The 123,969-nt window shown below is 49.8% G+C and overlaps 2 protein-coding genes across 12 annotated transcripts; both read right to left on the bottom strand.

Moving 5' to 3' along the window:
- Positions 1 to 3,688: 3,688 nt before the first annotated feature.
- On the bottom strand, positions 3,689 to 31,175 carry RBL1 (RB transcriptional corepressor like 1). Of its 4 annotated transcripts, none has more exons than XM_005532217.3 (22): positions 31,035 to 31,175; positions 30,796 to 30,929; positions 29,652 to 29,852; positions 28,265 to 28,329; positions 28,045 to 28,173; positions 27,780 to 27,940; positions 26,984 to 27,033; positions 25,172 to 25,355; positions 23,594 to 23,760; positions 21,609 to 21,721; positions 20,968 to 21,071; positions 20,285 to 20,422; positions 18,514 to 18,678; positions 18,206 to 18,341; positions 16,331 to 16,597; positions 12,103 to 12,281; positions 10,131 to 10,307; positions 8,694 to 8,765; positions 8,422 to 8,506; positions 6,667 to 6,833; positions 6,083 to 6,247; positions 3,689 to 5,840 (listed from the first exon to the last, which is right to left on the bottom strand). In XM_005532217.3, exons 1-22 carry the CDS (start codon positions 31,164 to 31,166, stop codon positions 5,670 to 5,672), a joined length of 3,162 nt encoding a protein of 1,053 aa, XP_005532274.3. In that variant the 5' UTR covers positions 31,167 to 31,175; the 3' UTR covers positions 3,689 to 5,669. The 4 variants fall into 4 exon arrangements, with proteins under 4 accessions (XP_005532274.3, XP_087920651.1, XP_014116276.1 ...); XM_088064525.1 differs by lacking the exon at positions 31,035 to 31,175 and adding an exon at positions 29,993 to 30,632 and having other exon boundaries at positions 30,796 to 30,927; XM_014260801.2 differs by lacking the exon at positions 31,035 to 31,175 and adding an exon at positions 30,229 to 30,632 and having other exon boundaries at positions 30,796 to 30,927.
- Positions 31,176 to 35,888: 4,713 nt separating this feature from the next.
- CHD6 (chromodomain helicase DNA binding protein 6) lies at positions 35,889 to 123,445 on the bottom strand. 8 transcript variants are annotated; one of them, XM_088064726.1, is made up of 38 exons: positions 123,288 to 123,444; positions 92,101 to 92,156; positions 80,270 to 80,763; positions 76,616 to 76,754; positions 75,955 to 76,104; positions 73,118 to 73,183; positions 72,619 to 72,677; positions 71,706 to 71,823; positions 70,477 to 70,563; positions 70,108 to 70,257; positions 69,708 to 69,829; positions 68,838 to 69,081; positions 68,228 to 68,404; positions 66,515 to 66,658; positions 65,527 to 65,782; positions 64,869 to 65,079; positions 64,169 to 64,364; positions 63,480 to 63,644; positions 62,909 to 63,088; positions 62,072 to 62,182; positions 60,648 to 60,850; positions 60,056 to 60,255; positions 56,629 to 56,788; positions 55,975 to 56,064; positions 54,990 to 55,093; positions 54,259 to 54,388; positions 53,966 to 54,026; positions 53,239 to 53,296; positions 52,359 to 52,578; positions 50,167 to 50,375; positions 47,565 to 49,103; positions 46,824 to 46,972; positions 46,341 to 46,547; positions 45,274 to 45,720; positions 44,447 to 44,635; positions 42,523 to 42,642; positions 41,370 to 41,474; positions 35,889 to 39,380 (listed from the first exon to the last, which is right to left on the bottom strand). In XM_088064726.1, exons 2-38 carry the CDS (start codon positions 92,131 to 92,133, stop codon positions 38,490 to 38,492), a joined length of 8,184 nt encoding a protein of 2,727 aa, XP_087920852.1. In that variant the 5' UTR covers positions 92,134 to 92,156; positions 123,288 to 123,444; the 3' UTR covers positions 35,889 to 38,489. The 8 variants fall into 8 exon arrangements, 7 of the variants coding, with proteins under 7 accessions (XP_087920852.1, XP_014116267.1, XP_087920853.1 ...); XM_014260792.2 differs by having other exon boundaries at positions 70,123 to 70,257; XM_088064727.1 differs by lacking the exon at positions 123,288 to 123,444 and adding an exon at positions 117,142 to 117,160.
- Positions 123,446 to 123,969: the final 524 nt, after the last annotated feature.

The following is a 123,969-nucleotide window of genomic DNA, read 5'->3' as shown; positions in this document are numbered from 1 at the left end:
TTATAAAATAGAGCTATAAGTTTATATTCTATTTTTAGATGCTTGGCTTAAGCTATATAAGTAATGCAAGAGCAAAAAATAAAGGTCTCAGTTCCACATCATATTGGTGTGCTGTCTGATTCCTGCCTTAAGATTGGACTTAACAAAGAACACTGGTCAAGGTTTAGCACATGCATCTGTGAAAAACGAAGTTCACTCCTGTAAAATTTTAAAAAGGTTTAATAAAGACAATAAGAGACATAAAATAAAGCAAAGAGTTACAGCTGGGTGCCTTGGCACGCTTCCAAGAGCACACCTGGTATCTTGGGAACACCCTTTTTATCCCATCCTGCTGTGAGGGTTTAATGCATATTCAAACTTTTTCAAGAAGTATTTAACATGTCCCCTCCCTGGTTCCGCCTTTTTAGAACATGCTCTGTATGGTTTTTATCTTTGCTGATCATCATTATTTTTGAGTTTGGTTTCCTTTCTTCTGCAAATGGTCAGTGTTGATAACCACCCAGGCCCCTCATCCTTCTGTTGAGGGCAGCTGGGCTTCATATCCTTCCACTGCCAACAGCCTGGTCCTGGCTGCTGATAACAGCTTGGTCTCCTTTTCCTGCTGCTGATAACAGCCTGGTTTCCACTGTCCTTCCACTGAAAACAGCTTGGTCCTCCCATTGTCTTGCCTGTTGGAGTTATCTTGCCTTGTCCTGATGAAACCTATCCCTACCGTTCAGAATTCCTATCTAAGCCTGTAACTTGCTGAGAGAAGAATATAGCAAAAAGTATATAGCATGTAACATTTATCATAATACTTGCAAAAAGCCAATATTTACAATATGAATTCACAGCACATCTGAGTTCTCTAGCTTATTTCTCACATTATGGGCAGTTTTATTTTTTTTTATACATGGGAAGGACCTCTATGGACGATATTAACATTATGGACGATTATGGACGGTATGGCTCTTTCTGTGGACTGTTTTTGGCTTCTGTGAAGTCCCTCATTTTTTTTTTGGTGTATACCTCCTTGTATCTTCGCCTTTCCTCTGTTCCTAAGGGCAGGACAAAGGGTGAAAAAAGCCAAGATGGCTCGGGGCTGCTGCCGACTCCCCGTCACCCCGGTGTCTTTCTGCCATCCCATCCCCTGTTTTCCTGAAGGCAGGCAAGGGACAGAGAACGTCCAGAGTGCTGCGGGTCTGCTGCCGTCTGCCCGCTGTTCCGTGTCCTCCTTCACCCCCTGTCTTTCCATATTCCCGTTCCCTGTCCAGGAAAGTCCGTCCTGGACCCTGCCCCCATCCCAAGATGGCACTGACCACACGGTCTGGGATCCCTTGTTTCCCGCCTTGCTCCTTCTTTTCCGGCCCCCAACCTTCCCTTCCCCCAGTAACTCCTGCTTCGCTCCCACCCCTTTGTTCGGCTGCTCCACCCCTGGGGGCTGTGCCTTTGCCATCGTGGGCAACACCCCCTCCGGGGAAATCGAAACTGGAACCGAGCTCTGAAAGCCAGCGTTTCATCAAGAACATCTAAAGTGGCAACGCCCACATCTTCAGGACCAAAGCCAAAGCTGAAGACTAAGAACTCTGCCCCTCTTAACAGGAGATCTAAGAACTGCACCCTTCCTAAAAGAAAATCCAGAACTGGAAGAGACTGAACTAAAAAACCGTTTTGTTTGTATTAAGTGCCATCACTGTTTCATTTGCCCGGCTGTTGTCCGAGATTTAAGTGTTTGTTTTTAATTTTTTTTTTGTTTGCTTAATGTGTTTTGTTGTTGGGTTTTTAGTGTCCCACAAAGCAAAGTGGGTGCTTTGTGAAGGAGGTGAGATTTTATGGTGTAAGTTTTGGAAACATTTTAAGCTCCTAATTAAAATTTGAACAGAAAAAAAAAAAATAAAAAAAGAAGCAGATATTGAGAGGTGCCTCAGGGAGGCAAGGAGTTAGTTTCAGATAAGCACTGTTAACGTGAGAGGCATGGCTGTAAGCCATGTGTGTGAATTTTGACTTCCTGTGTTTGAGGATGGGCATGTGAGCCCTGGATGTTGTCCCACCCCAAACCCCTTGTGAAGGATGGCCCAGGAGTTCTGATTGGGTTTGAGTCCCTGGGGGTTTCTCCCTTGCTGTGTTTCTAGTGGTCCCTAACCCTGAACTCCACCTTCAAAGGTGGAGACCCTCAAGAGTTCTGTCCTTCAAAATCCCTGCCTTGCTTTTGTTCAGGGCTCTCTGTTCTGGATCTGAGTTGTTCCCATGCTGAATAAATGGTTTCATGAGCAGAGGCGTATCTCGTTGTATTACATACTGGTTCCCAGAAAATAACATCCCTGAGCTGATCCTGCAGTTGTGGACTACAACACTGGGTGTGCAGACAGATTGGGGAATAAAAGGCTGGAGAGCAGCACCACAGCAGTGGTGAGACCTGGGAGTTTGGGCTGAGGGCAAGTGGAACAGGAGCCAGCAGTGCCTTGGCAGCCCCAAGGGCCAACCCTGTCCTGGGGGACATCAGGCCCAGCATTGCCAGCTGAGCAAGGGGGTGACTGTCTTCCTCTGCTCTGCACTGGGGTGGCCTCACCTCAAGTCCTGGGGGCTGTTTGGTGTGCCTCCAGGTGTGGATATAAAGCTATTAAAGAGCACATACAGAGGCCTACAAAGACAGGCAATGGCATAGAGGGGCCATATGAAGTTCCTTGGTTTGTTCAGCCTGGAGGAGACTGAGGTCAGCCCTCATCAGGTCTGCAGCTTCCTCCCAAGGGACAGCTCTGATCTCTGCTCCCTGTGACAGGACCTGAAGGAACCGAGCTGTGCCAGGGAAGGGGGATCTCAGGGAAAGGTTCTCCCCCCAGAGGTGCTGGCACTGCCCAGGCTCCCCAGGGAATGGGCACGGCTCCGAGGCTGCCAGAGCTCCAGGAGCACTTGGTGAATGCTCCCAGGCCCAGGGTGAGGAACACGATGATGTTCAAGGTGCTCTCCAAACCAAGCCATTCCATGATGCTATGATTGCTGGGGTGTCTTGTGCAGGGCAAGGAGTTGGACTTCGATGATCCTTGTGGGTCCCTTCCAACTTAGACTATTCCATAATTCTGTGATTCTACAAACTACAGATTAGTCTTTTAAAATAAAAGCTCTGGCAACAAAGTCATTACAACACGATTTGGCCACTTTTTTCCTTGTAGAGCAGATAAACAGCAGTTATTTGAAAAGCTGAGTTCATGCCAGCTTTATGCTTACCTCAAGTGACAAAACCAGCATGACACCAGCTGGTACAGATCTGAACCTGTCCAAGGCTGGTTCTAAAACATATTTGGGAGGGACACAGGCAGGAATAGCACCTGGAGTTCATGCCTGCACTGCTCAGAGATTAAACAGGAGCCCACAGCTCAGCTGTTGGAATCACACCTGCCTCTGTGGGAACATCACCTGTCACTGCAGGGTTCTCTCCCTTTTGGTGCTTTTTGGTGACTCCATGCAATTTATTACTCACCTTCTCCCAGAATCCACACCTGACTGAAACACAAACTGTAAAGAAACCTCTGGAGGAAACTTCACACAAAACACATGAAATATCATGAAGTCAAACAGAAAAAAACATCCCAATGAAATCTGAGCATAAAAATTATGAAGGTCTTTGGTATTACAGAAAATGCAGATAGAAGGCATTGTTTAATTAATTAGCACAGCAAAACAACAGGAAATACAGCAACACAGGTTAAAATACTTTTTAGTAGTTTATTATAAAATACAGATTTACATGTGAAGGCACTTTGAAACTGTTACAAAACTTCCATGTAAGCTATTGTTTTAGCTGTTCAACAAGCCTAAAATAGTTTTTAGATCACCTAAAAAAGGTGAAGAATTTTGAACTGGATCCAGTTGTAGTACATTCATTTTCCTAATATGAAAATGAAGAGAACTATGAAGAATGAAGAGACACTAATGAAGAGGAACTACACCTAACAACAGTTAATAAGGATTCTGGCTCCATGAGTTGTCTGCTGTCAGAGAAGGCACTGACAGTGTGGGGAGCAGAGACGCCAGGAGATTTGCACATGACATTGAATTAAAACCATGTCACCTAAATTCTCATCATACCATACTGTGGAAAGACTGATGCTGTCATGCCTAACCATACATTTCCTATCCAGAAAGGTTGCAATCCTCCACTTTTTATCTCAAAATCTGAAGACAAACATTAAAACTTGAATAAAATTAAAGGAAATCAAATATCTACATGACTCCTCCTCCACTGTATGGCCATTTCTTCATACTGCAGCTCTCCATGGGCAAGCACCCTTTTTTTTAAAGTAAAAAAAATTAAAAAAAAACCCAACAAATATTCAAGTAACTAACAACTCAAAACCAAGTTTGTAAACTTTCTACTCCTTGCTGAGTAGCATCCCTGCACACCTGCACATTGTAATCAATTTGTCCTTCATCACTGCTGGCTAGATTCATTAGCTGAGGCTGTTCAAAATCATGGCAGTGTTCTCCCCTAGAGCTGTGGATCTCACAGCACATACTAACCCACCCATCCAATGAAGGGAACAGAGACCCTCAAATAAGTCCTACGTAATCGTTCTTTTTTTTTTCAGTTCAGTTACACAGAAACTGAAAATTACAGTGCTGAGAAGTTTCTCTATGGCTCTAACCTTAAATACAATTATAAAATAAAATCAAACTATTGATTTACAGTAAAGAGTAAACACTGACTTTTCTCCATTTTGGTAAAACAGACCCTACCAAATCCTCAGCATTAAAAATTCAGTCACAAGAACTGGATGCTGGAATTTATACTTTTCCAGTGAATCCAAGCCTTTAACAGCTATAAACCCTCACACATAAACACCTCCTTATGTGATGGGCTTACATTCAGTGTAGATACTACACAAGAGGCTAAAAGTCTTCAGGAAAAAAATAAAAGAGATACAATTTGTTAAATGAATTTGTGCATTTGAACAGCTTTGAGATGGCCAAGCCCCAGCTGCTGATTTCAGCTTTAACTGTGTTTCTTCATGGGTGAGCTGCCATCCGTATGAACAGCACCTAGGGCAGGCTGCTCTGTGGCTTCCAACGTGGAGCACCACTGGCTCAAGAGAAAGGGAATTGAGGCTCACAGAACTGTACCTCAGTGCTTTACCAGAGTCCAACCTAAGTCACCACTATTTGTATTAGATTATTGCCTTTGTTACTGCAAAAGCTGTCAGATACATGTCACGACCTACACTTTAACAGAAGTTCTGACAGTTCAAAGCTGCTCAGTTCTTCTTGAGGCTAAACAATTATTTTCTCCTCCCTCCAGTTATTCCAAAGTAAAATAATGTGTAAAATTCCATATTCTTTTCAAATAAGGCACTTTGCAAGTTTCTTCTCAAAATACTAAAAGCTTGAGGAAACTTCACTGATTTAACTCATTTCTTTATCACTCTTATTCCAGCAATAAAACTGGTCTTACAAGCTGAGTTACACTCAGAACTCATGATGCTCTAAATGAGGCAACATCCAATATGGCTTTCACAGAACACTCTTTTGCTAAAACAGCACAGAGTAAGTCATAGCACAGTGTGGTCTTTGGGAATGAAGACCACTGGTATTTCCTACATAACTCTTACTTTTTGCATCCTGTGGAAGTCAGGTGAAAGTTCAGTGTTGAAGGAACTTGGCATAACTTAAGAGATCCCACAGAAAACAGAAGTTTTTTAGTGATTTGCTCTTTCACTGACAACATCCTGCAGACGTTTTAGCAGAACATCATCATTTTCCTGGCAGAGTCTCTTCATGGGAGATTCAGTGTCACTGTCAATTGTTATTGCTCGCTTCTTACTCCTCTGTTCACCCTGTTTTATCATATTATTGATGTCCTTCAAACTCTGTGATCAAGACAAAAATAATGAGTTACTCTGTCTCCATTTCAAACTTGCTCTATGTCTGAAATATCAGAGAACAGGTTATCCTCCACCTCTCAGTGATGGACTCTACACACAGAATTCTACCTTTCAGTGCAAAGTGAGAGATTCCTCATTACAACACATCAGAACTGCACTAGACCACATCCCAAGACTAATTAACCCTTCCTCAAACTGATCACTTTCAGCCTTGTTTTTCTCTCTACCTTGGAAGGACTGCCATTGAACTTGTAGAGCAGAGCAGTTCGAGGTGTGAGGCAGGTGCCGTTCTTGTGAGGCGACACGTACACGGAGTGCTGCTGGGAGATGCGCCGCGGAGACACCGGCTGCTGCCGGATGCTGGGGAACGGCGACAGTGGAGGCGCTTCCATCTGCAAGAGAGGACACGTGTGCACAGCAGCTCAACTGGAACATCCTGAGAACAGGAACTTCACAGAAGAGAAGATTAATATGCCTCCAGGTGTTCAGAATATTTTATCTTGTGACAGTGGAACAACAGATCAAGTAACAATCAAGTAACAGAATTAATCTGCCAGATGCCTTACACAGACAGTCCACAGGCATTTGAGCACGTAGGTATAGCCTCGATGCAAAGAAGCTGGAACTGGGTACACAAACTGAGCACCATCTGCATTTGTCCTCTTGAAATGCTGTTAAAGCAAGTGCTCATACCATTACCTCCAACTATCAGACTTGACCCACACCAGGTGACAAGACAAAGGTATTGACATATGTTTAACTGCCAGGAAAAATGACTTTGTGAGTATTAATTCCAAAATAATTTACTTACCACATGATCCTGGTTTGTGACATCATACTTCAGTGCAAATGACTTTACTCTTCCTACGTAGACTGCATTGTAAAATTTAATAAGATCTCCTCTCTCCTCTGTTTCTGACTCACTCGAGTTCTCCGCTGCGGATTGTCCCGAGGAGCCGCCAGCTTTCACAGATGAGTCTAACAATAAGAGAGCTTCAGATTTCAAAACTACAGCATTGGCAAACCAGGAACTTCAGAGTTGAACTTACGATGTCCAGCTGGCATGAACTTGCCCATAAATTGACCAGTCAATGAGAGGAATTCAAGAAAAGTGCTTGAGCCAGGAGCAGGGTGTGCTGCAGGTGCTTAAGAACATCAGGAGGAGCTACCAATTACTGTGAACAGGCTTGTGAGTTATGACTAAAAAGGCCAGTATCAACCTTTATTCCCAACTTGGAAATAGCTATAGCAAGAAACTGTAGCACAACTGACCCCCTCTTCCATGCTTATTTTGGGGAGTGGTACAAAGCCACTACTTGCTCTTGAAACCAAGTTTTAAGCAGTCTGATAGCTCCCAGCTTTTGTCTTCTCTGAGTCTTGTGATCAGTTAGTGAAGAAAAACTTGGTGCTCAACTCAGATCTGCACCAAAGAAGTCATGACACCATTTGTTCAGGCATGTTCTGTAAAGTGGGAAAAGCTGCAGCCATACAGCAAGTGGATTTCTGTTAATGTTTGCTCTCCCTTAACTAAGCTGAAGTGCTACTGAATACAACTTTCTATGTCTCCATAGAAGGACAAATGCCCATCTGCCTTCCTTCTCTCACAACACAAGCACAGCTCCTGTGAACTGGTGTCAAAAGCACAAGAGTTAATACTATGTAAAGGAGGCACGAGTCCATAAACTGAAGGAAGTCTGGTAGGAAAAGCCACCGAAGAATTTTGTAACCAAGTTTATCACTTCAGATACTCCAAGTCATCCAGTAACTGTGAAGGTGTCTGACAGGATTTAAATGAGATCAGCACTTTCCATGACCCTGGTAGAATCCTCAACAGGCCTTTAAAAATGGCTCTAATACTCATTAAGGCAAATGAATCCCACTCGGAGGGAATTTGCCACAAAGAACTAAATTCCATGTATGTCCTGGCTACATATCTGTTCATGGGTTCAGATATGATCTGCTCTGCTCATGGGTTCACACACACGCTTGTGATTTCTCACTTTCCCGACATGTCACTCAGAAGAGGCATGGCACAGCTCTCAAGCTTTTCTCAAATACCACCCTTATCCCTTTTCTTCTCTAACCTAGAGCAAAGAAAGCATTATCTATTTAAAAGAAACCTGAATATAAGAAAATTGTGGTCCTGGAGAGTTAGCATTTTTATTTTCAGAAACAAGTTTTCCCTACTTCAGTGTTCAGAATAGGTGATATTAAAAAATCCCCACGATAATATTCCAGGTACTGTTTATCCTCATTCTTTGTTATCAGTGTTGCTGTCCAAGAAGAAACTACAGTATCATTGACAGACTAAGAAAGTACTTCCACCCTGAGCAACCAAATTTAAGTAAATGAAATGAAACATTCTTTCCAACTAGGAAGTGTATTTTCCATGTCTAATACACAGGAGAGCTACTTACAAGATGGTTTCTTTTTCAACAATACAATTCTTTTTCTTTAATATATGTAAAACCATAAAACTTGCTCCATTTCTTATTACTTGACAGTCCAGTTCTTTAAAAGCCCCAAATATGTTATTGAAGAGAGCAGATTCCTTTTCTGTACTCACCTTCTGTCATCTCCATATCTGGGTTTGCATTTTTGTCCAATGGGACATCATCAGAAGTATTTCTCAACAAGACACTCCTATAAACCTACAAGAGACCAGGGAAAAAGACTCTTCTCAAGGAAAGCAAGGAAGTCAGGAGATGAAATCCAACTGAACAGGGACAAGTTCCTGTCCTCTTACACTGCAGAGGATTTGACTTCTTTTATGAGCACAAAGACTTCAAAAGCCACCTCTGAGTTTTAAAGAAAGTAAAGGAAATGCTATTGACTTACATGGCTGTTTGCTTGTGGCTGATTTCTATAACTTTTCATTATGTCCTGAAAAGTTCTTTCCTCTTTGGTTACCTGGAAAAGAAAAGACTGTTGAAGAACAAGTGCAAGCACGAAGGCTGGGCTGCTCAGGTCCAGTATGTAGCTTTTTGAGGAGGATTACTATGAATACATAATTTTAAAATTTATCTCTGGTGATGAGAGCATGAAAACAATAAAGGTTTTTCTTGTTCAGGAATTCCTTGTTTCTTAGTTACTAAAGCTTTTTGTTGCTTATAATGCTTAGGCATTACTCCTTTCCAGACTTTTTTTCCAGTGACGCTTAAAATTAAGGAAAGGAAATATTATAAAGTCAAAAATGTGTTTTGTGAATTTGGAAACTGGATCCCTTAACTTTTTCTAAACAGAAAGTGGGGAAATCCTGAACAAGACATTAGGCAGGTATGTACACACATGCAATTTCACCTTGATTTTTTGTTTCAAAAAAGCTCATTTGTTGCTTTGTTTTTCAGCCATACATTTGTAATTTTAAGAGCAGACAAGCAACAGTTTTTGTAATAGGATCCAGGAGACAATGTATCAATGTCTCTGGCTAAACTGTCAGGTTTCACACTGCACTGGAGACAGCATTCAAAAGCCTGTATTATAAATAACCCCAAAGCACCTGACAAATTACATGATAAAATTGTAATTGAGCATTGACTATTACATGGCTTTGCTATCAGGATTGACATCAGGTGAGCCTAACCCATGCTGCAGTTAAGAGCATGGGTAGTTACAATTTAAATATCAGTTTCCCTCCACACATAGTGCTCCCCTTCATTTGTCCTCAAAAAAGGGTAATCCAGCCTCCTGCATTTTGTGTCTGAATTAGGGTTAATGGACACTGTAACCACCAGCTCAAGTCTGAGTCAAACCAATAGTCCAGTTTCATAATACAATTTAACACCACCTAAAATTAAAGCTGACAAATGGAATAAGAAATGAAGTACAACAGGCAACCACCTCAATTCCTCAGCCTGAATCATCAAAAGTTAAGAGGATTTTTGGGAATAGAAACCATCTTACATAAATTTACTCCTGCAAATTTCTGCACCTGCCTGATTTTGTAATTTTAATGGAATTTTTTACTGTCAAGGTGACAAATGGGACAGCAACAAATACAGAGCAGTAAGACCACACAGTGCTTTGTCTGTGTCAACCAGTGCTCACTGTGAATGCACTTGAGAAGAGAAACTGTCAAGAATTTCCATCAACAAGCTAGTGAGCTAAGATATGCAAAACAAAGAAAAACCCATACTAGGACTTCATCCACTTCTTGGAAGGATCTTCCCCTTCCCTCCAATAATAGGACATGAATGAATCAAACCGTAAATGCTGAACCTGATGTTTTCAACTGAACATAAAAAAGTCCACTAATTTATTAAAACTACATGTTACCTTGGCCATAATGTAAAAAGCACAGAGAAGGAGCTGGTCCAAATGTCTGTCTTTCATAAGATCAGCACAATGAACCAACGTGAATTCAAAACATGTCCAGATCTTCCTGCGCAAGTCATTGGAAACGTCCAGTTTTAAGCACAGATCACGCAAGCGCACACTTGCCAGATGATACACCTGGAAGGAGAAGACACACAGTAAAGAGTGAAGCCAAACAAGCTTATCCTGGCCTGCAGAAATAAAAGACCTCAAAGCAGAGCTATTCTGTAAGGGCCACAAAGATGATTAGAGGGAAGACCTCTCCCATGAGAGCAGTCTGGGAGGGTGGAGCAGCCTGGAGAAGAAAAAGCTCTGGAGAGGCCTCAGAGCCTCTTCCACTGCCTAAGGGGCTCTAGGAGAGCTGGAGAGGGACTTGGAACAAGGGCCTGGAGTGCCAATGGCTTCCCACTGGCAGAGGGCAGTGTTAGATGGGATACTGAGAGGGAACTCTTCCCTGTGAGAGTGGTGAGGCCCTGGAACAGGTTGCACAGAGAAGCTGTGGCTGCCCCATCCCTGAAGTGTTCAAGACCAGACTGGATCTAGTGGAAAGTGTCCCTGCCCATGGCAGGGGGAGGAATTATTTCATCTTTTAGGTCCTTTCCAACCAAAACCATTCTGGAATTCTGGGATTCAAAGACTAAGCAGTCCACTCTACAGCTGTTGAATCTCTAATACTTACAGAAAATCCACCTAAAAACATTATGCCTATAGTTTCTATACTGTATCCCTCCCTAACTATGTGTATTTCTTTCAAAGAAGGAAGGGGTAGTGTCATTTTCACTTGCTCTACTGAACAGGAGCAAGAAATGAAAGTAGGGCAAAACTATTATTTTGAGTATGATGATCACTGTAAATGAAAGGTCAGAATTTAATGACAAATATAAGTCAAGGCTTTAGTTCTTCTTCACAACTAAGAGGAATTATATTGTCTATGAGGTTAGTCAAAGACATGACTACTTCTGAAGTACTTCCCAGCTGAGAGTAAAGCTTCCAAAATGCAGCATTCCCAACTGGCAGGTGGCTGATCAATTCTTAATCCTTTGCCAGAGAAACTGCCCATCACTGGCAAAATTTAACAACCAACAGTTCAGACAAAGGATATGGCTTACAAGTGTTTCAAGAATTCTTTTTTTGTATTAAGATGTACCTCAAAGATTGTTCATGGTAGAACTTAAGTTCTATTGTATCTAGACAGATACCCTCAAAGGGGAAAACCTCTGAAAATAACTTACCTAGGAAAAAAGCAACAGCAAAAAAAAAATCTAATATTTTTGAGAGAGACTTATTTAGGGATATATTCTTTGTAGTCACCTAGACCAAATTACCCCCCCTTCCTACCAAGACCCCTCACAAAATTTACACTGAAAATGAAATCAACTAGAAGTAAGTCACCTGAAGTTTCCCTGAAGTTCATGAAGTTCTTAATTTTATCTTTAAATCCTGCATTATTTCAAACTTATTCTTTCTAGAAACTTTTAGCTACTGTGTTATTCATCATTGCTTTCTGAGCCCCCAGCCCCGCAAGACCAGCACTACTGGGCAGACTTAAAAGTGGCAAAGGAGCATCTCCAGATGCTGGATCCACAGCAGTGCACCTTTGAACGAGTGGGACACAGGAAAACCATCTCATGTCAGATCTGTCTAACCCTTGCAAATGTGGAGGCAATCAAAAGAGCCAAGAGAAGTAAAATCTGAAGTAAACTATGCTTTTGATATTTATTTATAGAAGCTCCTAATTAAAAAGAAAAAAAAAATCTCATGAAAACTGGACTCTCTGCAATACTCAATATCTTTTCCCTTCTTCTTCGAGGTATACAAGAACTGCATATGCCAAGGGAAAGGCACATGAAGGTAATGGGAGCTGCAGAGGGAGGCAGGCTCCAGCATGGCTATGAGCACAAGTACAGCATCACTCCTGAGTAAGAACACTCACCTTCCTGTAGAACAGTGCCAAGGAGCCTGTTCTCTTGGGTTTGCTGGCTGCTGGCAGCTGCACTTCTTGTGCTTGGTTCCCAGGAGGGTGGCAGGCAGCCTGCACATCCACTTTACATGGCTGGCCTAAATTAATTGAAATGGGGATCAAGGTGATTCCACCCATGTCATTTGCAATACCTGTAGAGGATACACATTTCCAGAAATAAACCGGTTGCTCTCCTTCTGATGCAGCCAAACAGCAAATCAAACTAATTTATGAACATTTGATACTAAAGACATCCTCTGTACTACAGTCTAAAAAAACTCTGTCCCTCAGAGTCTTCAGAAATGGTAAAAATTACATTTCTGATAAGGTTTAAAAAACCAATCTGAATGTGAATGATCTTTTCTAAAGCTAGTCTGAAAGTACAAAGTTCACAAGCAATAACAATTTTTGTACTTGGTTTTTCACTCTTTTAGGGGAAGGTGGGCATTTTTTTTTTATTCTTATTCTGCAAAACTGGCAGCATATCCTATACAGTCCTCATTAATTTCCTCAGTAATCAAATCCTCTTGGCTGAAAACCTCCTTAAACATAGTAGCGCAGAATTTTTCCTTTCATCTTGTTATAGATGGGTAATGCGATGGTTGGCTCTTGCAATTAAGGGATGAATATTATGTGTATGCTAAGAGAAGTTATATTGATGTATAGTTATGTTACTGTGATTTGTTGTTTAGACATCCTGTTTTCTCCATGCTCCTCTTTCCCCCTGTATGGTTGCCAAGGGACAGTGGGGACATGTGGAGGGAGGGCTGTACCTGTGCCCCTGGTACATCTGGGAGGGCAGGCCTGTTACTCAGAGGCTTGGCATGAAAACACCTCACCTGCAAACAAGCTGCAAGAAAGCAGTCTCTACCACTGGACAGCGAAGAAGAGTTGATTAGCAGACTTTGGGAGGGGACAGGGTTACCTGATGCCATGCCAGGGGTATAAAAGTTGGGGCAGCCACTTTGTGGGTGAGCACATGGCTGCTGGTCACAGAGACTCCCAGCACTGCTCCTTCTGCTTATTCAGTCTTTTGTTGTATTTTATTAAGGTTTTTAATAAACCTTAGAAATTTTTTAAAAGTGGGTATTGTTTTTCACAATCTTTAGCTATAGACCCAATTTTTAAATTAAGAAATGGCTATAAACTCATGGCTCATGTATCATTTTCAGAAATATTCAGGTATCACCCAACTTCCACAAAACAGAAGTCTCACAGTGTTTTGCTAATGTTAACACATAACCCTTATCCAGAAGTTCCAGAACCTTCGAGATTGTAATAGACCAAAGTAAGACAAACTGCAGTAAACCATTAATGGAGCTGAGAACCAAAGTACTGCCTAATGTGTGAGGTATAACTGTGAACTGGAGTGACTTTATGATACTGGTATCCACAATCACCTGATTTATGTTATATATTAAGTTCTGCACCTTTAAGGCTGGCTTTGAGAGCTAGGGAAGTTAAAACTGCTGGAGGCTGATGAGAGTTTTTCTCCTGGCCAATAACTGGCCATTTCTGAGAACTGACAGTGGTTTTGACCATTGAAAAGTGAGATCAACCTGTGAACACCACCTTAAGACCTAAGCCCCAGACGTTCTTGCTCTCTTTGGTTTCTGGCTTCTGAGGAGGTAACAGGGCTCTGGTTCAGCCTCCTCCCCCCCTCACCAGGCCGGACAAGGGTGGGGGAGAGCGGGCCCAGGCCGGTCTCTGGCTCCGTTTGCAGCTTCTGCCACTGCTGAGTTTCACCAGAGACTGCTGAGTAAGGAGAGAGAAAAGCTCTGGACCTGCGGCGGGCTGAGACAGTGACCACACTCTCCAGAGCAGCCATGAAGAATCTTCCATCGCAGACAGCTCCAGCCGCTGCTCCGGCAGAGATCACAGAACCATCTACAAAGGCTGGGCAAGATTTGAACCCTTTCACTACCCAGATGAGACTTGCAGATTAATATTTTTTTTCCAGAGAGAGAGGAAGAGAGAGAGAGAGTGATCAACAAAGATCAACAAAGAGACACCATAAACTATCAAAAACAGTGAAGAAAATAATTAAGCTTCAGAGCAGGGAGAGAAATAAAGAGATGCTTTAATAAGCTGAAATATTTTTCTGTTAAAGCTTTGGAGATGGACAACAGCATTCTGAAAAAACTCCTTTAATTCATGACAGAGTATTTTGGGGGGAATGGAGTATTTCAAAGTGTAGATTTAAGCAAATGGTGAAGCAGTTGTGATCCTGTGAGATGCTGGAACAGAAAAAGAAAAGTAATAGTTGAAGATTTGTAGCCTTTAAGAGGCAAAGATAAACTTCTGTTTCCAGAGAAGCTCATAAAAACAGATGAAGAGAACTTTTGCCTTTGAATAACTCATCCTTAAAAATGACACCCCATCTTGACTCATTGACCCATAACACACCTCAGAGTGATGTGAAATGGGAGGAGACAACTGATGGCAGAATTTCCGGTCAGCTGGCATCAGAGAAATAGAAAGCCATGAAGAAAATGGTTTCCTTGTAAAAAAACTCCATAGATTAGCAGAAGAGGAACTCTTTTTCTCTACAAAGACTGATGAAAAGACTATAGCAAAACTGAGACTGTTTTAACCACAAAGTTTTTTGTCTCTATGTTGTCATATGAACAAGAGAATGGTTGAGTAGTAGGGAAAAAAGCTTCTGGAAGTATTATTCTGGTTTCTTATTCTTGTAGTTTTTGTTAATAAACTTTCTTTGTTCCTTTTAAGTTTTAAGCCTGTTTTGCTCTTGTTCTAATCCATATCTCACAGCAAGAAATAAGTAAGCTTTCCAGTGATTTTTTAGTTAATGCTTTTAAACCATGACAAACTGGAAAGAGGACGAACTCCATGACCTTTTCTTCAAGAGGAGAAATCCTCAGTGTGTTTGCCAGGGATCAGATGTCTCCAAAGAGATGATGTCAATATAAACTTAAACTTTTAAGTTGTTGATGGAGCTTAGGATTGCTCCTTTTGTTTTCTTTCTCTCAGGGAATTTCCTCCCAAATGTTGCTGAGACAAAAACAACCTTTACTTACAAAATACAAAATAAGTTGCCAAGGCTCAGGGGAAGGGTGGGAAAGGGTTTGGCTGGCTACTGTCTTTACCTGGGGGGGTTTTATCTTTGGAAAGGAAAAGATACCTCGAGATTTTGGCAGGGTGGTGAAGGGCTGGGCTCAGCTCCTTGCCTTCTCTTGCTGTGGCTTTAGAGGAGGATGGTGCAGCTGCTGTTTACAGAGGGGGTGGAGAGTTCGCTGCTGCCAACGGAGCCCAGCTCTGTCCTGCTTCTCCTGACACGGGTGAGCCTTTGCTCATGAGAGCAATCGCTGAACTGGGACTTACTGGCACCCTGCCTCATTGGAAAGGACACTTGCCATCTCTTCAGGTACCTCAAGGGAGAAGACCGGGACCCTGAACCCCTTCCCTGAGGGCCCATTTACCCAGCTGTGTGAGGCAGCTGCTGCAGAGGAGCAGTCCCTGCTGTTCTTTTGCCGTTTTCTGAGTTTTCACTACACCGTAGCCCCAGTGCCTGCCAGGGCACCCCCTGCAGCAATCTGCTCCTGTCTGCCGTCCCAGCCCGCTGCTCCGAGGTTCCTGCTGCAGTCCATTCAGCTTCCCAGCTGCTTGCCGTGACTTTCCAAAGGAAGCCCCTTGTCCATCCCTTCCGCCAGCCCGCCCGCCATTCCCGTGTGGAGAGAGGCGGCCGAGCTGGCGCCACAGCGCCCCCTGCAGGCGCGGGGGAATCATCGCGCCCGCCCTGCCCGGCCGGGAGCCAGCAGCGCCCCTGCCGGCTGTGCCCGGAACTGCAGCAAAGGGGAAGGTGCCTGCAGCCGGGAGGAGGCTGGGACTGGCTCTCTGGGGCTGTTCCTTGCTGCTGCCGGGGCTGTTGTTTGTTTGCCTTCTCACACACACACACATGTAAAGAACTGCTATTCCTTTTCCCGTATCTGTGCCTGAAAGCCCTGTAATCTCAAATTTACAATAATTTGGAGGAAAGGGGGCAATATCCTCCATTCCAAGGGAGGTTCCCACTTTCCTTAGCAGACACCCGTCTTTCACACCAAGACAGTTGCTGTTGACAAAATAACTGCTTTTTTAGAAAGAAAAAGCAATATACTTTCAAGATGCATGGTTGATCTAAGCATATCTTAAGAGCAAAGAAAACATCCTAGTAGAGAAGAAAAACAGCAGTAATTCCTACCATGCAGTGGTATAGTGACCTTCTGTCCTGCTTTTCCAGGACCTGTAGTGGTTGTCACGGTTAGCACTGTCTGGGCAGGAGACGCTGACGTGTTTTCAGCACCAATGCTTGACGCTGGAGCAATTGTCAGCTTAGTTCCTTTTGTTAAGGCTTTTTCCATCTGCATTTCTTTGGGGCTGTCTTCTCCAAAGAGCCTTCTCTTAGCACTTCCAGCGGTAGGAGAACTGTAGCGCTCATGAACGGAGATTGGAGACAATGGCTGCATGTCTGGCATGTCAAGGAAGAAAAAATAAACCAAACAAAACCTTAACAGCAGCAGATTAATGGAAATAATTCTGCAGAGAAGGAGAAAGGATACCTTCCAACTACACCAGTAGAGATCACTTGTAGTTCATGCCTGCTCTCAGAGTTCACCATTCTGAGGTGGTAAGAACAAGATCTATTGTCTGACTGACTCCTTTTGCAGTCACCCCAGAGCACAGTTCTGCCATCAGGTATTACATGGAAGTTGAGCAGCCACTCTGATCCAGAGACTCAGGAACACACAGGATCATAGGTACTTACTCCAGTCAGCCTAGCAATTAGTAATATTTCCAAGTGTTACTCCTGTGAACACATTCCTCTACAGGAACCCTGACCACATTCCTTGGACATGATGTCTTCCCTATGTTCTGGCTTTCCAAGTCTCTCTAAACTGTCCCCAGTCAGGTGACTCCACCCTCACACAGCCCCAGTTCCTCTCAGGCTTTTCTGTTGTTTTCAAACATTTACTCCAGTAGTAAACCTGATGTACACAGCACTAAGGTAACAAGCTTCTGTTCACAGGCTTTTTGCATTTCTGCTGTAGTCTGTGACAATAACAGTGACAACAGTTTCCTATTTCCCATGAATCAGAAATTGTCTGGATAACTGGCCAGGTAAGACTGACTTGAGACTTTACTTTTAACTCTGACAAGATGGTTCCCTTGGTACCAGATATAAATAAACATTTCCTATCCCCACCATTCTCCAACTGAACTTAGGAGAAGCCTCTAGTATCAGATTCTCATATTCAAAGCTGTGTCTCACACAGCCTTCCCCATATATAAGATACCATCTCCAATCTGGTTCCTCTTCTATCAGTGAGCCCTAACACAGCAATTGCTTGTACATCTCCTTCCTAAGGAGTATTAAAAAAAAAGACTGAACAGTGTTGTTTGTTGGCAGACAAACACCGAAGGGGACATTACACAACCCACCAGTCCATGGTACACCTGCAAGAACATACGGACCAGTGTCTGGGATACAATGAAAGCAGCAATTCCTAACTAGAGAAGCATGCAAAGGAAACAGCAGTGCTGGCACTGCTTCTGCACCCTCACTGTCAGGAGGGTTCTGTGTGTGTGAGATGCAGGAATCTGCCAAGAGCAGTTCTTCAGAGGACAGAACACTGTAGGCAAAGCATTGTCCTCCACCCCTGCACAAAAACAGTATAGGAAGCAGGAATAAATGTAGCTCTGTCATTACATTAAAGTCACCTAAAATCCAGTCAAACTCACTGAGCATAAACTAAGAGAAAGCAAAATAAAAAAACTGGAAAATTTGAACATGAGTGGACAGTAAGTGATTAGATGACAACCCACCTCAGAGTAAGGTCAACCTGGCATCAAACCAGCAGCAAATTCTGCTCCAGACCAGAAGGGAAGTATTGTCACAACTCTGCTGCCAGTGAGTCACAGCACTGGTTTGAGTGCATCTAGACCTTTCCCTGATCAAATAAACTTCACAATTCTGAATGCTCAATTCAGATTCAAGGTTGCTTTTTGCAATTACAAAGAAGTTTAAAACACCTCTCCCCAAAATCACTCATTCAAATATCAGAAGCCTTGGACATACCTCGTCTTAAACTCCCACCAAGATCTGTCCGAACCTCTTTCACTCGAGGATGAATTATGGGAGATAATGGCATCATGGGCAAGTGCCCAAACCCACTCCCTCCATTGCTGGCCTCAAAATTACTGGGAAATATTACCTGAGAAATAAGGAATGTCAGTGTAAGGTAACAAATTAACTTCCCTTCTTTGTGACAATCTATTAAAAGAAGATTTTCTGCAGTAATGGTCTCATTTGAACAGTTTTCTGTATAAAACAACAAGTGATAAAAAGAATATGAATTTTCTAGTAACAGGAATGAGATCACATACTTCTTCACAGGTTGGGACTTTGTTATCTGAGGCCTCAAGTGCATTCCAGAGTGCTGAGTTCCGAGTCCAGGCCAGACTCTCCAGAATCTGTTCCTCAATGCTATTGAGGTGCTTCACCATGTCTCTGGAAAGTCCTTCCTCAGACCGAATCAGCACTTCTATAACCTGATGGCAATGACACAAACACAGAACAATGTCACACTGCTCATGTTTAACACCATCAAACTGTTATTTATTTCAGGCTCCTGTTCAAAATATCAACACAGAGTGCTCCAGCCTCCTCCTCACATCTTCATCTTCCCCAACTGTCTTCTGATCCCTCTTTTTTAGCCCCCTTTCCCAAAGCAACCTTGGAGCTGGAAGAAGACAGCAGACAGGCAATCAGTGCAGAACAATCCAGTCCAGGGGCTTTTATGGCCCTCTCTCACCACAGCTAACTGTGCACAAGTGAAAGCACTGGGCACATGCAGCACTGACCTGGGAGATGTGATCAGGTACAGCTGCCCAGTCGGGGATGTGACAGCCCCAGCATTTCAGCTCTCCTTCCTCACAAACAAACAGCCCATAACATGAGGAGCTGAAAACCACTGATTTAAAGTTCCATTTAAGAAGCACTCAGAACCCTTAACGTGAATAAATGGGTCTGACTGATCAGAGCTGACTGATCCCCTGCAGTATTATACTCCAACACAAGATCCACCCTGTGTTATTCCTGTGAGAGGAGCATTCAGCCTGTTTTCCTAAAGCTCCAGAGATGGAAATGCCATAAAAGTTCACCGGAAGCCCTATTGATATGTTTAGTTATTCCTGCTACAGAAGCTAAACCCAGAGAACAAAGTTACAAATATCACAAGTCTCTCTAGTGTGAGACCTTTGCAATGGTAATTTTTGTTCAAATAAGAGTGCTGCAAGAATATACACTGAATGGCTAAGAAAATTTAAACCAAACATAAATCTGTTCCACAAAGTTGGATGTGCACCAGTTTTGATGCAGGCCATGACAATATTGACCATCAGCCACAGCAATATTGACACATTTGTTACAGCACCAGTACTGCCCTGCAGCTGAGGAGTAAAGGAAAAAGGAAGGATAGAATACAAACCAGCTTTCCCAAAGGTTTCAATTTTTTGGTTGCTGTCATCTAAACAGAACTACTTGATTTATTCAGAACTAACCCCAGTAAGCTGCAAGGCATCCAGCAAAAACTGGAGGCATATGGATAGGTGAAAAAAGGATTGAAGTAGTGAAAAATCAAGTTACACTGGAAGTGGGGAAAATATGGTTAAATAAAGAGCAAAACCAGAGAACACCCTGGAAAAGATATTCTGTTACATACAGGAAAAACCCCAAAACTTAGCAAAGCCAGCCTGTGATAAGTAGTAGCGGCCAAAGGCAACATTTCAGATCTGTACCTGCTATTTCAGAACTGCATTGCAGCCAATAAATATAAATATCAACAAAATATATGCTTGAAGGCTTTAGTCTAGTAAAAGTTGATCAACAGTATGTTACAGATCAGTACCATTTACAAAATGTGACATTTTCTTTATATTTCAGTTTCATCTCTGGCATTACACTCCATTACATTACATTACATTCCAAACAATACATTTAAGGAGCACCAGAATTTAGAATAGGCCTAATGCAATTAGTATCAGTCCTTGTCTTTCCCTGACTCCCTAGGGAGGAAGAACATCATTCTCTATGACCCTCAATCCAGTTACATGCCATTTTTAATACAGATCCTGTCCTAAGCCAATGTTTATTTACCTTATAGAAATAGAATGGCCTGAGGTCAAGCACTTCAATGATCCAGGGGAAGGTGCGAGGGGAGCTGTAAGCGAAGAGCACAATCTCCAAGCAGCATGCCAGGAGGGAGCGGTGAAAGAGATCCTGTTCCAGGAGAGCCTGGAGAGACCACAGAAAATGGCACTGGCCTCAGATTTGGCAAACAGAAGTTGGAATTTTGTGGCACTAACACTACACAGCTTATTGTTGGAAAGAAGCTGGCTTCTTCTCCCATCCACAACCTCCTTTTCACAAGAAAGTTGAGGAGACAGAAGTAGAGTAACAACACCAAAATGATCATATTTTGCATGCTATGGACAAATGAACTGGCATCCTTTGCTGTGCATCATAAAGCAGAGCAAATGCAGTGCTGTCTAACATAAAGTACTGATATACTCTTCGTTGGATAAAGAAGAGAATAAAGGTTGTCTGTCCATAAAGTTGTGATTCTAGAAGGCAACACAAATTCAGATGTTTAATTATGATAGTTATACTGGTTTAAATAGTAGAAGAAAAACACATTTTGGCAGCTCCCATGTATTTCCCCTTTTTAGTATTAACAATATACAGAGTGCTTTACAGTGCTTTGTTCTGGAACTGCCTGAAGATAAACTCCAAGAACAGTTAAAAAAAATGTTCTAATCTTTCACTGATTCTTTACTTACAGTCAGATCCTTCCCATGCAGTCTCCGTGTTTCTTGCACCATTATAGTCTCCAAGATTTTATAGTACAAGATCTCTGCCAGTTTTAATCTGTTTACAGCAAAATCTGAAATTTAAAATCAACAGAGATTAAATCCAATGCCAGTGACACAAACAGGGTTAAGACTAAACTGACCAGCACCTGTCCTCATCCAAAATAATAGTTATGTCTGTAAATACAGACTTTGCAAACAGAAAAAAAAAAAAAAAGTTCATAAATAAACTAATCCAAATGAAATTCCACAAATATTTTAAAGGATTATTTATTGTAATATTTCTTGTGACGTAATTTTTCAATAATTATTTTCTTATTTGCTTTCAGTTTCCTTTAAATTTTAAAGCTAACAAGAATGCAAGTTTACACTTGTTAAGAGTTGCTTTTCCATGACTTCTTGGTTATCCCAGTTTGAACTGCAGCCTTGGGATTACTCTGCCATAAATTTTTACTCTTTACAGTGTACTGTTTGACAGTAGCAGTTTTCTGCTTGGGTGTATCCTGGGACAAAACCAGCTCCACTACATTAAATACAGAAAACAGTATAGGTATGCATTCTGTTTGCCCTGGTTTAGTATTTTGAAACACCCCATGCCTTTCACTCCATACCTATGTGAGATCCTGGCTGCTCATCCGTTGACTGAGTATAGCTGCAACAGAAGGTCTCACCAATTTCCTTCACTCTGCTCATGATGCTTTCCAAGGGACTATGGGCACAAGACCTGAAGCCAAAGGCAAATAAAGCCTTGTTTGTATAAGTTAATATCCAGCTTAAAAAAATAAATATCAAGAAACAACAACCATAAAACCAAAATAAAAAGAAAAGCCGCTTATACTGAGCATTCCTTATCAGCAAGAACGTGTAATACACAAACAGAGGAAAACATAAAACACACACAAGAATCATGTCCTCTCTTTCTAACAGGGCCAGGGAGGATATGCAGATCTTGGAACAAACTCAGGAGAAAGCAAGAACCATAGCAGCACAGTGAGGAGAAAGATGAACCTGCCAGGAGTAAGGATGCTACAACAGGCACCCATGACACCACACAGGCCAGGCTGTTTGAGGGAGCACAGAAAAGCTTAAAGGAAGTTGCAGCAGCATTTTCCCATTTCCTACCAAGACTGGGAGAACTGATGAACTTCACGTTGTCACTACCATAAAAAAGGGCCATAATATCTCTGGCTGGAGATGCCCTTTCTGAATGCTTCTGAATTTTCCAGCAACTCTGTTTTAGAGGACAGTGGCCTGTGGCTGGTGTCAAATTAAGACACTAAACTACTCTGAAAAGCTAGAATTAAAATCAGCTAAGGTTTCTCTTTGAACAAAGCCTTCTAATTAACTTCAAAGCTTTCTTCATGGAATTTTAATTTGAAAAAGAAAATTCTGAAAAACATAGGTATTACACAGTCCAAACTACAGTTCCTCCACCTCTTTCAGGGACACAGTATATATACTCCAGTGCTCGCTGAACTCATATCCAAGATGAGCAGAGCACTCATCACAGGTCTTGCAAAGGTTTACTCAATTCTTGTTCCCATTTTAATATTTACCTCTCTCTTGACAGTCTGGTTTATTATTTGAAACAAACACATGTTTTATTAGAGATTACAGACACATTAATGTCTTATTTGTATAGTATAAACAGTATCAGTCCTTATAAAAACAAAGAAACATTCAACACAAATGCATCCCATAAAGCACAGCTGTAAATTTTTAAGAACTAGTGCTAGCAAAACTTTCAAATATATATAACTCCAAAGATGAGAATGGTAAGTAATATTTTTCACCTGTTCATGATGGTTATTTTAAAAAAAACATTGCTTCTTCCACTTCAAATATTAAGTGCTAATACTAAACATCCATTCTGATTTGTAAAAATACACCTGGAGATCTTACATTGTAATACAGCAGGACTTAAACTTGTTAAGATATTAGGCAAACACACAGCATCTTTACAGGTATTTACTATTCAATTACTGTTTTATGAGCTATGCCCAGGGAGGAAGGCAGAAATCTGAAATGTGCTCAGGGAACAGCCACCAGAATACCCTGAGTGGGAAACATGACTGCTGCTATTCCAGGTCAGCACTGACAGTGACAACGCTCACTGTGAGGCTCATCCTTGTGCCATGGGGTTAGACCAACACACCCTGAAGTAGTGTGAAGGAAAAATGGGCAAGGTGTAAGCTGTTTTATCTTCCCAGCTGAGGGCAAAGACTGAAGCTTGTTCACCTGACCGTTTCCACCCTCCTCTAAAACCTCTGCCAACATGGCTACCACCACATCTTTTAATTGAGAAGTACTTATTTAAAATGTAAACAAATAAAAAAGGCATTTGGCTTTCAAGCAGACAGACCAATCAACATCAGCAAAAGCTGAAGCCCCATTAACACAATGGTAGTGACAAGTCAGATGGGTGTGTGTGTGTGTGTTCAGCCATCCTTCTCCAGATGAGAACATCTAGAAAACAGAAGATCCTTCAACAAGAAATAATATAGAAACACAGACCAAAATATTCTGCCCTGAAAGAAAAAAAAAACAAAAGATAAGTTTCTGTGTTAATGAGAGCAGCTGAAGTGGACATACTCACTCAAAAATAGCTGTAAGTTGTTCACTTGGTGCATTTTTCAACCCAGCCACCATGCTCTGCAAACGGCTCACGCTCTGTGTGGCCGAAGCCACAGGAGTGATGGCAGCTTCCTTTTCTCGCAGGTATCTTCTGCCAGTCAGTGGAGTTGAAGGTGCAAATGACCTTTTCTGTCAGATGGAGAAAAATAATAAATAGAAATCAGCCAACAAAACTGTTTCAATTACCTTCCAAATGAGCATCTCCTGCAAAATTCCTTCAAGAAATAAAATGACACCACTAATACAACCACATGAAGGCTTCATCAAACCTGTGAGCTCAGAAGTGACTGAAAACAAGCCAAAGTTTTCCCAGGACTCCATAAATATAAAATATAATGAATCTTTGTGGAGCCAAAAGTTAACTCAAAGGGATTTTACAACTAAAACACAGTAAAACTAGACCTAAAATCTTAAAACCTATAAAATTTTAGACTCATTTGAACATTGAAAATACAGGGTAAGGAAGAGGAAGCACATGCTTCCATTCTCAATCCCTGACTGCATTAGCTGACACAAGGAGTAGGTGGTAGAGCTGCCCAGGAGATATTCACAGGAGAACATTCCTTGGGAAATGGGCCTCCCTTCATCCAAAGGATGAAACAGCAGTGAGCAGATGGAGCTGTGTGGACTGCACTTACCTATTTGTATCCTGCTCTCTGGAAGTGAAACAATAAAGTTTTTGGATTTATTTATCTGAACTGACAACATTCTGAAGATATAACGCAAATAATGAGAAAAGGTTAAGCCTGCACAGGCATTATGCATATTCATATACTACAGAAACTGAAGCTCAAAATGAATAAAACCCATTCAATTTGCCTGAATATGAAATACACTTATATTTGGGAGAAAAAGATAAGACATATGATTCATTTACACTAGCACCAGCATCTTAAAATAAGAATTCTTATTTTTTAATTGACATGTAAATCAAACAGCATATAGTTCTTTCACATAGCCAGTACTATCTCTCCCCTTATCCAAGAATAAAAAGTAATCAAGCAACTGTTTTCCTGCATGTCAACTTCATTAAATACATTTTACATTTTTAAACATAATGAAACATTAACTCTGTTTATAGATTATTTTTTGTAATGAAGAGAGACTTTGTTGAGGTTTTTGCATGAATCTTATTTTCCATAGAAGAGTAGGAAAGTTGACTTTTCCTTTCCTAAGAAAGGAAACAGTGGGAAAACAAATTAATTCAGTGTCAAGGTTTCGAGTTATGATTATGGCATATAAATGAAGCTTGACCAAAACTAAGTCCTACATATGTAGTAACATATTACTTACTGATTTTTCTTGCACAAAACCAGACAATACACATGAAGTGTGCTCATTCTGTTTAAGGAATAGTTATTTTAAAAATTCCACAGGAAAGGAGAATTTTCTCCTTAGCAACACAGCACTGAAGCCTGTGTTCACCATCTTCCTCCCAGCAAGAAGAAATTTCAAGTCAACCCAATGATTCAAAGAGTGTATAAAGACAGGAAAACTTGAAGGAGAACTTCAAGTGAGCTTGCCATTTTAAATTAATCACCTTTTCAAAATGCTGCTGCAGATGACACTCCATGTGAGCTCTTGCTGCCATTTTCTCTCCTGGCACATCTGCAGGGAATTTTCGAGTGCCAATTTCTTCTTCAGCATCAGCTCCCAGGAAAACTCTCTCATCAAAGTCACCCACGGTCAGAACATACTCTTCATACTCTTTATTCAGTGCTTTGCTGAAAGAGAGGCCCAGGTTTGATAAGAAAGGTTTAACTGCTGAACAAAGAAAGAAGGTGCCCCAGGTGTGCTGGTACAACCCCAAACCAGCACAGGGTCAGAGTTTCATGCTCTGGACAGCAGTGCTGCTCCCACCTCCCTGAGCAGCCTGGCCCCAGCCATCCCTGCCTGCCCTTGGACCCAAAACCTCTCTAGGATCACTGCAGGAATCACTCTTCCACCAGCATTTGGATCTCAGTTAGAAAAGGGAAAAAACAACTTTGCTTTCACACCAGTTGTAAATAAACCAGTCTGGAAGTGCTCAGCTGCTCAGAGGTTAAGTCTGTGCACACACAAGGAGAACTGCACCCAACTCACTCTGCTGGATTTCTGGGTTTGCCACTCTGTAGCCCCTAATTTTCCTAATGGTACAGAGGAGAGGAAAGTGAGGAATTATTTCTGGGTTTTATTTCTAAAACCACCACTGACATGTGACTCCAAACAAATCCTTAATTTTCTTTATTCCAGCAAACCCAACTGGAAAAAAGGAATGTTTAATCCCACCAGGGTTGCAAAGCTTTAAGTGTATACTTGGGAAGTAGAATGGAACTTCTGGATGAAAATCAGAAATGGCTTGAATCAATAATCCTGGCTGCAGTTGGGCCAGGAATGCAGTTCCAGCATGTATAATAATGGAATAAAACAATGTATTCATGACACAAGCAACTCTGTGATCCCACAATAAACCTGATTGCATCACAGGTTCAGCTGCCCCATGTCTTTTAGGAAAAAGTGAAGGTCTGTGGAAAGTTGGACAAAAAACACCCCCAGAGATGCTTACAAGTGTCTCTGAGGTGTCAGACTACTTGCAAAATAACAGGGACTACTGAATCATTCCACATGACAGTATTACTGAAGGAACACTCTTAAAGTAGAAATACTAAGAGAAATTCAATGTTCAATTATCAAATAAATGAGTTTGTATCTAAATTGAGGTGTTATCTGCATTGTTAAAACAACTGAGTCCTTGCTCAAAATTCCCAAAGCAAACCAACAAGTTAAAAGCTCACAAAAGCCAAAAACAAATTAATAGGTATTTTTCCAAAAGGCAAAAAAAGCCTGACAAGGATTTTTTATAGTTTGCATTTAAAGCAGCTTTCAGAGGTGAATTCAAACTTTCCGAAACAACTACACTTGCCTCCCACAGAAATTGTTCACCTCTTTTTTGTGGTTTTGCAATTGTTCTTTGCTTCTTTTTCTTTTGAGTCCATCTGCTGCCTCCACAGATTTATACACTCAATTAGAGACAGAGAAATAAATTTAGAGATTTCCCTACTTGAGCATAATATGTGTATAGAAACACATCTGTGACCTTCAGAGCCAAGGTTTTGATTTGCATTACATTATTCAAAGGTTACGGTTGCCAGAAAATCAGAGCAAGTACCAAAAAAACTGACATCAAGAAGAATCTCTGCAGCTTGAACCCCTGACATCGGGGTTTCAGCCAGAGACCAGCTTTGATGGACAAATAATCAAAACCCATTAATTATGGCAAGACAAAGGAACAGGAAAACTGAGATTTAGTACAGAAAGGCCTGTGCTTGACATGAACAAAGCCCTATGATTAAGAACAAAAGCTGTTACTTACCTATTTTCTGTAAAGTTGCAAAGATCCAACAGACAATCTCCTTTTAAGATCTAAGAAAAAAAAGCACAAATATCTTAGATAATAAAATCAAAACTGTTTCAAGTCTGAGGGCATGATGGTTTTAGTCAAAAAGGAAATGAGATTTAGGTGCATAACTGGACTCCTTTTTTTGCCTAGACCAAAGGGCTACAGTGCCATTACCAAGACAAAGAACAAAGCCCAACTGGATCCAGGCTCCATCCAAACTCACTGCTCAGAGCCAGCCCTGCAATGTGGCATCTGTCCACTGCTGGGTTAGGGACTGGCTCGATGAGCAACTACAAAGAAGCTTCTGCAGAGCTTGCAAAACGTTTCCAGGATCAGAACTGGACATGACAATTTCTATATCTGCAACCTCAACCTCTCCTTCCAATTCATTTTGCTCAACTTCAAGACAAGCAGCAGGACCCACACTCCCACGACAGATATCCCATACAATTATTTCACAAGGAGATAACTTTTTTTTTGCCTGAAGAAAACACCATCCTTCATGATTCAGTTTCACACTGCCAAGAAAGGAAAGCAAAGATTCTTCACTGACATAAAAAGCTGAAAGAGAGGAGACCTTACAGCACACAGCATTAGAAGTGTGAGGGAATTCTGCTCCTGCTAAAATACAAAGAAAACTGGAGCCAGCCTGAGTTCCTTTGCTCACGAACAAGTTCCTTTGCTCTCCCCTGTGGAATGTGCAGCACTTAAATGATCTCAAGACCACCATGAAGCACCACCAAGTGCTCATAAAACTCACAAGTTATACCTTCCTATCAAACAGCTTTGCAATGTATGGTTTGAAGTAGTGCTCCTTTATGCCTTTCGCTTCCACGAGGAGCCCGTCGTGCAGCTCGCAGAGCATGGCCACGATGCAGGGAGGATCCTCGGAGGCATTGATCTCCAGAGTGTGGAATTCCACTGGTAAGCCTGGGAACCAGGAGGAGGGGGAAGACAACCAACCTTCAACTTCATTTCAAATGAGCCAAGAGAACAAAGCACACTTGATTGTAAATAAGCTGTCCCCACCATACCTTTAAATGATGGATTTAGCAAATCTCTTCTGTTTGGACACAGAAGGGCATTGGCAAAAACCAGGTCCAAGCAGCATAGAAGTAAATGATAGGAATTTACTAAATCATCTCCAATCATATGGAAATTACCTTTAAGAGACAGCACATCATGTCAAGCAACACAACAGAAAATCACATCTGGGAATGTATACAAACCACGAAGGCAAATCAAGCAGCCTACCCTTAGTGTACACAAAAAGAGTCCAGCAGAAGTTGAAGAGATCTTTGACACTACATGGCACCCGCCTGTCAACAAGAAAAATGGGGGCAGAAATTACTCTTCAGTTCCAGGAAGCCAAACCTTTTCTACAGCACAAATTCCATTCCATTTCCCTGCTCAAAACAATGGCTGGAGCTGCTGTCTCAATTCCACATTAAGGCACAGTCTAAGCTACATGTCAGTCCAGTCAGTTCAGCTCTCACTGCCTGACAGACAGTGCCCGACCTGGCTCCACAGAGTGTCTTGCACACATCCACAACTTCCCGACCCTGTTCCCAAGCCAAAGGCTGCCTCTGGCCTCTGACCCTACCACGCTATTCTGCTGGCGTCATACCTCCCACAGAACCCTCCAGCAGCCACAGGTGGGGAGGTGACAAAGGCTATATATATTCCAGTGAGGGTTTTCCCAAAATATTTTACTAAAGCATCAGCCTTCAGAGCAGGCAATTTTAGCTTGTACTACAGCTCAGCTGCTGACTCCTGTTTGGAGCAGAACTATCCAAGCCCATGGAGCTGGAAGACCAAGGAAGACATGACTCAGCCCACAGAGCAGCCAAAGCCATGGTGGCACCAACCAACACTGCTCTGAGAAAGGAACATGAACAGAGCACTCGACAGAGCACCTCCTCTGCACTCTGCCTGTGGATGTGGAGTTACACAGGAGCATTGTACCACAACAATTATCTCCCCTCTCCAGAGAACCCACACGAACTAACAAAAACACCTTGCAGATCCACATTTTGGCTGCCTCATCCCCAAGGTTACATTCTCACTACAAAACTGTCACAGCCACATATTCTTGCAGGGAATATGGACACACTCCTTTCAATAAGGCAGACGTTTCATGTGTGTGGAAAATGACACCACACATTTCCAAATCTGTCATAAAAATGTGCACATCAGCTGTAACTTCCTCCCATTTGGTGTTTCCATTCATCTGGCAACCACGGCAAACACCTGGCAGCATGGAGGCCACAGGGATGTGACAGCCCCAAGCAGAGGGATCATGGCATGATCCCAAACCCCTGCCACCACTGCCAAGACAAAACACTCTTGTGATACTTCAGCTATTTCTGCTAAACATTTAAAGTGTATCTTGGAGCTAACCCACCTCACGGTACCTCTCCCCACCACACCCCAACATTCTCACAGCAGGACAGTTCCTGTGCTACAGCAGCTGGTTGTGAAGCCCAGATGATATGAGCTGCACCCACCAGGGTCAGGGGTGGCTCTGCACTGGCTGCATTTCAGAGTCAAAGAAACCCCATCACTTGGGAAATTAATTTTCATAAACTTATACTGGGTATAACTCTTTCCAGGGAAAAGTCACATCAAATCTAAAAAATACCTCTGCTTCCTGCTTCGATGCGGTTTGGAAGTTTCTTCATAAGGGTTTTGAAATATATCAAAAAATATTGGTTCAAACTTTTTGAAAATCACAGTTGACACTTCAAAATTTCTCTCCAGTCTCTCAACTCGCTCTCGGAATTCCTGGGGCAGGTTTGACATGTCCATCCACTTCTTCATTTTGCTAAAAAACTGAATTAAACTTAAAAGGAAAAAGAAAAATCTGCTTTGAGCTTTAACTAACTTTCATTATAAAATTTTAAAAAGCCAAAATGCTTTTAATGTTTTTTTTATTTACTTCTTTAATGACTGACATGATTACTATGTAGGCTTACAACTCACTTTGATAAGACTCCCAAACTGTATATGTTATCAGATTTTTGCCTTTTATCACTCTGGGGTTTCTCCTTGACCCTCTTTAAGGCATTGGAACATTAATTTGATGTGGAGGCTGCTGGCATGGCTGTGTGGAGCAGGACAGTGGTGGACATCAAAGTGCAAGCACGGCTCTGCATGTGCTGAGGTGAAGGCAGGACAGGCAACAAAACAAGCCAAGAGCTGATGCCTGTCAAAGTTACCTGTACAGAAACCTGTCAGCTGGGGATGTAAATAACTGACAACCACTCCAGCAGCTCAGCGGGGATTGGGGCTTTTAAATGTAACGAGCGAGATTCCAGGCTCCTGTTCCCAGGTCACAGCCACAGTGACAGGGGAGCTGCTGCCGGGGTTGTGCAGAAGGTGAGTTCTGTTATCACCAGCGCCGTGTTCCCAGAAAAACCAGCAGCTGCCAGCACTCCGTCGGGATTTGGCCTGAATCCTGAGTCAAACACACGATGTACCGGGATGGCACGCGCCGAGGTGTTTGTGGTAAAATTAACTACAGAGAGAAACAACTGGCGCGTGTAGAACAGCTGCTGGTCCGACAGAGGCCGTTTCCTAAAGGCTTGAAGTTGGAAATCACGTATTTGCATCTCATTTCCATCTGTAATAACAGCGGATTTACTGCTTTTACCCCGCCGCGGCCGGCAGGGCTGGGAGCGAAGGAGCGGCACTGGGATCAGCGGCTTTGGCAGAGCAGGGCAGGGCACTCCCGGCGCTGAGCGCTCGGCCCCGGCAGGGCCCGGCCCCGCGGGCGGGGCGCTCACCTGAGGCGTGCGGAGCGCAGGATGCGGGTCAGGGAGACGCCGTTCCCCTCCATCGGGCTGCTCCCCACGGTGGGCACGCGGCTCCGGCGGCAGGCGACGTACAGCGCGCAGGCCAACCAGTGCAGCGCCTCGCCCTGAGGGCACGGGAACCGCGGTCACCGGGGCAGCGCCGCGCCCCGCGGGCTCGGCCGGGGCGGGACCGTCCCCACCCCCGCCCCCGCCCGCCCGGCCCCGCTCACCTCCAGGCTGTAGGTGCCCCGCAGCGCCGTGAAGTCGCGCAGCGCCTCGGCCGCGCTCGCCGCGTCCAAGTTGAGTTCCCGGCAGAGCCGCTCCACGGCGGCCCCGGGATCGGCGGCCCCCGGGCGGGACATGGCGGCGGAGCGCGCGCCAAAACCGCCGGAAGGGCGGGGCCGCTTCCGCCGCGGGGAGAGAGCGGGGCGGGGACAGGGACAGGGACACGGACAGGGACAGGGACAGGGACAGGGACACGGACAGGGACAGGGACAGGGACACGGACACGGACAGGGACAGGGACAGGGACACGGACAGGGACACGGACAGGGACAGGAACAGGGACACGGACAGGGACAGGGACAGGGACAGGGACACGGACAGGGACAGGGACAGGGACAGGGACACGGACAGGGATAGGGACAGGGACAAGGATAGGGACAGGGATAGGGACAGGGACAGGGACACGGACAGGGACACGGACAGGGAAAGAGACAGGGACACGGACAGGGACACGGACACGGACACGGACAGGGACAGGGACACGGACAGGGACACGGACAGGGACAGGGACAGGGACAGGGACACGGACAGGGACAGGGACGCGGACAGGGATAGGGACAGGGACAAGGATAGGGACAGGGACACGGACAGGGACAGGGACAGGGACACGGACACGGACAGGGACACGGACAGGGATAGGGACAGGGACAGGGACACGGACAGGGATAGGGACAGGGACAAGGATAGGGACAGGGACAGGGATAGGGATAGGGACAGGGATAGGGATAGGGATAGAGACAGGGACAGGGACAGGGACACGGACAGGGACAGGGACACGGACAGGGACAGGGATAGGGATAGAGACAGGGACAGGGACAGGGACACGGACAGGGACAGGGACAGGGACAGGGATAGGGACAGGGACACGGACAGGGACAGGGACAGGGATAGGGACAGGGATAGGGACAGGGATAGGGACAGGGACAGGGATAGGGACAGGGACAGGGACATGGACAGGGATAGGGACAGGGACACGGACAGGGACAGGGACAGGGATAGGGACAGGGATAGGGATAGGGACAGGGATAGGGATAGGGACAGGGACAGGGACACGGACAGGGACAGGGATAGGGACACGGACACGGACAGGGACAGGGACACGGACAGGGACACGGACAGGGACACGGACAGGGACTGGGACAGGGATAGGGACACGGACAGGGACAGGGACACGGACAGGGACAGGGATAGGGACAGGGACACGGACAGGGACTGGGACAGGGATAGGGACACGGACACGGACACGGACAGGGATAGGGACACGGACACGGACAGGGACAGGGACAAGGACGAGCGCGGGGGGGGGCGGTGGAGGCCAGCCCGGGGTCACCCCTCTGCCGGCCGGCGCTCGGTGCTGGCCGGTCCTCGCGGCTCATTCTCCCGCACGGCTCCGGCAGGAGCGGCTTTTCCTTGTCCCGCGGTACCCTGGGACACGCGTGGGTGCAGCATCCTCACGGCAGCCCCGGGCCCCGCTCCCGTCACGCGTGGCACGGCCCCGCATCCATCCCCATCGTGGCGGGGCTCAGAGCGCTCCCTGGGGCCGGTTCCACTGGAAGCGGCGCTGATGGACGGAGCTCCCCTGGGAGCACTACGTGTCGGGAGCCGTGGCCGTGGGGACACCGCCCGGCCCGTGGGCAGAGGAGCGGCTCCCGGACCTCTGGAAGGGGCTCGAGTCACGCAGCGTCCGCAGCGCTGGTTCGGGGATAGGGAGCAGGGCTCTGGAGCCGCCTGTCACTGGAGGATACCTGAACCACCTCCCTTCTGCTGGGAGGGGTGCGTGGCACGGAGCACTCGCGGAGTTCGCCCGGAACGGGCGCGGCGGATCCCCCTCCCCGGTACCCGCGGGGATGCTCAGGACCCGGCCCCGCTCACTCGGCAGCCTCTGCCCTGCCCCGACCTCCGGCACCACTCACAGACCCCGGGGTTGGTTTTCTTGAAAATGCCCTTTTGCAAAGCGCAGGGATCAGTTCGTGGGATCTGCAGGCTGGTGTGGCTGGTCCCTCTCCGAGAACCAGATCAGCTCTGTGCTTTCCAAAATCCTACTTTCCATAAAAACCAGCCTTAATCCAACATCTAAATCTATTTGGAAAGGTTTGACATAAGAGCATGGAAAACTCCCTGTCATCAGCAGACAGGAAATGTGTTTCATTTGGGGTAATGAGGCTATAAGTCCCACAGGCTTATTTATTCCTTCTGGGTCAAAGATGTATCTTCCTCTGGATGAGCTGAGCTTTTCTTTCTTGTGCATCTCTTCCTCTATTAGAAATCTCTGTCCTTTTCTGGAGGGAAAAGTCACTGCGAGGTTTTCCTTTAAAATTTTGTTTTTCCAAAGAGTGCAGGCAATTCCTGTACAATGTCTCCCAATGCTATAGCACAGCCAGCTAAAAAACAACCAATGCTTGGCAGGAGCCCAGAGGGAGGAGAGGCTGGAGCATCTGCCATGGCTCACACCCCCCTCAGCTGCTCCTGCAACAGGTCCAGGACATTGCTATTTCTTGAAACCCTCTGAAGGCTCACACTGAGCTTGCCTGAACTGATGCATTCAGACAAGCTGGGATTGTGTTCCAAGTTAAACCAGTAATGTCACATCCCAGCCAGACCACTGACAAATGGAGCCAGCTGTTCATGAATTAAAATCCCACTGGAGGGAGAACAAGGCCACATGGGGAGTGGGACTGATCTGCTGGGCTGTAAGATCTTGCATTGTTTTACACCTTCTGAGGTGAAATCTTGCTCTTTTGGTAATTAATGCCACCTCTGGCACTGCACTGATGGTCCCCAGCCACCTCTGGGAGCACTTTCCGAGCAAGGGAAAGGGAACAGACCAGAAGCAGCCCTGGAATGCAACATGGCCAACTTGGGTTCATCCCATTCTGCCTGGATTTCACAACAAAGCCGTTTCCAACATGGACATCCCTGGTGTCAAAGTCAAAATGCTGAACACAGGGAATTCTGCATAAATATATAAGCTGCCTTTTTTCTAATTATTTTCTTTCTTTCTGCACATAGCATCTCTGAGGACATATCCTTGACTGAAAAATATGTTTAGTTAAAATTTGTTTAGTTAAAATTTGGTTTTAGTTAAAATTTGTTTTTAGTTAAATGGGGTTTTTTTTGCATTTTTGTTTAGTTAAAATTTGGTTTTAGTTAAAATTGGTTTTTAGTTAAAATTTTTTTTGCATCCCAAAAAGCCACATGGGAGGGTGAGGATGATGTTCTTAGGCCTGCTGTCCAAATGTACCTGGCACACTGCACACATTGATGGGAAGGGGATTGAGAGACAAGCTGGATTTCTCTTCACTTTTCCAGAGCTGCTGCTCTGCGGGTGGCTGGGCCGACTCCTGTTCTGGCAGAACTGCTCGTCTGTCACAGCACCCATGGCCTGTGAGGCATTTGGGGACTTCACCTGGAGTGTAGTGTAGTGCTTTGAGGTTGTAAAATGTGAGGAGATTCCTATCTCATGACTCAGCCCATGCTCCAGAGTCCTGGGGCAGAAATGGCTCCTGAAGAGGCGAGGAGTAAAACTGCACTGAAAAGCTCAAGTTTTAATCAATGCAAACCAGGATGCCATTAGAGAAATTGCCTTCTCCTCACTGCCGGCCAAGATTTCCAACACCAAATCCTTTCTTGCAACTGTCAAGAGCCCAGAGGGACATCTGCACTTGGGGTAGGTAAAGCTCCCCCAACCATGGCCCAGTGCTGAGGAAAATTCTTCCCCCTTTTTGTGACCATAAAGGGAATTAGAGATCCTGTCTAAACGTGTGATGAGACTTCTCTGTGTCCCATCAGATCAAAACCAGACAGGAACAGCAGTGGGGATGTGCAGCTGTGCCCATCTTACTCTCTCACAGTCCAGGAAGGGGCACCTGTATCCTGCAAAACACAACAGGGAGCAAGCTGTGCCCATGGTGCCCATCCTCCACCACATCCATTCACTGCCACCAGCAGGTAGCACATCTTGTCTGAAGAGACAGAGACCCTGCAGCCACCACTAATGTGACAGCCCAAAGCCAGCACATGCTCCTCCATGGCCCTCTTTCTGCAGATTCTGCCAGCAAATATCCTGCATTATGGATGCTGAGGTGCAAGGCTGCAGTGTGTGGAGCCAGAATTTAAAGGGAGACTCTGGAACTGGAAATTCATAGTTCACGCTATCATTTTGACAGTCTTTCTCCCTGAAACACAATCTTTTTGTGTTTTCTCTTTTTCTTTTCCAAAGCAGCAACAAAATATTAGGACAAGGTGCTTACACAAGGCAGGGCAGGTGGACAGTAAAAGCACTCATTTTATCTTTTTTCCTGGATCTTGGAAGAATAGAGCTGCTCCTGCACATCATTCCAATGAAACAATGACAAATGCTGTGATAAAGCCTGAGATCCTTACACAGAGATTTAGGACAAGCACTTCAAAAAACTGAGAGGTGCAGGGAGAGGAGCCCACCACCCCCAGGACCCCACCTGCTGCGAGGGGCTGTGTGAGTGCCAAGGGGTGTAACTGCCTGGAGGGTGGGCGTGTGTGTGATGACTGTGGAGGTCTCTGGGCTTCCACTCTTGTGGAAAAAGCTCATCAGCAGAGAGCCCTTGTGCATCCTCTGTGCTTAAACTGGCCCTGGAGCTTGGGCTGCTCCTGGCATCTTACAACCCACGTGGGACATGAGTTCCCCCACTCATGTCATCCCACTCATGTTCACCCCAGGACATCAGGAGCAACCCTAGAGCAGCGACCAGGCCACTGTTTTCAACAGCTTCTCAATAATTCATGCTGAGAAAAAGGCAAGTCACGTTTATCACTGAGTCAGGTGAATTAAACATTCACATATATTTGCTGAAAAAAATTATATACATCTGTAGCAAGGCTCTCCCAAGTCTGAAAGATAAGCATCATCTAGTCACTAAATTAAAAAAATAAAAATCTGACTTTTAAATCTTTTTCTTTTTATCCATGTTCAAGAGCACAGACAGTTTATTTTGTTAGCACATTTGGTGAAGGATGTATGTGTGTGAATAGCCATGAAAACCGGAGAAAATTTGGCGTTTGTTTGGGATATGATGGAAAAGAAGAAGCAGCCACTTAATGCCTTACAGTCTAAATAATCCACAGAGTATATCGGGTTGCAAAAGGGTCACAAAGTAGCAAAGAGAAGCCTAAACACCCGGAGACGTAGCATACATGTCAGCTAAGGAAGAACAAGGTATAGAGCATGCTGGCTTATTAAATAAATTTCATTTTAAACCCTGTTCCTTATGCATGTAACCCTGGAAAAACCATCCCATAACAAGAAATGGACTCGGAAGAGATTTCTGTATCCATTCACAGTAAGGCTTTGAAGATATATGAAGTTTTATAGCATTTGTATTTTAAGGATTTAGGGCAAGTACATGTTCTTCCACTGAATAAAAACAAAGTTAGTACTTAAAAGGTTCAAAAATATATCAATCGTGACTTTTTTTTTTTACATAAATAAATTATATTGATTTTGGATTTAACAGCTGAAAAAACCCTTTCTGCTTCCACTGGAGGCAAAAACTGAACAAAATGTTAGTTAAATAGAGATAGCAGCATTTCTAAGAAATCTGTTGATAGTGATACAGTATCTATGCTACAAGAATGTTATTAAATAGAACACAATTATTGGGGGGGAGGAGGATTGCATTATGATTGGCTACATACTTAAAAAAAAATCATCCAATCCAGTAAACTGGGAATAAATTCTGTGAAAATATAAACCAACTGTGTTTTTGACCACGGGTAACAGACTTCTTTGAGATGCTAATTTTAACATGTACATAATTTATAATCCCAAATGTATAAAAGACAATGACAAAAAGCATCATAAATAAATAATGCAAACTGAAATAGTTATGTCAAAACATTTGGACCATCTGATAAATTAGCAAAAACTGCAACAGAAAAAAAAAAGTAAAAAATACAGTAAATTGTGACAACCAAGTGTGAAACTGATGAATAGCACACTCCAACTCCCTCCCAGCCTGCCCTTCGCTCACAGCTGCACCACTGTGGCTTTATTCAATTCTCAGACCATGAGCTGCAAGTAAGAACAACCCCAAGTGAAAGAAGAATTAAAGGAGTGAGGGGAAGGAGAAATCAGAAGAGTTGCCTGTGGAGGAGTCTCAGTACCCAGAGCTGGAGCAGGGGGCTGGCAGCATTAAAACCCATCCATTTGAAATGCAGATGCTGAAATCATTTGGAGGACTGGAAATACTGTTCAACAGCAATCGGAATGGGAAGAAGCCAAAGTCATCTCTTCACAGTCCACCACTAGAAGGTAAGAAATTCAGGCTCTGAAAGTCTCAAGGGTCCTTCTCAGAGGACACCCCAAGGAGGGAAGCTGGCATACAGCCTTCTCCGTGTTTGCTGAAAGAACATCACTTCTGGGGTAAGGAGTGGGAAATATAAAAACTCAGAAAGCCTCAGTGTTCATATAAGAGCATTAAAGTCAGTATGGTCTGTTCATGGCTGGAAAAAAAATACCTTTAGAGCACCTATAATGCCATAGCTGAGAACTAACGCCAGAGAGGGGAACTGAAGACAAGCAGAATGATGAAGGAACTGGTTGCTACAGATACAGTAACCCCAGAAAAGTCATGCAAGTGTGCAAAACCCTTCCAGCTCAAGCTGGAAAGTCTTGTAACTACCAAGGAAAGGGCAACTAAACTCCACATAACATAAAACCAAACATTGGTTTTAAAAAATACAAAAGAATGTCTACATCGTTTTTCACTCTGCAGTTTGTCTCCAAACCTTTGAGGTGGGGGTGATCAAGAAATTATATCACTACCAGTTATGCGTTTCCTTTCAAAAAAAATGAATATATGCATTTTCAGTCATTAGTTATATACTTCTGTCTATACTACTATTCTAGTAACCATGATAAAATAGGGAAATACTTTAAATCAAAAATACACATTAGCACTTACTACAGCTGTGCTTTTAGCCCAAATATAGGCTTTTTCGTTCAGTATCGCTGTAGACAGAAATACCCTTGTCTGTGTGTTAGACCAAGAGATAAACACTTTTGCTCTTGTTTTTTTGCTGCTTTTTCTTCTCAAAGGAGTGAGCAATTTGCAGGGGGTGACCAAGTACTGGATTTGCTATTGTTGGCTGGGATGATCGACTGGAAAAACAGAATGAGAATTCGGTGCCTCCCATACTAGCTAGACAACACTGTTTATCTAATAAAGTGGCAAGACCCTGCAACTATTAACATGTAGTATGTCACCAGTTTTTTCCGACAGGGAATTAGGTAGATAATATTACTCATGGAAACACAGGTTTATGAAGGTGGAGCGGGGTGGGAGGGGAAGTAACAAAGAGTTTATGGGATAAGAAACTCACAAGCCACAATCTTTTTCTGTTTTTCTTTCAATGAAACAAAAGTTCTAATCGGTATTGTGAGCTGCTTGGCGCTCCTTCTCTGCTGGTCCGTCCTGCTCCTTCTCTGCCACCGCTGGTGGGCTCTGCTCCACACAGTTTTGACTGTTTGCATCTTCTTTTTCCGGCAGTGAGACAGTTTCTGGCTCTGGATTTGCCAATTCCCCTTTCGCTTTCTTCCTCTTCCGCTTCTGGCTCTCCAGGTTCACCACCTCTGAGTGCCTGGTTTGCTGGATGCCAGGCAGCGCCATGCCGATGCCAGGGGAAAGGAACATGGAGGGATAGATCAGTCCAGGAGACATCCCTGGGATAAGAAATGGGTTAAAAGCTACAGGACTACTGGTAGTTATTGCGGATTCTGTCTGATTAGAAAATGAACTAGGACCAGGCTTATCTTCGGCGAGAGGTTCTTTTTTCCCATCCTGGCTGCCCTGTTTCTCCTCGTTGGCCTTCTCGGCGCTGGCTGTGCCACCTTTCGTTGTGCTTGTTAACGAAGTCGGAGCAGTTGCGGTGCAAGTCGTTGTCATCGGGGAGTTGAGGAGTCCTCCCACACCGAACATCTGGGGTACGGTCGCCATGCCCGGCAGCATCATGGGCAACATGCTCAGGGTGCTCTTCACATCCTCACCAGCGGGCACTGCTGCAAAGCCAGCAGGAAACCCGACCAGCCCGGTCAGAGGGATCCCTTGCATATTTCTCATGTTCTGAAGTCCCACTAGATCCATCCCAGCAATTAGTCCGTTCATGAACAATGGTCCCATTCCAGAAGAAGAATCTGCTACAACACCAGGGCCTTTAAGGAGTTCACTCCGGGGCCTCCTCCCTCTCCGTCGTGGCCCAGCGTCCCGGAGCACAGGCTCGGTGAGGATGCGATTGAATTTGTTTTCGGGTAAGTAGCCCTGAAAATGAGACATAACAGAGAACACCCGACAGTTACTACTGCAGCAAAGGGAATCTGGCTTGTCTGTGCCCACATCTGCGTCCCAGATGGTGTTGGCACAGAAATATTTGCCTACATGATATGGAATTTGAGAGGTATACACAACTTTTCCCCAAGGGATGCTGCCAAATGCAAAACACCCTTGCTCTGCCCTGGCAGGATCCTGTACTCTCAAATGCTCAGGGAGGGGAGGAGGAAGCATGTTTTCACCCTGTTTTTCACCCTGGCCCTCAGCACCAGCTGCTCACAGCACAAGAAGAGCCAGGGCAGCGTGGTGTCAGCTGCCCACTCAGCTCCCTGCCCAGCCCTATTTGTGCCTTCAGCATCAGGTGAAAAATCTTGAGATGGGAAGGGCCAAATTTTCCCTGCTCTGCAGGACAGCAAAGCTCATGGGATGACACAAGAGAGTGGGCATGCTGTCTGTGGAGTTCTTGGCCAGAGCTTCACAGAGATGCCAGGGAGCATTCAGAAAGCTCTTCTAACAGAAGAGACATGGGACCAAAACCCAGCAGCCAGAAGTGGGCGAGACCATCTGGTTACACAGAGCAGTGCGGGGGGATCCACAGCACAGCTTAACATTCCGTTTTTCAGCATCCTCAACACAGACATTTAAACATTTCCCTTCGTAGTTTCCTTGGATTTCAGTATCACCACACTTTGAACCATTTTGAATAATAAATTTAGGTAGGAAAAGTATTTCCTGTTGACACCTGTAGTGCAGAAATGTGAATTAGATGTGCCTGGCAGTCTGCTCAGCACAGCACCTGCCCAAGGAGGGACAAGCTTCTGGAAGCATCTCCCACTGGCATGTGGGAGAAGCTACATGGGCCCATGACTGCCCCCAGGCTCTGTGGGGCATCCAGCCCCAGCTCCCGCTGGCCTGAGAGCTTGGAGCAGCCAGCCATCCTTCTGCATCTCTCCCCTACCAGGACAGGTATGCATTCGCCAAAAGCTCAGCGTCCGTGGGGTGGGAATGATCACAGGATGCAGCCACTGGAGCAGGGCACAGGAGAGGTGCCCAGGCAGTGCCAGGCACACAGTGGTTTCTGTGGCAAAGAGACAAAGATTCCCTCAAATCAAGGGAAGGAAGAGCTGTCAGCTCGCCTGGGACTGGCTGCCTGGATGGGGCCCTGATGCCAGCCTGGACACGGAGCTGTTTCCTGGGCAGGGGGACAGACCATGCCAAATCTCCAGCACTAAGGAAAAACCAATCTGAGAGCAGTACAAACCTCTAAGCCAAAGGATTCACCCACCAGCCCTCTGCAAGGGTGTCATACAAACCACTGCAGCCCAAAACCAGGCACGGAGAGGGACTGTAGGGAGAAGTGTGGATCAGGCCAGCCCACATGGCAGGGCAAGGTGATCTGGCAGTGCCATGTGTGTCGGAGAGGAAAGTACTCCTTTTCCACAGGCTCTGCCACACACCAGGGCAGGGACTGGTGGATGGACAGGGTGGATGAATCTGGCACAGGAGGCTCCATCCTGCCCCTCTCCATACCTGTGCCTGACTCTTCAGGCCTGGTGACCTGTGGGACCTTTGGTGGGCCTGCAGCTGTGCAGGCAGAGCTCACAGGAGCTGATGAAAAGCATGAACTAGAGGTGTTTTTGAAAATTTGACCCATAAGAAAGTTTTGTCCACACCCTGCCATCCAGCTCCTAGGGCATTCCTCTTGCCCCTGCTACCCTAAGCATCCCAAGGCTCTCCAGCCAGGCAGGCTGAGCCCCGCTCCCAGAGTGCTTACCCCTCTCTCTGTGGCCTGGCCACAGGGCTGGTGGTGGCACAGCCCAACCTCCCGCTTTGCCCCAGGGCTGCAGCCATCCCCTCCCACATGCCCAGCCCAGGGCCTGCCTCACAGCTCCCAGATCCTCACTGGAGAAAGGTTGTGGGGATGGGGAGGGAAAAAGAAAAGATGACATGATACAGATTTCTCCGAAAGCTCTAACTTACTGAAAGCTTAACAATGTCAGCCCAGTCAGCTGCAACAGCATACTCCAAGTTTGCATCAAGCCACCTTGGCAATTCCTTCAATGCTGGTGCCGTGGCTCCCCCTAACTATAAAACACAGCAGAAGGATGACCTCTATTGCAGAGAGAGTTATGTAAAATAATACAAAAAATATGATTACACTTCCCCTAGCTTCTTGCTTTGGACTGCAGTTTGTCTGGAGTGGAGACTCTTGCCTTGCTACACTTGCCCTTCTGCAGGATTTGGTGTGTGCCTGCTGCCTCCAGACACACAGCTCAGGGAGAAAAGGCAGGTTCAGCCTCTGTGGCCCAGCCCATTGCCCTCCCAGGTGCCAGTGATGGGGACAGAGCTTCTGTAAAAGCCATACTTAGAACTGGCAAAGTCCCCAGCCCACGCAGGAAAGGCCAGCATGGGGGAAACAAAGGGGAACACAGATGTGGCTGAAACAACTTTTCTGCCTCACCCTCTAGTTTTGTTTTTAGATATAATTAATGTCACATCACCTTCTGACCTTGTAAAGTTCTGTGTGTGTTTAAGAACTAAATTTTGGTGCAAAATACTCATGAATACCCCTTCTTGTTCAGAGAGGTGAACAAGTACCCTGGAGATTAAACTGCAGACAAGTAACTCCAAGCTCCTTGCTCAGAAAGCAAGAATAAGCTGTTCCAACCCTTGACTTTCTACAAGCCCAGCAGTGAGATGGGTATTGGTGTGCTCTGGCCTGTACCTCATAAGGAGGAACTAACCAAAGGCATTTGCATGACAATGTTACAATTTGTGGCATATTGCAATGAACTCAAGGGGAACAATCAAATCCAGGATGGGAAGCACATGATAGGGCTGTGCTGAGGGTGGCTTTAAAGCCAAAGGCTGTATCCCATTGCCACTGAGGGGTCTGTGCCCCCTGGCAAGGGACGACACTCCCACATCCCTTACTTCACACAGTCACTTATTTCATAGGTCTGCATGTTCCTGGGCACACATGTGTCACAGGATAATGTAGATTGGAGACCTATTCCAGACTTTCGTCTCATCCATAGGCTTCTCTGGATTAAATCTCTCCCACAGGTGAGCTCAAGGTCTGCTAAGCATTTTGGGACACTTTTGGCAGAGCACAGAACAGGCCTTCGCTTACCCGCCGTCCGGTACCCTTATGTACCACCGGCACCCGCTCCTCTCCCGTCAGAGAGCTAATGTCCAGTTTGTTGGGGTCCTTGCAGCGCTGCCTCCTCTGCTTGGGCTTGTCTGAAAAATTCTGGAGTGCAAACAAGACAATGTTAATGAGACTAGATGGCTTAATGAGCCTGGCTGGCTACAAGCCCTGCAGGAGAGCAGCATGGATGGGCTCCCAAGGGACAGGGAATCCCTGCAGGCTGGACCAGGAGCAGCACCAGCAGCACAAACTGGCCCCTGCCACAGGACCAGCTCTCAAATGTCCAAAATTTATTTTCGTAGATAGAAAGGGGTCTCCAGTGTACCCCACTTAGAGTGCTCTAGCCCCTTCTAACTCCCCTCCACTCCTGATGTTGCGGGTTCTTATAAATGCATCTGTGAACAGGACACTGCACACAGCCAGTAAAGAGAGAACAGGTCTGTGTGTGCCACCTGTGTCATTCTCACACAGCCACCTGCTTCTCACCAGCTCAGCTCTGCTGTGTTTCCTTTCTCTTTTAGCTGTTTTCACCACATGCTGCACCATGTTTCTTTGGGATCAGAGCCCTCTGGAACTGCAACCTACAGAGTAACAGCCAAGTCACTGCACACCCACTGCACACACCAAGCCCCACTGTTGATGTGCCCGCAGGGATGGAGCATTATAATGAACAATTCGGACAGCGCAAACTCCTGGGAGTCAGAAAAAGACCCTAAGTGCAGTTCATCCTTTGAACTGAGCTACTGCAGTACCCCAAAGCCTCTCTCAATCCATCCTACTTGGAGAGAAGAGATACTGCAGGGCTGGCCTGAGGCTTGCTGGGAGTAAGAGCTTCATCAGAGGCATGGTCAGACTGGGCAAGCTTCGGTACCTTCCTGGAACGCAAGGGTGTTGGGAAGGAGTGGGAAGGCACCTCCACACCTGCTCCTGCGAGTCTGGCCCTGGGCATACAGCTGGATGTGTCTCTGGACTTTGAAAAGCAAAGGCCATCCTGCTGAGCAAATGTTGGGGTCCTCACCTCTCATCTCTAGCAAGCTTCAAACCGCTAATGTCTTGCCTGTACTCCAAGCTTCAGGAATCTCCGCCTCAGGCACATGATCCTCCAGGACCAAGATGCTGTCTTTTCCGTTTTACCACCACATTTCTTCCTGCTCTGTTTCATGGCCTGTGCTCTGCCTACCACATGGTCTAACAGGCTAAATAAGCTGAAACCTGTAGCAAACCAACCTGTGAAACCAAGAGGTGGAGGTTTATGAGACAGCAGGAAGAATCAGACAGACTGCGCACCTCACTCTGAGCCACTGCTTTCTGAGAGCATCCACGGCCACATGGCCATAGCCTGTCAGCCTGCAACACAACCTCTTGGTCTGGCTCTTAGAGACAGCAGGTTTCCTCTTGCCTGGAAACCTTATTTAGTACAAGAGCACTGCCTAAAATGACTCCATGTGAAAAAGAACAACATAGACAGACCTTGAGCACCTCAAATTAATTTTCTCATTTCTGTCCCCATCCATCCCTGCCACTTCTGGAAGACATTGTGCATTGGGCAGATGGATATATTGCAGCTGAAGAACTGATCTTGGGCAACAGAGCTCAGCTCCTGAAGGATGCCAGACAGGTCCATTCCCAGGGAGCCCTGAGGGTATTGACAGTACACTGTCCAGGGCATGTTTGTGTTCTGGGGAAAGGAGTTCTCCAGCAGCAAATGCTTTTTGTTGCTGTACAGGGGAACAGTGCTCGCCTCTTAAACATGTCATGAATCCCTGAATAGCCCCAATGAACACCACAAACCATGTTACAAGAAAAAACCCAACACAAAGGGCAACACACAAGGCAGGTACACACACACACAGACACACACACAGACACACACACACACTCACACGCCACTGAAGGCCACCCTTACTGTGCCAAAGCTGGGAACATCGAGTGTGTAGTCAGACTGCTGCCGGAGCCAGTCAAGGAGACTCTTATTCGGGACAGCCTTCTCTTGGCTGCCTGCAGCTGGGACTGGCTGTGGAGTTGAGGTAGCAGCAACCGACCCATCAGGGAGGGGACTGTTCTGAGGGGGCTGCGGCTGGTCATCCTGAACATCCTGCCGTGGAAGGAGAAGCAGGGAGAGCTCATCAGCAGCATGCAATGATGCATGTGCACCCTGAGAAGCACAGCTCCCAGAGCAGGTCATCTGCTACCATCACACAGACTAATCCACATACTCCCAGTGCCTCTTCCTTAAATCACCACCCACCACCACATTACGTTTCCACTCCATCCCCAGCACTGGTGGTCAGAGGGCAGAGAGCTGGGAGATGCTTCTGAACTCACAAGGAAACACTCTAATCACCAGGAAGATCAACTTCCGCTCAGATCACTCCTAAAAGTGGTCTAGGGGCACTGGTCTTACTCCATTTTTTGCGTGGTTCCAGAAGGAGAAAGGATGCAGTAGGATCTTGTCTTCCTCATCTTCCCAGAACTTAAACATTCCCCGAGGTAGGATAGTTGCTTTTGATAATGCTAAGAAGTATTCAAACACTCTGGAGCGCTGTAAACCAGAGGGATAACCTCCCTTCCTCCCTGCAGCATCTACTCCTGCCTGGTCCTGCACAAACCAAGCTGTCCTGGAGGAAGCTGCGCAGTGTCATGGGCAGCAGAGCTTGGAGGCGAGAGCTGGGCCATGAAACAAACTCTGCTGACTCCACTGGGTTCATGTGAAAGGGGGGAGCATCAACCCACCTGCAGCCTGTTTGGAAGAGTCCTCTCCTTCAAGAAGATGAGGTCCATCCCTTCGACATTTTTCCTCCTGCCCCGTCTCCTCCTCATGGCAGCATCATCTCTTCGGAGGCTGCCGTTTACAATCTGTCCAGTGACAGGATGGATTAACCCTGCCTGTAGGATGCCAGACAAGTCCATGCCCAGGGAGCTCTGGAGCGCGCTCATGGTCCCCAGTTTGGGCATGTTTGTGTTCAGGGGGAAAGGAGAGGAGTTCCCCTGGGACCCATCAGAGGCTCTGGACAAGTCCACCGCTGCCTCGCGCCAGCCATTCAGCACAATGGGTGGATGGACATGGGCTGCTGCCAGCTGCTCCAGGCTCCTCTGTTTGGCATCTCTCTCCATCTCGAATTCATAGGGTCTCCTGTGCTTCCGCTCGTCTTTTACAAAGGCAGGGCTCAGGAAACCTTCCTGTGTGTACCAAAGCCACAGAGGGTTACGGCTGTTCCTGCCCTGCCCAGGGACCACAGCTCCTCACACCAGCACTGAGCTAATGGTCATCCCTGCCTCTCCAAGGAGCCCTGAGGGATGTCAATTCCCTGGGCATATCACAACTCTTTTCCCATGCAGGGATGGTGCAGGAGCACCTTGCACACACTCAGATACCCAAAAGTGTTATAACCATGGCTGCACTGCCAGCTGCTGGGGCCCCAGGTCACCAGCTGCTGTCTGTCCAGTGTGACTGTTGGGGACCAGGGCACTGGGACTTGACAGAGCAGCCTTGCACCCCTTCCTTTGGGATACCAGTGGGATGTCCCCTTTGACCATGTCAGGCTGACTCTGGAAGCAGCTCTAAAGCTGCAGAAGCTGTGGAGCTGCCAACAACAGCTGTGTTCCAAGGAGCCTTCAGTAGGGTGACCACAGCACGGGGTGCACACCAGGAGCTATCACCAGGGGACCAAGTGGCTTAAGCCATGTGTCATACACCCCAACTGGCACCAAGGGGCCCCACTTGGGGAACTCCTGAGTACTTCTGGGCAATGTGTCACCCCAGAGTCCTGAGCCTGTCACTGCCCGAGGGCCCCCCTCACCTTTTGTACCCGTGACATTAAGACTCCGCTATTGAAGCTGGGATCGGGGCTCTCTGACTCGGTAAAGCTGCTCCTGCTGCCGGTGTTGCTGGCCATGGCTGGGGTTGTCAGCAGGTTCTGTGCCTCAAACTGCTGGCTGGAGGAAGGCCACTTGCCCTTCAGGATGGCATGGCAGATGTTGTCAATGCGGTTGATGATCACACGGTCCTACAAACAGAATTGGACAGCGGCAAGCTAAAACTGGAACGCCTGACCCGTGTATGACAGCTCAGGATTAAAATCAAGCCCAGCCCAGGTGATCTCAGCTCAGCAGTGAACTGCTCTGGGGACATCTCCACAGCACAGGTGCTTGGGAAGAGTACATTGGCCAGAGCATCCAATGCAGGTGCAGAAGACCAAAGGCAGAGCTGGAGCTGTGTGAACCACTGCTGGCAGGGCTACCCAAGAACACTTCAATACAAGCTGTGTTCCTTTTAACCTCACCTTAGGCCACTCAGAGAAGGAGTAAAGCGTCTTCTCCTGCAGCAGCTGGGCAATGGTCGGTGCCCGGGCATCCTGAAGATCATCAATCTCCCCAGGCAGGACAGAAGCAGAATTCTTGTTCTCTTCCTCCAAGTACTTCTCTGGACCATCTAAAAAAGCAAGGGAGAATAGAGCCCACCACCACCCTGCCTTTCTCCCTGTCTAGAGGTGGGGATCATCGCCTCACACATGCCCACCCCAATGCCCAGCTGGCTCCACAAAGGTCCCAAACAGTCCCCAAGAGTCTCCAACAGAAGCAGCAGACTTGGATCAGGGCAGGCAGCCCAAGTTGCTCAGTGAGGACCATCACTCCCCTGAGGTGAGTTTGGAGGGCTTGAATTGGAGTAGACCTCCATCCCTGACCATTCCCAGATGGGGAGAAGGAGGGCATATGCTATTCCACTGCTCAACAGGCAGTGCCCTATGCCAGAAACAGAAAGGCATCCTGCATTCTATGGCATGCTCTTAGCAGAAGGGCTGCTGGGGCTCAGGGTGGAGAGTTCTGGCAGCTCCAGTGGCAAATGCAGCCCCCAACAACTTTTGCTCCCTGCTGCAGCAGCTAAAAGGACCTCAGCTCCTACAGATGGGAGGCCACTCCATGGGCTGGCCAGCTCCAAGGTTTGGCTCTGCAGGGAAGAGAGGAGGTCCCTCCCACCATAGCCAGAGGTGACTGTCAACCTGAGGGAGCTCTCAGGACCATACCTTGGCTCTGGTTACTGCTGGCTTTCTCCTCATCATCTCTGTTCTCACACTCTTCTTGCTTTATGCCCTGAGGCTCAGGGTGTGGGGTCTCTGTGCAGCCTGTCTGCTCCTCAGCATCTTGGCTGAAGGGCTCCCCCATGACACAAGGGGGCTCTGCCCTCCGAGGTTCCCCCTGAAGCAGAGGTGTGGGTAGGCTGAAGGGCTGGCTCTGAGCCTGGCCTGGTGAGTGCTGCTGGGTGCTCTCCTCATTCAAACCACAGTCCTCCCTGCCCTCTGCCCTGGGAGACTCCCTCTCGCCATTTACGTCTTCTGGGCAAGTGTCCTCAGGTGTAGGGAGACCAGAGCTCTGCTCCTCACCCCCCAGTTCATGAGCCTCTGGGTCACAATCAGCCCTGGTCCTGGGACCATTCAAGCCTTCCACAGCATCTGCTGCTGCCTCAGAGTTATCATCATCCTCTTCGTCCTCCTCATCTTCCTCACTGTGGCTCTGACTTGGCCCCAACTTTGCCTCCAGTCCTTTCTCCTGCAGCAGACTGATGAACCTCTGCTCAGGAGGAACCTTCAGTTCATAGTTATGGAGACTGGGACTGTAGAGCCCCACACTTAGGACCCTTTCCATGGTGTCGTGCTCGGGCAGCCCTGCTGACGGGCTGGCAAGTGCTCCTTTCTGTTCCAAGCCTTTGCTGAGCTTGGCTGGGGCACTCTGTGAAGGATTGCTCTCGGGGGTAGAAGGTGAAGCCTCAGCTTCCTCATTCTGATTGTCCATTCGGTCAGAGCCCACCTGCAAGCCCTCAAGGAAGGGAGCCTCTCTCACAGCATCTGCATCACAGCTGGATGGATCCTCATCCCCCTCCAGCTTGCCCTCAGAGAGTTTGGCAACGCTGCTTCCGACATCTGTGCAGCTTGGGCTGTCCCTGGCGAGGGAGCTCTGCTCACTGGGACAGGCTTTCTCATCATACATCATGCACACCAGCGAGTCCGGCAGCGAGCTCTCGTCATAGTTACTGGAAATGATGTCCCGGACCTCAGACATGAACGTTTCACAGTTTGTGTCCAGTGGGCTGCCTCCAGCCTGGGACATGGTGCTGTCCACAGTTTCTAGCTTGATGTGACTCTCGGCTTCATTCTCCAGGGTTTCACAGGTCTGGTCCATCTGGCTGTACACAGGGGAACCGTAGAGTTCGGAGTTGGACTGGTAAAGGCAGCAGAGAGTTTCTGGGCCTGGGAGCCCTGTTCTTTTATGCTGGGCATAGTTTCTGTACGCGTCTAAAAAAGACAGCTGGGGGTCATTCATGATGTAGTAATCGGTGCGGTTCAGGCCGTGCTTGGCGGTGCCGATCAGCAGGTCCCGGTCGTGTTTGCCACACTCCCACCACACGGGCAGGTAGAGGCTGGGCCGGCACAGCTTGAGGCGCTCGTGGAGCTGGGGGCACTTGAGCACCTGCTCGCGCACCTTCCGCAACAGCTCAATGCGGTACAGGGTCCTGGCAGCACGCTCTTCCGTGATGGGCTCCACGTAGATGTCAGGGTCTGGAGGACCTACAGCAGGGACAGCAAAGCCAAGGACACATTACTTCGGTTGGCAGGAGTTCCTCAGAGGCAGTGACAAGCAAGCTGAGTTTGCTCATACTGCAGGTGAGATGGGGCCAGTGCTTGAGGCCACTGTTGAGGCCTCTTTTTCCAGCCTCAGTACCTTCCAGTCATATCCCACCAGGTGGACATAGGGAGTAAAACCCCTTGACTTGAGCAGCTGTATCAAGAGCAGCACCAGCTGCAGAGGATTTCAGAGTCTTGTTTGAGCTCTGCTCCATCATCAGCACTGGAGCTGCCTGAGCCTGCAGACGGAACGGCACCTGGCACTTTGAGCCTTCAGCCCAATGTTAGGGAAGGACAGCTCATGCAGCTCGTTTGATGAGGAACACCTACCTAAGGCACAACATACATGCAACTGTGCCTAAGACCTGACTCCATGACAGATCTGAGGAAAAATGTTTTCTACTGTTATTGAAAACAAATTGTTTTGTGCCTCAATAGACTCTGAGGAGCTTTTCATCTGTCACGTCCTGTCTGGCACCAATGCAGGACCTCTGCAGAGCACTCAAAGAAAATGGATGCCCTGTGTGTTGGCCAGGCTTCCTGAGCCTCCTGCAGTGGATCCAGGCTCTATTTACCATGCAGCAGAGCTCCACAGTCAGCACAGGCATAGATGGAGTGGACTCTGTGCAATGGTCAGCAGAGGGATGCTCAGAGAGCAGCAATACAGCTCACCAACAACCCCCAACTCCAGCACACAGCTGTGCTTTATGTGTGCTGCTTCTCTACTTGTTTCTCACATATAGAAGTTGCTGTCTTAGATAAAACTGGCTATGATTTCCTGTGAGAACTCCAAGAGATTTGTGAGAGCAGGGGCAGAAGGCACTATGTGGTGGGGACAAGGCAACCAGAAATGCAGGACTGCTGCAAGCCCATGGCCTGCCTGGCATTTCACTGCTTGCAACTGTCTCTGAAACTCTTCCCTTGCTCTCCTGCTCCACAAGAGCAGTGGGATCCCTTCTACATGACCTAGCATTACCCCTCCATAGGCCATGCAATTTCCACTCACCATCCTCTTTCCACAAAGGGAGACCACAGACATTCTTGCACATGGCCACAAAGCTGTAGAAGTACTTCTCCAGGCTCTCATCCGTCTTCTTCTCCAGACGAGAGATGGCTCGGAACTGGGCCCAGTCAAAGATTTTTTTCTCTTGGTCATAGATAACCCCAAAGGAGGAGACAGTGCGGTAGAAATCTGCCTGCTCCCTCCTGGTCCACCTGTGGAGCAGGGAGAAGACAGGAATACCACTGAGACATGTTGTGGGCCCAGAACAGGCTAAAGTGCCAGGCAGAGAGGTTCGGAGAGCACTGTCCAGTTACTAACCAACAATTTTGAGGGAGGTGTCAGGGGGAGCACACTGGGGAGACCACCACAGCCCAAGACACACAGGGAGGAGGAGCAGCCTCTGGCTCTCGACTCATCGCTGAAAAAACCGTCTTGGCTGTTTCAATAAACCCCTGAGTGCAGCTCTGGGCTGTGCTGCCAAGAGGGCACAGTTTCTGTGCAGTTTCCAGCAGTTTCTGTGGAGGCACAAACCTATCCCATCTACTTCCTTCCTGCCACATCAAGCTGTTTCACTTCCATGGGAAGGTCAGTCCTCTGTACCAGGAATTACAAAGGAAGGATATGGAGACACAGTTCTCATCCAGCCTCTTCCAGAGAGAAACTGAGACTGGGGCTTGCTGCTGTAGGGGTCCCAGTAACAAACACCACCCACCTTACTGACTCCTGTGGACTCCTGGATGCCACCCCCTCCCCACCAGAGGAGAGCAGCAGTGGTGATGGAGGGGTTCAGTTACACCACTCTTAGAACACAACTTTCATGCTGGCTTGGACCCTCTGAGCTTTCACCTTGTGGGGACCACTCATAGGACAGAGATAGTGAAGTGTCCTGGGCAAATACAGCCCCAAGCAGTGCCCAAAGAAACAGCCACACAGAACAGACCTGGCTGCACACAGCAGGGCAAGGGCAGAAAAAGGGGAGCACTGAGGCCTGAAAAAAGGCTTCCAGTCAAATCTCAGCCTCTAAATTGCAGCTCTGAGCCAGCACCAACCAGCAAGCAGCTGAGACATGTCAAAGGAAAGTAGACAGGGTGACAACACTCACAGCACTCTACAACTGCCCAAAATACACCTGAGCCAGCATTGTCACCTCTGATCCCAGGGGCTGCAGTCATGTTTAATTTCAAAAATGGGAACAATAAGAAACTTAATAAATATATTAATGATCCAAATCAAGGAGCTCAATGGTGAATTTGTCAAAAGGCCTCAGATTAAAGGCTAGTGGAAAACTCCTTGTAAGGTAATTCCTCCCTACAAAAAGCCCAGATAATTAAGGAGCAGGAGATATCAGGCTGCTGTGATGCCCACAGCACAACCATTGATGCCCCCACCTCAAAGGGGATGGTATGACTGGAAGAAGTCCAGGAAAAGAGGAATGGGAAGATGGGCTGGAGCAGAAGGAGGCCAAGAACAGAGCACAAGGCAGCACACATACCATGTGGTTATGTGGGGTCCTGCTTCAGGTTCACTGGAAGCAAAACCATTGAGGGCTGGTGACCACAGAGAGTCCCAGGCCCAAGGTGGCATGGGAGACTGGCAGTGACGGCAGCAGCATCACCCTCTACACACCCTCCCAATGGCTGCAGAGAGACACTCAGGGTGCTGGGACAGTCCCAACCCCTTCCCACCTACTGGGACACAGATGAAATGGGAGCACAGTGCAACCAGGATATGTCACCATGGGGCTCCAGAGGCCATGAGCAGGAGGCAAAGCCAGTGGTGTGAGAGCCACAAGGGTTGGAAGGGCACTACTCATGGGCTGTGACAGTGATCATCTGTCACTCTCATCCACAGTATATCCCAAGGACACAGCTCTCCTCTGCTGAGGCTGACCCCTGGCCCAGCAGACACTGGATTTGACCCTGAAGAGCTGTGCCCCCCTGTTTTCAGTGTCACCACCTGCTACCCATGAACTCCAGCTTGCAGTGGAAGCTGCTCCCTGGCTGGGCTGGCTGCTGGAGCAGCAAGACCCCCATGGCTCAGAGCATGTTCCCTGCCCTGCAAGGACCCATGTGATTCCATGCCCTGGGCAGCTGGCAGCACTGACAGCTCTGATGACATTTACCTGGGTCAGCTTTGGGGGCCAAGGAATTCAAGTGGGCTAAATCAGATTTGTAAAGGCTCCTCTGCTGCATTACCTTTTCTGTATTTCTTTGTTCACTGAGTCCATCTCAGAGGCTCTCCGGAACATCTCATCCTGCAGCCAGTAGCCATGGTTACCAGGCACCAGCATCTCCGTGCGGGGAGGCACCTCCTTACGGTTGCAGCGCTGGTAGACGGTGACGAGTCGCCGCAGTCTGGCCGTGAGAGCAGAGGAGACAGGCCAGCAGGATCTGTCTGAGTCGGAGCCATCCTGGGCTTCAAACATCAGCAAGAACATTACTATTTAGCACACAGGCAAAGCCACAGGTTCCCACATCCTCTGGCAAGCTCCAAGAGCTTCCTCCCACCTTCTGCCTCCCATGGGGAGCATTGGCGATCACAGTCATGAGTAGGGGGCCATGTGACCATCCCTGAGCCTGCTGGCTCACAGCCTCACCACGTCTTAGGTTCCTTCAGAGAGAGTCCAGAGGCTGAGATCAGGGTAGGAATGATGGCTCCAGGCCAGACCATGCATGGGAGAAGGCTGCAGCTCCCAGCTCAGCAGTGGGGCTAGCCAGCCCATGGCATGTGGCAACACTGCCCACTGCGTAGACCTCACACGCTCAACTCATACAGGCAACTGCATGGATAAGAGCAGGCTAATGGCTTCCAGTCACCCTGGGTAGCTTTGGCTGGAATCACTCAGAACCCTGGCTGCCCTACCACAGGGCCCATCCATGGGTCACCTGTGAGTCTGTGCAGGGAGGGCCCCTGGCCAGGTTGAGCTGCCTCACACACTAACACAGAGGAGCATGTCCCTCCAGCCCAGCAATGTGTTCCTGCCACCAAGCAGTGCCTGGGGCAGCACTCAGATTCAGCTGTGCCACACCCAACCCAGGGAAGCCATGGACCACACTGCAGGAGACATGGCCTCACCTGCCGCTGGTTCGTCCCGCTTCTCACTGGCTTCACCCACCCCAGAAGCCACGATGTCCTGCAAAAGCAAACGATCAGAGAGGGCTCAACCCCACACAGAACCCCCTGTGCCCACAGCCCACCCATCCTTGGCAGGGTGCAGGGTGGTGGGATGGGCAGGGCTGTGTGTCCAGTGCCCTTGGGCTGCAGATGTTGGCTGTGCTCAGCACATGGGATCAGAGGTGACAGCTCAGATGGGCCATTTTGGGCCTGGAGGGAAGGATCACCACAGTGACAGAGGCTGCAGTGCCACTGCTCAGGACAGTAGCAGTGTGACTGCCTCCACTGTTCAAACAACCCCTGCATTCTCCTGTGCTGCCTCTTCCCTGATCTTCCTCTCCCCCAAGGCCATTTCTTTTGGGACATCCCTGACTCCTCTGCCAGGGCCCCACGTGGCTCCTGAAGCCAACCAAGGGTGAGAACCAGCATTCTTGGGCATCCTCAGCCCTCAATACCCCTCAGCTCCCCATGAGGAAGATGCTGCCCAGGTCCACAGGTAACACAGAGGAGCACAGCAGGGTTGTGCTCCAGGGAGCAGAGGCAATGCACTCAAGATGGGGCTCAGACAAGGCAGACCAGCCGTGCTGGCTCCCTACTGCCCCAGAGCAGAGCTGATGGAGCCAAGCCTGCACCACAGGGCAGGCTGGGCAGCATCAGATGTGTATCTAACACTGTGAATCCCACTCACCTCCTGTTTTGACAGTCCCTCCAGCTTTTCTCCACTGCTCTCTTCTTTTTCCACACTGCCCCTAGGTGAGAATGAACAGTCCGTGGTAGTGGCAGCACAGCCCCTGTGGCTGTGCCAGTTCTCAGCACCAAGAAGCAAAGAATTGGTGCTCATGCCCTCCCTCCACCTCATACTGGGGGACCAGCTCCCTTCTGCCCTCCCCTCTGCACTCAGCAGCACAGCCTGCTCCCTCCCTCCACTGCCCCAGGAGCGAGCTAGGTTCCTGCAAGAGCTCTGCTCCATCCCCTGCCCACCTTTCGGCAGCATCCTGTGCCCCATCGCTGACGCCCTGCTCGGCAGAGAGCAGCTTCTCATCTGGCATGCCCACCTTCTCCAGGAAACACAGCGCTGGGTCCGCCCGCATGGCGTTGTACCGCTCGTAACCTGCCACACCGCCAGGACAGACAGACAGACAGAGCAAGGCCTGAGCCTGGTTCACAAAAACCTCCTGCTCCTGGGACACAGCTCCTCACCTGGCTCTCATTCCCTCTGTGCTGCCATGAGAGCAATTCTCACCCCCAGAAATTCACAACACTTTCCCAGATCTGCTAATGGCTCTGCAGCCCCCGGGGAACAGCAGGCAAAGGGAAAGCCTTCCCATCCCACCCAGCAGCAGCACAGCCACCATGCAGGGTGCAGCTGGGGCAAACAGCCCCATGTCTCCTGGAAACCCCACCAGGACACCATGATGAGACCAAGAAAAGATCTGTGCCTCTCTCCTCACCCTCACACAGCAACTGCACACTGTGTTTGCACCTGGCAAAACAGAGTCTACCATGAGATCTGGCATGGCCACCCTAGGCACTGTGGGGTGCCTGTTCCCCACCCAAACATGCTGCTGGCACCTGGGGAGAGCTGTCCTGGTCCTGTGTGGCTTTGGAGCATGGCCACAGCTCTGTCCCTCGCACTGACATGACATCCCCTCCAGTGCCAGAGGTACTCATTCCCCCCCACACCAGCACCCACCAGACAGCTGGGTACACACCATGCTTGAAGACGCCAATGAGCAGGGATTTATCAGCTTCAGCATTCCACCAGTCCACTGGGATCTCCACGTAGTCAATGTCTGGCAGCAGCACATCCAGCTCCCTGTGGCAGACATGGTATGAACACCCCCCTCCCTCAGCCTCACCAGACACTGAGGGGCACTGGTCACTGCTCAGAAGGCACAGGGGGAGGCAGGAACTGCTGACTGCTGGCTTGGGGACAGCTAACGAACCTGGGGCCTGCTGTGACATGGGTACATATCTCCCTGGGGTCAAAGAGCTGGAGCTTTGGTTCCACCACAACTGCTGCCCTCCTACTCCTCTTTCTCCAGGGCAGTGGGTGCCCCCAGCCTTATTCTCCTCCCACCCAAGTAACACCAGAGGACTAAAGATCCCGTCTGACCCAAACAGCATTTCGTGGGGTAAAACACTTCACACCTACCAACCCCAAAAGAACAGTGTCTCCCCACATACACTGGTGCTGACAGAGCTGTGCTGGGGAATCCTCTACCTGAGGAAATCAGGCTTTTAAGCTCAGGAGCTGGCAGGCTGCAGGCTCAGTGCTATTACAGAGCCTGTGGGGCCCACGGTTCCCAGTGCTGGGAGGGACTGCAGGCCACAGCAACGGGGCATGCTCTGCTCTGTGGCCCGGCCCTGAGACTGGGAGCAGTCTCTGTGGACTCCCACTTTGAATAACGGCCCGTTTGTCAAGCAGCACACAGAACCATTTCCCTTGCAGGGTGTCCCTGTAAGTCCCCACCGCCCCCCAGCTGGTCCTACAGTCTCAGAGCTGCCTCAGCAGGGCTGCCACAGCTCCAGTCTCTGCACAGGCAAGGGGACTCCCAGAGGGTGAAGTTTTTCCTGAGGAAGACCTGGGGTCTGATTCATCTGGAGCTGCAGAGAGCCCAGATGTGGTTGGGTCAGACACCCGTGGCAGCGCTCAAGCCCAAGAAGCCTCGCAGGGGTTCACCGTGAGGTCCCTACCTGGCAGGGGTCCCCTCGAAGGCTTTATCTGCAGCCTCCCCCAGCACTTCAGCCTTCAGGTAGTAGAGCATTCGCACCCGCAGCAGAACCCTGTCCCGGGCGGCAGAGAGGTCAAAAAGGCCAGTGAAACCTGCCTGACACCATGTTTTCCCACGTGGAAGGACCCACTTGTGTAAAGCAGGATGGGCAGTGTCATGCCACACTGCCCAGCCCTGTGACCTGTGACTGGCCAGAGGGTCGCTGCTCAGGACACGGCTTCGATGAGCTGGAGGGGAATGAGGGTGGTCCAGCAGTGGGAGCATGGTGATCCTCTGTGACATCTGAGCCCTTCACAGCTCCCTCCCACCCTCCCAGCACTAAAGACCCTCAGCCCACTGTCTCCTTGAGCCAACAGGGGCTCCCACAAGGTGGGGGTTTAAACTAAAAGGGGAGAGATTTAGATGTTAGGAAGAAATTCTTCACTCTGAGGGTGGTGAGGTCCTGGCACAGGTTGTCAGAGAAGCTGTGACTGCCCCATCCCTGGAAGTGTTCAAGGACAGTGCTTGGAGCAGCCTGGGATAATGGAAGCTATTCCTGCTCTTGGCCAGAGTAATGTATTAAGATGTTCCTTAAGGCTCCTTCCAACCCAAACCACTCCATGATCCTGTGACTCACTTGTTGCAGTGTTGTTTGAGGTGCTTCTTGTAGCTGTCATCATGGAGCACCACCTCGGGGTTGCAGGTGGCGAGCCAGTCTGCATTCTTTATCTCAGGAAGCAGCATCTGGTTCTTTGTCTTCTTCCCCTTCCTGCCTCTGGGCACCGGTGCTGACAAGCCTGTAACAGTGAGTGGCAGCCAGTGAGCACCACGGGCACCGTGGGCCCAGCACTGCCACCAGGCACCTCCGGCGCTGGAGGCAGCCTGGGGCAGCAGAGCTGGGAGCTGAAGGAGCCCATGCAGAGCTTCCAGCTGCAGCCTGAAGAGCCAAGGAGAGGAAGTGCATGAGGAAAACAGAGCATGGGAGAGTCCATCTCTGTGAAAAACTTGGGGATCACCACAGAAACTGAACGGCTGTGCATTCTCAGTGCAATGCCGAGCCCAAATGACAACATGGCCCTTCAATGTGCAAAAATATCACAGAAAAGGGGTGAAGCATGGAAAGGACCTTGGCCCTGGGCGTAGCCCTTGGAGACTTAGGCACTACAGCCACCTCTGAAGGTCACTTATGTGGACAGTTATTTGGGACAAGGGTTCAAACAAGAAGCTCCCAAATGATCAAAGAGCAGCAAACCTGCTGATCTAATCTGAAAGGGCTGTTTCTTATATCATGCATCTGGAGCAGGGCTGGGGGGAACTGGATCACTGCAAGGGGGCTAAGGTACCAATGGGAAAGGAAATGTGGTTCCATCTGTCTGACAAAGATAAAATGAGATCCAGTGGCTTGAGATGAAAATTAAACACATTTCAACCTTGAAATAAGTTGTGAGTTCACAGCAGAACATGGAAACAACTCCTGGTGGGGTCACTGTTACTTGGAATCTCCAGAGACGGATAAGCTGCCTCCCTGGGCAGCTGCTCTTGTGGTAGGAACTGCAGCCATGAAGGAGAAAGGATGCCTGAGCAGTCCCATCCCATCTGTCTGGTCTTGTGACACCAGTGAACAGAAAGTGTCACCATGTCATCAACTCCTGCATAAAGTCTGCAGCTCCATGACAGGACAAGGGCTGTGACCCAGCTGGCTGCTGGAGGCCTGCAGTAGGCACCAGGCCTCCTGAACCCAGCAACAAATCAGCCTGAACTCTGGGCAAATGGCACTCAGCAGCTTGGCCTGTTCCAGGATGAAAGGCAGGATGGTGCTGGATCAGAGCAGAGCTCTGAGTTGGACTGTCTGGGTGCTGTGCTCACCCCTTGTGATCACACAGATGTGGGATTGAGAAGAGCTCCAGGATGCCTGCCCCAGCAAGGGCTGAAGGCTGCTGTTCCTTTCTGCACGTCACGGATGGGGCATGACTTGTCTGGTCAGCTCTCTGCAGACATGAGTGGTACTTGAGGATGCCTGGGGAGCCACAGCAGTTACTTCCTGACTGAGGAAGGAGCACTGCTCTGCACTACAGTGTTCTGCTTCTTCTGCTCTCCTCCAGCTCCTGTCAGGCGGAGATGTGGCTGTTCCTCCGGCCCAGACAATACAGAGGTTTCACAGGTGGGAAAGACATTCTAAAGAGTTGATGGAGCAGCTCCTGGTTGCTTTGCTGGTCAATATTCAATGCTCTTGCACTAAAGCAATCCTGACCCTCTGCTGAAACCATGGCTTGTTCGTTACTTGGCATTATCTAAATCAAGCCCACTCATACCAGTTGATTTGTTTCTGACTCTTGTTCTGCTTCCCACAGGACTCCCAAGCCCACTCCCAGATGCTCCCAGGGCAGGGCTGTGTGGCAAGAGCAGGAAGCAGCACTGCAAAAGTGACTCCCATTGCAGGAGGTGACTGGAATAACTTACAGCAGCCACCAAAAGCCACATCCTTGGACCTTACATTGCAAAAGCTAGTTGGACACTTCCAAGCAGAAGGAAATGATGACACTGGGTATTAAGCACCAACTATGATGCACTTGGCACTCAGCAGCATCACCACTCCAGAACAGCCTTCCCTGTGCTCCACCATGTGGGAACAGAACTCCCAGATTTCAGCTCAACTCCCTGATGTCAAAAGCAGTCTGGAGAGCTCCAGCCCCCTCACTACTCACCTTGTGCCACAGATCACAAGTACAGAACAAGCAGCACATCGCTGCTGGGCTCTGACTCCCTGAGGGACACTGTGGCCTCCCCCAGCCCCACTCAGTCCTGAGAGCCACAGGATGCAGGCACTGTGCTGCAAGGTCAGCCAAAGCCCTCTGGCACAGCAGGCAGCGACCACATCGCAGACCACAATCCCAGATCCAGGGAGCCAGCAGCCACTCCGTGCTCAGAGGTGAAGCCAAAGGCTCCGTGGCTGCCTCATTCACAAGGTGGGCTTTATGGCGGCCCCAGCCCCAGCAGAGCCTACAGAGAGCAGCTACTGTGCTGCAGGTGGGGAGGCCAATCTGCAGTGTCCATCACTGAGGCAGAGCTAGAGCCAAAGGGAGAGCAGGCCTCTGGGTGACCTGTCTGAAGCTGAGGATATACTGGGAACTTCTACACAACAGAATACAGACACCTCTAGCCAACAGATGCAATTACAGATCTGACGTGACACATGAACCTCGGACACACTGCCTCTGAGTAGAGAGAGCACAGCCAGGCCTAGGATAAGGGTCCTGCTAGGCAGAGTGAGAAAAGGCAGCATCACCTGGGGAGTACTATGCATTGCATAAGTCTCAGGACAATACAACACTGCACCTCCACCCATCAGGGCAGGCACTGCAGACCAGTAGGTCTGGGACAAGCACCATGACAAGGGGAAACAAAAGCTGGAAATCACAAAATCACAAAATATTCTGAGTTGTAAGAGTCTCACACGGATCATTAAGTCCAACAATTAAGTGAATGGCCCATATGGGGATCAAACCCACAATGTTGGTGTGAGATGGATGCTCAGCTGCACCCCCAGTTTTCCCTGGTGTAGTTGCCTGTGCTGCCCAGAGGCACAGGCAGGGTCCTGCCCCACGTCCATGCTGTGCCCTGTGAGGCTCTGAGGAGCAGCCTGAGGCGTGTCCCTGCCTTGAGTGGAATCAGCACCCTCATCCCTATCACACCAAACATGTTTATACAGTCACTGGTGCCCACAAGCTCACTGCCCAGCATCTCCCCACGCAGGGGAACCACGACGGTATTCACAGGCCAGAGAAGACTTAGCAGCATCTCTGCTCCCACCACAAAGCTCTCTCTGCATGGAAAGACAGAAACAGCCACCCTCACTCAGCCAGCCCCTGCCGCTGGCTGTGATGGTCAGTGTGGAGGTCAGCTCCATGGAAGTCCCTTTCTCTGTGCAGCGAGAATTGCAGTGCTGAAGCACAAACACTTGCAGACTGTTTCCATCAGTTCTGCTTTGAATTCTGCAGCCTCAGTCCCACAGGCTGGCACAAGGCAACAGGTACAGATGCAATGGCAGAGAGAACACGCAATACCTGAGTGATTCTGCAGAGCCTGATTCTGGCCATCCTTCGTTGGCGTGATGAGATCCCAGATAAAACTCTTAATCTTCTCATCCCCCTTGTAGTGTTTGACACAATACACCAGCAAGGCCCGACAAATCATCTCCATGTCCTTCTCATTCAGGTGCCACTTGAACCGTCCATGGGTCAGGATATCTTTCCAGCGTCCCCAGCTGAAACAGCAGGAACACAGAGTAAACACTCCTGTGCAATTAGAGACCTTGCTGGCACCTCTCTCCAGGAGCTCCTGGGGGGCACAGCCCTGCCAGAACCCCTAGATAGGGATGTTTTGCCAACACATTACAGAAGCAGAGAGGGAGAGAGGTTTACAGGACTGAACAGGGCAGAGGCAGGAGTGGCAATTGCCAGCTCAAGCTTTGTCCTCCTAACTCTTTTTCCAGCCCAAACATTTGCTTAGAGCCCAGCTCCCACCAGGCAGGTCACTGCTGCAAGGAGGCAACATAGCAAGCAGGACAGGCAGGAAGTGGCTGGTGCAGCCAGTGGCCCACATGGGCACTGGGGCAGCTGGAGGCTGTGGCTGTGCTCTCACAGGGGTGAGACTCACCCAAATATGAGCAGGTTCTTCTCCACACGAAAGCACTCAGCCCTCAGGTACCGTCGTGTCTTCTCGTTAAAGCGCCGTGAGCGTGTGGGTCGCTCATCCGAGTCACTGTCCAGCTCGGAGAACTCCATCAGCTCATCCTCTTCAAAGGAGTTGTAGTGTTTGGTTTGCTTCCTCACCCGGGGTCTGTCAATGACCAGGCTCTCCTGTGATGGACAGAGCAGAGAGTGTTCTCAGGTACAGGCAGAAACACTTATTATGTGCTCTTCTGGACCCTGTCACCCAGGCTTTGCTCAGCCTCTGGCTCCTGGCTTGCCAGTCCTGTGGCTGACCATCACATTCCCACTAGGATACCTGCTTCAAGTTACCTGTGTCCAGTTCTGTCTGCACAAATGACAAGTGGCCAGCACAAAATTCAGGCTGAAAATCAGCCTCTCTGTGTCCAAACTGCTGACTGCCAGCAGCTGACTCAGCTCTGAGTCACTCCTGGCCCTCTCTGCATTGCCTGTGCCACGTGCTGTGCTGAAGATAGTGTAATCTCTGTGTCAGGGGGACAGGTGGGCTACAACAGGAAAGGCAGCTTCCAAGAAGGTGCAGGAGGGAGCAATATGAAATTAAATAGCAGGTACCTGCCCCCTCTTCTTACTCTGCCCTGTTGAATGAATTAATGCCATGTAAATCTGCCTGATTTCATGCTCATAGGACATACACAAACACTGTCTCCCATTGCTCCAGCTTGAGCAGTGAGCTCTGTAGAGCTGCAGGGCCGCCCCCCTGCTGCAGTCTAAATCTCTTACAGCACTGCTGCCTTAGCTGGAATTATGGCAGCTTCAGGGCTGCACTGGAGCCAGTGGCAGCACCCTGTGCCTGATGGAGGAGCTGGGAAGGGAGACCTGAGCTGCAGCTGAGCCCATCACCTCAGCAGGGCCAGCAGAGGGCTGGGATCCCATCTGTCCCCTCTTGCCTCCTGACAGGCAGAGGCACCAGTCTGACCTCATGAGAGGCAGTAGGGGGGCAGCTTCAATCTCTGCTCTCTGTGACCTGGTACAGGACCCACAGAAACGACTGGAGCGCCATCAGGAAAAGGTTCTTCCCTCAGAGGGTGCTTGGGCACTGAACAGGCTCGTCAGGGAATGGGCACAGCCCCAAGGCTGCCAGAGCTCAGGGAGCATTTGGACAATGCTCTCAAGCAGAGGGTGGGATTGTTGGGAGTACCTTGAAAGATCAGTGAGCCACAGACCAGCATGTGCCCAAATAAATCAGGACTTTAGCTGGCATTTGTGGGTCAGTCTTCCCTTGTAGTAATTCTTGGTGCCCAATACAAACCTCTTCAGGAGCCCAGAGGAAGCATGCAGCTCCCACCTGGACACCAGGCCACATAGTGTCAGATCAGTTGTAGGGAACATGGGCCAGAAACTGCATCCTACCTTTTCATTCTTGGCATCTGTATCGAGCTCTGCTATCTTGGCCCACTTCTGCCAGAAGTTGGGGTCATCTAAAGAAATGTCAGTTCTGTTTCCTGATGCTACAAAGCTGGCCTAGGAGAGAAAGAAGAGGAGTGAACAGGGTGCAACCCACCATCCAGATGTGCTGTCCCCCACACGCCTGTCTGAGTGCACAGTCTTGCTGCGGTAGAACATTACACCCTAAGCTGATATGTGCCAGAGGGTTCTTTGTCTGCCTAAGGGAGCTGAACCCCTCTGTTCTGCATCCATGCCTGACCCACTGTAAATGGAGCCTGGGCTGTGCAAAAGGAGAAAGGACAGATGGCCCTTAGTGACCCCAACAGACACCAGCCAAAGCATAGCAGGGAGCTAGCTCCTCAGGCTCTATGTGGGGGTTTTGTCAGGACCCACAGCACTCAGCTTCCATGGCCCAGCAGCACCTGGCTTTGGGCACCATGCAGCCCAGCAGCTGGGTCCTGCCACCATCCTGGAGTCCCTATGCAGAGCCAGACCTCATGGCTGAACCATCTTAGGCAGCCTTCCATCACCCACCAGGCTGGTGGCCCCTTCTCAATGTTCTGTTGACCACCAGAGAGACAGGAGACCGTACCAGTTGCAGCACTCCAGCAAGCTCTCAGTCCTGGGCACAGCAGGACAGCAGAGCTTGGTCTCCATGTGGTCATGTCTCCACACCAGGAAGGAGGTTGGACATCTCTCCACACACAGGTAGAAGGTTGGCCAACCACTACTGCCCTGCATGTTCCCCTTCCTCCACCCCCAAAGGAAATCCCCCTTCCCCCCCAGTGGAGCACAGCACACCTTTGCAAATGTGGAGCCCTTCCCTTCAGACTGGATCGTGATAGTCTGTGTCCTGCGCTGGAGGATCTGATCAATGTCTTCCTCACAGAACTTGGACCCCTCGTCCTCCTCATCCATGAGTGCGCCATAAGCACCCTTCCGCAGCAGGTCCTCCACCTCCATCTTGGAGAGCTGCTGAACCTGCCCAAAGCACAGGGGCATCACCAACCTGCCCAGCAACCATGACCGCTGCACAACAGGAGAAGGCTCCTCCCTCTGCTCCTGGAGAAAGGGCCCCAAGCCAACCCAGACTTGCTGCTGTTAAAGCAGAGGTCACTTCCAAACTCTTCCTGAGGGACTGTCAGGAAATTCAGTCCATGCCAATGTGGACACAGCATCACATGTCCCCTATCCCCATATCAGTGCAGGAACAGCCTGGCAGGCCAAGGAGCAGCACTGCGAGTGTGTGGGACTGGACTCTCCCCCACTCAAAGTCTACCCAGTCCCTGCTCTGACCTGGCAGTGACTTGGAGAGGGAGGAGGAGAGATCTGCAGAGGCTCCCACCTGGCCCCGCTCCAGCAGCCAACCTACCCCATTGGTGCTGCCCTTGCGGTTGATGTCCTGCAGCACAGCTTTATCCAGGCCCAGCTTCAGGCTGGCCTTGTCAAACATTTCCCGCTCATAGGAGTTCCTGGTGATGAGGCGATAGACCTTCACGGCCTTGCTTTGCCCAATCCGGTGGCAGCGAGCTTGAGCCTGTCAGTGCAGAGGGCACAGCGTCAGCGCAGGGAACCCAGCTGGATGAGGACTGTGTGGCTTGTGGCACCCTGCATCAGCATCTACACTCACTCACCTGACCCACAGTCACCTCCCACCCACCACAGCACCCTCACTGCCTGCCTGTGGCTGACCTGGCAGGGCTCTGGCACAGCCTGCACAGCTGTGGAGCAGGAAAGGGAGATCCCAGCACCCTCAGGCAAGGACACAGGGCTCAGGCTGGAGCTTTGGCTCTCTGCAGATGTGTAACACAACACTGCACCCAGTCCAAAACCAGGTATGGACATAGTGTTGCCTGCTCTGCGGCCCGTCTGTGCTTTCAGAGCCACAACGTGATCTCTCCCACGTCCTGTTCCCTCTGCCCACATTCCTGCCAGCTGTCCTGGCACGGCACCTCGTGCCCAGTACAGCTGGTGCTGCTGCCCTGTTCTCCCTGCCTGGCACAAGTGATAGGACCTGTGCCTCAGGACCTCCTGACAGCTTGGCCCTGCCCAGCCCTTTACCTGCAGGTCATTCTGTGGGTTCCAGTCGGAATCAAAGATGATGCAGGTGTCGGCAGCAGTCAGGTTGATGCCCAGCCCGCCTGCCCGTGTGCACAGGAGAAAGACAAAGCGATCCGAGTCTGGCTTGCAGAAGCGGTCAATGGCAGCCTGGCGCAGGTTGCCGCGCACCCGCCCATCGATACGCTCATAGGTGTACCTGCTCAAGAGGGGAAGAGGTTAGAGCAGAATCACAGTGGGGCCTGAAGAGGCTGTGGCTTTCAAATCTCTTTCTGCTGCTTCCCCCAGGCTGTGTGGGCACACCAGCCAGGACTTACTGGCAGGACCTGTGCCCAGGTAGAGGCCCAGGCCCCATCACCCTGTGTGCACTGTGGTTGCTCCCAAAAATTGTGCCTCTTATGATGACAAAATCATCACAACCCCATGCATGGTGCATGGATATGGGGCTCATGAGAACCAGGACCAAGGGAAGGATCTACTTCCATCTGGTCACTCTGAGGACTAGTCCTAGACTACACAGAATGAAAGGTCTAAGCTGCTTATCTCTGGGGTCTCCGCACCCACCAGCAGTAGATGGTAACTCGGATGCATCAGTACGTGGGCATGGAATGGCCAAATCCCCACCCTTTGTTGTTGCCACTCTATGTGCAGTGCATGGAGGTAGTGTGGAGGAGCCGTGGTGAATGCTGGAGTCTGTACTAACCGTCTCTGGATGAGATAGTCTTCCAGGATGTCAAGGCAGCGCACCATCTGTGAGAAGATGAGCACCTTGTGCCCACCAGCAATCAGCTTGGGAAGCAGCTTATCAATGAGCACCAGCTTCCCAGCTGCCTGGATCATCGCCTGCAGCTGGAAGTCTGGTGCCTCTGGGCAGTGTGTTTTACGGAAGTCTTCCAGGATCTTCTCCTCTGCCCCTGCCAGGTGAAAAAGGATGTGAGCTCTTGGCAAGGCTGGCAGTGCAGCTTCCCAGGGCAGCAACAAGGGACTGCATGAGCAACAGAACCCATGCAGTCAGAGCTAGGGAGGCTGGCTAGAGATCTCCTGCAGACCCTCCACTCCTGGGACTAAACTTCTTCAGGGCTCAAATCAGCTCTTGGCAGAACAAATCAGGTTGGGACGTTGGTCCTGTGTCAGAACACCACCGAACACAGTGAGCCTCAAGAGACCCTGAGGTTCCCATCAGCAAGCAGCCCTTGGAGGGAGCTGGGCTGCCTGGGAAGGCAACAGGACAGAGCACTGCCACACCATCAGCAGATGGCACAAGGCCTGAGCTGGCTCTCCAGCTGGGTAAGTTCTGCTGGTAGTAAATGTTCAGTGATACCTGAGTGTCCCCCCATACAACTCCTGTGCACAGCCCTCACCATTGATGAGGTACGGGTGATTGCAGCACTTGCGCAGCTCCATCATGGTATTGATGAGGTTGGGCATATTGTGCTGGTTGGCACCCTTGGAGAGGAAGGAGAAATTCTTCTCCAGGATGGCCCGATAGTATTTCTTCTGGATATTGGTCAGCTCCACCTCAATGATGGTCTCCTGCTTGGGTGCCAGATTCTTCTCAACATCATCCTTCAGCCGTCGCAGCATCATGGGCTTCAGGATGGACTGCAGCTTCTTCACCTGCAGAGCAAGTGCAGACACTCACTGCCCTTTCTGCATGGCAAGCACATGGGCCCAGCAGAGGGGTCTGCAAGACTGGAGCCTCCCCACACTGCAAACCCACTGCAGGTGACTCTGGAGCAGCTGCTCAGCAGCCAGCCAGGACAACTTCAGGGGCTGGGCTTCTTAGGGCAGGCATGACCAGTCCCAGGCTATGAACTTCACATGCCTCTGCTGCCAGCAGCCTTAGGTGTCTGATGCAGGAGGAGAGCTGAGAGTTTGGATGGCAGCTGAGATGGTGGTTGCTTCATGTGCCTGTGCCTGCTCCCACAGAATGACCACCTTTGTGCAATTTCCACATTCAAAAGGCAGTGGGACAGCCAAGGCAACTCAGCGGCTTCCCACGACCCATACTCAAGGAGAGCTTTGGAGGAAGGCTCTCCAGGGGAACCTGACAAGGGTGACTGACACATGGACTTACTGGCCTCCCTACTACCCCTGCACTCTTGTGGGTCTCAGGGACAGACCAGGTGGGAGAGGCAGGTGAGCTGTTCTACCCAGGCATGTAAGGGCAGCAGGGAGTCACCACTGCCTTGGCAGGGGTGGGTCTCCTCTCCCCGGAGCAACTTTGCTTTTCCTGGTATGAGGAGTCCTATCCACTTCAATGAAGCACATGTCTGAAAGCACGCCTGGTTTGGTCACCAGGTGTCCCAGCGGCCCGTGCTAAGTCACCAGTGTAATTATTCCAGGTACCTGCTCCTCTGTCTTCAGGTCTCCAAACTCTTCCAGGAAGGCTGTCTCTGAGGGGAACTGCTGTGGCTCCAGAAAATTTAGGAGGCTGAAGAGCTCCTCCACCGAGTTCTGCAGGGGGGTCCCTGTCAGCAGCACCTTGTGCTCCTGGGAACACACAGAAAACAGGTTGAGAAGGTGTCCCAAGAGCACAGTGCTTCTTGCCTTCAAACCTAAGAAGCACTCTGGGTGGCCTGGGAGCACCCACACACCCTGAGAGGCTTCCCTGGCCATAGTGCCAGCCCTGACCGAGCCACTGCCACACAACAGTGTCTTGTGGCTCCCAGGACACTCATGTGCACATGTTCCACTACAGCTCTGTGCAACAGCCAAGCCCAAGATCTCACACTGCTCCCAGGCTTCAGCCCTGGCACAAGACCCTCAGGTAGGACTGTGCTGGTGCTGGACAGGGACACTGACAGAGCCTCTGTGCAGCTGGGGGCAGGATGCCTGTCTTCAGGGCTCAAAGAGAGCAAGAGGGAACATGTCCCAGAGCCATGGAACACCGAGGGTCAGCAATGACCTGCTGCTAGGGCCAGTCTCAGCAGGGCGCTCCAAAATCGGCAGGGGCAGGTATGACTGTGCACTGGGAACAAAGGGGAGCTTTCCTTAGAGGTTCACCATGTAGGTACATGTGCAGTAAAAGAAGATGGGGTCCAAACAACCCCTAAAACCTGGGGGTCTGAGGACCAGATGATCCCTCAAGGAGAATGCTCTCCCTCCCATGCCTGACAACATGGGCTTGGGCTTCAGGCACCACCAGGTGCTGGTACTTGGTGCTCCAGCTCCTCTGTCCCAGCACTGCCAGAGCCTTGGGCTCATTACTCAGGCTAATCCTCCTGCCCAGTCTAGTGCAGGAAATGTCCCCAGGAGTGGCCAGCTAGGAAAGAAGGGCAATTGTAAGGTGAGAGACTCCCATAGGACTTGTACAAAGGAAGGTGATGGTTTAGAAGGGGTACCAGTAGCAACCCTGCTTTGACCCAAACTCACAACCCAGCAGGGTCCTGCACAAGACACAAAGTCTTGTGCAGCCAGGGGAAACAGCAAGGTCTTTTGGAACTTGTAGGAGTCACAAGACTAATTATTTTCAGAGTCCTGGCCCAGCTACAGGTGAGTGTGATGGAAGATGGGTACAGTTGGAAGATCCAAAAGGCCTGTTGGCCCTTGGTCCAGCTAACAGCAGTGCTGCTTTTCCCACGGTTGGAAAGGAGCTGGACATCCAAATAATTTTTCAGAGCAGCTCACTGATCCCTTTGTTAAGCCAGCCCTGGTATGGGCTGGTCCCATGTCTGCACAGCAGTAAGAAACCAGCTCAAACACCACAGCCTTGCCCAGTGTAGGGCACAAGGTACACCATGGCCAGGGGTGCTGTGCAAGGCTGGCCAGCAACTGTCCCCATGTGTTGCACCAGCTTACACTGTGCTGTAAGGCTGCACAGGGCTCTGGCAAGGACCACCACCAGGTGGGGAGGGACAGGGGGAGTTAATATTCCACTCTGGCAAAAAGAAGTTTGTGAAGGCTACAGGGCACCAGTGCCCCGTCCATCAAGCAGCCCCCTGGATGGTTTTCCTCCAGCCTGCCACAGGGCCTGAGCAGCTGACAATGGCATCTGACTGCTCAGCATGGCCATCTCCAGCCCACCCCGCTCCCAGGTGAACCTGGGCAGGACATGCTCACCAGGGCCATGAGCTTCAGCCCCTCCAGGAGTTTGCAGTTCCTGTTCTTCAGGCGATGTGCCTCATCAATGACCACACAGCGCCACTGAATCTTCTTCAGCTCTGGGCAGTCAGCAAGGATCATCTCAAAGGTGGTGATAACCACCTGGAACTTGAAGATCCCAGGGAGAGGGTTACCCTAGGGAAACAGAAACCAGAATTTGGGTCCTGAAGGGCGGCAGCACACTGTCAGACCTCCTGTCTGACAGTATCAGTGTGAGCATCTGACTCTGAGCTGGAATTTCCCCAGAAAAATCTCTCTCAAGCATTGGACAGGTTTTTGCAAGCCTCCTTGATGGCCACAGGCTGTGTATCTACAAACCAGACACTGCCCCAGGGCAGGCACATAGGCCTGAACAAGAACCAGGGCTATGCTATACCCTCCCTGTTCTGCATGAGGTGTGCCTGTTTACTCATACACAGTGCAACCTGAGCCCATGCCAGCAAACAGGGCTGTAAAGATCACCTTTCCCTCTCCAAATGAACAAGCTCCACAAGCAGCTCAGCGCTTCCCAAGTAAAGGAAGCCAGGGCTGGGGAATGCATCCTGGGAGGGCTGTGTGCATCAGTCACCTGTGTGTCCCTGTACACCATCTCGTACTGCTGGATCATCTGCCGGCTGATCTGGCTGCCGTGGTACACGATGGCGTTCATCTCCGTCCAGGTGCGGAACTCCCTCTCCCAGTTTGTGATGGTGGAGAGAGGTGCGATGATGAGGAAGGGGCCATGAATGCCCATCAGGAATATCTCCGAGAGGAAAGTGATTGACTGGATTGTCTTCCCCAACCCCATCTCGTCAGCCAAGATGCAGTTCTTCCTGCAGAGATGGACAGGATCAGGTCAGTGTGGCTCATGGGGGCAGAAACCACTCTATTACCAACTCTTTGATGGGATGTCAGGCACACCACCTCTGCCTACACTTCTCTGACCCTGCAGCATGGAGCGTGGGGGGACTTTGGTATAATGGCCCAAATCTGTCTGGGTAAGCCAGCCAACTTCTTGTAAGATCATGCATTCAAAATCAGCATGAAAGATGCTGTTTTTCAGGTACACATGAGCCAGGGAAAGATGCATTTGATGTCCTGCTGCAGCTGAGAACATGCATATTCCCACCTGCGTGCCACACAATGGGTCACCAATAGCCTGGTCAATACAAAAAAAACAGGTGTATCTTATAACCATAGGTAAGCCCTATTATCTCCAAGACTCATCAGCATTTACCAGGGAGAAACATTCCCAAAGACTCAGTTGCCAAGCTAAAGCAAATCCACTGTTTCTGGCAGCTGCCTGACAGCTCCAGCACTCGAAGGACTCAGCTGCTGCTCTGTCAGGCCCGTGTTTGACTGCTCTGCTGCCCACCTTCGCTGTTCCCATGACAGCACACACAGGGCCTGCTGCCAGCAGAACTGCTCATGGCAGCACTGGGCTCCAGCCCCTCCTCACCTGTTATACCAGTTAAAGAGCAGCCAGTTCATTCCCTCCAGCTGATACTCCCGTAGCTGGTTGCTGTTCTTGTACTCCCGGGACTTCTCCAGCTTCTGCCAGGACTCAGACGCTGGGCGCTCCTAGGAGAGGACAGCAGCAGCAAGGTCCATGGAAGATGCTAATGGCCAGTGAGGCCAGATTCCATTGCTGGGACTGCACATCAGGGACACTTCAAAGCAGTCACTGACAGCTGAGTCACAGCAAGGGCCTGGCCTCAGGAACCAACCCTCAGACCTCCAGAGGGGAGGATACAGGACTTGCACTGCAGCACCAGGGACCAGGTCAACACTGCTGGACTGTGGCAGGACACAGCCAGTCCCTGCACCCAGGGCAGCAAGCTGCCAGCCGGGTACGTTACCTCAGGGTACGTTACCATGTGCTTGATTTCTGGAGGGATTTGGAGGGCTTCAAACTCCTTAATCTTCCCTGGGTCAACATCCTCCTCCAGCTCCCAGGTGCTCTCCTCATAGGGCAGTGAGCACCACTTCACCAAGTAGTGAGTTACCTCCTGCAGCACAGAGAGAGACAGGCTCAGAGACCAGGAGGGTCAGCAGCCCTCCATCCACCCTGTGCCAAGGGTCCTCAGGGACAGGGAAAGCTGTGCAAGGGAAGGCTGGGAAGGCTCAGGGTGCTCAGTGATGACACACAATGTGCACCATGGGGCCGGGCCTCCTGCCAAGCCTCCCTCCTTCCCTCCATGGGGCAAGCAAGAGATGCAGCTTCTCACCTCCCCAGTGTCAGGGTCCTTTGTGTGAGCCACCTCCAAAATTCGATCTACCTCCACGTAGTCCGGGTTGAACAAATCCTCATCAGGCTGTGATGGCAAACAGTAAAGCAGGAGGCAAGTTCAAGGTGATTCCAGGGTTAAACAGATGGGCACAAGTAAACAGCTGTGGGGCATCTGTCCCCAGGATGCTGCTAGCTGTGTGCAACACACCAAGTGCCCTGGACACAGGTACAGACATCTGTCTCTGGGCAGGGAGGATGCAGGAGCCTGGCAGAAGGCAGAGCTCTTTCTTTAGAGCAGTCACATGCTCCATGCTGCCCTTGCTGGGAAGCAGGAATGTCCTCTCCACCTATCTGGCTCCAAGGTACAAGTCCTAAGCTGTCTGCTCCAGCTGATGTGCAGCATCCAGAGCTGTGATCGCCAAAGTGCATAGCACCCAATGAACCCCATGGCTGCAAGGGGTGACACCTTGGTCTCTGTCTCTGCCTCCCTCTTGCCCCACCTACCACAGCCCTTGGGGAGACATGGCCTAGTGCTTGGGAAGGAGAAAAATCAGGCTTCTATGCTCACAACTCCCCAAGCCCCAGTTAGTTACAGCAAAAGAGCATGTGCTCCTTGCTGAACTGTCAGTGATACAAACTGTTCCAACACATGTTTTTTTTGCATCCTGAGCAAGACCCCAAGCAGACTTGTGAGAAATTTGACACACACCCCCAGCTCTGCAGCTACAATGGAGAGATTTTCATAGCCTACTGGCCTGATTTACACTTGTAAGGGGCAGTTTGAGGAGATCCAACAACTATCTCAAGCAGAGAAGCAAGATAAATTATAGAACACCTTTCATACTAAGCAAGATTAATCTGCTTATAGACCAGAGCAGGCAGGAGCTGCCCTAAGCCCAGATATTTATAGCTCACTCTCTCCCACAGCATCTCTGCTCCACCACAGAAGCACCTCCAGCCCTGTATGCTGCCCTCCCTCCCACCAAGCAACTCTTTCAGAGCTGGTAGTGCCCAGCAAGTGACACTTGTCACCCTGCTCCTGATTCCATCAGTGACACTACAGGTGTCCGGGGCACAGTCATGAACTCTCAGCTCCAGTCCTGGTGCCTTAGGCCCTGGAGATGGACTGGTATCAGCAACAAGGTGTCAGGCGCAGCTCCTGGCCTGCTCAGCCATGGCACTGGGCTCAGGGTCAAAGCACCACTGCTCACTGTGCTCCACTCTCACCTCTGTGAAAATATGTTTCATCTGAGCCTGCTTGTTCCGGAAGCGTTTTATCTTCTGCGAGATCCTGGGGTCCTTCTCCAGTTCCTCCAGAGTTGCCCATTTACAGTGGAGGTAAGAGCTGTAGGGGGAAAAAAAAATCAACAACACATGACCAAGAGGCCTTTAGTCTCAAACCCATCCACCACAAATTGCAGCATGGATCTCCCAGAGATCCAGAGAATGCCCAGCCCATCCCTATGCCTATGCCACCCCAAACTGGGGAAAACCATGCCCCAGGACCAGGACAAGACCAAGCACTGAAACTGCAGCAGCTTCCCTGCTTCCCACTACCACAGCTGGCTCAGGACAACAACAATGCCTTACATTTCAGCTTTCATATTTTCCAGATTCTGGAATTCCAGATACTGCATTAGTATATAACTCTGAACCTCATACACAAGTTCTGTTCACAGTTTAGTTAGACAAAACAATCCTTTTCCAGCCTGAGAACCAATGACACCGTTGTGGCTTCAGGCCCAGAAAGTATAAACAACAGCAAATTAAGGAGAACAGTCAGGGAGAATGGGACTTCAGAACCTGAAGCTGTAATTGGACAATTAACCTCAATATGTAAATGGACCAAAACTTTAAAAAGTGTGAAAACTTGTGACCGGTTGTCCATCTTGGGTGTAGCCATGGCTGGGTTCTTGAATTGCTCAAGGTGTAGCATTTGAAGTCATTTTTAATAAATACCTACTTTATTCCTTTAACACTGTCTGGCCTCTGTTCTAAATAGCCTCTCAAGGCATCAACAGGGGCAAGAAAACAGGGATGGTGGGGATGCAGCTAGGGATGGGATGGAGGTGGGAAGGCACAGTCCTTGCTCCTGCATGCACAGGACCCACAGAAAAAAACACCACAACACTGAACGTACAAGTTCCTGTATTTGACGTAGAACTCCTCTGTCTCAAATGCCAGGCCTCCAGGATGAGCCTGAAACCAAGGGAAGGAGAGTCAGTGACAGTCAGAGGCTGTGCAGAAGCTAGGGGGGCATGCTCAGCCATCCCTTCCATGGCCACAGGCTCCAGGGACTGAGCTGAGGACAGCCAGGCACTCGTGCTGCTGCTTCAGAGATGCAGTAGCTCTGGGGAACATGATGTGAGACCACCCTTGAGCATGGGGAACTCCAACACCTCCTGGGCATCAGCCCAGGCCTGACTCCTCTCCAGAGGCTTTCTGGTACCCAGGACAGACAGGCACCACACTGATCCACAGCTCAGAAAGGTGCCAGTCTGGGCATACCCCAGCACCCCACCACAGCAGCAAGAGCACCAACTGCTGCTACAACTCATGTCCCTGCTGCACAGGGCAGTCAGGTCTCATCCCTCCTCTGCTCATGGACTTCCAGCCCCACTGACATCTTTGCCACTCACCTCCTTCTGCACCATCCTGGAGGCAAGGATCTTCTCAATGATATTGGCATCATCCTCGGGAGGCTCCTGGGGACAGGAAAAGAGAGCTCTGTTTCTCTGGATCATCATGTGCCCCTGGCACTCTCCCAGCACAGAATGGCTGCTTACTCCTCTCCCAGTCCCCCAGCTGGGGAGACAGAGTTGGCACTGGGAGCTGGGAGAGCTGTGCTTGGGGAGCCCTTGCTGGGTGCAAGGGTGTAAACGCCACCAGCCCAGCTACACTCACCCTCTGCCTGTCCTCTTCAGGTCAGCCCAGCCACAGCACTGTCAGGTTTGCTGTGTGGGTCCTTCCAGCTACACCAGGGTAGCCAGAGAGGGTGGAAAGTCTCCCAGAAAAGAGGAGGGAGCTTGGGCAATTCTGCCCATGGACCCAAGAAAGGAAATATGCCAAAATGTGCACATTCCTGCTCCAAGGCTCTCTCCAAGCCGCATCCTGGTCATGCCTTGGAATTTATACTGCCCCATAGTGCTGGATACTCCAAGGGCCTCAGGAGGGCAGGCAGCATGTCTGTCAGGCCCTGCCACAAGTCACCCACATGCTGTCCCATGGCCACAGGACAAGGGCAACACCTCCTCACTCCACCACTCTCCATGCAGCTCTTCCTGGCAGGCTCGAAGTGCTGCCTCCTTCCTTCTGCAGGCTTCTACTCTGTCCCCATACTCACTCATTGATCCCTCTGCTGGCACCCAGAGGCTCCCAGCACAGCCCCAGCCCCTCACACTGAGCACAGGCTTTGCTGCAGGTGGCCCTAATGCTGTCCTGCTGCCAGCTCTGGGGAGGTGGAGGCTCTCCTGGCTGCAGCTGTGCCAGGACCAGGCACACCAAATGCCAAGGGACAAGAGAGCCAAGCTTGGGCCTCTCTGTGCTACAGAGGAGACACACACACAGGAAGATTCAAGGGAGATGACAGACACCAAAAACATGGAGCCTGCTTAAGCATTAGAATATCAGTTCTGCTTTGGCTGGAAGACAGTACAGCAGAAGGAGGAGCAAAGTGCACAGCAGAAAGCAGAAGGACTCTGTTCATTCCCTTCTGACGGAGGCACAGTATGGACCAAGGCAAAGTAGTCCTGAGGTGTCACTTTGCAGACTAGAAAGTCTCTCAAAGAAAGGCATGGGACAGGCTGGGGAAGGACAGACAGACAGGGTATCCCACACCCAAAAGTTCTGGGAAAGCCAAGACCATGGCCAGGACCACAGCAACCCTTCCATCCCCAGCCCACAGGTGACTGCTGCCTTGGCACTGTCCTTGAGTGCAGGGTGGGATGCTGGACCCAGCACCACAACACAATGAGCAGGGAACAGATCTACCTGGGCCTGCTGGCTGCCATCTGAGGCCCAGAGCACGATTTCTGCCCTATTTGGGGAACTCTGCCCTACACTGGGTTAAGACAGCTGAAGGGAGCACGCAGAAGTGCTCCTGCCACAGTCACTGTGCAGTGCCTGTTTCGCCATGCCCAGGCATCCACCCTGGCACTGCTGGGCTCTGCTCAACCCTCCCACAGTGGGTTTGTGTGAACATGGCCATCACAGCAGTCCAGCGCCCTGGTGCTGGGAGCTCCCATGCTGATCCACAGCCCTTACACAGGCTTCCACTGGTCTGTGGCTCATTGCTGGATGCCTGAAGGCTCCTGGAGGAGCCCTGCATTGCCCAAAGAGCTGTTTAGGACTATGTCCAGAATGCAGGGGGAAAGCTGCAAGTCCAGGCCATGGAGAGAGCAGCCCTGAGGCTGCAGCACTCACATCCTGCCCTGCCTGTCAGTTCCAAACCTGGGAGCAGCCACAGGCAGTCCCAGCTGGGTAGGCTGGCCAGGCCTCAGAGCAACCATCCAGCCTGGCTGTTTTGGACTTCAGCCTTAATGACCCATCTGGAGCAGGACAAACTGAGTTAGAAGTTTAGGACTGAGAGGAGAACAGGGTGGGAGCATGGACACATGCCAAAGGCAGCTCATACCTGCTGCTTTGAAAATCTTGGAGAGATGGTTGCCAGGAGCCCAGCTGGGACACAGCCTCAGGCAGAGCTGGAGCTGCACTGGCAGCATGTCCTGTGGGTGTGTGGCAGCCCCAGGCCAGGCATAGATCATCAGGTCAGGGCTTATTAACAGAGCTAATACCCACCAAAACCTTGGGAAGAGGGTAACAGAAAGACCATGAAAACAACTAGTGCCCATTATTAATATCCGGCAGCTTTGACCAGAGAGATGGAATGAGTTGCAGGATCCAACACACAGTCACAGACAGGCAGGAAGGAGCTGCCAGCACCCACCAGGAGCCAGCACTGAACCAGTGGGCAGAGACAGAAGGACAGCAAGGCCCAAACTGCACTGGCACCGCGTGGTCCCTGCCATGCTGCCCAGCAGATCAGCTCAGCTGGCAAGGGTCAGGCTGGCATCGCTGTGGACTGAGGCACTGATGGAGAGCAGCAATGCAGGCAGAAAATTATGACCTGGCGCCTACAAAGTCCTCAGCTGGCAGGGACAAAATAATAATCATGGACAGGAACTACAGAGACCATAGCCAAAGGTGGACATGGGCAGTGGGTAGGACAAGTCCAGCTGTGTGACACATTCCAGAGGTCTTAATCTCCAAGCAGGAGCAGGTCAGTTGGACCAGTACACCTCTTGTCCATCTCACAGTTCCTAAAAAGCCAGCCTAAACCCTCCCAAACAGACAGTCTCTCACCCCATCCTTAAGCTGGGACCCACCACTTGGGACCCACAAGCCTCAGCAGTGACATTTTGGGATACCCTGCATGAGGCAGATCCCTCACACCCCCCAGTCCCACATCCAGCACTACCTCTGCCTGCCATGCCAGAGTAGAGGCAGAGAGCGCAGAGGTTCGCCCAGCTCCCAGCACAGCAATTGTCTCGCCGTCATCATCCACAACCTTGAAATCCAGGTCCTCGTTGTACTTCCTCCTCTTCACCTGCCGTCCTGAGCGTCGTTTCTGTATACAGAGTGAAAAAAGGCAGTGCAAGGAGGCATGGGCAAACCAAGTACCTCCTCCTTGCTCATGTGGCAGAGAGAAAGCCCCAGGGCTGCCAGAACTCCTCCCAGTCCCTCCCCTGCCCCAGCAGGATGGGGGGTAGTAGGAAAATAGGCACTCCTTGAAGTGCTGAGATCTCTATCCTGGCCCACAGAGCCCCATCAGTCCCCAAGATGTGAGGCAGAGGAGCCCTGTAGAGATGCAGGGCATGCAGCCCCCCAGGCTCTGAGGTCAATATGTCCCCCTGTGCTTTGCCAGGAAAGGGAGCTGCCCAGAGCTGTAGTGGAGAGAAACACTCAAGGCTGAGACACGCAGAGCCCAGGGCAGCAGCGTGCACCCAACTCTGAGCCAACAGCTGACTTCAGGCTGATAGAAGCTGACCACACTGCTGAACATGCTCTCTGATTCCTGTGCCCAGAGGCCCTTGTTGTGGTCCCACTGAGAGGCAGCCAGCCGAGGGCTTTGGACATACCTGGCTGTCAGCTGATTCTGCAGACTCCTCTGGGCTCTGTACAGATGGGCTCAGGAGATCCTGATCCAAATCCAAACTGTTCACTGGTATCTCATTTTTCCTCTTCCCTTTCTTCTTCTTCTCCACAGGGGTGTCTTTGCTGCCGAGGCAGACTGACAGTTAGATCATGTCCTGGGGATCCCAGAGGAGAGGCAGCAGGCACCCATACAGAAAGAGCACTGTTCCCACTGGATCACCCAGAGACACAGCTCAAGGCTCCTGGGACCTCCCCCAGCACTGGAGATTCCCGGTCACTGATGCTCATTAAGGACACCAAGTGTTTCTCCATCAGTTCCAGAACACTGGGATGAAATGGTCCACATGCCCCGCCTGGTGAGGAGGCTGGGTGCTCTCACCAGCCAGGGGAACAACACAGGGGCTGTAGGAGCTGAGGTTTGACTCATGGGGTCTAGCACAGGAATAAAGAGGATCTCTCCACTGCCAAACTCAGTATGCCAGGGCAGCAAGGTGCCTGCTCTGATCACAGCACTCCCAAACACATTCTGTTCTAACCGAAGTCAGAAATAAAGTTCAGCAGCCCTAGAGGCAACCCATGTCCTGGCACCCTGGAAACAAACCTTCAAGGCCAGTCTGGAGAGCACTGGACACACTGCTGGCCACCTTTTGCATGTGCCACAGAGCTCTTCCAGACCCCAGTAAACCTTTACACCAAGCACAAGCTGCTCCAGTTCATGGTTTGTGCTCCTGAGTCACAGCACAGAGCCCCCTCCCGAGGCAGCTGAGCAGACTGGCATGAGCCTTCAGCTGGAGGGAGTTAAGCCCTGTGATTGCCAGGGACACAGGAGGATGCAGATCCAACTCCCACAGGTGCAATGACCCATCACTGCTGGCTCCAAGGGCCCACTGGGAAGCTCTGTCCCACCAAGGAACTGTCTTCCATGCTCAGGTCATGGAGGGGATTTGGGATCTGCTCCCATGAATCCCACCACCTTCCTGAAAAACATGGAAAGACAAGCCATCCCACAGCATGTTCTCGGGGTAAGGGCCACCTGCACCCCTGCCTGCACAAGGAAACAGGACCAGGAAGCACCATGGTAGAAAAAACAACTGCTCCCAGCATGCCAGTCCATCCTTACTCTCTGCAAGGAACACTTAAGGGAATGGCTCCAAAGAGCTGGTGCTTGTCCCAGAGCTGAGTAATACCTCCTTCCTCACTTCCAGTCCCATCATTTGTCCCCTCCACATCCCAAATCTGCACAGTGGCACAGGAACCATCAGTTTCAAAGCAATGTGAAGGTTTTACCTCCATTTAATGAGAAAAATCTCTGCTTGACTGTGATTAGTGAAAAATAAAGGTAAAAATCTGTTGTTCAGGCCAAAAATGCCTTGGCCATGCATATATGCCTAAATTAGAGGCTCTATCCAGCAATATTTCCACCAAGCAATAACTCCCAAGATATTGATTTAGTCACAATTAACAACTGTTTCATTCATGAGTCAGTCATTGACTATGATTAGAAATAATTTAGAATAAATTATGCCACCATTATCTGCCACTTAGAGGACTCCCAGCAATCATTCCATCTGCAGAGAGTACAAACTAACTAAAGCCTGCTGCTCACCTCTCCCCTTCCTGTGCTGCCAGGGCCCCTCAGGCACCTCCCCAGCTCCATGTGGCCAGTGGGCACAGGGGGATACACAGCTCTGCTCCCTGCAGAGCTTCCAACCCGACACCCATGGCCATCCCTCACACAGAGGGCGTTTCTTGGTGGCTGACCCAGAGCCCAAAGCAAGTCTGAGAAAAGGCTCAAAGAGGGGCTACAGAAGCAGGAAATTTGTAAGGAGGACCACCTGGACTTTCCAAGCAGCAGAACTGGAACTAGGTCCTCCTGGAAGGTGCAGATGAGCGGAAGGCAGCACCACAGGCTCAGGCTATACTAGGATAGAGCATCAGGAATGCAGAGCTTTGTGGAACTCCCAGATTCCCACACACAGTTTCTTCTGGTTGCATGATGTGTTACAGTAATATTACATTGTTTGGTTTGCGTGAAGTGGCCTCTTCACCAGGGCTCTGCTGGTACCCAGAACAGCAAGTTGGTTCCCTTTCAGCCCCTTGTGGTATGCCCAGAACCTGCTGTACCCAGGTAGGAGAGCCAGGGTTTCCAAATCTGCAGCTGGGGTTACCCTGCCACGAGCCCCATCTCTGGCAGAGTGATCTGTGCACCAGCTACCCACAACAGGTTACACAGTCATGAGCTGCCCTGTATGTAATACTCAGCATCCTGTGAAAGCACTGCTGGCAGTCAAAGGACCTACAAGAGCCATGAATGCCTCCAGGAGCACAAGCCTCCATGGCCTGGTCTTCCCTGGGTTCCCCTGCTTTGGTCTGGTCCCACAGGTCCTGCTGCAGGGGCAGATCTCTGTGAACTGCCTGAATGGCAGGTCCTTACTGGTGGAACAAAAGTGTTATTAGGAAAATCTGATGGCTGCATCCTTCATCCCAGGACCCTCCTTGGGGCCCAGTGCTGCATTCACATGGGCATCATCCTTCCCTTCCTCGCCTGCACCCCCATCTCCTTCTTTGTCCACATCTATCCCTCTCCTGTAGTCCTCCTTGGGGCCTGGAGGAGCCCTTCCCTCACCTTCCCAGCATGTCCACTTGATCTGCCCATACCCATCTGCTCTGGCTCACCAACCCATGACAAACATCTGCAGAGCCCCAGGCTCAAGGAAGAACACAAGTGACAGCACTGCATGGCTCAGGGATCTGCTGGGGACATGGCACCCAGCTCTTGTCCTGCTGAGCAACCCACATCTCCTCTTGTCCACAACCAGCCCACACCAATGGCACTAAAGGCCAGCCCAGTGGCAGCTGCACAGCCATGGCCCCTCCAGGATCCAGCTGTCAGTGAGCTCTGAAGGAATAGGGCTCTGGAAGACCAAACGACATTGGTGCTCTTGAGACCTGCTCTGCTCCCTGCATATATTCTTCATTAAAAAGAAATCAGAGCTTCTGGCCAACCAGCCTGTTAATTAAAAGGCTGAGGAAATTACCAGAGGTGGCGGTGCTGGCCTGTGCAGTACAAGGGAGACCTCAGGCCTTCCCCCACTGCTGGCTCTGACTGCCAGAACAGCTCCACAGCTGCCAGGAGGGACAAGTCTTCCAGGAGAGGGAGAGGGGATAGGATGTGCTCCACTATCCTCCCAAACCTGAGCCAAGGGGAGGCAGGCCCTCGGTGTGCCCTCATTTGCACACAGTCCCGGGCCAGGTTTTTCTCACTCACATACCCTCTGCCCAGGCCCCAAATCATACAACAGGCCCTCTGCCACACAGCACCTCACTGTCCTGGTGGAACACCTCCCTAACGTCCCTTTTGCCCCAGGACACTCGGCACAAAGGCCAGACCAAGGAGAGGCCAAGACTCTCCAGTCCTCTTATGGATTTGTAGTCTCTCAGGGCCTCATCCACAAAAGAGCACTTGCCTGTCCCATCTCTGCATGGCCAGAGAGCTCATCCTGGCATCCCAACCAGTACATCCAGCCTTCAGACCAAGTGTCCTGCACACCCAGTGCTGCTCTCTCCCAGATGCAGCTCCCTCAAGTCCACAGCCCTGTCCACAGCAGGCACAGGGACAGGGCCACACCACCACCCACCTGCTCTTCTTGGGTCTTGATCTAGGGGCTGGCTCAGAGCCACTCTTCTTGTCTTTAGGCTCCTTCGGGGCTTTGGGTTCCCGAGGCTTCCGGGGCTTCTTAGCCACCTCCCTCTGCTTGGGCTCCTTCGGCTTCTTGCACTCCTTCACCTTTTTAGGCTCTTTTGGTTCTTTAGGTTCTCTCCTCCTCTTTGGTTTCACCTCCACAGCTGCTTTATCTCCCCCTTCCTGCTCTCCCAGATCCTTTTTCTTCCGTTTCTTCTTCACCCCCGTGCCCCCACTGTCCTGCATCCCGTTCTGGGTGCTTGTCCGCTTCTGGGGAGCCCCATTGGGCTCCTCCTTCGGGCACTGGCACTGGCCACCTGTGTTTGTGGCTGTCACTGTCACCTGGTGGGGCACCTCGTCCTGCTCTTCACTGCTGGCAAAGGTGTCCTGAGTCTTGCAGTCCCAGGCAGACGACATTGGGGAGAGGCTCAGTGCTTTTAAGCTTGGTGGCTGTGAAGAGAACGCGAGGCAACAGGTGAAGCAAATGTTGTAAATAGCAGGTGCCCCAGAGAAACCACAGTCCTACAAGGCTCCAATCACCCAGTGCAGCATCCCTCAGCAGTCAGGGACTACGGCTAACAGCCACCATGAGCAGACAGAGGTTAACAGGAAGACACCTCCCCTGCCCCCCTTCTCTGCCCAACTGAGGCCTTTTGGCTCCTGCCCAGCCCATGCAGGTCTGAAGCAGAGGTGGCTGGCCCCAGTGTGTGCCCCATTGTTCCGCCCTCAGTTGAACACTCCAGAGTCCACTTGGCTAAGACAAGAGCAACCTGGGCATCCAGACCACTTCCTGCCTGTTGCTCAGAGCCAGAGATTGTCTCAGCAGGGACAAGGAGAGGGAATTAGGGATGCCTTGCAGCCTACAAACAAAAAGTGGGCTCCCAGATCCATCTGGGGCAGAGCTTGAGGCAGAATAGAAGGGTTAGACCAGCACTGCTCATGGGAGCTTCTGGGTGCTGGGGTTCCCTCCAGGCCAGAAGAGAAGAGAGCTGCTCTTCCTGCTTCAGCACTTCCTTCTTTCCCCATGAACTTTCCAGCACTGAACACCAAAAAGAATTGAGCTGCTCAAACAGCAAGCATGACCAGACAGCAGCACTCAAGGGTGCTGCTCTCTTTAAGCAGCAGCAGGAGTGCCTGTGGTGAGGACCCATGCTCTATGTGCAGCAACCTTGGCTCCAGGAGAGCAGCCCAGGGTGGCAGGGCTGGCAGAGGACAGCCCAAGGAAGGGAGCTGTGGGTGACTATTCTCAAAGCGAACCAGAAACATCCCTTATAGCAGCTGGCAGAGCAAGAAAGAGCAAGGGATGGGCAAAAGAACAGGCAGAAGTGCAGCTGTGTGCTGCAAGGGTGGGGAGAGAAATGTAACAGGTTCCATTTCAGCTGCTCTAGCAGTCAGTTCCCATCCTTAGCACCCCAGCTCCCCTCAATGCATGGCTCAGTTGTGACCAGAGGGAAGCAGTGGCCATTGCTGGGCCTGCTCATCACCCACCACCATCATGCCCTACCATCACCTAGGGTGGCTGGTAGGGCAACCAGCACCAGACCAAACCCAGTGGCACAACTGGGGCTGGAAAGCTGGTTCTGCAACTGGGGGCTGGTGGCTGTGTCATGAGACAAGACATGGGCCCTTCCCACCACTCTGGTGGTGACAGCTCCTTGTAGGGAAGCTGTGGAGCAGTTGGTGAGTGGCCCAGGAAGTGCTGGGCAGCATTTCCTGTGCCTGTGGGGATAGGGGCAGTGTTTGCCCTGCTGCCTTACACACACGGCTGCCCCAGGCCAGGAGTGCTGCTTCCTTCACAAGCCCCTTCCCTGGTGCTGAGGTGGAGGTGCCACTGGCTCTGGCAGCAATGACCTCAGCACCATCCAGGTCCTCAAGACACCTCAGAGCTGTGGGAGAGAATGCAAATTTTTACATCTTACAGGCTGAGGGCTCGAGCCCATCCAGGGTTGTCTGGGCACAACTCTGTAACACTCAGACTTCTGATATGGATTAGATGGAAGCATTAAATGAAACAGACTGCAAGTGGAAAGGCCATGATGCCCCTGCAAACACCCATGAGTGGGGCTGCAGGCTTGGCTGGCATCAGTCAAGCAGACTGCACCAGCATCCCTGCCCACGTGCAGCCACCTCCACCCTTGGCCACTGCTGCCATCTGCACCAGCAGCCTGCGATGGGGGAGCAGCCATCCTGCCACATGGACCAGCTATCACAGGGCACCTAAAGAATTAATGGGAACCTATTCATGACCAGGTGAAAATCAGCACTATTGATGCTGCTTCTGAGACCACTGCCTGTGCAACAGGATCAGTCCCAGCCTTTACATTCTTCAGCTCTTGCAAGGTGGGGATCAGCTTAACAACTTAGAATCATAGAATGGCTTGGGTTGGAAGGGACCTTACATATTTTCTACTTCCAACACCCTACTGTGTACAGGGACAACTTTTACCAGGCCAGGTTGCTCAGAACCCCATCCAACCTTGAATTGAACACCCCCAGGGATGGGGTAGTCACAGCTTTTCTGGGCAACCCCTTCCAGTGCCTCACTACCCTCACAACAAAGAATTCCTTCTTAATATTATATATAATATATATATACACATATCTGTAATTCCTCCTAATATCTAATCTAAACCTATCCTCCTTCAGTTTGAATAGATTCCTTCTTGTCCTGTCATCACATGCTCTTGTAAAAAGTCCCTCTCCATCTTGTAAGTCCCTTTTAGGTAGTACCCCTGATAAGGACAGTAGAACAGAGCAGCATTTTACTCACTTGATAAGGATAGTAGAACAGAAGAGCATTTACTCTTGTCAAGGACAGTAGAACAAAACAGCACAGCCTTGTAGAAATAGATAAAGGATGTAACTTAGGCAAACAGAAGTCATGCAAAACACAAGCAGGATGCCAGCTCGGCTCTACAAGGCTGACAAAGCAGAAGTTACGGAAAACAACAATATTGCATTTACTCGAAAGCAGGGGTGAGAAACAGCCACCTAAAATGGACACCAGAAGTGTCCAAAGAACCATGCAAGGACTTCTGATAAGATGTGCAACCATGTAAAATAAAGCCAAGGAAGTGGGAAGAGCTAATGAATATGTAATCAGTGTGTATGATAAAATCCCTGTTCACCCAACACTCTTCAAACTGGAAGAAGGATCCCCTCAAGAGACCAGCACACTACAATAAGGAATGCCTGCTTCTAATACTCAAAACTGTGTTACAGTTTCTAGCCAGACAATATTGCTATCACTCCTTTCGGTAAGTCCCCTTTAGGAACTGGAAGGCTGCAATTATGTCACCCCTAAGCCTCCTCTTTTCCAGCCTGATCAAACCAAATTCTCTCATCCTTTCCACATAGCAGAGGTGCTCCATCCCTCTGATCAACTTGGTGGCCTCCTGTGGACTGGCTCCACCAGGTCTGTCTGTGGCGCTGAGGACTCCAGAGCTGGATGCAGCACTGCAGGTGGGGCCTCACCTGAGGGGAGTAGAGGGGCAGTATTGCCTCCCTTGACCTGCTGCCCATTGTTCTTTTGATGTATCCCAGGACATGGTTGGTTTCTGGGTGCCAGCACACATGGTGTGCAGCCTCTCATCCACCAGCACCCCTAAATCCTTCTTATCAGGGCTGTTCTCAATCTGTTCCTGCCCCAGTCTGGATTGATACTGGGACTGATACCCAATCCACACTTCCTTAAAGATCTGCCAGCTCTGTCCCACTCCCTTGTCCCAGAGGGCAGTCTCCCAGGGAATCCCACTGACTATCTCCCAGAAGAGCTGGAAGTCTGTTTCTCTAACACTCAGTGTCAGCACCTTGGCCTGGAATCCCCATGGGCATCAGGTGTCACAGCCTGCCATGTCCCAGGAGCAGTACTGGTCCCAGTCAGCAGCAACTGCCTCCATCTGGAGCAACCAGGAGCTTCTGGTGCAGGCCATGCCATGAACGGGCCATCAAATGCCAGCCTGTGGGATCCAGGTGCACAGCCAGGCAGCACATGGACAGAGGCAGGGAGACCAGGATGCTTCCCCACCAAGTGCTGCCAGCCCAGAAACCATACTCCCAAAGCTGCTTGCTCTGTCTTGAGGGGAAAATGCTTTGTGTTACGTTCCTGAAGCCCACAGCAAGCTCTGGCCATGCATGTAGGACTGTGCTGCCAAGTACAGTCTGCAGTGAGAGTCTGGCGCACTGGCACGAGCCAGGGAATGGGTTTTTTCTACTACCCCTTGATGAGGTTCAGTTTATCCTGGCTTCTCGTCAACAGGAAAACCTAAGAAAGCAGTGCCAGCTTGTGCTCCTGCGTGGCTCCAAAGCACCCTCACTGCTCTGCCCGTGGCAGCCCAGGTGGTTCCTTGTGGCAGGCAGGAGCTCACCGTCCCCACGCAGCTGTTGCTAGAACATCAGCCACTGTGCCACAAGGGAAATTGCCTCTGCTTCCAAAGGGTGAGAGCCTGAAGAGCAGGTGTCACACTGATGGCATACAGCACTCACTGCAGGGAGCTCTGATGGAGCAGCAACCTCAGCCTGAGTGGCCTGAGATACAGGTGTCCATGAGCCAACAGGCTGCCCATGGCTGTGACTGGGCTACCAGCCGCTGTGTGTGTAGCCACAGCCAGCACTGACACACCACCACATTCAGACCCCTTTCACAGGGGAGAAACACATGCAGGAGCCTAAATCCGGCAATCATAGCCCTGGGACACACTGCAGCAGGGCAAGGCAGGCTGCTCTAGACCAGCCAGGAGCTGCTCTAGGCAATGCTGACCCTGAGGGGCCGGAGTGGGGCAGGGCAGGCAGTGCCTCTGTACCCATCTGCCCAGGCTGGCCCAGTAACAGACTGTACCCACTTCACAATGAACCCACCTGTAACCCTGGGTGCCAAAGCACCCAGGGGCATTCAGTACTACAAACTCATAAGGTATTGGGGAAAACCACTAATTCTGGTTAAATCCTGCCACCCTCCTAAGTGGCTTCTACTCAAGGTGTGAGGGGTCTCCTTGTCACACGCTCTGTACAATTTAGTTTTGCCATCCTCCCCCTGCAGAGCTCTCTTGGCCCAGCTAAGACATAGGTGACAAGTCACCCTCTCCTTGCAGGTGGGCTGCACCAGCTCTCAGACCCCCTGCCTTATCCTGCTCAGCACTTCTTCCAACCCCACTGGCTATGGGGTGGCAGGAGGAAGCCACGTAGCATCAGAGGTATCACGTAGTAGGAGGGTTTCTGCTCTGCTCCTTTTCCCTTTACAAACGATGGAATGCATCTTGGGACAACGTGTAGGGAGATGCCAAACTCTGGCAGTGTCCTCCAGGAGCAGGGACAGCCCCCAGTGACGACACATGCATAGCTGGTTCTCCCATACTTTACCGGGTACATCTTGAGACTTCCCTCAACTTTTCAGCCTCCATGTCCATGTCAGCATCTCAGATGACTGCAGAAATCAGCACCTTTCTTCCCCAATCTGTGCTGTGAAAGCAGCAATACCTTCCCTGTATTTGGTTCCCTTTCCTTTAACTAGTCACTAATTTACAGAAAGACCTTCCATCAGGACAACGTTTCACATGTTTACAAGCATTCAGTGAGAAACTTCTTCAGCTGCTGGTTGGGAGCCCACGAGCCTTGCACCAGCCCAGGCCAACTTCAGCCCTGTGACCCAGTTCTCTTTAAAATCCCCAAGAGATTGCAAGGACTAAGTCTGCTTTGCAAAAGTCATGTTGACTATTCACCAGTGTAGCATTTTCAGAAACAAAGTGTTTATTATAGTTCCTAACTACCTAAGTGAATATATTGACCTTTAGTTTCACATTTACTCCCCTCACCCCTTCCATGGCCCTAATGCGTGATGGCGGCAATACTATTTATTACCAATTCCCAAATCTCACAGTGTTCCTTTACAATTCCAGAGTAAAGATCCTCAAAACAGATGACTTATGTTACTTTGCTCAAAAATGTCTTTACCATAGCCTTCAAGGGCAACCTTCAGGGCCTCTGGCATCAGAGATGGCTCTGGGTAGAGAGCCTATTTGACTGAGCTGTTCTGCCAATGCTCAATTTCCACGAGCCCTCACTTGACCTCACCATATTTACTCCGTGACTCCTCTTAAAGGCTTTTTAAATCCTGAGAGAGTTGGAAAAAGATTTGTTATTAGACTCCATGTCTTTAGTGGTTCCTAATTTGATGCTCTGCCTTGTTACAGGGTTACTTTTAAATTCACAGAGTATGTGTCCTTTTTCTTACTATCACTTTTTAAAACTAAATAGAAACATATTTTTCCATTCAACTGCCCACTCTGCATGCCTTTTTACAGCTAAGCAAGCAGCTTTGTTGTTTCTGGGAATTTTGGAGTAAGGAAGAAATAAAGACCATGACTTCCACATTTTGGTAGATGATGTCCATCTCTCAACCTCTGGTAACCGAATCCAAGCGGCCGCTGCTTCCCCAGAACACTTTTTACCCCTAGAACTATGCCTTTGCACTCTATCTGAATTGGCTTTTTTTTTTGGTGATGGTTGTAATGATTTCACAATTCTAGAATACATTTTTATATAATGGGGTTTTTTTATTCACAGAGGAATCTTCTATAAATTACATTTCATACAGTCCTTCAGCATTAGCTGACCATGAAGTCTTGTTCCATGTGTCTAACTACTGCCAAATAGAAGGTCAGGAGAAAAAAATGTTTAAAACCTCCCCAGAGAGCTGTGGAGGCTAACAGAGGGCACTTATAACTATAACAACCCCATTCTAGGGCAAAGCCAAGCTCAGGGTGGGCCTTAATGGTGTGGTGCATTTCCTTAATATAAATTGTTTTGTTTCATTTATAGTCTCAATTTGAATGCCAAGTCTTTGTTCAGGATTTGGAGGAAAACACCACCAAGAGGTGGGAGATAAAGCAGCTCCTGTTACTCAAAGGGCTCCCTCCCCTCTCCCAAACTGGCTGGAGGATGCACTGGCAGCTCCAGCCCACAAGGCTCACACCGCACCCCCGACCCTCTGCAAGCCCTCCAGCAGGGCTGGGTTCACATGGATGAAGGGACAGTTTACAAACGCCCCTTGGCACATGCACAGAAGCTGAGGAGCAGTGAAATTCAGCAGTGTTTTCCCCACACCTGCTCAGGGCAAGGCCAGTGGGAGTGTCTGTCGTGAGCCAGGGACAAAACCTGCAGCCTCACCTGCCTGCTCCACGTACCTGCAAAGGGAACAACAGCGGAGAAGAGGAAACTGCAAAGAGAAGGTGGGGAGGGGAAGAAACAACATCTGCTTCTCCATAAAGGTAGCACTGATTTACAGAGCTTATGCACTTTCAGCAGCAGAAGCAGCAGCAGTAATAATAATGATAATGATAATAAAAGAGCAATAATAGTAACTGTGAGAGGCAGGAGCAGAGAAGCTCCTCTGGACCCACATGGTAGAAGTCACATGCCAGCGCTGCCAGGAGATGTGATGGGGATGAAGGACATGTTGCAGCTGCACTGCTGGGTGTTGGAGCCTGATCCATATCCAAACCCTGCACTCTCCATGAGTTCGGGTGTAGGAAGGAGAAAAGACCAGAAGCTTCATGCCCACCCCATAATCCATCCTGCAGGCTTTCCTCTCCAAGAGCAGTGTTCCCAACAGGGCAAAGCTCTGCCACAGCCTCAGGATCTGAATGGCAGCGCCAGTAAGGCCACAGATGGGTCCTTTCAGTGGTCACAACACCAAAACCAGATCCACCTCCCCGGGCAAGCAGGCTCAGACAACATCCACACAACCCAGCCTCGCCAGGCAGCGTGACCACAGCCAGCAGCAGTGGCCATGCCACATGAAACCTTGAACCCAAGTGCAAGGCTTGGCAGGCTCGGTCAAGTTTTCCTGCAGTGCACCAGGAGAGCTCTGCAGAAGCCGGCATTTGGGTCTAGGACATGCATCATACCCCACAGCAATGTGTTCTGTAAGTGGAGTGTACACAGGGACCCTGACTGCAAGGGTCATCAAAGGTTTCCATGCTCTTTAGGCAGAGACTGATGACAGGGGGCTGCCCAGAAACTCCACAACAGCGACAGCAGCCCAGGATGGGCACCACGACACAGCTCTGCCTCCCTGAGATGGCCAGGCTGGCCATCATCAGCCCAGTCTATCCACATAGCTGGCTGCAGAGCCCAACAGGAGCAGAACAGGCAGCTTCTTTCACACAGAGGTTTTGGCAGGCTGGTGAGCCAAACACTCCAGCAGCCCCATATCCACCACTGGTGTGCACAGCATGGCTATTGTGCTCTGGTTGCCCAGTGTGTGCACCCCTTGTTTCCAGCTCTTAAACCAGTGCAGCAAGAAGCTAAAAATATACAAGTGTCACCTTCTATCATGTCTCCGAGCAGGCTCTGCAGTCACCATGGGATGTGCATGACGGAGGTGGGGCCTGGCTCTGTTCCAAAGATGCTCCACCATGATGCAACCTCCATGAAGTGCCAGCCCTGGCAGCAAGCACACATGTTCCCACCACCCTAGCAGAGGGAATGGGTGGGGCAAAGGGCAATGCTGCTGCCCTGGGCTGTCCAGGCTGTCCTCCCACCTCAGTTCTCTCTAGCAGTGAGGAAAACCTGTGCAGCCCATGGAGCCTGGGGGAGATCCAGCACTCGTGGCTGTCTGTGCAGGAGAAGGGCACCCTGGCAGCTCACTGCTCCCCCTGCCCTTCACCCTTACAGAGCAAGTGCCTGAAACTCCTCAACACACCCAGCACTGGGGCTCATCAGAACTGACAGTATCAGCATGACAAAAAAAAAGGCCACAGACAGCTTGGGACAGAGCTACAAGTGCTCTCAGGCTTGGACAGCCCCACCCCCTGTCCTCCCACTGCTCAGGAGCCTGCTCCAGCCTCAGGGAGCTCTGGCAAAAAACCCCAACTGCATTTGCAGTACGTGAGACAGCAAAGCTCACTTTCACATAAATAGACCCATAAAATTCAGGAAAATCCTTCATTTTATGCAGTGAGTGCTTGAAGCAAAGGCAAGCATAGCTCCCCCTGATGCTCCCAGGGGCCTCCCTCTTGCAAAGGCTGTAAAGATGCTGTAAAGAAGCAGAGCCAGCCTCAAGGTGAGGAGGAAGAAGGGATCATGGAAGGTCTTGTGTACCAGCATGGCTGGATTGCTCCTGATGGGGCAGGGCAAAGGCCTGGAGGAGAGCTTGGTCCTTTGTGGTGTGGGGCTGTGATCTCCCTCCTCTGACAGCAAAGCCCAGGTAAGAAATTGGTGCCACTCATTGGGCTAATACAGCAGGTTTGAGTGCTCTGGAAATAGGATTACTGAAATGACATGGGGTTTAAGCACAGCAAAACCATCCTCCCCCACCATTTGGAGACTTTAGAGGGCTCAGCTGACAAATTATTTTCTATAGCTGTTGCTGCAGATAAAATCTAGGAGGGAGATAAAGGCATGTGGTGTGAGCAAGGAGGGGTAGTTCCAGCTGCTTATCTCCTGAGCCTGCAGCAATGTAGGACAAACCTTGCAGCATGTCATGGGGTGGGGTGCAGCATTTCCAAATGCAGTGTTTGGAAGAAAGCCTGGCCAAGCAGGGCTCCTGTGGGGATTCTGGGTGCCTGGTTGAGGTGGTGAAGGGGTGGGTGGCTCCCTGTAATGCTCAGATGAGCAGCACTGGGGACAAAATGAGCAAGGGGTGGCATTCCACATCACTCTGGACACCTGAGCCCAGGAGCGCCCACACCTTGTAAACAGACTTCTTATGGCACCAAGGGGGGCTATTGCCTCCCATTGAACAGTCTCTCTGGAGAAGATGAGATGCTTATGTGGTTCCAAGGCTCTCAAAAGTCCTGTGTTTCGCTGTCAACCTCTGACCTGCAGAAGTTCCATGTTGGTCATCATGTGGGTGTAGGATCAGGCCCAAGGATGAAAAGGTTGACAAAATGCTGGTGCCCTTCATATTGGTGAAGATGGCAGGGGAGCTGTCAACTGCCTTTGGGGAAAAGTATTGGATGTGCTGTCTTCTTTCTCTAGTCCTTGGCTATCCCAAGTGCTTTGTCCTGCCTAATCCACTGCCAGTGGATTAGGAAACCTGGGCTGGAGAGATGGGGTCTCAAAGTGGGCTGTCTGGGGAGGAGCTCTCTGTGTTCCCTCTGTGCCCCCTGCAGCACTGCCTCTCTTCCTGTGCAAATTATGATGGATTGGGGTACAGGGCACTTCCAACTGGTTCACTCATCTGAGGGACTGTTGTTAGCAAAGGCAGGGGCTGTGTTTCCACAACTCTTCTTCCTTAGTAATGCACAAAAATCTGGTACATTTGTCACCAAGCTGTGACTAACTCGTGAAACCTGTCACTTGTCTCATGACTTACAAGTTTTCATGCCAGGGTGCCTTGTCTGCTGGTGGAGGTGGGACAGGAGTGCCTGGTTACCCCCGAGACCAGTGACAAGTGATGGATCTCCTTTGAGGGCTGAGCACCATCATTCCCTGGCCTGCCTCTCTGTCTGTGTCCTGCTTGTCCCTGGGCACTGAAGGGTCTTCTACTCCTTATTTCTGCCAAACTCTGACTTTTTAAATAACCAGAGAAATAATGAACTAAAATAAATGCAGTTAATCCCACAGTTCCTGTAAATCTCCTTATTCTACAGCCATGGAAGTACTCCCATCCTGCCGGGACTGTGAGAACAGAGCAGAATTGCATTGGAGACAGAGATGGAAAGCCCTGTGATGCCTTAGCCTTCTCCTGGAGGGATCTTCTGACTTTCCAGCCTGGGCTTGGAAGTGGCAAGAATGGCTGGATTCCCTGCAGTGTGTGGACAGCAGTGGGGAACAGCCCAGGGCTGCAAGGCTCATGACTTCCTACAGTACTGGTACAGTACAGTACAGTACAGTACTGGTGCTCTGAACACACACATTCCAACATCTGCAGCATTTGCCTTGCTGCAAACCCAGAACAGCACAGTGACCTCTTTGAAACATTTCCCTCCCTTCCTCCTCCCATCAACCTGTCATGGCAGTGTGATTTGGAGTGCCCTGAGCAGCACACACTGCTTCAGAGCTGGTTAGAAATGGCACAGGCTTGTGCTCTCAAACAGATTTATCCCTTAGCTCAGTGTTCACTTTAATGGTTTCCCATTAAAAGCAGCATGGACACAAATTAGCTCCAGGCAGACCAGTTTGTTTTATATCTCCAGCCATATTTCAGCCCCACAGGCAGAGCAATACTCCATGCATGTAACAGGTCCTTTCCCCTCAGCAGAGTGCCAATGGTCAGATTCTTCCCCTGCACACAGCTAATACAGAGACCACTGGCTCATAAATCTCCTCTGGGAGCAGCAGGTTGTTATGATCCAATGCAGCAATCCAGAAATGACAGCTTTGTGAGATGCGATCTTTTCTGAGTAAAGGAAGAAAATTCTTCTCTGTCCAAGCCCAGATTTGACCTTCCCAAACCTCCTAGCTGGTATTAGTCTTTGTGTATCATGTTAATAACAACAATCACAGCAAACATGCGGTTTTGTAATGATATTACAGCAAGAACCAATACTATGGGCTTTGAGACAAAATAAAGGGCTGTTCTTCCACTGGGGAGAGCACCGAGTCAAGAGCATTTCCACTACTAAAGATAAATCCCACCTGGTTCAATGGGCCCATCAGGCTTACCCACTCTGGGGTGCAGCTCAGGTCAAATTTCAAGGAACTGAGCTGCACCCCTGTCTGGAAATTCAATATAACACTCTCCCAGCCTCCTTCCCACCACACATCAGTTGCAACAATTTCCACATGAGACATGGTCCTCAGACCTTGACAGCTGAATTGGGAGAAGGAGAGAGGGTCACAAACCTGCTTTTCTTTTTTCTGTATTTTCATTATCATCAAATCTGGGATGAATGTTATTTCTGCAAGACACAACACAAAAAAAATTCACAATGATGAGACTGCTGAGTCTGAGACATTCCATCCTTCCATTCACCCCTCTGGGAGGCTGAGCTGACCCCAGAGCTGCTCAGAGGAACAATGCTGCCAGAATGAAACTCTCAGGGACAAGCTTGGGGACATCTGTTCTGCTGAGCCACGGCAAGAGCCCAACCACAGATAGGACCACAGCTCAGCGTTGCCTGAAACGCTGGCCAAGACCAACTGGCCAAGCCAGTTGCCACTGGCCAAGACCAACATGACAGCCACAGTCTCAGCAAGAAGCAGCATGTCTGGGGCTTGCACAGAACACACTCCAACTCCTCAGAGCCCCACGTATAGCCCAGGCCCTGCTGAGAGACTCTGCCAGCCCTGCAGCAGCAGAGGGAAGTAAACAAATCAACCTCTGCCAAGCAGCAACGACAGCAGAAATAGACTGGAGAGGATGCAGGAACTTGATACGGGCTGCAAGCCCTATGACCGTGATCACGGAAGAGCTGCTATGGGGATGAAGATGGGACAAGCAAGGAGGAGAAGAGCCATGTCTCCCCACAAGCAGCCCCAGGTGCAGTGCTGGGGCCAGGCTGGCTGTGTCCCCAGGCCTGTGTCCCCGCAGCAGGGATGGCCCTGCATGAGGGGCACCCACCTTGCAGCCCATGGGGAGGATGGACTGAGGGAGGGGTCATTTCCAAGCAAGTCCCCCACACCAGGCTTGATCAGAGGGGCTGCAGTTGCAAGTCCAGCTCTTAGCAGCATCTTAGTGCCAAGTGTGACCAGGTCCCCACGCTGTCCCCCTCCAGTGGACCAATGAGGGGTCTGTGACAACGCAGCACCATGACAGCTCTCTAGGGCAAACAGTGTCCCCTCAGGTTCCCTGCAACAGTGGCTGTGGCCCAGCTTGGCCAGAAGAACTTTTTAGCTGGTGTCAGCCATAGCTCTCAGGCACTGCCAGAGTAGCTAAACCCAAATGCAGAGGAAGTGCCCAGCACCCCCTCCTGGGTTTCATGCCCTCTTAGGACCAGGCCAGATGGTGAGCTGATACGCACCTGCCTAGGCCTGATTTGTCTGGGGACTGGGCATAGCTTGGACACTGCCAGATGCAGGAGAAAGCTGGTCTCACTGCTTCCCTCTCACCAGTGCTGTGGTGACAGGAAGGCCAGGAGCAGCCCTGCCATAAGAAGGGTCAACATTGGGAACAGCGCCGATCCTGGGTGGATGGGGCATTGCTGCAGCTCCCCAAGATAAACATGCTGTGACAGTCAAGGGGACACGGTGAGGTCATGGTCTGTGCCCTCCCCACTGCAGCTCCAGCCACACAGTCTCAACAGAGCTGTCAGCAGTAGATGCTTTTTGAGCAGCCAGCCCTCAGCAGTTGTCTGCTCCACAGTACCAGCAACAGGTGCCAAAGAGCTCAAAAGTATTTGACAAGTGTTCTAAGACAGAAATCCCACAAACACCTGCCTCTCTTTTCCCTCCAGTACCATGCAAACCCCACTCCATGAGGCATGAGCTGTCAGACTCGCTGGCACAAAGGCACAGCTTGCACTGCTGCCTGCCAACAGGCCACCCCCAGTAACCCCCCACCCCATATCCCCACCATCTCTCCCTTCCCAGAAGGAACACCCAACAGGTCCTACACATGAACAGTGCTCAGGCCAGCATGACATGATGTCTGCATTCTGATGCTGGTCCATGGCTCATGCCACCAATACTGAAAAGAAAAAGCAAAGGCTGCTAACTCTGATCCTGGCCACATGGCACAGGCCAGGTCATCCTGGCCCACATCTAAGTCAAGCTAGGTGGGAGCAAGTAAATGCATGACATGAGCAGGGAGGAGTTTCATGACATCTGTGAACAGGATGACACAGGACTTCTTTCTCATGACTAAGTGTCTTGGGGATGGTTTATTATCCTATGTAATTTTTGGAGTTTTTAATCTGTTTTGTCCCTGCCCCAGGCCCATCCTCCCTGGCTCTGGGACTATCACCATGAATGAGAGCCAGGTTGGCGTTTCCAGAGGCAGCTGGGGGCAAGGCAAGTGGTAGTTCTTCCCTTTTCCACACAGGCTGTTGGACTGACCATGCAGCTGGTGTCTCTAACCAAAACCCTGCTGTTTCTTTAGGGTTAGTTTTTTTGGTTTTGTTTGTTTGGGGTTTTTTGTTTTGGTTTGGTTTTTTTGTTTTGTTTTTCTTTTTTGCTTCAGCACTGTGACTACACTTGCCAGCCTGCTTCTTCTTCTGCTCTGCTCCAGCTCCCAGGATGACATGCCATTCCAGTGTGTGGAAGGCTCCTTTAAACTGTGCTGGCAGGAGCCAGAGTAACTGTGGCCAGCTGTGACCCCAGACACCAGGGAGGGAACCTGTGGCAATTAACACACTTTACTATTCATAACGCTCAGTTGGTTGAAGCACCGTGTTTATAATGCCAAGGCTGTGGGTCCAATCCCCATATGGCCCATTCATTTAAGGGCTGGACTCAATCAATGATCCTTGTGGGCTCCTTCCAATCAGAATATTCTGTGATTCAGTGATAATCCTGTGGAGCAAGCATCTCTTCCCATCATCTCCCCTAGGGGACAAGCTGGACAGGAGGAAAGGGACACAATCATGTCTGCCTGATGCTGTGGTCTGCTTTTGCCTGCTGCATCCAGAGCATCCTGCCTGGCCTCAGAGCCAGGAACTTGTCCATCCTCCTAAAGGGAAGCAAACCACCTGCTGAGGAGCACCACCGCACTCGTGTGCAGATATATGTGCACAGAGAACCCCACTTAACAAGCTATTTCCATACCAATTAAAAATTTGCAGATTAAAGAGAAACTCTAATCTCAAATGAGACAGCCCAATTTTCTAAATAAGCTTATGGTTTTCATACAGAGATCAACATGTTCTCACTAAAACATCATGCAAGTGCTGCAGGTTTATCACCACGGTCACAAGTGGGGAGTTTTCCATCTCCATGCTCAAGTTTTTATGCCTTTTTACACCTTTTAACTAATGCATGCCCCACTCCTGTGCTGCCAGCCCACAACACCCCTGCACCAGACAAGCATCAAGCACTTTCAGCAGCCAAGGACAAGTCCTCCATGAGGTCATGGCACAACCTCCTCAGCAAGCCCCTGGTGCCAGGCACCACACACGTGCAGTGAGCACACCAACACGGCACATGCTGGCAGGCTGATCACACACTAGGAGCTGTCTTGTCGCATTGCAAGAGACGAGCAGAGCTGTACTGAAAGCTGTGCTTTGTCCCTCTCCATGAGCAGCCCAAGTCACTGTAGCACAGCCTCTACACAGCATCTGCTGCTAGCAATGACGTTTTCAGTTACACAATTTGAGGCACATCAGATTACTATCCTCCTCCCTTGGATTCATTTTTATTGTTCTGAAAGCACAAGCCATCCCTACACCAGACTGAGTCCACATCGTGCCATTATTTCCTTTTGCTCTTGCCTGGGCTCCTCCAGGAGATGCAGCATCCGTGCAGAAGCCAAGAACATTATCAGAAATTCCACAACTGAGCCAACACCAATCCAAGACTGACCATGTGCTCTCCCTCTTCTACCAGCCTTCCCATATGAGTGGCCAAAGTCTCCTCTGCAGCTGGAGAACTGATTTTCCCAATTCAAAGGCTGAGGCTCACTAACATTCTACTATTCTGTGGACATGCACAGTACTCCAGCCATGTACCAGTAGCACAAGCACTCTGTGAAAGCAACCACAGTTCCCTGTGAGGAGCGAACTTCTATCTCTCTTGTACACACACAACTCCATCCAGCACACGTCCTGCAGAGTGGTTCACTTGTTTTCGCTCAGAAACGGGAGAAAATCCTCTCAATATGATGTTCAGAGAAAAAGGGGCACTGAAAATGAGCTGAGAGGAAAGGCACAGAGAAGCCACAGTGGCTCTGACTAGTCAGCCTGTAAAGGGACAAGATCTCCAGGGCTTGAGAAGAACTTTTAACAGGCATTGCAGAAGCATGCTTGCCAAGTCTGGGAGAAGAGGTCAACACATGAAGAAAAAGGAATAAAGCTCTAGAGTGGTAACAGGGATAACAGGGTCACAGGGATATGAACCCAAAGGCACACACAAACTACTACTCTCAGCCTGGCTTAGCCACAGTGCTTGCAGGGCATCTGAGCTGGAGCCTTGGCAGTGCAGAGCCTCGGCCAGGGTGTGCTGCCCAGCACCTCTGCATGACATAAATTCATCCACATAAGCAGAGATGAAGGAACACAACATTTGGAAGCCACAGCACTTGGGAGGTAGCACTGCCTTTTGGAACTGTCACAGACAGCTGTGAGCAGTCCCAAGGACTGTCCAGGATCAAGCCATCACAAACAGGCCACTGCTGAGGATGTTTTCCAAGATCATACCTGATGGAAAGACAGACTGCCACTGCCTACATCCTGTGGCATGCCAGAAGAAGATGTGCATGCTAGCATGAAAGCCAAAGTGCCTTTCCAGACTTTCCACCATACAACATCTCTACACCAAAGTATCCAATTTCCTGCTTACTCAACACCCCACCTGCTGAAAATCTAGCTCTGAATAAACAAAACACACACTTACCCTCAAGTGCAACCTGACTGATGCATGTGCTGAGCAACAAAAGTGCAGCACCAAGGACTCCATTTGTACGTGCAGCCGCTACACCACTATTAGACCAGGAAACTTGTGTTCGAACAGCCATCCAGCAGAATGAGGGCATGTGGAGGAAGCCAAGCGTGGAGATGTTCTGAGCACCCTTCTGCACACAGAGGGAGCAGGTATCAAGTGTATGGCACCCAAGGAAAAGCTGGATTCTGTTCAGAGCACAATGAACAGGTACTAATGCACACCCCAAGTGCAGGATCCTGGCAAGCAGGACTCATGGCTGGCAGAACTCTCTTGCTCCTACGGGGTCCTGCGCTGCCCTGATACCTGCAGCACCTTGCTATCACTGTCCTGGCTGATAGCAAGATAGACAGATTCCTTCAGCAACCCACAGCAGCATACAGTTCAGCAAACACAGCCTCACACATGCCAGGCAAGGATTTTACAGCTACACAGGCAACACATTCTTCTTGACTCCTATAAAGTTCTGAAGCACGGAAGTGAAGCAAGAATGAAGCAAGAATGGAGCTCTGACAATACCCTGACAGCACCAAACCTCCTCACAGAGGCCAGCTCACATGGGCTGCAGCTCTCCTTGCACCTTCCTCCATTGCTCTAAACCACTATGTTCTCTTGAAATTCGCTGCCCAGGTGGCATCCCAGCATCAGTTCATGATTCTTCTACTCAGACATCTTCCAACAGCCAAGCTATGGCACCATTCAATACCAAAGCTACTACTGGGGCTGTCCATATGCCACACAGCATGGCCCTGTTCCTCTGTGCTTCAGAGAAACTCCTCTCCTAGCTCTGTCCTGAGCTCCCATGAGAGACAGTGCTGGAACAGGAAGCCTGGCTTTCTGCACCAACCTTGCTTCTGTCCTCACATTGTTTTATATTGCATTTTTATTTCTATCCTGTATAGGTGGCTGAAAAGAGTAGACAGACAGCCCCACAGTGCAAAAGCAGGAGGAACGCTGCACGTGATGGACCCCAGCTCTCCTGCTGCTCTGAACACTGGGGGCTATGCTTTTGGGAAGGCCAGCCTGACATCAGAGAGGGCTGAAGGTGGAAAAAACACAGCACTCACCCTTTCTGCGTTCAATCCTCAGGAAAATCCAAACCAAAAGTCTGCTTGGAGTGATCAGCAGCTCCACAGCACACATCCAGTGCTTGCAAGGGCTGGCATGATTTAGCAAATAGGGAAAATTCAGGAGGCTGGTGAAGGCTCACAGTAATTGGTACCCTAAGGAAGAGCTCCTTGCCAGATCAGTTTGTCCAGCATGAGGGATGCTGGGACCCACTGCACCTCACTTCAGAGCCCATTGCCGAGAGGAGGTACCCAGCCCTACCAAGAACAGCTTGCAGCCTCTTTTCTCCAATTGTGCTGAGCTCCAACTGTGCACTGCCAATGAGAAAGTATCCCTGGCTTTTTAACAAGCCTCTGGAAGCACATTGCTGGCCACAGTGCCTGCTCAGAGCAAGGACCAGCCCAGGAGAACATTTTACAGCCCCTCTGTGAGTCTGACTACCCAGCAGTTACCACAGCATCAGGCTGACCCAGTACACTTTGTTCTCAGGCCTGCATTCACCTCAAGAGCTGAACATGTCTGAAATATCACTGTTACCTTCTGATCTGAGAAGTCCTTGGGCCACAGCAGGCTGGGTGAGAAGCATCTGTGGCAACACCCTCCAAGCAGGTCCCAGCATCCCCATGTGCACCCACTCCAGCGTGTCCCACACGCTCACATGGCAGGCATGTGAGGTCCACAGAGAAACCCCCAATGCCACTGTGACCATGAGCTTGTAAGAACCATTGTAAAGTCACAGTGCTAGAAGCAGGAAATCTAAGACAAACTGCCACAGGACACCAAGGAATTCCTAGTATGTGGTTTGCAAAATAGTTACAATGCCTGCATGCCTGCAACTTGTCACAGCATGGAAACAACAGCTCTTCAGGGTCCCCCTTGGCCCACATACACATCTCAGTGAACCTCAGGCACATCCCACAGCAGTCTCAAATCCACAACTCAAAGAAATTCCCTGATTTAATGTGATACACATATTCTTGGCCAGGTTTTGAAACTTTAAAGACAACAGAATCTCAAACAATACTCTCTAACATTTAAATTAAGTTTACATACAGCATAGCTAGCAATCTGTAACCACAGTAAGTAGCATTCATTGTTTTGCTACTTCAGTCTGGCTGGGAAGATGCTGCAACACTCACCTCCTTTGCCTGCAGGCTGAGAGCAACCAGAAGGAAATTCTGATGGATCAGCTCCAGCTGCACAAAGCTCCCAGGCAAACACTAACGCGTCAGCCCAACAACCCTGCATCCAAAACTGTCAGTGTTTCAATTACTGCAGAAGAATAAGTAATTTCTAATATCTATCACCTTGTGTGACAACAACAGTGAGCCTTGTGTGAAGGTTGCCCAGATCCACATAATACTGAGGATGGCACCACAAGTGAGCCTGCATAGTTGGGGACATGGACTGCAGGAGAGGATCCACCACAGCCAGCCCTGCACTGACGGCTGCTAACGGGGCTCCTTCCAGAACCCAGCCTTGGTCCCCCAGCCTGGGTCCCCAGGACCCTGCCCAGGCCAGCTGTTAGCTCAGAGAATAGCTCAGATCAGCTGCAGAGGATCAAATAATTGCCCTGGGGATAGGAAATACCAACTATTTTCAGTTTTCTGGGAGCGCTGTTGGGCCAGGGGAGGCAGGGTGCTGGCCACCCAGCCCGGGAGGAGCTGACAGCTTGTTATACGCTCTCATTGTTGCTTATCCCAAAGAAAGGAAAAGGTTTCCAACAGGGTTTAAACCTCAGACTTACTTTTTTGAAATCATTTCCCAGACTGCAGTTTTTATAGGAAAATATAAAATACACAGATTTTCCACCCGAGGCTCAATCCTGACATGTCCCACCCCTCCTTGCAGAGCAGCAGGAAGCAGGTGCAGCCCCAGTGCGAGGGGCACACAGCACTGCTGGCCAAAGCTCTGAGGGGCAGCCGGGATCAGAGCTCATACCCCCATCACAGGCACTCAGCAATGTGCTCTTGGCTCCTTTTCCCTCAGATCTTTGCAGGGTACCTTTAAAAGACACATGAGATCCCTAAAACTGCTTTACAGGCTGAAAAACTACTTGTGTCCATAAAGAAGTACTGATGGCAGTATGAGATGTCAGATCCAGACACTACTGCCTCCATGCCAGAGCATTAGCAGAAGCATCTACTGCCCACCTCTCAAAGCAGCACCTCTCCCTCTCTCCAGAAGCCTGATTCCTGGGGTGCCCATGGACTTTGCTGTGTTTCAACCACACCATCTCACATCCCAGGAGGATATTTAAAGGACACTGATGGAAACAACTCAAAATGAAAATATCCCAGTAAAGGTCTAACAAGCACTATTAACTGAACTTCTGTAGGCAGCTATCCCACAGGAAAAATCCTGCCCACCAATGCCGCATGCTAGTAGCAATGCTAGAATCCAAATCTGAACCTTGGATGCAAAACTGGGAAGGAGCAGCCAGTCTGTGCTAACATCCTTCAACAGCCCTGCTGACAAAAGGCACGGCTGCCTGGAATCCCTGTGGAGAAAACAAGAAGGAAGGGGGAAAGTGGTTAATGTTTCCCAATCCCAGTCTGACTGACTTTGAAACAGCAGTTTTCCGACTTAAAAAAAAAAAAATCCAGAAATATGCACATAAAATTTTAAGGAACCCCAGCTCAACCCTGTTCTGCATCACTGGCAAGCCTGGGGAACAGGTCCTCCATGTGCACAGGACAGCTGTGGGAGTGGGGCTGTAACAGCACTCCCAGGGCACAGAACACCTGGCCTTGGGAGAAACCTCCCCCGGCAGCCCTTGACTGAGCTTCAGATGTGAAATTAAGATTAGAGCTGAAGGAAAGCCAAAATTCTTATCCTGAGAGGGGCAAGAAAGGCCTCACTAGAGGAAAGTAGGGGCTGCTAAAGACCTGAGTTTGCAGACACCTTCCTGAAAAATGACCTTGGCAATAAGATTAGGGCTGGGATAACACTGGGACAAATAAAGTCCAGAGCTGGAGCTAGAGTGGAGCTGCAAAAGTACATGGCAGCTTCTAAGAATGCTGGGCTGGGAGAAAACACTGGTCCAGGCAATTGATAGAAAACTTCTCTACAGCTTCTCAGGAAAATCAGGGCTCTGGCTAAGAAAAAGAAAACCCAGAGGTGCAGAGGCATCAGAGCTCACATGAGCAAAGAAGAAACTGCATGGCACCTCACCTGAGAAAAAGCCTTCATTAGGAAAAAAGCTGGAGAGCTCAGCTAAGGCTCTGCTGGAAAACCAGCAGCAGGGTCCAGAGTCTAACACTCATGTAGGGCTGGAAAGAAATGGCTAAAGGTAAAGAGGATGGACTGGGACATAGTTTAGAACGTTCCCTATAGCTCAGCTGGAAAACACATCAGGTCAGGGTCTGGGCTGAAAGGGAAGGTTACACCACACCTGGACCTGGGGAGAGGGGCTGCCACAAGACCCATGTGGGACACCTTTTGCCAGAAAATGGCTGCAGGCTCTTCCTTATATCACTTCTTCACAGTCCACAGGGAAACACAGGTTCAGGCTCAGAAGCAGAATGCCTGGTGTTACTGCTGGAGCAAAGCTGGAAAAGGGCTGCCAAAGACAAGTGAGAACAGCCCAGGGTCTCAGGATGAGTGAAAGCTTCAGTGTGTTCAGAGCCACAGGTTAGGGGTCTTTCCTGCAGTTCTTCACAAAACATAAGAAGCTTGAGTGAAAGCCAGAGCTTACAGCTGAGCCAGGGCTTCAAATGCCAAGCGGGAGCTGGCTGGGTCAGTTTTCATCCAGGCAATGGTCGTGGAGCCTTTTCAATTGTTTTGTGGAAATGTGAGAGCCAGTGCCAGGATTAGGGTTAGGGCCTTGAGAGGGATAAAGCCTAAGGCTGCACTTGGACTGTGGCAGGAAAAGGGCTGCCAAAACCAAGTGGGGGCTGCCAAGATACATGGGCTGATAGAACCCTATCTGGATTTCCAGCTCTAAGGCTCAGATGGAAAGCAAGAACTACAGCTAAGGCTGACAGAAAGTGAAAGCTTAGGGTTGCATTTGGAACAGGGTTAAAAATGGTATGCCAAAGATTATTTTAGTTTGTCAGGAGCCCTTGTATGGGAATCACCTTTTGTGCAGCAGTTCTTGTCAAAAGTTCAGCTATAAAATTAGGTTCAGAGTAACACTCATGGACAGAAGAAGCCTTGACATACAACTGAAAGAGGATAGCAGTGGGCTGCCAAAGCAAATTGGGGGCCTGCAAAGAAACTGTGGCTTAGAGAAACCGATGGTCTGGAAAATGGCTCAGAAGCCTTCTCTAGAGCTTCCCCAGAAAGGAAGAGCTAGGGTTGAGAGAAAGTCTGGAGTTGCAGGCAGAGCTGGGAAGGGGCTACCAGAAGGAAATTGCAGGAGACCCATGCTAGAAAAAGTCTCAGGTCTGCCTACACGGCTTCCATTCCCAAAAAAAAGGAAGACTAGAGACAGGACTGAAGGATGAGCGCTGCCATTGGGATAGGGCTGGAAGGTGGCTACCAAACACTTGGGATGGAGAAATTTTTATCTGTGCAATGTCTGGAGGTCCATGTCTCAAGCTCAGGAGGACAATGAGGATGAGGTTTCAGGGAAAGACATTTCTCTGTTTAAGGGAACACAAAGCCTGTGGTGGTGTGTCCTGGTTTGAAAGACAGGTCTCTGCCAAGGAAGGCAGGAACCTCCTTTGTAATGGAGAATATCACCTCTTTCCCTCCAAATTATTGTAAATTTGAGATTACAGGGCTTTCAGGCACAGATACGGGAAAAGGAATAGCAGTTCTTTACATGTGTGTGTGTGTGAGAAGGCAAACAAACAACAGCCCCGGCAGCAGCAAGGAACAGCCCCAGAGAGCCAGTCCCAGCCTCCTCCCGGCTGCAGGCACCTTCCCCTTTGCTGCAGTTCCGGGCACAGCCGGCAGGGGCGCTGCTGGCTCCCGGCCGGGCAGGGCGGGCGCGATGATTCCCCCGCGCCTGCAGGGGGCGCTGTGGCGCCAGCTCGGCCGCCTCTCTCCACACGGGAATGGCGGGCGGGCTGACGGAAGGGATGGACAAGGGGCTTCCTTTGGAAAGTCACGGCAAGCAGCCGGGAAGCTGAATGGACTGCAGCAGGACCCTCGGAGCAGCGGGCTGGGACGGCACAGGCGGGCACGGCAGGGGTGACAAAGACTCCCGAGCCGTGCCAGGAGCCGCAGGGTGTCCCGGCAGGTGCGGGGTGCCCGGAGCAGCTGCACGAGCAGCGAGGCTGGGCACAGGCAGGCGGGCTCCACACACGAGCAGCCAGAGACGCTCCCTCCGGGAAGGGGCCGTGAGGTCGGATGTTGGAAAGGTCCCAGTTCAGCAGCTGCTCTTGCGAGCAGAAGCTCACCCATGGTAAGGAGAAAGCAGTGCAGGACAGAACTCCGCAGTGGCAGCAAAATCTCCCAACAGCAGCAGCCTGCCCGTCTCACCTCTGATCCCAAGGGCGAGAGGGAGACAGGAGCTGAGCTTTCACCCAAAATCTTGTGGTAATCTCTGCCCTTTCCAAGAGAATTCCCCACAGCCAGCTGCATCCCTCTCCCCCATCTTGGCCACTTCTTTTAAGTATCCTTTTTATCACATCTTAAGCAACAAATGGCAGAATATTCCCTAAGAGGGGAAAAAAAATAAAAAAAGGAAAAAACGTCCAACATGGTGTCAGGCTCCTGCCCTCTTTCATTCAGGTGCAAAGCAGAGCAACAAACAGAACTTTTAAAAATCAAATGTTTGTTTTCAGAGGCTGATGGTGCGCTGAGGCTGACTGAATTTTTACAAGGACGGGTAAAAGATCAAAAATCTGTAACCTCTTTCTCAAAAACAACACCAATTCTTGTTGAAACCTTTAAAAGAGCCAGCTGGAGGCACTGCAAAGATTTGCACTGCAAAACAGTGAAAGCTAGACAAGGATTATTCGAGCTGCACAGAACAGCTTCATCACAAAGAGCACCAACACCACCTAAGACTGAATTACATTAAAACATATCTTGTGGAAAGGAGCTGTAATTAGACTGATCCACAAATCCAATAGTATCCACAGCCAGCAAGCTAAAAACATGGCATGTGTTAATCTGTACTCACAGGTTACGTATTCCAAGAGCAGGAAAGGGGATGCCTCTGCACCATTCAAGCTGCTCTCAGTTTGTCCTACTTGTCTTTTACGAGACCCTGCTGGTGGGCTCTCACATCTCAAACTCCATCTGGTTCTTGCAGTGCATCTCCAAAAAAGGCTACATACCCAATGTAATTCCATTGATCAGCAAAATACCTGACAAAAAGATGTTTCTCCTTGTAATATAACACATACACACAGGCGAGGGTCAGTCAAACACTACCGTTTCTCAGGGTCCTAACAGGATGACCACTTTGGGGGAATGATGAAGGGGAATGGAACTTGGATTCAGTGGTTGGGCCCCTTGTGACAAGTAACACCTTCAGGGAACAGCTCCAGAAAAGGGCAACAGAGCTGGGGAAGGATCTGAAGCACAAGTCTGATGAGGAGTGGCTGAGGAAGCTGGGGGAGATCAGCCTGGAGAAATGCTCAGGGAGGACCTTTGCTCTCTACAGCTCCCTGACATGAGTGTGGGGCCAAGGTGGACTCTTCTACCAAGTAGCAGGATATGAACAAATGGCCCCAAGTTGCACCAGGGGAAGTTTAGGTTACAGATTAAGGAAAATTTCTTCACCAAAAGGGTTGTCAAGCATTAGCACAGGCTGCCCAGGGCAGTGCTGGAGTCACCATCCCTGGAGGGATTTAAAAGACATGTGTCTTGAGCACCTGGGGACATGGTTGAGTGGTGGTCTTGGCAGTGTTATGTTTATAGTTGGGCTCAATGATCTCAAGGGCCTTTTCCAAACTACTTTGATTCTATGGTTCATAGGAAACCGTCAAACAGCCCCCAAAACCAGTAAGGCACATGGCACAAGTCAGAGGCCACCCCCATCTTTTTCCTGGGGACACATCCAGACTTGTTTCAGCCTTTCCATCTCTCCAAAACCTGCATGTACTCCCAAGATCCCCACACAACCACTGCCAAAGTCTGGGCCCACATATAACTTCAGACACACAAAATTCAACCTCTGAGCGCAATCTCTGACATTCTCCCATTGCAGACTTCCACCAATATCCCTTCAAGCATTCTTTGTCTCAAGATGTTTCAACAGCCCCTCAGTCACAGACACATCAAGGCACTTCAGAAAGGAAGTTTTATTCATAGCTTTTATCCTAAGAGCAACATGCATTTCCTGAAGGGAAATCTCATCCGCAGCATGGTGAGGAAAATGGGAGTCAACAGCTCTGAACACAGTCCCAATTTTGTTTTGCCTTTACTTCCAGGGTCCATATTATGTTCAAGCCTTGTCCTCCCTTCTCTTCTTTGACAGTTCAGGTGCCCCCAGGTCCCCCAACCCACAGCATAGGTGTACATGTCCACATGCCTTGGCTACAGCTTAGAAGCTCCCTCAGGTCAGCTCAGCCCCTGAGCTGCCCTGGGGCAACATGAGCACAGCCCTGTCTGTCCCTCCAGGTCACGTCCATAGACTTGTCCCCAACAGGCAAAATGGCCACAAACCCAGACAAAGCAGAGGCGCCAGCATCTGCAGAAACTAATAGCATTTACCTGAGAACACACCTTACAGCAGCAATTTTTTTTTACTTTATTAGAGCACATTCCTGTAGCACAGTGCCATTTTCAGTTGCCTGCAAGAGGCAGGTGACAGCCTTCTTCAAAGGGGAAAAAGCACCCATTTTATCTGTGGAAATAGGCTGCAGCTAGGAAACAAGTGCAGTTAAACAAAAATGAACACTCCAGATCCTTAATGATCCCCTTCAGAAGGACAAATAAAAAGGGGCATGTGGCTTTCTCCAAACACACCAGGACCTGGGATTCAAAAGAAAGCAAAGCTCATAAGCCAATAACCTCTGGAAGGACAAGGGGCACCCACAGGCCTGTGTGGGCATGTCCACCTATGTGCCAAAAACATTGGTGATAACCCATTTGGAAAACCTGCACTCTTTCTTTGCCCTTGCTAAACAGGAATTTTGCACTCAAGTCCCTTTAAAGCTGCTACTGCAAAGAGCAGAACCAGGAAACAGCCTTGGACATTGCAAACTTGTAAGCAGCCACATGTCGCTACACAGAATCCCAGAATGGCTGGAATTTAAAGGCATCTCTTCAGATCATCTTGTCCAAGTTCCCTGATAAAGCAGGTTTCACCCTGAGCAGGTCTCACTGGATTGTGAATAGGGAGGTTTTTAGTATTTCCAGAGGAGACTCCACTCAATACACTTCAATTCTGATTTTCAGCTCATACCTGTGGCAGACATTGAATGACACAACCAATCCACTCAGCATGCAGCACACACACATCTCAATGAAGTGATAAAAATCCAGCAAAGGGATCACACTTGCTTCCCAGCAGGTGTCTTGGATACTCCCCTCCCAGGCCAGAATTGAGTGCCCCTGATCCCCTGAAGCACAGCAAGCTGGGTCCAGTGGAATGACAGTCTGCCTTGCACCACTGCTGAGATGAGGAGGTCCTCCAGCAGATACTTCTCCTGCAAAGTAAGGACACACTGCCAGCCAGGACCACACAATGACGCTATACACACACAAACTGGGATCTGTGCCTCAGCTGTCCACCCTGACCTAAAAGTACATTTTAGTGGAAGGTGTTCCTGGCCATGGCAGAGGGATTGGAACTGGATGACCTAAGACTCCTTCCAACCTATTCTATGATTCTTTGATTTAGACATCAGCAGCTTTTTCAGCTGCTTTTCCTATGTAGCAGAATGGAAGCCCCTCTTGGTGGCTAATCAGTGACATTCAAGAGGAATAGGAACCCCACACTCCAGGCTGGAGACCCCTCTGCTTATTACAAACCAGAGAAGTGCTCTAATACAGTACACCTACTCCACACAGCCTCACTCACCCTCCAAGCTACCTAGCACTAGCCCACTGGATAATGACCTTGTCTTCCAGCCCCCTGAAGCCAGAGGGTTCCCCTTCCCAGGTGCAGGAACAGCACCTGGCACACCCAAAGCAGGGTCAGGGAGGGGAGGTGCCAAGGACAAGGTCTCACTGCAAGCAGCTCTTTTGAGATAGAGGGAGGTTAGACACTTCTTGATGCATCTATCAGTAGACTGCTGGTGACACTTCCTTCAAGGTGAGGGACACAAGCCTTGCTTACCTCCTCAACATCAAATAGCCCTTCTCTCTCCTCCTTTCTGTAGTTCTAAATAAAAGAAGGACCCCTTGAAAATACAGATATCACACAGGCACAGCACTTTGTATGCAGCCCTGAAGGACAAGCAGGAAGATAAAGAATTGCATAGCCATGCCATGAAATTACTGATTTTCAGACAAGCAGGTCTGCTCTGCTGATGCACCTCAAGAAGTGCCTAGGCACAGCTTGAAGGAAAAGAGATTAGTCAGGGGTACCAGGTCCAAACTTGTTGCCGAGGCCTACAGGCCGGTAGCAAACCAGGCTCATGGATGGCAACTAGCCCAGGGGAAGTTGGGTGGCTCAGCACTGCCTTACTCCTCTGGTACCTGAGGATGTAGTAACCTGCCCTGACACAAATACTGGCAGAGGTCAGAGTACAGATTGATGAGGAGCCTTAGAAATAAGAACTGCAGCAGATCCCACAGACACAGCACAAGAGCCATGCTCAGTCCTGCCAGACAAAGGCAGCAACAAAGGGCACCAGGCAACAGGGCAACTGAGAGCTTTCAGAAGCCTGTCTTCCAAGTAAAGAACCTTGGTCTGTGTTTTGCTCCACACACCAACACCTGTGCCAGTGTCAGCAGCTGTCCTTGTGTGTTCACACCATCCTGGAGTGGTGGGGACACCCCACTGCATCACAGAAGCTGCAGAGTAGCTCTCTCAAGGAAGAGGTGCTACTCCAGGCCTGGCTGCCCATGAGTTGCTCTACTCTCCACCACCTGCTGTCATTGTGGGAGCAGCCCTTGGCTCAAACACAGAGCAGTGTCTCATGCCTGAGAACAAACCCGACAGCCTTGAGGAAAGGAAGTAGCCAGTAGCCATTCTCTACCATACAGGGATGATGTGAGCTTTGTCATTTCTCTGTCAGGGTCAAGCAACACATTGCCTTTGTAGAGATGAGACATCAGTACTACTGCTCTTGCAGGAACTCTGAGAGTCCTGATTTGAGGGCAGAGGCAGATGAATAGTCTCAGTATCTCATGGTGTACTCCATCCCACAGCCTGGAGAGCCTCACACCAGCTCACTGCCCAAAGCAGGTGTACGGGACCAGACTTGACAAGCAATTGAGAATCATCCCCAAAGAAGCCAGGAAGGGTGCCTGCATCTGCCTGAAGTCAGCTGAGGGACATAAGGACTGGTCATCGCTTGCCAAGAGGTTTGCTGTGTTCCCCTGCTACTCCTGGCCAATCACTGAGAGAGCTGTGGAGTAGCAGACGACAGATCAGAATTGATAGGATCTGGCAGGCTTTGCCAGGCGAGCCGGAACAGAACACCCCAGGCCGTGGCAGCACCTCCCCATCAGAGGAATCTCCTCAATAGCTTTGTAGTTGGTAAGGCACACAGCAAGTCCAAGGACAACAAAGCAGGGCCTACGCATCAGCCACCCTCCCCACCTGATGCATCCACACTGCAGGTGAGCAGCAGTGAAGGACTCACAGGTCTGACTGGGACAGACCAAGAGCAGAACCTGGAACCTGTACTGCTCTCCCTGGCTTGGCTACCAGTCTTCTCTGAGACCAAACAGCAAAGATACACATCTGAAGCCCTCTGGTGCTGTTTGAGCCTTGTTACCTTATCAATCCCTGTTCCTAAGCAGGGCTGCACAGGCACGTCTCAGCCAGCAGAGCTGCCGGAGCTTGAAACTTGAGTGTCTGCTGCAATCCAGAGGGACTCAGGGAACTACATTCCTGAGGGCTGCATGGAAAAGAGGCTCTGCAGAAACATCTCCCTGCCAGCAGATTTAGAGAGATGCTCCCATCACTCGGGGAGTTCCAGGCAGGGGAGACACACACTGACAACGCAACCGCCTGCAAAACACTAGAGGCAGAGCTAGGGGAGGGGTGAAAGAGAACCAGGGCGGGAGAGCGGCACTTCTCTCCCTGGCTCCTCCCCAACAGCTCTCTGCAAGTTGAATCAAGGAGCGCTGCATGGTCCAGCAAAGCCTCCCCCAACAGGCAAAACAGCAACCCGGATGGCTGCTCCTCCACAGCACACTCCATCACCGGAGAGCATCTCTGCAGGATACTGTCTGAAGGAGGTACCTCGTCCCTGTCAGCAGCTACCTGTCTGCAGGCTGTCACGCAAGCAGCCTGGCAGGCAGAGCACAGCTCTCTCCTCACAGCCTGCTGCAGCAGGATTTATTTATGTGTCTGCAGCAGCTCTGTGCCTTCACCATGGGAATCCAGGCTGAAGCTCCATTCGTGCCGAGTGAGAAGAAGCCTCACCACACAGCCTCAGTGCAGCCCGGCAGGCACAGGGCTGCGGGGGGCACAAGCCCCTGGAAACGGGCCCGCTGGAGCGGCGAGCTGCATTCCCAGCCTCCGCAGTGCCTCCCCCACATCCTGCCTCCAAGCCCTCCACTGGGGGTAGAGAATGCCAATCTCGAGTTGTAATTTTTCCAAGTTAAAAATAACCCAGTAGTTTAGCAAGAGAGGAGCAGCAGCAGCGATGCAGGGGGCTGTGGAGTCTGCAAGCTCACTGCCAGGCAGCAGAGCATACATTCTCCTTCCCAAACAGAGGCTGTGGGGAAGCATCTTCCCAGCTCTGATTACACAGCTATAGAAAACAAGATTCCCTCAGCATCTCATCTGGAGAGGCTTAACCAAGCAGTCAAGTAGTCCTCATTTCAGAGCTGCTGTAACACTCCATGGCACCATGGGGGAAGAAGGCACAGGCCCCACATTCCTGAGCAGAACCAATGGTAGGATGAAGAAAAAAGGGGAAAGAGTACACAGAGGTCCAATTAACCCAAAGTAAGGGAGCAAACATGAATCAGGCAGGTACATATGTCCAGGACAGGCACCACCACACCAACAGCCAGCCCCAAGGGACATAGCCATCCTGCAAGTAATTTTCTGTACTCAAAATATTTTAATCTTTATAAAAAGGAGGGGGTTAATGAACTGTGTTCTCTGTGGGGCCGGGGGAGCCCAGAGATCTGCTGATAAGGACACCAAAAGCACATGGCAAACCTGCAGTACCTTCCAAGGACACCCAACTCTGCCACCCCACAGGCAAACGGGCAACAAGATTTTGACAAGCAGGCAGTAAATCAACAAAACCTCCTTGCCACTTGCTCCCTTGGAAAAGGAATATGGTGACACTGCACAGCATTCCCTTCCAAAAAGCCTGTTCAACACAAACACTCTGCTCCCAAGCTCTCAGCCCTACATCAAGAGCCACATCAGAGACCCCAGGGAGACACCTGGGCTTGTGCATTGCCTGTCCACAGAGGATGCTCTGTTGGCATCCAGCAAGCAAGAGAGCACATGCAGGTTGGATACAGCCCCCGGTAATGCAGCTTCAGTCAGTTGCACTTCATGACTCTCATGACAAGCTCACGTGGCAGAACCAGCAATAGCTCCTTTTTGGAGGGTTTGCAGCTCCTAACCCAAGACCATAACCATTATGACCTTCAGCAGCTGCACAGTGCCAGAGGGCTGAGAACCAAGGGCTCACTCAGAGTCCAGTGAGCACAGCAGTGAGCAGGAACCAACAGCACAAGGGAAGAGAAAGCAGCAGAATGGCTAAAGCCCCTTCAGTTTGTTCCATGAAGGCACATCATGAACAAAAAGTCATGCCTGGCCATTCAACATGCAAACAGATGCTCATCAGCTTGCTGCTAAAGAGAGGGAAATCACATCCGAGCTCATCATAAAATGTATTTCCCTCATCATCTTCATTAACAGCCCAAAATGAGGGAACACACCATTCCAAAGTGGCACAGGAGTTGCAAGGTGACTGTCTGCAGAGCAGGGATGCACCCAGCACCCCTGTATCCCCTTCTCCATCATGGGGGATGCACCCAGCATAAGCTTTGTGCCCTTTCCCACATCATCATCCTGTTACCCTGGTATGCAGGAGCTACCAGCACCAAGATAGGTTTTTCAAACCTACTGTGTCTGTTGTCTTCTGATCTGCTGGCCAAGAGCCTGACTCCAAACAGTTGCCCATAAGCCTCAGGCAGTGGATTTTAATCCTCAGCATCAGAAAGGCAAAAAAAAACCAACCCAGAGAAAAACCAAACCAAATCTCTACAATGCAGTTCCTACACAGTCAAGGGAGAAAGGAGACAGGCACAGCTTGCCCAGGCTCGTAGCCAGCACCCAGCAGGTTGGGCTCCCACAGGGGAGGCTCTTGACCACCCTCAATGCCAAAAGGCATGATTTCATGGGCAAGGATGCACTGGTGCGCAAGAGCATGTGCAGCACTCCTGCACACACAGGGTCCACAGCAGCTCCCTGCAGAGCAGTATCCCACCAGCACAATTCATGTGCCTCATCAAGAGCATCCCCAGCTCAAGCTCCTTACCCATCAGCAAGGCCCATTCCACATCACTGATGTAGCACTTACCAGACCTCTGCTACCCATGAAACACAAACATGCTCCAGTGTGGCATCCAATCCAGGTCACCACACAGCCCAAATTAACTACCCTGTCTGCCAAATCTTAACAAGCCACTCCTCCATCACCAGTGCCAAATCTTCCTTCCACTTTATTCACCAGCCCCAGAATGCACATCAGCAAGCCAAGAAGAAAGGCCATGAATGGAGTGTCCAGGCCTTCCTACTTTTTCCATCACACTCCTAGCACCTAATTTCCTACTTTAAAGTAAGAAAAATGCAACATCCACATGCTACAGGAGAGTCCTGAGCTCCAGAAGCCAATAAAGCCTATGACCAAGTGTCACTTCCACAGCATCCAACAAAGCTCCCCCATCCCTCTGGCACCCTGCTGCAGGCCAGAGGCAGCCACAACCACTCTTCTGGCCTGTGGAGTCAGAAGCTCACTGCTCACAGCAGCTCAACACAGTGGCATGACCAGCTTGCTGGCAACCAAAAAGATGCCTGGTGGGCAACTCCTCTAAGCCTGGGACAGTCCACCCAATCTGCTCCTCCACAAGGCAGCTTCAGCTACCAAAGAGGCTGTAGAAAGCCTCTGGTCAGAGTGACAACGTTTTAGATGGAAGCGCGCAAAGAAGCTCTGAGGACACACACTCTCAGTGCTGGAAGCAGGCTCTCTTCCCTGAAGTGCCTGGCTGTTACCCCTGGGTAGAGAGAGAATTGTAGGCTTAGCTCCTGCTGGCATCCTGAACCAGAAGTAACGAGGAGCCAAACTTCCCAGTAGTGTAAGAAAAAAGTCTCTGAGGAATTACTGGGCTCAAGGGAGCACAGGGGTTACTGTCAGCTGCTTCAGAGGCTTCTCGCATCAGGGCAAAACATCCAGCTGCTCTCCAGCTACCAGCACGGATGTAAAGGTTTCAACAAAAACCAGTGCCCTGTGCACTCTGCACATTTTCCTGCTGCCTTTTATGTCTCACACGAGTGCTCAAAGCTTAGCTAAGTCCGTCTCCAAGGTCACTGTCCCTACAAAGAAGCCACCAAGCACATTATTTAACATTTATTAGTAAGAAAGGTGTACAAAAGCCAGCCCAACCAGTAGGCCTTGGGATTGGAACATTCCAACAGCCTATTCAAAGAACATTTTAGAAGGTTTGAGAGCTTTACACCAAACTGCACCAAACTCATACTACCTCAAGGCAGATGGCCAAAAAATGAGATGGCATTCCTGAAAGTACAGATTTTCTCCTCTTGCTGTTGTTAACATCCTGCACAGCAAACTCAAGCTGTCAGAAAACAGCTTTGCCACACTGCAAACAGCTCCTCAGAGGCAATCATAACCCTTTGTGCCTCTATTTTCTAATGCTAGAATAGAGATAAAAAAATCAACATTGACATCAGGGCTACTGAGAAGGTGAACAAACATAATGCACCTCAAGAATTGCCTGTAGACACGTGAAGGACACATCTGACACCCTGAGCAGATTTTGTGCTGAGAAGGTACAGCAACACTGGCCACAGCCCCAAATAGTGATGGAGACCCCACTGCAGAGTCCAGTCATGCTGAATATCATTTATTCAGGAATTTCTGCAATTGAAGCTCCCTGCCACAGACTTCCACAGTGGACCACTCTTACTCCTACTAGTCATTCACCTGATGTCCCCACATCTCTGTTTGCTGCTGTTATCTGCTGACTAAGATATTCCCCATTGTCATGGAGTTACTTTACCTTTAAGAAAGTTTAAATTGCTGGGAACTGCCTGGAGTCTTTTCTCCTGACCAATTATCGGTCATTGCTGAGAATTGACAGCAGTTTAGGCCATTGAAAAGTGGGATCAACTTGTGAACCCTACCTTAAAGTGTAAAACCAGAGCTCTCTTGGTTCTCTTTGTTTCCTGGCTGGGAAGGGTGGCAGAGCTCCAGGCCTCCCGTTCCCTGCCCAGGCCATGCGGCCGGGCGGGGACTGGGCTGGGCCCAGCGTCTCCCGGCCGGGGGATGCGGGCCCTGCGGAAAAAGTTTTCTCCGGGCTCCGGCCAGGCAGGGCTGAGCCAATCTCTGGCTCGGCTGCAGGTTTTTTGCTGTAACTAAATTCAGAAAAGAAACTGCTGAGTGAAGAAGGAGAGAGGCTCTAGACCTGCAGCAGGCTGGGCGCGGCGACTACACTCTCCAGAGCAGCCATGAGGAACTTTCCATCACAGACGGCTCCAGCTCCTGCACCGGCCGAGGCCACAGAACTACCTACAACAGCCTGGGCAAGATTTTAACTCTTTCATTTCCCAGATGAGGCTTGCGGATTAATCTTTTTATCCAGAGAAAAAGAGAGTGATCAACATGAAAAGAGACTTTATAAAGTACCAGTGACAGGAAAGAAAAGAAGCTTCAGAAAAGGTAGAGAATTAAGAAGATGCTTTAATTAAGCTGAAATATCTTTCTGTTAAAACTATGGAAATGGACAATAAGGTCTTGAAAACACTCCTTTAATTCATGACAGTAAATAGGGAGGAATAGGGTGTTCAAAGTGTAAATTTTGAGTAAAAAGGTAGAGTAATTATGGTACAGTGAAGTGCTGGAAGATTTGAAGCCTTGAGAGGCAATGAGAAAACTGTTTTCTAGTGAAGCTCACAGAAACAGATGAAGAAGACTTTTTGCCTTTGAATAACTTATCCTTAAAAATCCCATCCCTAGACCCATGGCCCATACACACTTGAGAGTGATGTGAAAATGGGAGGAGTGGGCTCTAATAACAGCAGCTCTGGGCAGCTAACATTAGAGCAATGGAAAACTATAACAAAAATAGTTTTTCTTGTGAGAAACTCCATAAATTAACAGGAAGAAACTTCTGTTTCTCTATAAAGACTGGTGAAAAGACTGTAGCAAGAATTGGGACTGTTTTAACCATCAAAGTTCCAAAGTTTTTGTCTCTTTTGTCATGTGAACAAGGGAATAGTGGGTAGACAAGGGATGAAAAGGTTTTTCTGGAAGTTTATTCTGGTGTTCTTATTGTAGTTTGTCAATAAACTTTTCTTTTTTTTTCCTTTTAAGTTTTATGCCTGTTTTGCTCTTGTTCTAATCCATATCTCACAGCAAGAAATAAGTAATTTTCTTAGTTATTGGTTTAAAACCACGACACCCATTGTTCTCCACCTATAATCACGGTAAAGAAAAAGGGTGAAAGAAAAAGTTGGGGCACTCCTTCCAACCTCCTGCTTCATCTAATGACTAGCCCATGAGAATGTGCCCAAGGAAATACATCCAAGGAGCTGAATGAAACATGGCCAAGTCACCAGCAGCTGGGCCACAGGAACAAAGTTAGCATTTTAAACATTTCCAGGCCCTCACAACAGGATGGATGCCACTGCTTTGTCAAATGCCTCATCTGTGAATGGGTGGCAGAGTGGCAAGGGGTGTACAGTGCAGGAACAGAAGGGAACACGGGGCCAGCCTTGCTTTGCCAACCATGGCAACGTCTCAGACCACAGCTTGAGTGAGCATGGGCATTGAAGGCTGATCCCAAGGTACATCTTAGTGTGTGATAAGTGAGCAGCTCTTCCTTGGGCCAGGCAGCACTGCATCCTGGTCCTAGGGATCTCAAAAAACAGGTGATAAAGGAAACTCAGCTTGGTCTATGCTTTCATACACTGTGAGGGCTGGGGGGGCCTAGAAGGGATCTCCAGGAGCAGAAGGATATTTTGCTACACTGCTCACTCTCCAAGCACAGGACAGCTCCAACATCAGCTTACAGAGGCCCCTTGATTGATGCTGCCCTGTTGGAAAAGAGCTCCTGCACCCACACAGGCTGTACCTGTCCTGGTAGCGCTGCAAACCCAGGCCACCCATTCCAGGTCAGGGCAGAAAGGTTGCCTGGCAGACCCCTGCCTGCAGCAGGGCCAGGTACTGGTGGAGCCAAGCTCCCAGGAAAATAACATGCCAAATAACCATGGTCTGAGAGTTTTTGTATGCTGTAGGGAGGTCCCACAGCTCATGGCATTTGTTCTGCCTGTACATCCTGACAAAATCTAGCAAACCTCTCTCCAAAATAGCAACAGACAAAATCTGCTGTTTTCCAGGCCTGAGAAGGTACTTTGAGAGAACAGTCTCTAGAGTTCAGATGCTATCTGTAATGAGACATTCTTCTCAACCATCTCTGTTTCCTTGCATTTGTCTTTTACACCATCCCAAGAAAGACTAAAGTATGGAAGGCTGAGAGCAGCACCAAAAAAATTCTTCAATTCCTCTTGTGCAAATGCTTGGGGTTCTGTGATGCCAGCTCCTTTGCTATAGGCAATATATATATTTATAATACATAAATATATATATAATATATATAATATATACAATATAATATATACACTATAATATATAATATATCTAATATATCTAATATAATATATCTAATCTAATAAATCTAATCTAATAAATCTAATAAATCTAATATAATAAATCTAATCTAATATAATATAAGCAATACACTTGGCTAGCCCTTTTAAATGGTGAGCACACAAAGGCCTGCCCAGACACACTGCAAGTGTGCACACTTGCAATATGCAACATGCACACTGCCTGAAGTGCATATAGAGAGGTAGCTCCTTCTTGCCTCAGCTCATAAAACGCTTTAGTCAGAGACGAGCTCAGAGAACAGTGAAGAGAGCATCAACCTTGTCAGGCTGGAGAGCCACAGCTGCACGAGTAGGGAATGCATGGGCAGGAGGGGTTCCTGCCTGAGGATACCAAGCTACTGTCACTAATGCTGGCTGCATAGTCCCATGTTTGCAGAGTCCCTCCTTCCAAACAGAACAGGAACCCCAGACCACACCAAGCTTTTTCCAACAGCACACAGACAGAGCTGCTGTGACTCTCTCCTGGACTCAAGCTGCATTTATTCAGGAAACAGATACAGAAGACACCCTGGACACTCCTGGCCAACCAGCACCATCATCATGGGGTCAGCCAGCGGGCAAGCACCTGGCATCAGCTGCATCAAGCTACCAAGACACCCTTGCCCCTGTCTGCCTGGCAGGTCTGTAGACATTAGTCTCCTCTGACATGTAATAATGTGGAAGCTAGGTAAGCAAACCCTGGACAGAGCAGAAGAGCACAGCTCCCACAGACCCATGTCCTAGACCATTCTTACTGCACATACCTGTCCAAAATCCAAACCAACATGGTTTCCACATCTCCTCTCCCTCTGTACTTGGATAAGCCACTCACATTCTGAACCCTTCCTTCAGCAGGCATCTCTAGAGGAACAATCATGCAACAAGGTCCAGAAATCCACTTCTGCTCTGTGTCTGTCTCCCTCTTCCAGGTAAGGGTGACAGAAAGAGCAGGAAGTAGAGCTGGATACAGGAAAGGGTTTAAGAACACTGTCCTCAGCTCTAATGCCATGATCCACTCAGCAGAGCAGCCAATGGAGAGCCTGTCTAGAAACCAGACAGCAGTATGTGCAGTTGCCCACATTTCCACACACAGCATGTCCTGTCAGATGTGGGTACAACCATACCTATTCAAACACATAGGTCCTACAACCTGCAGAGCCACACCTCAATTCAGGGCCCTTAAAGAGGGCCCTGAATTGAAATTACAAGCCTCAAAGAGCCAGTACCCACAGTGACACACTCCTTCCTTTGCCTTCAGGATTCAGGACCCTGGTCCTCACACTCAAAGCACAATGTGGGACTAGCACAACTCCAAACCAGCAACTTTGTTCCCAGACAGAAACACTCACCCTCCAGAACAAGGAGGTGGAAAAGTCACTGTGACTGGCCCACAAATCTGCAACCGCAAGCCTCAGCACCTTCACAGAAAGCACAAGCCTTGCTTCAGCCAGCCTCCCCGCAACATCACTGCGCAACAAACAGAGCACAGTCTCTACTGTCTGCGGTGGAGGAGAGAAACCTGCTTTTATATATGCACCAAAGTGCATGCCGGGAAAGGCTCAGATACTCTAGTGAGGGGCACCCTGCAGGGACTGAGAAAGATCACTGAGAAACAGAGCTTTGCTTGCCCTAAAGCAACAAGCAGAGAAGCATACAAATAGGAGGGATCGGCTGTGCATTTGCACACCCCACTGCACTCCTTCCGAGGCTAAGCAAGCAAAGGGTACGGCAAAGATGCACCAGGCATTTAAAGAAGTCATCAAAAATGGCTCTTTTCAGATCCTCAATTAACAGACACTGAACACTCAAACTTCATTTTATCTAAAGTATATTCTAAGTTCAACCAAAGCAGATGAAAGATTGTAGGTTAAAAAGTGCTCTGTGCACAAGACCTAGATCAAGGCAGTGGCTCACACAAAGACAGCAGCTTTCACAGCACATCTATAGCAAAGCACTAATGTTTATTATTGTATCTAGGACTAACTTTAATTCTGTCTCAATGCACATATATAATAAGACATTAATGTTTCTTGAAGAGCCAATATTTCACCTATCTATATGTCAAAGAAGTGGAAGTCCCCTGTAACTTTGCAGCACCCTCATTCCTGCATGTAGCTAATTGCTAGTGGTGAAATTCACCTTCCAAGGCAGCCATACAGTGTAAACTGAAGTGCAAAATGAAACTATGTCCACAAAACAAATACCTGTTCTCAGTGCAATAGAGAGCAAGCACAACTCCCAGCAGTGGTTGCTAACAGGGAGGGCCTGGTGGCTAAAGTCCCTCAATTAGCTAAAGTCCTGCTTCTGCCTTCAAGGAAATACAAACAAGGTATCTCCTGGGGAAAGAGGTGAGGGCCTTACATCCCAGGAGGTTTTAACCCTAAAGACAATAAGTTCTTTCTCCACACAGGTCCACTGATAGCCACAGGGACACAGCTCCCCCCAGCCTTCTTCACCAGGCCTTTGCACAGGCCTTTTGCCCTTCCCACCTCTTTTCCTGTGCCAGGGGTCCCAGGCTGTAATTCAAACAAATAATTTAGGACCACATCAGATAGAGAAACAACCTTGCCCATTCACTGCCTACCTGTCCCTCCCTTGCAACAACAGGCATGTGAGCAGGACATGAAGCCAGCTCAGGGGCCTAGAGTAACACCAGACCCCTGATACAGTCTCCTACTCTAATGCAAAACAGGGCTCCACTGATCCCACACTTTTAAAGATACATTTAGAAGATACTCTGAAAATTGACACTGACAAGCATAACTTTTCCCTGCTTTCAGCACAGTCACCCCAAAAGGAAACAATTAATTAGTGGCATTTCAACCCAGACTTCCCATCACAACTGGGCCAAATGGCAGAGAGAACCAGAACCAGACAAGTGTCAGAAAGCTTCACCAGAAGACATATAAACTTAATCTTACCAGGAAAAACACAAACTAAAAAATTCCCAAACACCACAGTAAAACAAACCATCCCAAAACAACCAGCATAAAGCTTGGGAAAATATGAGCCTTCAGAAGGCATGCTGTACCTCAGAGGGCAGACATTCATAGTATCAAGAAGCAGCATCCCTCAAGGGGAAACCAGGGCTGGAAAATATGATGGGCACCCCACAGCCAAGCCAGCATCTCACCCTCACAATAACACCCGCACTCCTTGAACCATACCCAACACGCCTCTGCAAGCACATTTCTAACACCCACACAAAAAGCTAAGAGGGACTGGGACTTGGTTCCCATGCTTCTCATTTTCTTTTCTGGACTAAAAAAGAGTGTTTTGCTCCTGTTAGAGCAAGATTTATACTCACTACAGGCTGAGAATGCCTTGAGATAACAGGCTGCAGTATGGAAACAGCATGCACCCCTTCACATCAAGGCAGTATTTCCTCCACAGAGAGAAGGTCCTCACACAATGGATGTGTCAAAAGCTCCCGTGACCCCCACTTGGTACTAATACAACTCAGCACCTCTCTAAGCACTGGGCTCAAGGGAAGCACAGAGTTGGAGCGCTACACTCAGGCACAAACTTCTCCAGCTTTTAGCTGACTTCCAAAAGAGCCAACTGTGCTCAGGCATTCCCTAGAGCACAGTCATAACCTTTCCACAGATATCTGTCAGGGACTGGCCTTAAATATTAAAGCCCAGCCACAGTGTCTCAGGTATACCCTAATTCTTAGGCTGACTGGACACATCCAACATAACAATGCTAAAAATTATTAGCCACATATTGGCGGATTGCTAGGCTGCATCCCAGATTTTCCCATATAAGGGAAAGTTGAAGGCATTGTCCTATCACATGGAAAACATATTGCACCAGCCTGAGATATTAGGAACAAAATCAGAGTCTCCTCATGTCACAAGCTGACACCCAGAGAACCACAATTTTCCCTTTTTGCTGCCCGGTTGATCAGCTTTCCCCAGCTCTGTTATTCCACCAGAGGCTGATGCCGGATGATCACTGGAGGCTGGGACAGGCATTGCACACACAGCCCGGCGCTGTGCAGGGCTCAGCACTTCCTTAGAGGATTTTGGTCCCACCACCACCATGCTTGGCGACACAGGCACTGACACCTCTCCCACAGTCAAGGGTAATTCTGTTTTCATGGGTTTTTAGGGTGCTGAGAACCCACCACACAAACCCTGCATGTCACTAACACTGTGCCACAGCAAACATTACTGCCTCACTGCATACAGACCCTTCATCCTCACCATCTTCTCTCCCCTTGACAGCACTTGTTGGCCTCCAGCAACCATTCTGCCTCTGATTTCATAGATCAGGGTAGGACCACCAACACCAGAGACTGACTCGACTGTCCCAAGCAGGAAACTGGGGATGAGCAAGGAGAAATGCATTCACTGCTACTTGCAGGAGCAATGAAACAAGCCCTCTCAAGTGCCCCAAGGCCCAATGAGATGTTCAACCACTGAGCTTTAAGACAACCTCAGAGCAGCCTCCCCATGCTGCTTTCCAGACCCAACACTGGAGTCTGCATTCCCACACCAAGGGCTCACTCTCAGCACGAGGCTGATCAGCTCTTCCCCCTTAGTGAGGGTAAGCTTCTCCTGCACACTGATGAGGATGATATCAGCTCTTATCTGCACAAAGCCCAGACAGGCCAGGACACCACAGCAAAACACAAAGGCCCAGTCTGGCAGCCTCCCAAAAAACAAGTCTCACAAAGTCACCCAGCTCACAAAAACAAGTTCACATGCTTGTACAAAGCCTTCTTGAAATAACACAAACCACTACAGTGAAACTCTCTGTATTATCCACCTGTAGAAGTTTATGTGTTTGGAGAAACTCTTGATAAAATATTAAAGATCACTCAAGGAAGACTGGATCTTAAAAATTATTGTGCTTTCACTTTTGGGGTGGAAGGGAGGGGCAGAAATCTACTTCCAGCTGAAGAAACGCAGTAAAAAGAAGTAAGGAAAACTAGACACTCTTCTGAGAGCCTCCTCCACCAAGTCACTAGAAATCAGCAGACCCCAAAAAGACCCACAGCACTGACCCCTGGATCTGACACTGGACCACCTAGGGCCAGCTGCTCAAAGACAAGCAGCGTGGTCCCCTAAGGTCACCATGCAGGACAACAGAGGAAGAGGTAAACTCAAGCCATTAAAAAGGCATATACTACTAAACAAGACAGCAGCACTCAGAGCACAGTAAAAAGGTCCCTGACAGCACTTTCCAGGACAGATGTGCATTATTCACAGCTGCAGCACGGATAAACACTGCAATAGCTGCATTAGTGTAAGATTCACACAGGGTACCCACACTGGCCGGCAGTAAGGGGCTGCAACTGCCTCCTCAGGGACAAGGCAGCCCATGCTTCTGCTGGGAAGAATGAGAATAAAGGAACAGGCAGGAATAAGCAGCCATGGCTGTAGAGTGGGCTTCAAACTTCATCAAAGTGCAAACAAACCAACATCACTCAAAGTCCTCTCCTTGACTTCAGCTTTCTTTGAAGACTAAAAACATGTACTTTCAGTTCTGCTGCATAAGGCACACACATACATTTTGACAGGATCCAGCTCTCACAGTTACTGTGTTTTCCAGCTTGACACACTTGAGGGGCAACATTCAATGAGCTTCACCCCACTGCTGTCACACAGCCCATCTCTGCAGTGAAGGCAGTGCAGCAGTACATCCAGCACCCCTGAAGGACCTGCAAGAACAGGTAGCTGTACCAATTCAGAGACACAGACTGAATAAGCATTCCCAAAGACAAATTTCTACTTTGTAGTGGAAAAGGAAGCAATTTTCTGGGAAGGAACAATGGTGCAGCCCTAAAACAAAACCAACCCAGCTCAAGGCCAAAAGCCTTGAGAGAGAAACAACTTTTTTACTCCAGGAAGAATTTACTCCCAGAGCAAAACATGCTGTTATTGCTTCATACTTCTACCATTTTGACCAAAACTACAATTTCTCTGCAAAGGGTAAGCAGAGTTCCTGCATGAAGGAGCACCTTTTCCAATCCCATCACCTAAATGGGGCCCAAAAGCAGCAGCAACACTTTACAGCAGAGAAAACACTCTGAGAGCTCAACTCACTCCACAGCACTTAAAGGGATACACTGCAAATGATGGGGTCAGGGATAAACATCTAACAAGACAACAGCACCAGTCTGCCCTGCAGAAGCCCTGTATCAGGGAGGCCTGTGACAGCTGCAGGTGCTGGAGGCTTCTGCCCAGTCCGTCAGACGCTGCACAAGCACAGCCAACCATCTCCATCCGTCTCCCCTCACTCTCCAACCTCAAGAGCATTTGCTGCATTTCCTGAGCAGGATGTAAACAAGAAAAAAGACTGGGCTTTTGGCTAGAAGCATCCCGACTTCCTGAAGAAACAAAGCAAGCGTTTTTCATAGCAAAATTACCAAAATACTCTACCATATCAAAGGCCAGCAGAAGACCAGACAGAACATGCTCTGCATGTGCTGAGACAGCCTGCCTGGACCCGCGGTCCTCGACTTCACTGCGAGTTCAGTGTAGCTGTCAGCAGGCAAACCGAGAATCAAAGGGAGATCCGCTCTCAGGCGGCTGCACCCCCGCAGCAGCAACCCGAGCTGACGATTTCGCTTCCTCCTCCCGTATTGTTTGCGTCTCCTACAGCCTTCATCCTAAAAACCTCATTGATCAAGGCTAAAATCCACCTCCATCGCCAGTGAGCGCCACTGGCGAGCACAGGGGAACCCCACCGTGCGGCCACCGACACGCAGCGGGCTCGATGACTGCGGCGAGACGCGGCTCCACCGTGACTACGATGCCTCTGCTGTGACATGGCTGCGATGTCACAACTGATCCGCGTCTGCTCCGCGCGCAGCGGGACGGAACCGCGGTGACAGGGCCGGGCCCGTGGCCCGGCCCGGTGGGAGCGGCCCTTCCACCGCATCCCCCCGCGCCTGGCTCAGCGGGGCCAGACAGCGGGCGGCTCACGCCCCGGGGCCTCCAGCACGCAAAGGAACCCGCTTCCCCCCGACCGCCAAGTTTAAAGACTTAATTATTGATATTCTTGAGCACCGCAGCAGAGATGCCAGGGGGGAAGTGCGCCCCGCGGGTGAGCTCCAACACCCCGCACTCGGGGGGACCCGCTTCCCCCTCCCTGGCCGGGAGGAGCCTCCGCGCAGCGCTGTGGGGAGCCCGCCCCGCCTCCGCCCCCGGCCCCGCACGTCCCGGGACCCGCCGCCGCTGCCGGCCCGCAGCCGGCGGGGCCCGGTCGGGGGCGGGCGGCAGGGCCGGTGGGGCGGGGTGCGGCTCCCCCTCCCCGCTCTGCCGCGGCCCGGGGGGCGGGGGAGGGCGGCGCGGAGGGACCCGGGGACACCGCCGCCCCTCCCCGCGGCCGGAGCCATGACAGGGCCGGCGCCCGCCCCGGCCCCCGCCCGCCCCGCGGCCCGCGCCGCCGCCGCCGCGTTCATTCATAGCACCGCCCTGGCGCAGCCCCGCCGCTACCCTGGCCCCGCCGGGCGGGCGAACCCAAAGTTCGGGGCAGAACTTACCCAAAATGGCTCCGCAGCCGCCCCAACACAAACAGCTTTTATTTGGTGAAGTTTAGCCCAGCACCCTGCAAGGACACCCTAACCTCGCCCGGGCCCGCCCCCGCAGCGCGCACATTGGCTGCCCAGAGCCGCGCGCCGCCGCCAATTGGCAGGCCGGCCCGTCAACTGCGCGGCGCTCGCGCCAAGCTTGGCTGCAGCGAGCCCGCCGCTCGCTCCATTGTGCTCCTGTTTGCACCGATGAGAGCGCGGCGCTGATTGGCCGCGCCGCCGCCCCCGCGCGCCACCGCCCCGCCCACGTGCTCCACGTCCGCGCCCGCCGAGCGTTGCCCGGATGTGAACCGGACCCAAGCCCCGCCCCGGGATCCGCCCGTGCCACACCGCGACCTGCCCCGCCCCGCCCCGGGACCCCCCCGTGCCACACCGCGACCTGCCCCGCACCGCCCCGGGACCCGCCCGTGCCACACCGCGACCTGCCCCGCACCGCCCCGGGACCTGCCCCGCACCGCCCCGGGACCCGCCCGTGCCACACCGCGACCTGCCCCGCACCGCCCCGGGACCTGCCCCGCACCGCCCCGGGACCCGCCCGTGCCACACCGCGACCTGCCCCGCACCGCCCCGGGACCTGCCCCGCACCGCAGTCTGCCCCCACCGCACCGCCCGGCCCTGCTGTGGGGCTGCGTCT

This window comes from Pseudopodoces humilis, chromosome 19 (genome assembly GCF_049639895.1).
Source record: "Pseudopodoces humilis isolate 2021_Gansu_Grassland_sample_001 chromosome 19, ASM4963989v1, whole genome shotgun sequence".
Classification (NCBI taxonomy): Eukaryota; Metazoa; Chordata; class Aves; order Passeriformes; family Paridae; genus Pseudopodoces; species Pseudopodoces humilis.
The sequence above is the reverse complement of the archived record's forward strand: the minus strand, read 5'-3'. Positions and strand labels throughout refer to the sequence as shown.

Bases quoted from the DNA above. Each gene is read 5' to 3' on its own strand.
- RBL1 (XM_005532217.3), bottom strand. From the start codon at position 31,166: ATGTCCCGCCCGGGGGCCGCCGATCCCGGGGCCGCCGTGGAGCGGCTC. The intron at 18,679-20,284 runs GTAAATAAACAT...CATTGCCATCAG, and splicing joins GGCCATTCTATTTCTATAAG to GTTATAGAAGTGCTGATTCG. The intron at 16,598-18,205 runs GTATGTCCAAGG...TTGACATGCCAG, and splicing joins TGGTGGGAGTTTAAGACGAG to ACATGCAGCCATTGTCTCCA.
- CHD6 (XM_088064726.1), bottom strand. From the start codon at position 92,133: ATGATAATGAAAATACAGAAAAAAGAAAAGCAG. The intron at 76,755-80,269 runs GTGGGTGGTGGT...CTGCCTCGGCAG, and splicing joins TCAAGACCCAAGAAGAGCAG to CAAAGACACCCCTGTGGAGA. The intron at 68,405-68,837 runs GTGACTGATGCA...CTGTTTCCCTAG, and splicing joins TGGTGTACAGGGACACACAG to GGTAACCCTCTCCCTGGGAT.